Below are 144,179 nucleotides of genomic sequence, written 5' to 3'. Positions count from 1 at the left end.
TACATACTACAGTTTCACTTTTATCATAAACCTCGTGACTTGGCAGGCATGGGTCTGTGTCAGGGACTTTTTTTTTTTAATTTTTATTTTTTGAGATGGAGTTTTGCTCTGTCACCCAGGCTGGAGTACAGTAGTGTGATCTCAGCTCACTGCAACCTCCGCCTCCCGAGTTCAAGTGATTCTTCTGCCTCAGCCTCCCAAGTAGCTGGGACTATAGGTACGTGCCACCATTCTTGGCTAATTTTTGTAGTTTTAGTAGAGACAGGCTTTCACCATGTTGGCCAGGCTGGTCTCGAACTCCTGACCTCAGGTGATCCACCCGCCTCGGCCTCCCAAAGTGTGGATTACAGGCGTGAGGCACCATGCCTGGCCAGGGACTTCCATTCTGTTTCATTGCCTATTTGTATGTCCCTCAACCAATGCAACAGTTTTCATTATTGCAACAATTTAACATGACTTCATATTTGTCAGTCTTCTAGCTTTATATTTTTTATTCAAGATTGTCTTGGTTATTCTTAATCCTTTTCATTTATTTATACATTTAGAATGAGCATTTTAACTTATACTTATTGGGCTATTGGGTTAAATGTCTTTTTCACAAATATTGAAAGCCTTGCATTGCATTGAAAGCCTTTCTACATCAATGTAGAAATATAATATGATGTAGAAATTTTTTCAATAATGTTTTGAAATGATTCCTGTGAAAGTTCTGCACTTATTTATTCTTTTTAGCTTAAATATTTGACATTTTCCATATTATTGTAAGTTATATTTCTAAAGTTTCACTTTCTATTATTTATGCTGGTATATAGAAATGTTACTGTTTTTTCTACATTCACCTTTTATTATCTGATCTTGCTAAATTCACTTATCAATTTTGCCAGTACATTTGTAGATTCAAAGTATACAATCATGTCATTTTTACTTCCTTTCCTTTCTTTCATTTTTCCTTGTTATACTCACTACGACCTCTATTAAAATATGAATAGTAGTAGTGGTGAATATCCTTGTCATATTCCTGAACTCTAGGGAAACATTTTGCTATTTCACTATTAAGCGTTATTCTCCATGCGGGTTTATTGTTGAGACGTCCTTCAGATGAGAAAGGGTTTTTTCTATCTCTAGTTTCCCAAAGTTATCACCATGAATGGGTGTTAAACTTAATCATTTATTCTCGATCTATTTTAATGATCATATAAATTTTCTTTTTTCTGTTGATGTGATAAATTATAATAATATTCAAATATTAAGCCAAACTTGACTTCCTGGAAAGAAAAAAGAAGCCTAAATTGGTCATGATGTATTGTAATTGTTATGTATCTTTGCATTTGATTTTCTATCATCTTGTTTAAGATTTTTGTACATAGGATCATGAGAGAGATTAGCCTGTGATTTTTCTTTATTATAATGCCCTTTTTGGTTTTCATATCGAGGTTATGCTGGCCTCATAAAATGTTTTGAGAAGGAACACTTTTGAATGTTTTGAGAATTAGCTGTTGAAGCAGTCTGAGCTTGGATTCTGCTTTGTGGGAAGGTCTTTAATCAAATTTTTAATCCTTCAATTGATCCACATTCTCTCTTTTTTGTTACTTTTGGAAGTTTACTTCTTATCTAGGAATTTTCCATTTTCTTCTAAATTTGTCAAACTATTAATATTAAAATTGTTCATGTTATGTTTGGTTTGAAATGTTTTCGTTTTGTGGAAATTTATCCTTTGACGCACAGGTTATTTAAAATTTATTGCTTTTTTTCAAAACTGCTGGGCATTTTCTAAATACTTTTGGTTACTGATTTCTAGTATGCCTCCACCATGATCAGAAAATATATCCTGAATGGTTTTTGTCCTTTGAAATGCACCAAAGCTGGCAATATCACACTGCATGTAATCATTCTGGGTGAAAGCCATGTAATCTTGAAAACTTGATTTTTTAAAAATGTATTTTACTTGAATCAGTTTGTTAATCATGTTGTTGAGATCTTCTGCATTAGCTATTGGTGAAATTGTTTGAAAGTCTCCCACTACCATTGTGATTTTTCTCTGTTTTTTTATTCTGTCAATATTTGCCCTATATATTTTGAAATATTATTGGATGCATACAGATTTAGACTTGTTATGTCCTCCTGATAAATTGTTGTTTTTATCAATAGGAATTCTACTTTCTCTCCAGGAAAGCTTCTTGTCTTAATATCTAATTCATCTACTGTTAGGACAGCTACACCAGCTTACATTTGGTTGACGTTCAAATATTTTTTAAAATCTTAATATATTACACAAACACTTTGCCATTTAAGTCCTATTAGAAGGAATGATTGTTGAAAATGTCCTTAACTCTGATGTATTTAAAATATGTTTGATGAAATGCAAGGTCTCATATATAAATACCATGCTAAGTACCTAGCCAATAGTACATCATAGTGTCAAGTGCTGTAACAAAACCAAAAATGTAATGCGGGAAGACACTGGAGAGAACTGAAAAGAGAATTTGAATAAATATATTTTCCTGGGGGGAAAAAAAGCTAAAAAAGAGAGAGATGTAAAAAGTTCATGTGAGTAGAGAAGATGATCACAGCTAGAAAAACAAATGTGTACTGGATCACAGGGGCCAACATCGTGTAGGCTGGAAATAGACTAGGCGTTTGTTTAATGTGTATTAAAACACAGTCTAATTATATTTCTTCCTTCTCATAGTCAACACCACCACAGACAGCACTACAATGAACCTGCACACTCATCCCTTTATGAACCTGCTTCACAATTTGGCATATACACTTTGGTATACAGTATATTTAAATTTGATTTGACTACTACTGAATGCTATGCAAAAGGACATTGGCACTGAATACGGTGTTGTTACCCTCACATCCCTTCTACCACTAGCATTATCCTGCTTTCTGATTGTTGACGTCCTACAGGTTTAAAGTAATCTCACTGTTTTAACATGCATATGTCTAATGGCAGAAGAATTTGTGTATATCTTTATGCACTTTCTTGGTTTTGTTGTTTCTTCTTATCCCTGTTCCTATATTTTTCCTATTTTCTCATTAAGCCTTTCTTTCTTTTTCTTGTTGGTTTATAGGAATCCTTTATATAATCTAGATATTTGTTCTTTGTTGATTCTAAATATTGAAAAGACTCTTCCTAAATCTCTCCTAATTCCAGGAAAAGTACCAGGAGAGACTGAAGAGAGTGCTCAGATTAATGGGGACATGTCAGAAATGGCACAGGAACCAGCTTGAAGTGATTCCCACTGGCCAAATTTGTGACAGCTGAGCAAGATGAGAAACATAATAGATGATAACACACTAAATTACAGATACTTGCATGGTGTATAGCAGTACCAAAAATGAGAGGTGGTAAGAGAGAAAGAGCTTTTCTTTACAAAAGAACACAAGCCAATACAGATAGAAGAAAAGCTCAAATTAGGAGAAAAAATCATTATTTTGCAACTATCCTATCATAATTGGTTTTGGAAACAATGATCAATGGATACTACCTCCTTTGGGTAAAACGTTGCTGGGGAATAGGATATTCACATAGTCTCAAATTTTAACATAAAGATTAGTTATTATTTTCAAATGGGAAAGGGCATCTTTACAAGGGGAAGATGTTTGTCGTCACCTGTAGTAGCTGCTAGGGATACTCCACCAGATCACCATGGGGTGTATTGCCCAGATGCTGTGTTTTGATCACTAACAAAGCTCAGTTCCCCATTTCTTCAGAGAATCCCTTCTGCTGAAGGGAGCCACCTTGCCCTTTAGGTTTCCTCTGCCCCAGCCCACCCCATCCATGGCAGCACACATCCAACAACTGGCTACCATGAGGACACAAATGGCCAGCCCCAGGGAACCAACAGGAGGAGCTCTGTAACCTTCTTTATCCTCTGGAGCGACACCCTCCCCTCTTTGCCTGCCCACCAGGGATCAGGCCAAAGCAGAAGTTTAGTTGAGACCACACCCTTGCTTGCTTCTTGCTCTCTTCCTCTCCTACTTCACTCATCCCCTTACAGGTTCCTCCCACATCACACCGCAATAAATCCTATACCCTGATCCCTGCTGAGGTTTTAATTCTAGGGAACCCAAACTAAGACATGCCCTTAAGTAAGCAAACTTTGCCTTTGCTAATGTGACAAAATCACATCTTGTACTTTGAAATGTTATGCAATTTTGTTTCCAAAAAATACTTAACCTGAATCTAATTATGAAGAATCAATCAGACAAATCCAAATTGGGCCAGATACTTCAAAAGATTAAGTGGTGCCCAGATTCTTAAAAATAATGACAGTGTTTATTTAAAAATAGTGAATAAAATAAATTTTAAAAACTTGGGAATTGTTCTGTATTATAGAAAACTAAGAATTATGACAACAAAATACTGTGTATAATCTTTGGTTGGATACTATATATTTTTTCCAAAAAAAAACAAGCTTTATATGAAATTTTAAGAACAGTTAATCATACTGAAAATTGACTTAATATAGATAATTTATATAATTGTGGAATGTCTTGAGGGTGACATAATATTGTGGTTGGTGAGAAAAGTTTTTTCTTAGGAGATACACGTTGAAACTTAGAAGGGAAGTGTCATGATGTCTATGGCTTTTAAAGGTGTTGGAAAATAAGTGTGTTTCTTTTCTGTATATATGCATTTATGGAGAGAGAGAAACAGAATTGCAAATCATTAACAACTGCGAAGGGTATAGCATGTATTTATTATTCTTTCAACTTTTCTATAGAATTGAAAATTCTCGTATAAAAAGTTGAGTGGGGGAAAGCAGGAATAATTTGACCAAAAAAAAAAATATTGATAGTCTTGAGACTATAATCCAAAGAATAAAATAAATGTACATGCAAAAATACTAGTATAACTAAATGATTGAAGTAAAGAATGGACACTCTCTTGAAGTAAATGTGGGAGACGGGAAAACTCACCATTCAGAAGGGATAAATCACTATTAGGGCACCAGAGCAATAATTGCTGCAGGAAATCCACTGATAAATGCTAAAGTTGCTAGGCAAAACTTTGACACCGACAAGACATTTGCACAGCCCCAACATATCTCCAACAAAATATTAATTGCTGTGGTGTTCTTAGCCTAAGGCCATAGATTCCTCAACATGCCTTTCTCCAGGAGATGAATGTTAATTCCCCTCACCTTCAGAAAGGATTGGATTTAGTGACCCACTTATTAAAAATTGAGTAGAGAAAGAGAACCAGAGTAAATTCCTCAGACACTTGCAGACGCTATCTTAACCAAGTGGCCAGGTTCACATCACCAGTGATCATACAGAATGCTATGTATGATATACCTTATATGATGCAATGAGAGGGCATATCACTGAATGGTATTTTTCCTCAAGATTTATAATGCCCATCAGGCAAACCTAAAAGAAGGAAAATGTTACAAAATTGTTGACCAGTACTCTTCAAAAATGTCAAGGTCATAAAAGCGAAGACTAAGAATAATCATAGCTCGGAGGAGGCTAAGGAGACATGGCAGTTAAATGCAATATGGTATCTGGATTGGATTCTGAACAGAAAATAAACTTGGTGAAAAACCGGGACATCCAAATGTTAATTTCTTAGTTTTGATCATTTTATCACGGTAATGTAAAGTTCAAAATTTGGGGAATCTGAGTAAAAGGAATATAGAAACTCTGTACTCTTTGCAACTCTTCTGAAAGTCAAATTATTTTTAAAGTCTTTTTAATTTTCAGGAACATTTTAGTATAAAATATGAAGAAAATCATGTGGACTGGGGGCTTTTTAAAAGGGGTGGTCTTTGAGTTCTTTCATGCTTATTGTCCTAGTTGAATTTTCCTGCTGATCCTTTTTTCCATCAACTTTGGTATTTTTTACTCTTTCTAGTTGCCAGTTTCGATGTTTTTCCTCAGAACCTCACGTTGAAATTTGACAGCCAGTATTGGAGGTGAGGACTAATGGGAGGTATTTGGCTCACTGAGGTGGATTCCTCATGAATGGCGCCATCCTCTCTGTAATATGTGAGTTCCGCAAGAGTTGCTTGTTAAAAAGAGGCTGGCTCCTCCCTCCTTTTCTCCTGCTTCCTCTCTTGCCATGTGATCTCTGCACACACAGGCTCCCCTTCCCCTTCTGCCTCGAGTGGAAGCAGCCTGAGGCCCTCACCCAATGCAGATGCCAGAGCCCTCCTTTTTGCACAGCCTGCAGAAGAACAGTGAGCCAAATAAACCTATTTTCTTTATAAACTACTTAGCCTCAGGTATTCCTTTATAGCAACACAAATGGACTGAGACAAAAGTTTCTGATTTGTTTTACAATACATTTTATGTTAAATTTATGTTGTGCCTATAACTATGCCCTTTGTCATTGAGTATTTGCATTTTTGATTTGTCTTAATTACCATGCTAGTTGTCCATTTCTTTTATTAAACTTTTAAGAGAAAGATTTTGATTTGTCTAATTTCTATTGTATTGTTGTTCATCTGTTCCACTGATTTCTATCTTTGTCTTTATTATTTCCTTTTTCCTGCATTTAAGGGTTTGCTCTTTTCCTGTTTTTCTAACTTCTTGACTAGAAACCTAACTCCTTTGTTTTCAGAACTTGTTGTTTCCTGACAAATATTGTATCAATTATTCATGAGAGACCCTATAAGTGCAATGATTCTATTGCAGAGTTCAAAACAACCTCTATTTTTGCTTTCCCAAGAAAAGCACTAGTTTTCTTATGCAACTCGAGCTCTTGGCTGGTTTTTGAAGCTATTAGCTAATATGTTTATTCTTGATCTATCAATTTGCATATTGCAATATCACCAGACAGAGATTTGTTTCTGTTTTTGAGCAGTATTTAGAAGGGAGGAGCAATTAACTGTCTCTGGAGACTTTCTCCATTTCAAACTCTATAGGAGTCATTTTTCTGTCTTTTTCTCAGATCAAACAAGTCTCTATTTTTAATTCTTAGGCAGTTCTGCTCAGCTTGAAACAGTATTTGGTGTTAATATTGAAAAACAGGACATGGGTCCTCTTAGGCCTTTAAAACAGGAGTCCTTCTGATATGCCTGCGACACTGATGAACTGCCAGAGTTCTGTGGAGGAGGAGAAACAAGTTAATAAACTACCCTCACGGCAGGATCCACTAGTTGTCTTTTATCATAGAGGAAGTATTGAAAGATTGAAGGAAACTGCCTCTTGCACCACCCTGGGCCTGCCATCCTTCCCCAATGCCAATTAAGTATTTCATACATTTTAAATAGAAATGAACTTTTCAGTGAAAAATTTCTACAAAGTGAAGCAAGCAACCTTTGAGGCATTCATAATTTAGAAGAATAAATAAGAGGCATGCAAACCAAATGTGTATTTCTCCAGAACATTGACCACCAGCTAGAATGGAAGTGTCCAGGGGCTCTGTTTTCAATCAAGTGACTCTCAGTGGCTCTTCTTTAACAGCAAAGTGAGAGAATTGAAAGAAAAAAGGGGAGGAAGGAAGGAAGGAAGGAAGAGAGAGAGGAAGGCAGAAAGGAAGGAAGGAAGAAAGAGAGAGAGAGGAAGGCAGAAAGGAAGAAAGAGAGGGAGGGAGGGAGGAAGGAAGGAAGGAAGAAAGGAAGGAAGGGAGAGAGGAAGGAAGGAAGAGGAAGGAAGGAAGGAAGAGAGAGAGGAAGGAAGGGAGGAAGGAAGAAAGGAAGAGAGAGGAAGGAAGGAAGGGAGAGAGGAAGGAGAGGGAGGAAGGGAGGAAGGAGAGGGAGGAAGGAAGGAAGAGAGAGAGGAAGGAAGGAAGAGAGAGAGGAAGGAAGGAAGAAAGGAAGGAAGGAGGGAAGGAAGGAAGGAGGGAGAGGAAAGACAGAAAGGAGTATACATGTGAAAATTCATCATGTTGATACAATCTCAATAGAATCTTAATAGTTTTTTTTGCTACAGCAGTGGCTACTGGTAAAATCTTTTAGAATACTCTGAACATTTTATTCTCATTCATTTTTTCTATTATGCCACTCCAAACCTCTCAATATATTAAAATTAATAATTCTTAAGAGACAAACAGACCCATAAGCTTAAATGTTATTAATCTACTTTATGTAAAAATCCATCTTGTAAAATAAAAATGTCCTATTCACAGCCCAATCAACTAAGGTACCTTCCTCATTATCTCCCACAATTCTTGCCATTCAGAATCTTGAAAGTAGCACCAATCTATCATATTTTTTCCTGAGAAAACCGCAACATAACTTGGGATCTGGTCCTTTCTCTCTTTATCCCTTCTCTTCCCATTCCAGCATACTACACCACTGTAACATTTTATGAATACATGTAGAAGAGAATTTGCTGAGATTATGTAAGATAACAAGACATGTTTCTAAACCATGGAATGAAGAATAGGCTTCTATAAACAGGCAGAAGGAAGACCTTTAGTTTTTCATAGATAAAGGTGAAGAAAGCTCTTCTACATCTATGTATGAATGGGATAAAATTGTATAGATTTGTTCATTCATGTAACAAATATTTGTTAAGTCTTTATTATGTGCCAGTTGCTATGGGATAATATGTAACCCCACACTTGTCATGTCCATTGAGTCTAGCAGTTAATCCTCAAATACAGATTTTCTATGTTTCCACAGAAAAATAAGCAATATGCACTGGCTCAGAGAAAGGCCAAGGATTATCTTAGGAACAACCACGTTATACTCTTACGGTTGTACAATTATCAGTCTTCCCACAATGGTATCTTTGAAGCTACTTCAGAGGTGTATAATAACATTAATCACAGTAGATATTTATCATGTGGAAATGCTGTGTCAGATACTGGACAAATGCTTCTTTTTAGTCTTTCAGTTAGCCAGGCTACCACCAGTGAGGTTGATAGCATCATCCTGTTTATAAGCTCTTGTAACTGAAATTCAGAGAGTGACATTGGCTTGCATGATGTTCACCTGGGTAATAAGGATGAAACTACAATTCATAGCCGAGTCAGATGATGATAGGACCAAATCACTGCACTTGCAGAATTACACATTTTTGTTGCTTTAGCAGCTAGTGGGTCATTTATTTTTCAAGGCTAGTATTCAGACCAATCCCAGTTAATTAAAACAAACCAATAAATGAACCAACCCACAAAAATCTAAGGCATGACTGACAGGGGCTCACCAGGTTCTTGTAGGTGAGACAAAATTTTGCTGTGCTGTATAGCTAACAGGATAATTTCACCCCTACTTAAAAATCCTCTTGAAGGGTTGCACTAGAAGACCTTCCCTCTGTTTCAGTTTGCTCATTTGCCCTAACAAAAAATAAATTCCCAACTACACTCTTGGTAGATCTGTGGTCTTTGTGTTTGTGACTTTCTATTCGCCATGTAGGGCCAAGATTGGTCTATAGGAAGCTTCATGGAAAGAGTTACTTGGGAATACACCTTTCAGAGGGGGAAAAAAAAAAAAAGAAGTGTGGCCTCTAATCATGTATTTGTCAGTTTATTAACCACACCTGAAAACAAAATAGTTTTGTAGAAGAGAGTATCGGCAACTTTCTAAGTAATAAATTAACAATCATTTGGAATAATAAAAAATATATAAAGTACTAAGGAACCTCTCATGTAGCCCCATTAGGTTATTGAAGAGGAGTCTTGAGTTCTTCTAAGACAAGGGTTTCATTGTCTCATCTTTGTATTCAAAGTGTCTCTGACTTTGAATAAAGAAAACATGATAATTTTTAATTTTGGATACACATGTATGTTGGATATTTGGAACAAATAAATATTGACTTAAATTTAGTAAGTGGATGTAGAGAAAATAGTAGGAAATATATGTGCCTTGAACCAGATGAACCCAGGTCCAAATTCTAACCCAGCTATTTACCAGCTATTAATATATGACCTTGGGTGAGGGACAACCTTTCTGAGTCTCAATTTCTTCCTTTGTAAAATAATGAAGATCATTTTATAACAGAATTTTTTACCTAAGGAATCTCTGATAAAATAGTGATCATCTTTATCAATATGAAGGAAAATTTTAGAGGCTTAAACAAGGGTGTTTTTTTCAAGGAGACTGCAAAAATTAATAGAAAATCAGCTTCCTGGTTATTTTCTAGGTCAACAATTCTTTTGTCAATAATTTTCTTGTAAATGTTCAATTTACACTGATCACTTTCCTAGTCAATGTACAACATATGCTAAAAAGTTTACTTTTTAAGATAAAAAGACCAGCAAAATGTATATACCATTGTTATATATGGCTTATTTTATAGGTCTTATAACTTTATAATTTTCTTTTAGCTAGAGAATCACAGGAGAAAAATGCTGACTTGACATTAGATATTCAGAAATGTTTTCTAATTTGAATAACAGCCTGTAAATGAGAGGACACAATATTATTCATCAAATATTAGTAATAGCAAATTTTCCTAAGTATATCTCTGGCTTGAACACTTAGAATTGTCAGACTGTTTTTATGCATAACTATTTTATAAGCAGAACAAAATATTTTTCTATATATGTAATTATTTTTCCAGTGTATAAGACTCCACTGATATAATGAGTTCAATTATGACACCAAATCACTTCGTTTTCCTTCAGTATGTGGTGCCAAAACTTAAGCACAGAGAGTTACTTGTAATTACACAAACAAAGTTTTTGTGTTATGGAAATATGTTATAGATTTTTCTCACCAGAGGCCCTTGATAAAATGGAATAAACAATGGAAAGGTAGTTAGGCAGCCTGGGATGCAGTCTTGATTCAGCCCCTACTAGAATGACACTGTGAAAAGTCACTTTACCACTTTTGGCATTTGATTCTTCTCTCATGACACTGTCATGTTTCTGTGTAACCTCGAAGGCTTTCCTCAGCTCTTATGTAATCCATGATTCATGGCGGGACTCAAATGGTATGAAACAGTGAATTTTTCTTTTTAACCCCTGACTTCAGTATCTCAATCACAAATATCAATTCCTTAACCAGTGTGGTGGTTACATAAGTATTTGTTCTATAATCATTCCCTAAAATGTACAAGCCTACATTTAAATACTAAGTGTTGTACTTTATGTATGTGTGTGTATGTTATAAATTAATTTCTAAGTGTTTATGAAGTCAAAATGAGTAGTAAAAGAATAAGAGAATAAAAATATGCATTTTTTTCCTACAGGACAGTGGAAAGCACAAAGATGAAATGTTTTAAATAGCCTGCTTTTTTCTCTGATGTCCCCTCGACAGTCTTGTGATGTCCTTTTGCTGTTTGTCTGCTGTCTTCCCTAAACCTAGTAACAAAGGCATTATTGGGGTGCTATAAACTAAAAACTAATCAGACAGAGGTTTGCAATGAAGTTCGTCTTCTTGAAAATTATCATCATTACCAATGAATGCTGTCTAAGGACAAAATCTTTGCTAATCTAGCTTCTCTGCTTATGAAGATTTATTTTGATGAAAATGTGTTAATTTTTGCCTCCCACCATGCACAAAGACACTCTTTCCAGGTGTTAGAAATGTAATGACCCAAACCCTTCTGTAACCAACCCCCCCTTCGTATGGGACCAATTTAATTATGTCTTTCAATTTTTAATTTAATATATTTTTTCTTTTTTATTTGCTGTATTTGGCTGTGGTCATGAAACTCTTTGGGATCCAACATTAAACAAAATCCAATTACCCCTCCAAAACCACCCCAATTCCTCATGGACTTTGACCACCTCTCTCTTCACCACTGCAGGGTTCCCAGCAAATGCAGATTCAGCCTCGGTTATAGACAGAGCATTTCATCTGACTTCATGAGAAGTGCGGGGCCCCTGGGGAAATGTTGCGTCTAAGAATATTTACGTTTTACAGAAAACAAACAGGACTGGAAGCGGTTGTTTGAGGAATCACATGTAGGATATTTGAGTTCATCCTACCCTTTGGGCAAAGTATAACCAACCCTAAGATTTAGAAGTGGTGAATTTTTCCATGCTTCCTACCATTTTTCTTTCCTCTTTTCCTCTTCCGGCTCCCAGCTCCTTTCCTTAAATAACTTTTTTTTTTTTTTGCACTAAACATTAAGCTCATTGATTACAAGGATGACACAAAGTGACCTAATGATGGGTCAGTCTTAATGAGAAAAGCGGCTGCCTGTGATGTGGCCTGGCTCGGGCCACCCCCCCACTGTGTCCCTGCATGTCAGCCTTAGTCTCCTTTAAGAGACTAGAGCGTGGAAAATCAACAGAGAACCGCCCGGTGCCTCCTCACAGAATGGACCATGTGCATGGCTATTTAGCCCTGTAAAAGCGAGCACATTTGCACAAATGGGAGTGAACATAAGGAGTCCTTCAGAAGAGAATGGGGCCTTGGCAAATTTATAGACTCCCCTGAAAGAACGTGATTACAGATCATTATCCAATTGAGGCAGATTGATGGGCTGGGGTCAAAGTAATATTGCAGATCTCACCAAGGGGACAATGGCTGCTTGTCACAGGGAACCAAAAGAAAGGGAAGGGAAACTACCACACAGAGAGGCAAGGCTTAAGCTTTACCAACTGCTATGAAAGGGCCTGGATGTGTGTGTCGTTACTTTTCCTGAGCACCATGTTTTATTTTATGTTACAAAGGACGTACCATTGAGATCAAATTAGGCATTCAAACGTAACCCAATAAAGAACATACAAATGGCCTAAATACAGACTGCAACTCTCACTTTTTTTCTTCCAAAAGGCAATAAAGCAACATAGATACGGAAGAGGATGATCCATATGGAAATGTGTAATTCCGTCTCTCTCAAATAGAACTCAGAAAATACAAATTTGCAAAATACAATAGCAGTAGATAGAAGTTCTTAGTGCTTACAAACACAACAAACTTTAGCTGATAGCCAGGAGATGAACAGATTTGACTTTGAAACTTGGCAACATCTGGTCAAGCAAAACTGTAGCCCTGAAATTGAATAAAACAGGAATAAATGCATTCCCACTGCTTACTTTGCATCGATTCCTGAGTGTTTAAAAGTGCTTTGCATTCATGCCTTCTACAAAATGCAATACAAAAGGCAAAAGAATAGCCAGCACGCCAATGTGCATTTGCCTTTCATTTTAAGATCGGTTTTTGGTACCCAGAGATTTAGAAGTGTCAGGCAAACATTTATTCAGAGGAGATCTGATTTTTGCCTATTTTGTTTGGGTCAAGAAAGTATTAGCAAGTAAAAAAAGAACTAATTTAGATTCTGAACATATTTTACCCTGAAGAAGCATAGCCAATTTTCTCACATACAGACTGTTTCTAAACAATAAGATTATTTTGGTTTCTCCAAGTTATAGTCATCTAAAATTTGAGTACATATACATACATACACATATACATACATATATATATACATATATATATATGTGTGTGTGTGTGTGTGTGTGTGTTTTGGAAATATTTTATAGATTTTTCTCATGAGGGGCCCTTGATGAGATGGAATAAACAATGAAAAAGTAGTCAGGCAGCCTGGGATGCAGTCTTGATTCAGCCCCTACTAGAATGACATCCTGGATAAGTCACTTTACCACTTTTGGCATTTGATTCTTCTCTCACGGCATTGTCATATTTCTGTGTAACCTTGAAGGTAACACATACATACATATGTATGTATGTATGTGCATATGTATGTATGTATATGGAAGGAAAACTCAGTTTGGAAACGTAAAAATTTTTAGCTTTTTTTTAAATGAGAAAATTATGGGGTTATGGATTCTATTACAATGATACCCTTTTTTCTTATTAAGACAAATAGACTCTGATACAATGAATAGTGATATTATCATTCTTTTATATTTTACAAATATATATAGCTTACTTTCCTTCCTCATCAGATATTATAGGTGTAAATATATTGTGAGATATTGAGGAAATTCACGAATCAAGATTTCCTTCTTAAAACAGCTTTTTTTTTCTGTTTTCCCCATCACAGGGTCTTTACTGTTCCTAATGAGCTCTTAATGAGCTGTCAATTGCTTATGCAAATAGAGAAGGAAACAGACGCTGAGGAGTTGATACCTACTCAGTTAAAATATGACACTGCCTAACCTCTCAAAGTTATTAAAAATGGAAATCGCTCTAACTTAATAACCGGCCTTGACCCTCCTTTTCCTCCAGTTTTTAACTTTGTTTAGGTATCTGATATGAAAGAATCTGAGATATCATTGCTTTACTTCAAGAGTACTGGTTTTATGTTGGAAAATACTGAGTGCATAATAAAGATTTTAGGTTGAATGTCCTGGACAGATCTCAGATGAAAAGAAAGAATTGAATGGTAATCTTATTGGTGACATGTATGCTAAAAGACTTGGAAGTTTATGTGCCAAACTGATAACACTGCTTATCTCTCAAGAAAGGAAATAAAATAAAAGTGGTAAACAGGGATTTTTATATGCATATATATTGCTTGAATAAATTAACAGGAAATTAAAAGAAAATAAAAAATAGTCCCTTTGTCCCTTGAGGAATTCAAAAATTTATCTGGAAAATCAAGTTGATTTTCCAAAAATATTTAGGGTTCATGAACATTTATACAGAAATGAAATTCTTACTTTCTAAAGAGTTTTTCTCAAATTTTATATCAAAGCCACTAAAGTATTAATCAATATATTTTTCCTAAATATGTGGCATCCATCCACATATTGAGACTTGAAGGCATCAGAAGTAACTTCTTTAAACTCAAGAACTTCAGCAGAGATGAAATGGTACAATGTAATGCTGATATTTGATTATACTCCGGAAATGGCACTTTGTAGCTAGCCTTTAGAGACCTTCGCGTCTAATACAGAACAAGCTAACTGAGGTCAGTGATAGAGCTGAACATCCTGGGTCAAGGGTAATTGCATGAGGGAATGGGGCTGGGGGCTGTCTTTGACTGCCGTCGTACTCATTAACTTGCTATTGCTTTACACCTAGATGAGGATCCAGCTGACTTCACCTGTGTGCCAACCCCTTGTCCCCAGTCCTCCCTCAGTACATAGAGTATCCAGTACATAGAGGCCTCATGTACTGGAGGTTAGGAATGATAAACCCAGAATGTGGTATCCTTTGCAAGATGTCCAGACCATTGGACTTAGCTAGGGGACCAATTTTATTAAGTATCTAAGGGGAGAAAAGTGCTGAGGGAAAGAAAGGGCCAGGAGGCATGGTAAGTGGGAGCTCACAAAAGTAAACTGATCCACACTCCCATTTATCTGGGACTGATCCTGACTTGGAAGCAAGAATAGGCAAGAGGCTTGATACTCCTCCAGGGGCAAAAATATTGCCTGACAAGCTAATTGTAATTGTAACTCACATGTGCCTGATCACACGTTTCACAAATTATGAGAGTAACTTAGAAGATAACTGAGCCGGTGTCGGTGAGGTCCAAAGCCTCTCAGGGTTCTATGCTGGATTCAGTAGAATGTGAGCTCACTTTAGTTGTCTTGGCACAAAGAGATTGGCACATTTCTTTATAGCCTGGTGTCATCTTGGCAACAGTACCTACTTTCTATAGGAGGCCTGCTGTACACAGTGAGGTTCTGTAGTAAACCCAGAAATGATGAGCCTTGCTGTGAAAGACAGGCTAAGTTCAGGCATAAGTACACCATGTTTTAGGATTTTCTCACATCTCCTTTTTCCAATAGTGTCCTCTCCTGGCTCTGCACTGAATTGAAAATAAAAAGGATAGAAAACCCCAGTCCTTCAGACTACAAATACTTCGTTAGTTTTTCAACACATCAGATAATGAACAGACAGGAAAATGCCTAGTGCTTTGAATTTTCCCAAATGTATATTGGCAAAGACATTTCTAAAAATTTCTCCAAATGCAATACAGACAAGGCACATTGATTTTATAAAGCATTCATTCAGGCTGAGATGGAAATTGATATTGTATCCTTTTGATTAACCATAGAACAAGCATAGACAAAATGCAGATATAATTACCAACCTGAACACCCTTCGACTTTGCTTTCCTCTTGAAATAAATAAAAATACTTATTTCACTCAAATAGTTGCTGTGTTCTAATGTACATCATGGGTCTGTTTGTAGAAAGAGAAAAATTAAAGCTTGTACCTTATTCTCTAAAGAGTATATGTGAGCAACAAAATACTTTGAGAGAATTGTAGCTAAATTCTAAGGAACAGATTTACATATTATGTGTGTGTCCAGCACAGTTAAGGTAAGGCTTTGATGATTTGGCAGAAAGGACCATATATTGTAAAAATGTATCTATTTATGTAGATATTCTGTAAGGAAACCAGAAAAGAACTTTCATGAGGCTGTGGCTGGTTATATATGGCAAAGTGGATGAAATGTTATAATTTGGCTATTTGGGGACTAATTTGGTTCATATTCCTAAAGTTACCTTTGATTGCCTAAAACACTATCTAGAATGCCTCAAAAAAATTTAAGAAAACAGAAAAAAGGTGATGAATCCCAATAGATTTGGAATTAATCTCAATTAAATGGGATAAAATAATACATTATTTTTGTATTGTATTTTAACATATTTTCCATCTATTTTTAAATGGATTATTAACAGTTTTTAGTCTTTCACATTCAAAATACTTTAAAAAGGTTTCAGCCAGTTACAGTTAAATATCCCTTTCCATTGATATTTTTCTCAACCTTAGTTGGCTCTTACAAGTTTAGGGGCTTATTACAGCATTGTTGTTCATTCTCACAAATGTTCAGATCATTTTTTTTTTTTTTTGAGATGAATTCTCACTCTGTCACCCCGGCTGGAGTGTAAGTAGCCCAATCTTGGCTCACTGCAACCTCTGCCTCCTGGTTCAAGCGATTCTCCTACCTCAGCCTCCCAAGTAGCTGGGACTACAGGCACATGCTACCACATCTGGCTAACTTTTTGTATTGCTAGTAGAGATGGGGTTTCACCATGTTAGCCAGGATGGTCTTGATCTACTGACCTCGTGATCCGCCCGCCTCGGCCTCCCAAAGTGCTGGGATTACAGGTGTGAGCCACCGCGCCCAGCCCAGATCATTTTTATGATCATGACCACTATATTTTCAGGTGCTATGATTTTTGAAGTACTATATTGATGCATTATTTCATTTAATTCTTGAAGAGCATGATAGATGATTTGAGGCTAGAAAAGTTAAGCAATTTCTTAAGGAAATACATAATAAAGGGAAAATAAACTTAATATAATACTAACCTGTCTTACTTTCTCTAAGCCAGCTGGGTCTGCTGGATGAATGAAGACAGGTCACACACTCTGAAATCAGAGCACTGGACCCATTCATTTCTGGGATGCCTTCTTGATTTTCACATTTGAAAGTGCTTATAGAGTCTCAGAATTTCCTACAATAGTCCTGTTATGTTGCAGACATTAGACACCCCCAGTTTCTGAAGTTACTGAAAGACAATGAAAGACAACAGTCCCACCTCTAGGGCCTTGTTTGCATAGCAGTAAATGAGGGCAACATACTGAATGTGATCAGGCAATGACCCGATCCATGTTTTATGTAAAGTTAGATTCACTCAGGCCCTCCCTATGAGTAAATGAGAGGTTCAAGCCAAATTTGACTTGGTTGAAGCCAATGGAAGGCCATTTAATGCATTTTAATTAATTGAATGAAGCATCTATTGAATATTGATTGTGTATATAACACCCTTTAAATAATGCTAAAGAAACTTACAAGAACTTTGTATGCTGTTTGGTCTGAAAGAATTCATGTAACTTCCAAGAAATGAATAATCTGTTCCATAGAAGTAGTTGGGTTCATTCACTATTGTGCTTCACTAGTTAGTGATAAAGTGGAATTTTTCAGACTCCTCCACATAATATGGGAACATTTCAATGGTAATTATGACCCAACTTTCCTCATCACAGAACACAAGTACCATATATTTCTTCACAGCTGTGACAATTTATTTTTACATCTCCACCAATGGATACGTCTTTTCGTAAACTTGGCAAAAGTGTTTCTCTTTTCCCTCTAAAAAATAAGTTCCCACAACAGAACATCTTTTTACTCTTACAAGAAATAGTGTTTTTCAGCCATGAAAACTATTTCACTTCCTCCCAAAGTCTTACATTAAACTTCAAAGCATAACCACAGAATCTTTCACAACTTCATAATTCTACCAAACCTAGATTTTTTTCCCCCAGTTTTGCCAGAAAACAAAATTTGTTTTGTCCCAGAATTGTTTTCTGTAAGAAAGAAGTCTCCCCAGAGATTAAGGAATTTTTAAAATGTTAATACTAAGTAATTGCAGTATTGTTTGCAAGACAGCATAACACAAGCAACATGTCTCAAAGACTAAATTGTAAAGAACTGATTGTGTCAGATACTGTCACAAGGTAGCAGATTATTGGTATCAAAATGAACAAAGGTACCTTTATCAAATGGATTCCACTTGGATGAGAGTAAATGCATATATTAGCAATCTTTTTCCAGGAATGCTTTTTCTATATCTAAGGATGTTTGCACCCTTATGAGGCCAATGTAACTCCATGTTACCGCCCCTTTACTGATGAAAGCTTTGATCAAATCCAAATTGGTTGGTTCCAGACTCACTTGTGATTCCAACAGCTTAAGGAACATACTATGAATACACTCTTGCAAAGGTAACACAGTGTAAAAACTGCTATGTTGCTCTCTTTAGGGATCCAAATGGACTGAAGACAGGCTGAATGCAATACTCTCCGGAATAAAGTGTTTTTTCCTAACAAGTGTCCATTCCAGCATAATTTCATCATCATCATGAATATTTATTTCTATCCCAATATATAACGCCTTTTATTTATATAGCAAGCTATTAATTTTCAAAGTACTTTAATATAAATTTCCCCATTTTGTTTTCATTCTACTAATCAATAAATGAATATTTTAACTGGTATATTCAAGGTTATATGGCAATAAATGGAAGATCTAATACTACAGATTAGGTCTTCTGATGCCCGTAAAGATATCATTTCATTCTATTGTAGTGTCTGAGTATTTAAAAGATATTTACTGAGGTTGCAGGTGCATGGTATGCCTGTTAATGCCTTTATTTCAGCAGAACAAGCTCTCTCCATTATGTCTAGTAGAGACAGGATTTTCTTGCTTTTGTTATTGCAATTACACAGAGAAAGATCTCTGCCCAAGTTGAGCTGGAAAGACCAATTGCAGTGCTCTGTGTACACTATGATTTTTGGCTCATGAAGAACAGGATGATATTTTAAATCTATTATTGAGATAGCTTTAATCGTCACATATACTCATGAATGCATGATGTAAAGGGCCCTCCTAGTTACTGCTAAAGAATGACAGTGGGAAATATATTTGAAAAGAAATGGAAGATATTCCTAAAGAAAACTGACCAATAATACCTCATATGTATCATTGCCATTAATCTAAGATAAAAGAAATTGTGTCAATAAATAATATTATTGTATCATTTAACATAATATTTTGGCAAGCATTACAAGACTACCAATCCGTATCAGCAGGGCTGTGCTTAGTGACCTGACAGCAATTTGTATCTGGGCCTTTTTCCTTCTGCTGGGGTGGGGGTGTGAATCCCCTTTGACTGTCAGTCTAATTAACCCCTGTTCTAGATGGGAGCCTGTTTCATCCTTTCCCATTGACCTCTGCAGAATATATGTGAGGTTAAGAAAACTATGACTTTCTATGATTCAAAAGCTTATGATAATATAATAGAAATATAGAAATTCAGAGCAGAAAGAGACACAAAACACGATCTAACCCCAACTCCAATTTACATGTAAAGAAACAACCTTGGATGTAACTGTCCAAGGTCACAGAACTAGTCAGTTGAGCAGAGTTACTCCTGCACCCATTTCTTGGGCAGACTGCTTTCTTCTTCAGATTTTACTGTGCTTATCTAAGAAGTACTGTCAATCTTAAAAACTGGAGGAAAGAGAGACAGAAAGAGTGAGACACACACACACAAACAGAAAGAGAGAGAGAAGGTAAAAGAGAGAGAAGATAGATCTTCAGCAAGCAGGAATGAAAGAAGTCATTCTTTTTTATTCTGGGCTTTCTCTAAACTAGTAGGTTTCAAATGATTTATTGAGCTCAATATTTAAACATTTCCCTTTAAATTGGTAAATAACAACATACATTATACTCATACTTAGCAAATTGTATTACATGGCTAACATGTAGATTGAGGTTATTTCTATATAAACCGAGGTCATCAAAATTAGACAAACACTACATTAAACTGAAAATTTAAATACTTGCTCTTTCCCACATGTTCTTTTTGGCCAACTTAAAGAGCATTTATTTTTGTCCATTTGAAATTTTAAAAATTGGAAGAAGTGATTTCAAATATGTCAAAATATTTGCCATTGTCTATACTAATCTGTTTTAATGACTTGTCATTTACCGCAGGTGGTCATTGAATGCCTTTCTCTAGGAGATGCTGTACTTCAAACATGAGAGGCTATAAATCTTGGGAATGATAATAAGTCTCAGACCAGTCAGGGTTTCAGTAGGCCATGTTGCTCATTTGTATAGCAGATGATCTGAGTCCAAACCTTCCTGCAGCCCAGAGACAACTGGATGGCAGACTGTGACATGCTCATTGCCGTGGGGCTCCAGGCCTTAAGCAATGCTGATGCTGGTGCATTTTGACCCTGGCTAATTGGGCTGCATTTCCTGTGATGCTCAAGAGTCCTCTGCCCATTAGTCCATTTTGAAGCTGTACTAGCTCTGCTTAATAACTGCATTAGATTGCTCAAACGTATTTCCCTGTGACAGGAAAAATGCCTGGTTTCTTCATTTGGCATTCGGTTACATCATGCACACAAGAATGATGTCAAGTCACCTCTTATGAGAACAGTAAAGGAAAAAAAAACTACACTAAATCGTGAGATAGAATGTTAGGTATGAGAGGAAAATAGTCAACAAAGCCACCTCGAGATTTTGTTTGACTAGCAACTATCTGGACAAAAACAAAATGAAAGACTCAAGTTATTTTGCTTTTTTGCATAAAGACAATTTCCACATAATGGGCAGTGGTTCTTTATCTCCTGCTGGTGCCGGCTATGTCATTCTCTAAGTTCTCAGTTTTCTTCAGCAGGGACATCTCCTTCTAATGCCTATTCTTTAAGTATTTTCAAGTAGACAAATGTCAGCTGGTAACTGCCACTGGCACCAGGAGAGATAAAGAAAATCATTTGCTAACAATTATAATTGTACATAAGAAAAGTAAATCACAGCTGATTTCTTTCCATTAAAATCTTGACCTCGAGGATGATTTTTAAAGAATATATATTAATGCTATCCAGACTTGAGATGCTTTCTTTTCCATGAGCTTTGAGGGAGGAAAACAGCTGGGAAGGTAATGATATATCTTTAATATCCTAAAGGAAATGTAGGCTAAGTCAGTTACCCAACTTATATTCACCATAAAGACTTCACTGGGCCATTTCATTAGTTTATTGGGTTAAATTGAATAAGAAGGGACTTTAAATGAATTATAACCAGCTTGTGGAATAACAAATATATTGTGTATGAGAAAATTAGCTCCATGTGACATCCATAGCCACCATATGTAAAACGCCTATTATTTGTACTGTCTCTTTGAAAATCATTTTATTGGAATGTATCAGCTAAACCAAAACACATGACTGTCCTTCTTGGGACGTGAAAGAAACCACTGAAGACAAGTTTCTGCCCAGCCCCTGCCCCCAGCATGTGAAAACGCTGGGAAAAGCAGCCCTGAGGAACTTTTTTCAGTGTCCATGTAATAGCAAGTGCATCACATGCATGCTGAGCCATTAGCTGCCTCTGTCTAAAAGAATTTGGTCAACATTTAGGAATTCACTTAATGAAAGGCCAGTCTATTAAAGCTCTGTTGGCCAGAAGAGCAGATTGTGTCTTTCTTTCCAACTTCCTGGGTCACTGCAAGTGATGCTCGGCAGGGCCCCCATGTGATGTAGCCCAGGCCCTGGACAACAAGCTAGCATTGTGACATTAGAACCTGCAACTTTTTTGCTGTAGATTCCAGACTTTATTTCTAGGATGCAGTTTATTTTGCGCGCTGCTGCATCAGATTGCTTATTTTAGTTAATGCATGACGTGTAATTGTTCCTGGAAAGTGCTCTCAGGTGTTCTCCCACTATGGGGGTGCATCTGTGATACACCAGAGTGACCAGGTCATTCCTGATGCACAACCCAGTGGAGGTGAGAATTCTCATCACCGGCAAAGCACTATGAACCCATTGTAAGAGATGACCTCCTGCAGGCTAATGCAAAATCACTATTTGTTTAGAACTCATTTTTAAGAACTGGTTGAATAAAAACTTGAATCCAACATAGAAGGAATTCCTTGACAAAGAAGCTACATTAAATTATAAAATGAGTATTTCTTTAGTGTTGAATGTGGTGTTAAGGAATTTTCCCAGATGTTGTACTCTTGCTTGTATTTCCTATTTTCATGGGAAAGTGTTTTTATTATTTTAAAACCATCTGGATTGTTGTAAGCAGCAATATTGAGTAAGACTAATATTCTTAGTAATGAATCTAATAGTTATAATAATAACAACAAACTTTTTAATGTATGCTATTTATAATTTGGCTAGATATAACTATGGTAGTCGAATAATTTTACATGTATAACTTCATTCAATAACAAGGCAGTGAGATAAATACTATTGTTATCTCATTTTGCAATTAAAAGGCTCGAAAGTATTTTTTCATAGTCACAGAGGTCTGCCTAGTTCTAAAGTCTTTTCTCTAAACCACTATACCACTTCCTTGTGAGACCTTCAAAGAGATTTTTTTTTTCTAAATGACATGACTTGGTAAAAGAGCATTGATTACTTTGTCAAAGATAACAATAACACTTTTGATGAAATATAATTTTATCCTACTTTCCAGAGAATCAAGGGCACAAGTTTTCTCTCAGGTGATTCTATGCATTTGGGTGAACAGCAAAATCTCATGAAATAAACACCACAGATCACTGCTGACTTAGATCAGAGGGAAGGATGTGGAAGGGAAGGGTTCCTGTGGAGTGGTGGTGTCGGGTGACAGACATGAGTTCTATTATTTCTTCAAGAGCAATATACATCCAAGAACTTACAGAATTATGTGCTTACCATGGAGGATGCTAGCAGTGATGATAGTTAAAACCAGGTCCCAACACACACATATATGAAAGGCCATGGATTTCTATGCAGCTGTTAAAGAACCCATTTGTAAATTTGAGAGAAATATTGCTTGCAATGAAAACAGGAGCTTTGGAAGTGGCCTTAAAGATGAACCAAAACAATCTTCTCATGTTTTAGATGAAAACTCAAAAATCAAAGATATGAAGAGGTGACACTTACCTAACCATACAGATTTTGAATGGCAAAGACCAAACCCAAATCTTTTATTAAATCTGAATATTCATTAAATCAAAACATAACTCGGTGACTAGTGCATAGAAATATACTCAATAAATATCATTGTTTTTTCCTCCTTTCCACATTGTGAATCCAGTGTGTACTATTCAAGTCTGTGACCACTCTTGTGTTAACAACAGTGAAGGAAAATCATTTATTGGATGCCTTTTCTGTGTTGGATGTGATAATAGGAGATTCTTTTTAAGCAGAACTGTTCCAAAGCCCAAAAAGATTCTAAGAGCTATTATTAAAAGGTATTATCAACTGTGCCAGACTTTAAGCCAAAGGCATTGAAAATGGATCTACATAGAAAAGGGTAGAAAAAGAGTTTATACTTTGGGGTGAGAGAATTGCTTGGTTTAAATTTTCTGTAAATTTGGACTCTGTATCCATCCTTATTTTATACTTGTAATTACAGCCTATCTCTAAATCTGTTGGGCTCAGAAAACAATTCCCCCAAAATATGGCACGTTGGAACGCTAAGTACTTTGAAAACTGAAAGGCCTCAAAAATAGGCCTCAGAACCAAGATCTCTCTCTGACCTTTCCCCATCTCCCTGTCTCTTTAATTCCTTTTTCCAAAGCACGGGGAGGCACTCTCACTGGAATTTTCTAATCTGACAAAAGCTTCTTTTCAAAAGAAATGTGGTAAGTCTCAAGACCCCCTCTTTAGGAATCCCATCAAATAACCAGGAAAGATCTACCACCCAATAAGAGAAGAGATTGGAGTCCTCACCACTCCCAGACAGATTTTTCATCCATTCTTCTGAGGGCAGCTCTGAGAGATTACCTAGGGGGCTTTATGTGCATAAGATAATTTTTGTACTTATGCAGTTTCTTCCTTCTCTTTCTTATAACTTGTCCCATCCAGCTCCCAAAGAGAATCCTTTGCAAAACACAGCTTGAACACCTCTAATCCAAAAATGCAAAATGCTCTGAAATCTGAAACTTCTTGAGCACCAGCATAACATACCAAGTGGAAAAATTCTGATGTTTCTTCTCACACACACACACAAAAATGTTGGGCACAGTGGCTTATGCCTGTAATCTCAGCACTTTGGGAGCCTGAGGCAAGAGGATTACTTGATCCCAGGAGTTCAAGACCAGCCTGGGCAACAAGACAAGACCCTGTCTCTATAAAAAAATTTGCCGGGTCTGGTGCCACATGCCTATAGTCCCAGCTACTCTGGAGACTGAGATAGGAAGATCGCTTCAACCTGGGAGGTTCAGGCTGCAGTGAGCCATGATCACACCACTGCACTCAGCCTGGGTAACAGAGTAAGACCCTGTCTTCAAAAAAAAAAAAAAAAGTGTGTGTGTGTATATGTGTGTGTGTATATATGTGGGTGTGTGTGTGTGTATATATATATATATATATTGCACTCATCTTTCAATTAAAGCGCAGCATTGTAGGTGGAGACCAAACACCCCTCTTTGCTGTTGCTGTGGTTTAACAGCTGGTACAGGTGTCTTGTGATGCTCCCGTGCTGCTCAGTTGCCCTGAGCACATTATGTTTTCACTGCATTAGTGGCATGTCATATGTTTTACTGTTAAGTGCTTTTGTGTGAATGAGTACAAGAAAACAACTGCTGATTGACAGCATATAAATTCAGAGTCAGGAATGACAGTGATGCCAAACAGCACAGATTGTCCACAGTGGGGGCTGAGATACTGACATCTTTGTTTTCTGATAGTTCAATGTACACAAACTTTATTTCATGCACAAAATTATTAAAAACATTGTCTAAAATTACCTTCAGGTAATCTCTGTGTACATAAGGGTTATAGGAAACATAAACGAATTTCATGCTTAGACTTGGGTCTCACCACCAAGATATCTCATTATGTATATGAAAATATTCCAAAATCCAAAAATATCTGAAATCTGAAACACTTTTGATCTCAAGTGTTTCGGATAAGAGATACTCAACTTGTAATGCCTGCCTCCTGGGACCATACATCTTTTCTCTATGAAGAGGATATTTAAGCCTCAAACATCTGGTCCCTTTAAATCTCATACTTTGTGTACGGCTTCCACGTTTATGCACATTAAATATATTCTCTATGCCTTTTTCTCCTGTGAATCTGCCTTTTGTAGCTCATTTATGGCAAACCTTTACAGCGGGGAAGAAAATATTTGCCTTCACCCCTACAAGTCGTTAAGGCTTCCAGGCAATATCACTGAACAGCCCCTGACGGACAACTCCTAAATCTAATATATTCAATGAGTTCAGAACATATCTTCACAGATAATGGTAACACAACAATTACTTCACTTCTTCAGCTTCAGAAGAGTTTTCGTTATGGACGTTTGATACCACAGACCTATACAAAACAGCTGATGACTAGTTTACAAAAAAATAAATCTCTCTGGGAATAGTATCCTTCACATTAAAAATTCCATAAAATATCACTTTGAAAGGCTGTTTTGTCCCCTTGAATGATTGTCCACAGCAGCCCAGTCTCCAAATAATTAAACTGATTGACTTGGATCTGTTGCTAGAAGTTGAATTCATGTTTAAAAAAAAAAATCCAGCCATTTTGTGAAGTTCTTGTCATGATTTCTTCTTTACATTAGAAAACCAAACTGCTTCACCTCCAGGGAAAAAATAATATTAGCTCTTGTCATTTACAGTTCTCAGCATCTTTCAGCTGCGTGTCACAAGGTTTGTTATAAATACCAAAAGAATAAAACATGTTATAGTCATGACTGAGGAGAACTTGAACTTCACCTCATTTCATAATAAATAAATAGAGATAAAGAACACTGTGGTGCCTCAGTGGCATAGGACTAACTCACAGCAGAATTGACAAAGTTAAATTTTGATTCTCAATTCCTTTTTCTCATGAATTTCAGTTTTATTATAATTAGCTTTATTTTCTACACAATTTCAGAACAACAAAAAAGAGGAAAAAGAGGAACCTCTCTACTTATCACTCTTATTATTTTTTAAAAGTAAGTATAGTGGAGAAACAAAAACAATTGTATCATCTCCTTGGAATAGAAATTGTGTTCGTTGGTTAAAGTACGAAGCATTTTGGGACCTTCAATGTACCTCCCACGCTTGCATGAACATGCATACACAGACACCCACACAAACACACACAAGGAGGTCTGGGGAGTTCTTTCCTCACTGAACAGTATGAGAGAGGAGTGAAAATGAAACACACACACACACACACACACACAAAACAGGCTTTACATATCCCAGTAAAGCTATTCCACATCCAAGATAAGTGTGCAAAAAAAATACCCCACCAACTTACACAGTAAATGGAAGCCATTCAGAGTATTAAAGCCTGCTCGAATATAAGCAATTGATGCCAATATTCTTACATATACTGGTAAGGACATGAAAATTCTTTTTATATTGAAGTGAGTTGCATTTGGTAGAACAAGAGAATCCTAAATTACAATTTTCCATGAATTAATATATCAACATAAATATATTAATTATTGTTGTCTAACAATAACAATGTAAACATATTTACATATAGGGTTTGTTTATACCTCTGCATTGTTAGATTATCTAAACATTGGCTACTGGTAATCAACGTTACTTGCTAAAATATGGAAAATATTTCAGCAAAATCTTGATATTTTTTCTTTTGTTACATGTAGCTGTCAAGCCTGTTTTCAGGTTTTAGTAGTTTAATTTCTTTTAATGTTTCCATAGAAATAACATTAACAAGATGATAGATTGGAGGTAATAACATGATGCCTCTGACATGCAGTAGAATTTATCTTCATCATATGTCTGATAATATCCTCTTATTGTGTAATGAACCCTGCTATTTGTATCTATCATACTTTTACTCATTCATCTTCTTAGCTACTAAAGATAGAATTTTCATCCAGTCTCTGTTATAAATGCAAATTTATACTCTTCTATATGTCCTTCATTATCAGTGGTCACCTAATAAATTGGCTTTTCATATACCAGTTCAAGTGGCATTAGCTGGAATGCATATGATGACCTAGACTCATTTTATATATCAATAATCTCAGTTGCAGGAGAAATTATTGTAATTAATCTTTTTGGCATGTCTGCAGAATGTCAAGAACTAACAAACACCTTTCTACTTAAAACGTCCGCGAGGGTAAAATCTGGGGGAGAGAAGTATGGAATGAGATGGAAACTCTGACATCTACTTTGAGACCCTGGAGGTTTCTGAGTGAAGGATCCATTCCAAAAGCCCTCCTTTCCCCTTTCTCTTCTCTTTTGTCTTTAAATTTTCACTGTATTTATTCATATTTTGCTCTTGGCTGGCAAAAATGGAGAAAGAAGCAGGAAGTGGGTATGTATGCTTTCTGGAATTCAAAAGATATGAGTTATAATTCTAAATTTGTCCCTGGCTAACATGGATTGATTGCTTATATTATTCGTTTTCAGTTATACACTGTTTCTCCATCTTTCCATGAAAGAGTTGAAATCGAACATGAAGGGCCTGCTGTGTTACAAGAGAAATACAAGTCTCTTGGGATTTAATAATAAAATCACTTGACTCCCAGCTTTCATAGAGCCTGCATTCTGCATGGAGAACCAGCTAAGGAAACAAAGTTTTACTTATCATAAATTAAGTAAAAATAATTTTTTGGTAGTCCAACAAAGAACTACTGCAGACCTGTGATGTGTCATCTGTGAGCTCACAATATGCCAGGGACAAGCTGGAGTTAAGAAAATGAGTACATTAAAATGAATTAAGCACTGTAAAGTTTAGAACAGCTATCCCTTCTGATAGAGGAAAGATTGATAAAGGAATGGCGAATTCTGTTGTTTGGTGGTGGATCAAAAAATGTTTCGCAGAGGAGACACTGAAATATGAGCATGTGTTTAGCAGAAGAGAATGGCAGAGAAGGAAAGACATGTCCAAAGCGTTGGGAAGCTTAGGGAAAACTTTCAGAAGAGATTTAGTGAGATAAAGGTCAGGAAGAAGATGGGACAGGTTTGTTACTTATGTATTTATTTAGCAAATAGAATGGATCATTTACTTACATATCCCCCAATATAGGACCCTATTTTTGTAACTTATGCAGCTAAAAAAGTGGTAATGTATTATTAATATATGACATAGAGAATCTGATGTGAGAAAGATGATAACATGTTGAAGTTAAAAATAAAAGAACTACAAAAAATCAACAGGCTAGATAGGAACATAATGGCAGCTTGAGTCTACCTCTTCTCAATTTGTTTTTCTAGAAATCATACCAAATAAAAGAAACGACAATAACACAACAAAAACACTCACACACAATAAATCTATAACGAAATAGAAGAGAGAAAAAATGCAAACTCAAAATGTCCTGCAACGTAGCCCAAAGTTCCTGAGATCAGCAAAATCTGCACAAGAAACTGAGACAAGAGTTGATGCAGAGAAGAGAAGGATGGCTGGGAGGTGGGGGGCAATGGGACCACATTTTAGCAACCAAAGTCAATTTTGATATCTTGAAAGAGAAGTCTCCACCCTGACAAGGATTGCCATGGACTAGGTGGAAATGGAACGTGGAGCATTGACTGAGGAAGAGTATAAAACAATGCTGCAAAAAGGGCATTCATGGAGGACAGGGAAAGGGCAGAGTTAACCCAGTGTGTCAAAACCTTGGAACACAGGCTGTCACCTATTAGCATCAGCCAGTGATAGAAGGCCTCTGAAAACAAAGTAGATTCTGAGAGGCAGCATTGGCCTAAACACACATCCAAGCTATAGTATTAGCAACAATGTAGCAATCGAGGAGCCCCGAATGGAGAGATCTGGAAAAGCACCTTTGTTCCTTTCCCCTTTCACATTAATTTTTTGCTAATCGCTGGTCCTGAAAAATCCATTTCTTCAAATATAAGTAACCACAAATATATCAACTCAGAAACCAAACAAAGATACTATTAAAAAAAAATCAGGCCAGGCGCAGTGGCTCATGCCTGTAATCCCAGCACTTTGGGAGACTGAGGCAGGCAGATCACAAGGTCAGGAGTTCAAGACTGGCCTGGTCAATATGGTGAAACCCCCTGTCTACTAAAAATACAAAAATTAGCCAGGTATGTTGGTGGGTGCCTGTAGTCCCAGCTACTCACGAGGCTGAGGCAGGAGAATCACTTGAACCTGGGAAGTGGAGGTTGCAGTGAGCCGAGATAAGGAAGTACAAATTTTTATTAATGAAAAAATGTTGCCACAAAATATATAAAGATTGTAACTCAGTATCTTAACATGAACTTTTAAAAATTAATTTAAAAATGCTGAGGTAACATATAAACACAAAGCAGAAAGGCAAGATATAGGAAAGTTGGTGGCCAGATAATACCAGGAGATGGTAAAACAATGACAGGACATTAAATGGGAACAGGTAGAAATTGAAAAAAAAATAGGAACATGTAAAAATGATTTCAAAAATATTAACCTACAGGGTGCCTACAGATAAAGAGATACCAATGAAAATACACCAAGGGATACATAAACACACAAAAAAATGAAGAAAGTGGAAGTGAAACGATAAATAATAAAAATTTGGAGAGCAAATGATACATATAAAAGCAGAAAGAGATCTAACATATGCATGATGAAGTTCCTTAAGAAAACATTAATAGAATACAAAAATATTTTTAAAATGTGCTGAAAGTCCCTGTGAGTTTCTGCTTCCACTCCCCAAACTTAACCACTGTGGCCACTGACAAATGATTATAGAATTTAGGAATATCAAAGTCAGTTTCTTGCGTCACATCAGGGCAACTGGGAAGCATACTTTACTTCTTAGAATTATCATGCGGGAAATGGCTGAAGCCTACCTCTGCAGGACTTTTGCCAGCGATTACATTCTATCTTGCTGCTTCTCCTTTCTTTGTTCTGCTTCCCCTACTCTTTTCCCAGTCTTGCCTGCCAACATTTCCTTAATAAATGACTTGTACAGTAAATTGACTTGTACTCACTATTCTCAAAGTTAGCTTCTGGGGAACCTGATTAAAGCAGATGCCGAAAGTACCTTCAACATTACTTGCTTGATTTAAAAAAAAAAAAAATCTAGCCAATAAAATACAACAAAATGTCTCTTATTATTATACAATATAACTATCTCAGTCAAAAGCCAGCATCATATATAATGGGAAATTGAAAAACCATTTATACTAAAGATAGGAATTAGACAATAATATCCATTATCACTAATATTATTTAGTGATAAATAATATTATCTTCAACATTACAGGAGAACACAATTAGTAATGCACAAATTGGAAAGAAGAAGCTACAACAGCTACTATTTGTTGATAATTTGATTGATCTGGAAAACCCAACAGAACTGAAAACCTACTATAAAAGGAAAGAGAAACACTGTGATTCAAAAAAATAATAATACTATATAGAAGCCAACAACATTCGATTATACAAACAAGTAGCATGTATATATATAATAAAAATATACACACACAGTTTGTATAATATGATATATATTATAAACTACATGTAACAGTTTATAAAATAGTCTAGAAATCAAACCAAATACAAGAGAGAACTATGACAAGAACAACAAAAACACTCACACAAAATAAATCTATAATGAAATAGAAGAGAGAAAAACAGCAAACTTGAAATTTCATGCAATGTAGCACAAAGTTCCTGAGCTTTGTTTTCTGTTCCTGTTTGTTTTCTAACACATTAATTGGTATCTTCTCTTTCAAGATATCAATATTTACTTTGGTTGCTATACATATAGTATGTGTATATATCTATATATATGCACAGTTTGTATAATAATATATATTATAAGCCATATATAACATATATACACATATGCATGTATATATTAATATATACATATATACGCATGTATACATTAATTTTAATATATGTATATATTAATATACATATAAACATATGTGTATGCATGTTATATATAGTATTTACATATTAATATACATGTCTAGCAATAATTAAGTATTCATATACACATGTATATACAGAGAGAAGCAATGAAAAGTATAAAATATCTAAGAATCTTTATAAGAAATGTATAAAAACTATGTGAAGAAAAAAATTCAAACTCTACTGAAGACTCATAAATAAATTGTTCAATTAGAATGTTCTTAAATAGAAAGATTCATAGTTACAAATGTAAATGAAAACACCTGTCCAGTGAAAAAGTAGAACATATCAGACTAAAGAAAAAGGTATGATCTCGCCTTATGCTGATTTTAGGCAATGACATTAAATTTAAAAATACAGATTTGTTGAAAGAAAAAGAAGATATGCCATATAAAGAGGAAGAATAGAAAAATTGTAGTGGCTATATTAGTATCAAATAAAGTTGACATTATAGAGAAAAGAAGACATGTCAAAATGATAAGATTATTAAGTAATCAAGAAGACATAGCAATGCTAACTGTGCAGACACTTCACTTCAAAATACATTAAGAAGGATTTCCACTTCTGGGAAGATGGAATATATGTACTTTTCTATATTTCTCTTGCTAAATACAACTAAAATACCTGGTAATTATAGATACAACAAATGTAAGAAGATACTGCAAAGTGGAGAGAAGATGGCAGAAAGGCTAGAGGCCTCAGTATCTGAGGAATAACATGGTGGTTTCAATTGAAAGTCATTCATCATACCAAAAGGCAGGTAAATCTGAAATTGAATGAAAAATGATAATAGATGACAACAGCAAGATGACACAAATGTTGGAATTATCTGGCAAGGATGTTAAAGCAGACATCATAAAATTTCTTCAATGAGCAATTATGAACACACTTGAACAAATAAAATAGAAATAGTCAGCAAAGAAATAGAATGTCTAAGCAAAGAAATAACATATACAAGGAAGAACCAAATAGAAATCTTAAAACTAAAATAAATTAACTGAAATAAAACACTTAACAGATTGACCCAACAAAGTAATGGAGAGGACAGAAGAAAGCATGAGAGACTATGAAGCTAGAATAGAAATTACCCAATCTGGACAACAAAAAGATTTAGACCAAAAAAATAAAGAAATAAAATAAAATGAACAGAATCCCAGGGACTTGTGCAACTACAACAAAAGATTTAACAATCTTGTCACTGGATTTCCAGAAGACAAGAATGAGTAGGGCTGCAAAGTATTCAAATAAACAATGCCTGAAACTTTCCCAGAGTTGGTCCCCAAAAAGTACATAAAGCTAAAGATTCAAGAAGCTGAGAAAATCTCTCAAATAGGATAAATCCACAGAAATCGAGATCAAGAGATATATCACTGTAAAACTTTTGAAAAGAAAAGGAAAAAGTCTTGAGGGCACTCAAAGGAGGAGAAAAAAGAAAAAAGGAAGGAAGGAAAAGAAGAAAGGGAGGGAAGGAAGAGAAAAGAGGAAGGAAGGTAGAGAGAAAAAAACGGGAGGGAGGCAGTGTTGGGAGAAGGAAGACAGCAGAGATCTCATCAGATACCACAGAAGTCAGAAGGAAATGACACACATTATTCAAGTGCTGAAAGAAAAGAATTGTCAACTCAAAGTTCTATGTCAATTAAAAATATCCTTCAGGAATGAAGGAGAAATCAATGCACTCTGTAATACAATACCCTTTAAAATATGTAAAATGTGTATAATAGTATATATTTTCACTGAATCATAAAAGTAAGTATGTGCCATTTTGGCTTTGCCCTGGTAAAGGCATCATTAAACTGCAAATACTTCATTATTCTTAATCTTCAAAATAACTATTATTGCTTTTTAAAATTATTAAAAAGATTTCATTAATGACATATAACTAATGGTTATGCTTTTCCTTGATCTTTTAAATTACATACACTGAGAGCTGTTTTGTGTAACACACTAACACTTCTCTGTGATAGTACAGATACAAACATGCTATTTATAAAAGTTAAAATTTTCAGATATTTTTTCAAGAAATTTCGATACTTTGTGAAAAATAAAATTAATAATTACAATAATAAATCAAAATTAAAATAGCCCTAGAAAGATCCTAGGATTCAGAATAGTACAGTAACAGGCAAGAGAGCAAGACTGAACAGAATCCTGTGGCATAAATTCGCAGTATTTGTCTTGGATATCATGATCATCCAGCGCCAAATGGAATTTTCTATGCACTACAACATGTATTAATGTATCCCTTTCTCCCTGGTAAAAATATTGCACTTTCTCTTTGGTTGCTACATACATGAAACTGGTTTCCAGGGTTTCCTGGGCTTGCAACCAGATCTATATGCATCCATCACCAGGATCATTAGGGGAATTTGCTCCTGCCCTAGTTTTCGGGTTGGTCTTGTTCCACAACATTATTCATCCCAACCTTGACCGTTCCTGAGACTTAATAATTTTGCTGCAATTGTTCTTTAGTAAGAGGCAAATAAGCCAATTATACTGTATGACGCCAAATTTCTCAACTTACGTTGCAAAAGATTTTAACAGCTTAGCATAGAAAAAGTTTTTATTCCAATAAATGACTCTTGGACACTGCTTTCTCCTTCTATGGGAATCTTAAAGACTGACAAAAAAGTCCAGCTATCCTGTGTTCGCCCTGACAGTACGAAGACTGGAAGAGATTGTAGCTGGAGATAACTGAGAAATGTGTTGCTACTAAACTCTCTTAAACAGTGTAATGAGGCCGGGCGCAGTGGCTCACGCCTGTAATCCCAGCACTTTAGGAGGCCGAGGCAGGTGGATCACAAGGCCAAGAGTTCCAGACCAGCCTGGCCAACATGGTGAAACCCCGTCTCTACTAAGAATACAAAAATTAGTCAGGCATGGTGGCACATGTGTGCCTATAATCCCAGCTACTTGAGAGGCTGAGGCAGGAGAATTGCTTGAACCCGGGAGGTGGAGTTTGCAGTGAGCTGAGATCACACCACTGCACTCCAGCCTGGGCGACAGAGCAAGACTCTGTCTTGGAAAAAAAACAAAAACAAACAAAAAAACAGTGTAATGAGTGATTTCCCAATTCACATAAAGTGGTTTGAAGAACTAAATTTATCATCCAAACAATGAAAGCTCTGAAATTTACATTTGAGGAGAAGATACATTTTAGGATTTTAGCATTCAAATTTTTAGTATACGGTCTTGAAGCTGTCAATACACTGGATCTGCCTTCCATCTCTCTTGACTATACTTTATAGTTAGAGGAGCTTGCTGATACGGTTTTCCTGAAATTATAAAGATTCCTTGAATTTTAAGTCAAATAAAGACTTTTCTTGAAAATTTTCTTCCTCTGGAAAACACATTCTTCTTTCTTGTTTTTTTTAAGCAGACCATCTTCAAAATGAATTAAAAGGTCCAGAAATTATAAAATTAATTCTTATAAATTAGAAGTTATTTGTTGATGAGATTATTTTTTATCTTGTATTTTATACATTATTTAATACAGTATATTTTTCACCCAGATTTGGCTTCTATGTAAGAAAATAGTCAACCACAAGTGATTACAATGGTTGACTGTTTTCTTACATAGTAGCCAAATCAGTGGATAAAAAATGCACAGTATTAGAAATGAAGAAGGGATTTAAATATTTAATCATTTTATTATTTTTTTCTTGAACATTAAACTCACTAAGGAGCTGCATCAAGGTTGTGCTTTGTGTCACCACTCCACCATCCCTGGGGAAATTCATAGCACCTCTATATTGTGGTTGCCTCAAGACAACTAACTAAGGAAAACCCAACTTCCGCCAGAACTGCAGGAGCCATTCCTGAAATTCACATATGCAGTATCTTCAATGAAGGAGAGAAGACACTGCCCAGGGAGGTCTTTGCCTTTGGTCTGGGCACACCATCTTCCTCATGACATATCTGGTGGGAGCATCATAAATGTTCATAATTTATTGAGTGAAAAACTATAGCTATGGAATACAATTATTTATTTATTTTAGCAAGGCCTGAGGAAATTGAACATCGATGGGACAGAACAAGTGTCTGAATTGAGCCCCAATAACTCACTGTGATTTGCATTCATGTAAACACCTACATTTTTTCGTTAACTGAACTGATTTAACTGCTAATTAAAACTAGTCAGTAAGCACAATGCAAAATTAATTAAACCATTTAGTGGAGAGATTCAAATTAGTGACAGCAATGCATTGGACACTATGAAAGCAAGTGCAATTGCTACTTGTCATCAGGCAAAATCATTCTGAGGCTAAGTGCGTTCCCCAGGGAGAAACATGAAGGAATAAAAATTATCTTGTTGATTGTATGATCTTTTATTAAGCAAATGTGCTAAATTTCAGCTTATCTTTTAAATAGAAAAACTAGAGTCCTATGGTTAACAACCACTAAGAACATCTGTGAAGTAGGAACACTATTTATAGTAAAACTGATAATTTTTCAGATTTTATAGTTAAAATTTTAAGCCATGTGATATAGGAATATTGCTTGTCTCACCTAACAAAATAAGTCAAAAAACTTCTTTCCATCCTCAATCTGTCAATTCCAGACAGTCTTTTATTTAATAATAGTCTTCTGCTTAAGAGGTGACCACTTCCATTGCCAATAGATATATCATTTTGACATGCTGGGCGTTCTTTATTTTCTTAAAATTTTTTTCATCTGACCTTGGATGATTTTCTTTTTTGAGTAACTTCCCACAAAACATATGGGATATCAGTCAAGGGGAAAATGAAAACTTTTTTCTTAATGCTCAAAAATAAATAGATAGATATTTCAGTAATCTTTCTTACCTCCTATGAATGCTGGTGATATCTATAGACATTTCTTGTATGTCAAAATCTGTTACTGTCTGTCACCTTACATGAGGTAATTTTGCTTGGGGAAGCATCTAACCTATGTAGACACCAGTTGTGTTCAGAACTGAGATAATCATGTAATCTACATTCTCTAAAGAAGTGCAAAGTGTATATACACAAAAACACAGTCAAGCTTAATGACAGGGATATGTTTTCAGAAATGTGTTGTTAGGCAGTTTCATCATTGTGTGAAAATCATTGTGTGAAAATCATTGTGTACTTACACAAAACTAGATGACATAGCCTTCTACACACCTAGGCTATATGGTATAGTCTATTACTCCTAGGCTACAAACCTGCACAGCGTGTTCCTGTACTGAATACTGTAGGCAGTTGTAATACAATGGTATATATTTGTGCATCTAAACATAGAAACGGTACAGTAAAAATACAGTATTACAACCTTATGGAACCACCTTCGTATATGTGCTTCTGACCCAAATGTCATTATGTGGCTCATGACTGAATATACATACAAACACGTTTGTTTTCTGCTTTAAGTACTATTGCTAGCATACCCTATATGATCAAAAATGTATTATGACCATTTTTTAAAAAGAATACTAGATAGGATTTTCCATACTGAAACACCATGACCTTTTTAAAGACAAGTGAATCTGGATTCAGATTCAACAGTGTTTGTTTTGTATACTTCTGATAGGATCTCTGGAATCAAAGAAGTTTCTAAATACACTTCCATAAAAGTGGAGTTAGAGAAGGCAGATCCTAGTGAAACCATGGTAAGAGAACCAGACTCACTGTGATCAGCATAATCAATGGCGAAAGAAGGAATTTTGAATTTATAACTAAAACAAATTTATCAAGAACCAACTCATTTAGTGTAAAGGAAACCTGATCTTTATAGTTCCCCTAGCCAGGGAAGAAAATACTCTTTCATAAGTTACAACTTGCTGATTGGTAGATTTCCTTGCATGGAAAATATTGGCCATGGGATCTTGCCATCTGTTTTTCTCTAGACTATGAGATGGATTTTGAGCCTTTCAACTATGCAAAATACACCTTGGCCATGAGGTTTATCCCCCATCTTTTGCAGCACATCTAGTAACCACCTTGACTTTCCCCATACTTGAATTATACCATGAAAACAGCGCAAAAATAAGAATCCATGGTAGCCTGTGGGAACCTATAGTAACTCGTATTCCACCCCTATTCAATACCTGTTAATTCTGGAAATGAGATTGGAGTAGGGTGTGGAGAAGGTAGTGTCAATATACCAGATTTGAAAATGTGTTTCTGTTAGATCCCTCCAATAATATCACCAAGGTCACAAGAGCCAAAAGGCTGTAATGTCCTTAAATATGCTTTCAAACCACAATGTGTATTGAAGATGTAAGGCTACTCCCTTTCTTATCCTAAGAATATGTTGTGTTGAATGAAGTTATGTTCTTCACAATAATCCTCATGGAAACAGACCTACAATAATAATCTTCAAGGAAATTGGGCAACTGATCAATTGCAAGTTCTCTAATTGTTTATTTAGAGAAGCACTCTAATGTATCAGTGCTAGGCAATTATCCCGTGGCCCCACCCTAAAAGTAAACTGTCACCCTTCCATGACCTGTAAGACTAGCCATTCAAGGACAGGGATTTAGACTTGGGAGACATTGGCTCTGTCTGTCAGGAGTGTGCCGGACCTCATATAATGTGGCTGAGATGGACTTCCTTTATTCACAGCAGCTTTTTATTTATTATTATTTGCAGTAGTTTGATAGTTCTTTTTCTGTTGCAAGTAGTAGAAAACTAACTTAAACTCTAACTTAAGGGAGAAAATAAAGGAAATGCATCAGTACCTTAACTGAAAAGTACAGAAGTAGCAGCAAATCCCTTAAGCCCTGATGAATCCAGGTTCAAATAGTGCCATCATGTGTTTATTTCCTGTCACCTTCTCTTCTCACTTCCTCTCCCTCTCCCTGTCTTTCACTCCTATTCCTTATCTCTCTTCAGCTCATTAAGCTCTGCTTTCCTCTTTTCCAATCAAGATCTCTCCTCTGTCATTCCAAGGCTCACACAATCCTCAAGGGCCATAATCTCCAAAAGAAGGAAACCTACCTATCTCTCCTAGAATCAACATCAATTCCCTCAAGAGTCTTTTGCTGGAGAATTCCAGGTAATGTGCTCAGGTCTTTGACAAGGATGGCAGGGCCCTTGGATGGATAGAATATCCCCCACAGGTGGGAAGGGGAAAATCCTCAAGGCAAAGGAAGATACCAGATGGAGGGAAAGGGACGCCAGGCAAGAACACAATAGACACTGCACAAGGATTTTGATAATGAAGACATCAAAGAAATAAGGAATTGGAGTTAATTCATTGCAGAAAGTATAAAGTAGGAGAAAGAGAAGGAGGTGTCTGAAGACTGAGATTCTGGTGCTGATTCCACTGTTAAATTTGAGAGCAAAATTTTTGCCCCTTCTGGGTCTCTGTTGTTTGTTTTTTCTTATAAATGATGACTTTGGTTGAACTAATCTTTAAGAGCATTTTTTTTTTTAAAAAAGAAAAATAATATGCATATAATTAATTCTTGCTTTATGAAAGTATCTCTGACATGGGCACAAAAAAATGGAGAAGCCTCTGCCTCCTCCTCTGTTCCCATCTTCTGTTCATACTCTGTATTCTGTTCACACTCCTGTGCTTATGTTTTAATTGTCAGAAAGGGTCTGGCTTTGAAAATGTTAGGATGTATTCAACAGCTCTCTCTTCAGCTTTCTCTTTCAAATGTGTCAGCAGGCCATAGATAATCACTGATTGTACTCACTCTTTTGCTAAAGGACTCTACTTCTGGCTAAGACAGACACACACACACACACACACACACACACACACACACACACACTCACACTCACACATACCCACACAGGAGAGCTGTTTTTTCATAAAAATTAATGGCAATGTGTTTAGAAAATTTAGGTGACAACATTCTCAAAGACTGGTCATTCTTTAATTTTCAAGCACATTTTATTTTAGCCAGTATTATTGGCTGGATTTTGTAAGACCAAAATTCGTATGTTTAACCCCCCAGTGCCTCAAAATATGACTGTGTTTAGAGGTGGGATCTTTACAAAGGTGATTAGGTTACAATGGGGTTATTCTGGTGGGCCCTAATCCCATCTAAGTGGTGTGTTATAAGAGGAGATAAGGATGCAGACACAACAGAGAAAAGACCATGTGAGATGCAGGGGGATGATGGCCACCTACAAGCCAAGGAGAGGGTTGCAGGAGAAACCCGCCCTGCTGACACCTTGATCTTGGATTTCCAGCCTCCACAACTGTGAGGAGGTAAATCTCTGCTGCTTCAGCCTTCCCGTCTGTGGTAGTTTACAGCTGCCCCAGCAAATGAATGTACCTAGTAAAACTGTAACAATGGGAAATTATTTGCAAATTTGGAAAATTTGTTTGGAATGAATGTCATAGGTCTTATTTTTTGTAAAATATGGGTGAATGCCCTGTTAATTCTATTAGCAAATAGGAAAGTGCTTTAAATTATATATAAAGAGAGTATGTCTGTGAAATGAACGCTATTTCTCAAGCAGCACTAGGTAAAACCTATGAAATCAGTATTGTTTACAGAAAATGAGTGTCTCATTAGTGACACGTTGAGGGTACACCTAGCTAATAAAATTTCTTCTACTATAGTTAGTATAATTCCTATACACTACTTGGTATAATTCCTCCAAAGAAGGCATTGGGGGCTGCAGGAGTTCTTTAAATAAATCTTCAATAAATGTAAAAACACTTTAGCTCACAATCTTAAAATCTTCCCCCACATTGTTCTAAGAGAGAAGGAGAGTAAAAAAAGTATTTTAACCTGATTAAAAATTTCCTTTTCTTATTGCTTTATTTTTTCCTGTCTTCAGTCCTTTATTTTTTTCACATAAGATGCCATACAATTTCACAAAACTATCCAAATTATCCTTTTCTATAGACTACCAAGCATTGCATGTATTTCACTATTATGATTCATAGTGACGATAATTTGATTTTCCTACACCTTAATCTCTGTAACTTTAGTTATAGCATAACTTCACCATGGTGATTCTGAGAAAATAACAGCCTTAACTACAGCTTATGTCTACAGCCTACAGAGAGAAGACAGTGCAATATGAGATTGAAATATAAATGCTGCTATTCTGGATGATAATTGTGATGGCAATAAATTATTTTCCACACCCAAAGCATACAAATGCGTGTATATATATGGGGAAACCAACTTGAAAGACTTCAGATGCCTTATTAAAGTTCCTGTAATTAACAGCATTTTTAAAAAAGATGATGTTTGGAGAAGTTCCAAGTTGTAGCAAGTCAGAAAAAAATTGTGAAATAGATTAGCAGCACTAAACATGCATACACATATATAGACACAGAAACAGTTCACTAACTCACTCATGATTCATTCTGGACCAAAGTGCTTATGGAGTTACTTTGAAAGAGTAGATTTCTGAAAACAATTCTTAAAAACTACAAAATTATGCTTATATAAGTGCATTTTCATCAAGAAACTATGAATCGTGTATAAAATAAGATATACACTGAGGCAATACACTAAAAATGAGCATTAATTATGTAGAGGACTTCTGTGATTTTGAACTGGCAAGTCACTGAATTGAAATCCCAGAGGATGTGAAAATAGAGTTTCAAGCTGCTTCTATTACAGGATTCTGACATGACCATTGGGTATAAACTGTATTTATATACTGTTTAAAATATAAACTGTATTTATATTTTCTAAGCAGAGCTTTGGTTTGGTTTGGTTTAGTTGAATTTTGATAACCAGATTCAATGATGTGTAGGTTTATTTTTATATAAACAGGCTACTCCTTCCTACACCCTAACTATAGGGCTTCTGCCATTAGAAGCCAAGATCCAAATGCATCTGTCTTTGTTACTCTGGGGAAGAGCTGCATCTTCTCAGCCCCAAGGGTTTATGTAAGTTCTTAGGCAACTGTGGCTGTAAAGATGGAGAAGAGTACGAGGGTTGGGGGGTTGGAGATCAGTAAGCCTTTCTCCCTGCTAGAAACTCCTTGCTGGACACATCTTTCAGAGTTGAGCTCATATCATTCCCTCTCCTCTCCTGTTATACACGTAAATAAGAACCTATCAGGCCAGGCGTGGCGGCTCATGCCTGTAATCCCAGCACTTTAGGAGGCCAATGTGGGTGGATCACTTGAGGTCAGGAGTTTGAGACCAGCCCGGCCCACATGGTGAAACCTCATCTCTACTAAAAATACAAAAATTAGCTGGGCATGTAGCAGGCTCCTGTAGTCCCAGCTACTCAGGAGGCTGAGGCAGGAGAATTGCTTGAACCTGGGAGGTGGAGGTTGCAGTGAGCTGAGATTGTGCCACTGCACTCCAGCCTAAGTAACAGAAAAAAACAAAAACGAACAAACAAAAAAAAGTTACCAAGTACAACTTAAAGAATTTCTATAAGGCCTTTAATGCTGCAAAATATCTCTCCCACATTTACTGAGCCTGAGGCTTTATCCTCTTTTTGAAATTCTTCGTCAATTAGTTATCTAACATGCAGCTTTCATTTATTTTAATTTTTACATTTTGATTCATATTCACTTTTAATAGATATTCAGATAATTTTTTTCTGAAGGAAGGCTACCTTTTATTTGTATAGTGTTAGTAATTTGTGAGGAATATATACAGAAACTCTATATAGAAGATGTCACCATTATTACACTGGTCCATAGTGACATCTGGAATTCTGCAGTCCACAAACCTTTGTTAATCCAAAGTACTCTCATTATTCATTTGACGGGAAAACTTGACCTCATCTGACATAAGACCATTTATTTTCCTTCTTTATCCCACTGAATAAGAATAGTCATACATTCTTCAGAAATATGACTGTGTTTTATTATGAGTTATTATCCCAGACCCTGAGTCTTGGTAAACTATGCACTGTAGTCATTTGGAGCGATCCTGTTGAAAGCTTTCAGGGTCTTCCACGTCTAAACTCCAGGAGCAATAGCTTCCCCCTGCGGCTTCCTGCTTCTATTCCTGGCCCCACGCACAAGTCTGTTTCCTGATTTACAGTCACCTTAGTTATTCTTTTAAAACCAAATGTGTCCCCTCACTCTCCTGCTCGCAACTCTCCACTGATGATGAGTCTGAAGGCCCTGTCTGTGGAATACTTGGCCCTCCATGAGCTGACCTAGTTCACTCTCCTCCCTCCTCTCTCACCATAGCTCCACAGCTCAATAACCCTCTCGCTGTTTGTCAAACCATCTCAGGCACATACTTCTCCCAGGACATTGCACCTGCTGATACCTCTGCATGGGAAGTTCTTCTCCTAGATGTTAATAGGGCTCTCTCACTCCCTTCACTGAATTGCCATTGAAATTTTAGCTCCTTAAGACTGTTGCTCCCAACCCTCCTGAAATAGCCTTGCCTACCTCCCCCTTGTACCTTCCATCCCTGTGTCTTGCTTTACTTCTTGTTATCACTGGTCACTACCTGTCTCCATGTATGTATGTGTGTATATAACAGGGTTTTCTTTTAGTGTATGTATGTATGTATGTGTGTGTGTGTGTGTATATAACAGGGGTTTATTTTTAGTGTTTTACTTCCTTTACTAGAACATTACTATCAATCATGAGGTCAGGGAATGCCCCTTGTTTAACTCTTTATCCTCAGATTCTATAAAATGCCTCACAAATATGTAGTTTTTAATAAATAAATCTAATTGGTAATATTTGATATTTATTTTGATCTGTGCATGTATTCATTTATTTATCAATAGTATTTATTGATTTGTTTGCATGAGTAGAGTTTGAGTCAAAATTCTTTCCTTAAACTGTAGCCAGCCCTGTCACCTTATCAAAACTGCCACAAAATCTAATGAAATCAAAATTAAACAAAACTACATTATATATTTTCATTCAAAGGCATCATTTCTTCATAAGATCTGAAGAGCCAAAACAAAAGCAAAAGTAATCAATCAAAGCTATTTCCTGCAGAGACAGCAACCAAAGTAGCTTTCTTCTTTGGGGTTATTTTGTTAAGTACTTTATCTTAAAATGTCTAACATTATGCAATTACTATCTCAAGTATTTTAGCATGCTTTTATTGTGAATCTACAGATCTATAATAAAATGTTATCTCCCTTATAAGTGGCGCTTGTCAATAGGGTCGTCTGATCTTAATACGAGATGCACAGCAATGTAAAACTAAAGACTTAGGTACATCCTTTCTCGCAGAAGTTTCCGTCTTACACTCCCTGGTGGAATCCCAGGCAACAAAAACAATAACAAAGCAATAGGAGGTGCTGTACCAAAGTAAAAGAATAAATTTGAAATAGATAAAACTTCCAGCTAAGCCATTTACAACATTTTTTTTTTGCATTACAGAATAATCCAGGTGGGGAAACATGGCTAAGAAAATAAATAACTTACATGTGACAAATGCAGACACAGGTGACTCATCTTTTTCATAAACGAGTAAAATACATTGTAAGTCAAGGCTTAGCATGTGTGTACATGTCAATAAAAACATCAAGTGTAGTTACTTTGCTCCTTTGTTCTGAGTAGCTCAGAGCTTTTTGTCAAGAAGAGGGTGGGGAGATTTTTATGATCCATTTAAAAATACATAAAACTGGAAGTAAAAAACAGATGACATGACTTGGCACAGACAAGGGAAGAGGAGCAATTAAACTATTATTTTGCAAGTAAAATTAATTATTGCCAAAAGTCTACAGGGATATTTCAGAAATACTATTCTTCACCTCAGTTCTCTACTGAATTTTCCAGCATGGGGAACACCTATGTCAATCCACATCCTGAATTCTAAGTTGGGTCCTAAAGCAATTGCACATTACAATATAAAGAAAGACACTTAGCTACATAGAACACCCATATGTATAATTTTTGAGACCATAAAACCAAACAAAATAAAGCTAACAAATATACAAACAAATTATAAGACTCCTCTAAATAGTTCAAATGCAGAAACCACTTATTTACCTCAGTTATCTAACCCGCCATTGGAGCATGCTTTGCCCATGAGTTAGATATAACGAGATCAAGGAAATGTGTAAAAGGAAGAAAGAAGAAACTGGGGAAAAGCTTAAAGGAATTTGCCATTAAGAGCCTTTCAGATATTTCTTGTGTTCTACCAACTATATCTGGGGTATGTTACCTTTATTTCACAATGAACTAGAAAGCAGTTTGGGGATGTCATTAAAGTTCATCAGAATTCCCTGTTTCAGAGAGCATATTAATATTGCCCTTAAAAAAATCAAAAGAAAGCTGTCCCACAATTTTAGGTGTGGCAAGCCACGATGTGTTATTCAGACTCTACCATTAAGGAACTTAAACTTGGTTGGAAATGAAAGATTTACTTTAATCCATAAAACCATTAGAAAATGATTCAATTTGGTTTATATAAGTAATGTTGAATTGTGTATTTTTAAAGAGGGATTTTTGGAAATAATGAATAGAGATTGCTGCTGTTTTCTTATAGATTCAACTCGACTACTCTTTAAAAATCAAAATTTCTTTCTATTTTCCCAACGTCTCCTTTTCAATTTAATTTGGTCTTATGATCCAGAAATTCAGAATTGTTCATTATTTATGCCTTTTATTAAAAATGTATCCCTCTGTTTGGGAGGCCGAGGTGGGTGGATCACGAGGTCAGGAGATCGAGACCATCCTGGCTAACACGGTGAAACCCCATCTCTACTAAAAATACAAAAAATCAGCTGGGCGTGGTGGCAGGTGGCTGTAGTCCCAGCTACTCGGGAGGCTGAGGCAGGAGAATGGCGTGAACCTGGGAGGCAGAGTTTGCAGTGAGCCGAGACCACGCCACTGCACTCCAGCCTGGGTGACACAGCGAGACTCTGTCTCAAAAAAAAAAGTATCCCTCTGTCTCTTAGGTCTATCTTAAAAAGTACCCTTTCCTTAAAGTCTGTCTAAATTTCCCAACTGGATACGATCATGTTACACTTTGTACTGCCTGTAGATACTGGTAGATGTGAAACTCATTTTTCTGGCACTGACTGTATATAATAGAGGAGGCCAAACTCAAGAGCAGTTTAAGTAGCACATCCCAACAAGACAATAGCACATGTAGTACGCTGAGTGATTAATAACAAGTCAGTGCCAAGTTCCTTAAATAGTAATGAGCTTTTATATTTCTTTAAAAGTTGCTCTGAATTGAAGCATTTGGAAGCAGAATGTTAAAATGTTTTTTTTGAGATTTATACTTTCTACCACGATAAAGAAACAAGATGAGTTTTATCTTCTTGCCTTAAATAAATACAAGCTCAATGAATACATAAATGAAAAAATTTTTCAAATATTAAGCAGTAGATTACACAGGATGGTTATCCTTGAGAAAAAGAAACAACAACAAAAACAACAACAAGTGAGACCTGTGCTTTCCTGGGTACTTTCTTGGCACAGGTTACAGACTGCAGTGCAAGGAGGGAAGAGAAAAACATAGGTAAGTAACTTTGTTGAGTTGAAGAGAAAGAGATGAAAATCTGGGGAGGCCAAGGTGACCAGAATTCACGTGATAAAATACTGGAGAGTTGGACGCTGCACACAGAGAGTTCTGAAGATTCCTCTTAGGGGTTCTCTGAAGCGTTTGCTGAGTACTGAACAGAACATGAATAAGAAGAGACTACCCAAAGATGAACAAAGAAGTACCAGAAATCAGTAGGCTGAAAAATTTCTGGAACACATAGAGGGACTGGGAATATTTAGTGTTTCCACCACCCAGAATGAAGAGACAACTAAATACAAGGGACATCAGGCAGTGTTCCCCATAGGATTTTAGCTTGGTATTAAAACTAAATGAGACCCAGACTAAAAGCTGCACTGGAGCATGTTAACAATCTTAGAAAAATCTTGGAAAATTCAACTTATTCCAAGTAATTTAACTTTATGCAAGAACAAACTTCAACACTATATAAAGAAACACAACAGAATCAAGCATTAAAAAATGTAAAATTCATAATATCTGGCATCCAATCAAAAGTTAACTGACATTCAAAAACACAGAAACTTATGATTCCATAAACAGGAGAACAATCAATAAATAGAAACAGAACTGGAAATGACAGCTGCTGAAATAAGACAAGGACAATAATATAGCAATTATAAATGCATTAGGGATTCAAAAAGTTACAGAAAGACATGATCATCATAAGTAGATAGACGATTTTTTAAAATCTCACATGAAACATTAAAAATACAGTTTCTGAAATGAAAAATACACCATATGTGCCTACATTGCAGGAAAAAATTGCAGGGAAAAAAGATCAATGAACTTGAAAACACCACAAAAAAACTATAAAAAATAAAGGACAGAAAAAAGTATTGAAAAAACACAGAAAGTGACTTGTAAAATAATGGTCTAAAATAATGGTTCACATCATCGATATCCCAGGAGGAAGGAATGGGGTAGGAAGGGAGCAAAAAAAATTTAAAAATTAAATTATCCAAATTTATAAAAATGGTAAGCCAATATATTAAAGAAGCTGAAAGAGCTCCAAAAAAGAACATAAAGAAAACCACACCATGAGACATCACAATCAACTTCTGAAAGCCATTGAAAAAGAGAGAAAGACCTGTTACATAGAGAAACAAAGATTAGAATAACACACTTCTTATCAGATAGCATGTGAGTAATAAAACAATTTAAAAATGGGATGATATCTTTATTGTACTCGTAGTGGAAAAACAATAAAAACAAAACAATTATTTACCCAGAAGTCTATACCCAGAGAAAATATCCTTCAAAAATAGAGGTGAAATAAAGAGTTATTGACACACACAGCAGCTAAGAAAATTTATCAGTATCAGCCCTATACTAAAATAAATGTTAAATAAAGTTCTAACGAGAAATAAAATGATTGAGATGGAAATTTGTACCTATAAAAATGAGTAAAGAATGCAGAAACCGGTAACTGTTTGGAATAAATATATATTTCTCAATGTTTACTGTGTTTAAAAGATAAGTGAGTACTTAAAGCAAAAACAAAGAATGTATTAAGATATATAATATGTGTAGATTTAAGTTGCAAGATAATAGCACAAAGGACAAGAATAGAAAAAGAAGTGTATTGTTTAACATTCTTGCACACTATGTGAAGTGGTATAATAACATTTGAAGGTAGATTGTGATACATTAAAGATGCACGTTGAAACCCTAGAGCAAGAATACATATGTAAGATATATTGTTATTTACCCAATAATAGAAACAAAATATTCCATTATTTGAAAACAAGGCAGTGAAAAATGAAGCAAGAAACAAAGAACAGATAGAACAAATTTTTAAAATGTCAAATGTTACACTAAAACCCAACTGCATTGATCATTAAATATACGTGGTCTAAACATTTCTTTTAAAAGGCAGAGATTTTTGGAGTGGATAAAAATGTACATCTCAACTTTATGAAAGCTACTTAAACAATTAAAAGCAACTCACTTCACATATAGAAACACAGACTGATTTAAAATGAGAGTATGGAAAAAATATATATATCATACAAACACTAGCCAATAGAAATGGAAGTAGCTATATTAATAGTCAACAAAATATTTTTACTTCATTCCAATAAGAAGACTTAGAAAAAGCTTTTAGAATGAAATTCTTTCACTGGTTGGAAAATATTTTTTCATCCTTTTTAGGTAAATTTGCCTGAACTTTCTCCTCTCAGGAGAAACCTTCCATTTGCGATTCCACACATTTGGATTTATTGTCTCAACAGCCTACATCACTCCCTAGCTATAATTTAGGTATTCAACCCTAATTGGGGTAATTTTCACTCAGCAAATTTAGAGCACCACTATTGATTGCTCTATACCACTGGTCTGAAATTGGAACTTGCTACTAGGAAGTGATGAAGTTATTGAGGGAAATCTAGCCCTAGTTTCTATCATCAAAACACTTAGTCACATGAATATACATATACATACATTACTATCCATGTAACAATAGACTGTCACTTCAAGGTCATTATCTTGAGATCATTATGTGGAGGTATAAACAGTTTTTAAAAGTTATGTTTAAGAGATTGTGAGGCTTTTCAAACAAAACCCTCCTGCCTCATCTCACCCTCCCACAAAAAAAGGGTAAAATTCAGTCTTTTTTAACTTTCAAAGAACAGCAACAACAAAACAAAAGTGAAAAGAAAAAGAAATTAAAAGATCCATCTTACAGAGAGACAGATGCAGAAATTAGGTTATTATCTCAAGTACCGGGTGGTTTTTAGCCAACAACAGAAGCATCAGTATGGGACCTCGCAAAACAGGCACACATGTCATCACCGTTAAGTAAAGTAATTACAGATTTGGCACCAGCGAAGCCTTTTTATTTGCCAAAATGTGGTGGTTTAAGCAGCAAATGATTACCACCGCTTTGAGCAGGTCTGATCATCCATCAGTTATTAATTCCCTTGGCGTGCCATTGCATACCATGGCTGTATCTGGGCAAATGAGCCAGCAAGACTCCAGTTAAATTAAATTCACTTCTGCAGTCTGGGCATTCCTCAATATAGCAATTTAACTGTGAGATACAATGACTTATATGGTCTTTTTTGGTGACTGTCATACTCATCTATGTTTCTGGGGAGAATGCTTCTGATTATCTTTAATAATTTGAAAGGGGTGAAATTTGTTTCAGAAGTCATGGTATAGATATAAAGAAAATAATTATTCTCGCTATTATAATTTCTTCTCCATTAGTATCTGCCCTGTTATATTTTCAGTGCTTGTGTACATAGAGTTTCTTGTATATTTCAAAACTTCTTCATTTTAAATGTATTATATTAGTTACACTCATCAAATACATGGTTACTATGTGTTTGTCTTAGATGATGTTCTTTTGGTAACGCATTGGCTAAAATCAAATTGATACAGCATTTATCATTACCTAAATTATATTTTATACTCATCTGTTCATTTGCGCTTTTTTGTTTGTTTGCTTCTCTGTTTGTCTTCCACACTAGGGTATAAGCTCCAGGTGGCAAGAGGACTTATATGTTCATTCATCAGTGTATCAGCAGCCCTGAGAATAGTGCCTGGATTGTAGTAAGTCTCCATAAATATCCATCAAATGAATGGATGAATGAAGATTTTCAAATTCAAGAGAAGCAACTGATATACTCATTCCCCTTTTATGATGAAAATAAATATGCCAATAAAATGTATATTTTTGGCTAATCCAGGCAGCTAGTATGAAATCCTTGAAAGTTTATACTCATAAAGAAATCTACATTGCTGAATGCTTTGCACAAGCAAACATTTTTACAAATTTATTTCATTATATATGTTATAAAAAGACCTCATCTTATTACTATGGCAATAAATTGAAATACAAAAAATTACCTTTTTCATGTTTATGCTAATCTATAGTCCAAACATTGCTTAATAAAATGTTACCCCATGTCAAAGAAAATGATAAACTTTTTTCCTCATTTTCTTATGTGGAAACACCAAAACAGATCATTCTCAATAAGTTGCAGAAATGAACAAAAATGTAATTCCTATGTTACCTTAGAGTATGACATTGTGGCCAAGGTATGTATAATGTCATTAGGCATAATAAAGTACACATTCTTAATCCTAGCTCTCTGAAGAGTGTCATGTTAAGCAGCCAAGAAACAGTGCATGCACACTTCTTCAGCATAAGCTTGTTTGTACAGATGCAAATAGCGTTAGAGTGCAAAAATCTAATTTGCCAATTGGCTGTTATAGCTATGACATAATTGGTTTCCTAACTAAGCTAAACAAATGTTTCCACTCAAGAGCTTTCTCTAAGATTTCACATAAAGGCACTAACAAGGATTTACCATTTTGAGGACAAAAACGCAAGGGAAGTTGATTCCTTGTTCATTTCTGCAGAGCACTAATTCAGGGGCCTTGGTTTGAGTGGATGCAAAAATACTGTACTGCTTTCATTTCACTCTCTTTTTTTCCAGTTTCTGCTCTCCTCTTCTCTTGCAATTCTTATAAAGGATCAGTTTAGAGAAGTTCATGACAAGGCTGAATCATATGAAAGGGGATGTAAGAAGAGAAACTCAGTGATTTTTAGTGATTTTCTGCCAGAAAACACTCTAGATGCACATAGAATTTTCTCCATAAAAAGTATAACACATAAGAAAAGTTGTAATACAAAAAACTACAAAGGACTAGCAGAAGTTTTAATTTTCTATATTTCTAAAATTTATTGCACTTTCATATGTTCAAGCTTCCTAAGACTAAATGATTTTTCAAATTTTGATTAATAGCTATGTAAGAGAACATAACTATACATATTCTGAATAATTTAAATTTTTACCAATGTTTGTTATAAACGCTAAATACATATTAAAGATTTTAGCCTAGCACTAATTAATGCACAATCGAATGTATTTATATTAATAAAAATATTATTATTTAATTGAATTAAGATACAAAAATGGCTGTATTTTGGTTTCTCCTTTTCAGATCAACAGTGAATGCTAATGAGTATGGCCACATATCCTAGGAAAAGTGATAAGATATATTCTAGGATCAAGAAAATTTCACTGTTCAGAAAGAATAATCCCTTTGTTCTCTTTCCCACTCATTCCATTTATGGATGAGCACACCTTGAGTCCAGTTCTGATTCTGATATGTCTATAATAATATTCTCCAACACAGACCTTATATTGGAGGGTATGGAGAATATTTAAATAATGACTTCTTTTGGTGTTCTGAGGAGGACAGAAGAAGGAAGGGAAGTGGGGGAAGAGGGAGGGGAGAAGACGAGATGAGCGAATAATAGTATGGTGGTCATGGAGCTGTGCGGCCTGAGTCTCCTTCAAGGGAGAACTTGCTTCCCCAGCTGTGGAGTCTTCCAGGTTTGTCTTCACTACACACAGCAGATTGGTCTAAGGGCCTGCATTTTCCAGGGCAGTCCATATCCAACCATTAATCCAGGCAGAGGTGTAGAGGCCCAGCTAGTGCAGTGTAGGTCAAATCCAATGGGCCATATATTTATGTTTTCCAGAGCTCTCTAGGGAATTGATAAAGGCTTCTTTGGAGCTGGATACTGTTCAGTTTCTCCCTTTGCCTAGTCCTGTCTCCCCCACCACTGCCTCCTCCTACAGGTAAGAATTCCTAACAAAGACATGGCATTCCAAACACCAGCTCAGGACCTGCATCCAGAACCCAGTCTGAGGCATTCAGGGAGAGAAAAAGAGAAAACAAAGGAATGAAAGAAAGAGAAATGGGGAACAAACCCTCACATTTGTTGAACAGTAGACTATATGGCAGTCATTGAGTTAAGCATTTTACAGAAATATTTAATTTAAAAATTTAATCTTTATGGAAAAACGTAATAAGAACATTATAATTATTCTTATTTTGTACATATAGAAACTGAGACTCAAAGAGCTTTAGCAACTGTTCTGAAGTTAGATAGCTAGGAAATTGAACATCTTAGATCTGAATCCAAGGGGTTTCAAACCCCATCCACTGCATCACTCTTTTTGAGCACCTACTCTTTGCAAAATGGCTAAGTTCCTTCAAATACATTATCTCCATTAAATTTCATATTATAAACATTTTAAGCTAGTGAGACTGGCAGTATCTTGGTACCAAATCCTGACACGAATATTACAAGAAAGGAAAATCATAAGCCAATTTTACTCACAAACATTATTTTGTACCGTCAACAATCCTTTAAATGTATTACCTATTTACTTTCTGGTACTTTTTGCTTCTTCTGCCATTTGTATGTGTCCATCTGAGATCATTCTCCTTTCACCTGAAAAACTCCTTTTCTTATTGCTTTCAGTGTGTCTTTACTGGTGACTAGTCGTTTATGCTTCTTTAGTATTTATATTTCACCTCCATTTTTAAAATATATTTTCAATGTGTTTAGAACTCTTTGTTGGTAGACATGTTTTTCTACGATCTCAAAGATATTACTTTATTGTCTTGGGGTTTCCATTTTGTGGGTTGAAAAGTTAGCCCTCACTTTTTATTTTTGCTCCTTTGAAATCGTTAGGTAATTTAAAAAAATTTCCTAGCAGAACTTTTGTAGGAAAAATTTTATAGGCTATGAATGATGCTTCCCTTCTCCAGATGGGATTAATTTCTCTTGTAGCAAGCAGTGAATGTTGGAGCATGTCACCTTGATCAAATAAGGGATTGGGATAAACTGGGCCTGGCTTTAGTTCTTTTCAAGGGTTGATCTCTTTCTGGTGTGCCTTTATCTTTAAGGTGAAGCCTCTTCCGGAGTCTCAGCTAAAAGTGTGGACTGTTTAATAAGGCTCTCCTTGGTAAATCCCTGAATGTAAATTCTTAGCTTCTAAGTCATTGCTTATGCATAGATTTTGAGATTCTCAAAACTGGGACTCACTAAACGCCTTGAGGAGGAAAGTGGGCAGAGACTTTTGGGCTCACCTAGTTACATTTTCCTTCCCTAGGGGTCTTGACTTTTAAAGTCCCACCTGCCTTCTTTGCTTTCTGTTGCCTTCAAATTGAGAGCTATAAAGCTTAAAAGTTGTTGTCAGTGAGATATTCGGTCTAATACAAGCGGTTTCATTGTAGCCAGAAGATAGTCTCCATTTGTTTTTCTTCTTAGATCTCCCATTAGAAAAAAGTATTTGATTATATTGTATGCTATTTTTATTAAATACAACCATTTTGTGAAGTGAGACACTATTTTATGTTATTGACTATACCACTATCTTTTTCTTAATTTATTTCACGTTTGGAGTGTTCCTCTGCATACCTACCAGGATGTAATGCTCAAAAATGTGGTCAACCACTCTACTTTTGTATCTCTTTCCAGCAGTTTTCCTACTGTCCTCTCAAAAACCCAAGATTTCTCTTCTCTTCTCATTCCTTGCCCTGCCTTTCTGTTCTTTCCAGAAAGCTATCTCTATTCCTAAGACTTTTTTTTTTTCAGGGCAACTTATAACCAGGGCATTCTGAGGTGGAATAAGAGAAGGGCAATGATGATTGGCTTCCCAACTGCTTGCAGGTATAAATGTTTCAGACAAAAATGTAAATTTATTGTAAGTAGAGAGGATTAATACACACCTCTATGGAGGTCAAACTAAGTAGATTTTTCTCCCAAGTAAATCTACACAAGATACACCTATGGATGTTGTAAGTTATTGTACTTAGCAATTTCTGGCCATCCCAACAACCATATTAAAAAAACACCTCAACATCACTGATCATTAGAGAAATGCAAATCACAACCACAATGAAATACCATCTTCCACCAGTGAGATAACTATTATTAAAAAGTCAAAATATAACAGATGTTGGCATGGTTGTGGAGAAAAAGGAATGCTTATACATTATTGGTGGGAGTATAAATTAGTTCTACCATTGTGGAAGACAGTGCAGTGATTCCTCAAAGATCTAAAGACAGAAATACCATTTGACCCAGCAATCCCATTACTGGGTACATAACCAAAGAAATATAGATAGTTCTATTGTAAAGACACATGCATACATATGTTCACTGCAGCACTATTCACGATAGCAACGACATGGAAACAACCTAAATGCCCACCATTGAGAGACTAGATAAAGAAAATGTGGTACATATACACCATGGAACACTATGCAGCCATAAAAAGAATGAGATCATGTTCTTTGCAGGGACATAGATGGAGCTGGAGGCCATTATCTGTAGCAAACCAATGCAGGAACAGAAAACCAAATAACGCATGTTCTCACTTATAAGCAGGAGCTAAATGATGAGAAAACATGGACACATAGAGGGGAACAACACACACTGGGGCCTATTGGAGGGTGGATGAGGAGAGGAGGGAAATGACCCAGAAAAATAACTAATCAGCACTCGGCTTAATACCTGGGTAATGAAATAATCTGTACAACAAACCCCCATGAAACAAGTTTACCTAGGTAACAAACCTGCACATGTATCCCTGAACTTAAAATAAAAGTTAAATTTAAAAAAATTCTGTTGATCAGGTTGGTCAAGAATAAACAATATTGAGTTAAAACTCTGTTACAACAAACTGATCACGTACATTTGAGACACAGTAATCTCACCTTTTTCCCCATAGGTGAGAACAACTCTTGCTGATTTCTGACTTTTGTGCAAGCATATCTTCCCAGATGTTTACATGTTCAAAGTCCTATATCCTATGTTTCTTACCCTTAGAAAGTTTTTTCTTACTCCTACTTCTCTGAAAGTGATATAAATCACTAACTTATTTGAATAATAAACAAATAAAATGGTATATAATTTTTCATTCTCTTCCTAGAAACTTGAATCTGATTACTTTGAATGCAGAGACATAATCTAATATTATCAATACATACTGAGCAACCTCAGCTTTCTCAATCTGTTTGCATTTGTAATGTAATATTTCTTCAGAATTATTATTTTAAACAGTCAGACTTATCTGTATCACCATGCAGTGATGTGTGGCTCTATTTCTTAAAGATAATGAAATGTTGGATGGGTCTCTGCTAACATTCCTGAGCTCAGTAATGTATTTATCTCCTCTACTACCTCTTTAAGAGACTGTGGCATGAAATAAACTAGCTTCTGCATTATTACATCTCCATGACTCATAGAAATTAAATAAAAATTAATATTTGAAAAATATCACCTGTCCAATTATAAACATTTTAAGGCAACCATTTTCTACAAATTAAAAACCAAAAAAGAATAATTAACAGAAATAAGATGAAGCCATATATGTCTAGTCTGCATATAGCAAAAAGAGAATTAGAGTCCATTAGCTCCACTTCTGTCATTATGATTGACATTTACATCTGAATGAGGCCTAAGAGTCATTAAATATAAATGTTCTGAATTTACGTATGAGGAAACACTGAGACAAAGTGGTTAGATAATGTTACACAGCTAGGTACATTCGAAAATAGAGTGCTTTTAAAGAAAGTGGTGGGCCTGACTGTTGAAAGATATTGTGAAAATTCTAGGGCTAATGAGAGCTCAGTTGGATTTAGCAGAATCGGATAGATTCTGTTTTCTTAAAGATATACATGGTCGTATTGCAGGATGCACAGGGCTTCCCTTCAGATAACATACCCATTTCCCGTGAGGCATCTCATGAAATGGTCTTTAGCCCCTAAAGAGACAGTCAAGACACCTGCTTGTGATTTGTAGTTGTCTCCACTGAATGGACTTTTGAATCATTTCTATTTAATTTTGATTAATTTGTCTTCTTCAGTTATACCCTTTTACTCAATTTGATTTTAACAAATGTCCTTAACCTTTTTTAGTAAGGCCTACTAAATAATTGTGCATACATAGATTTTAAATAATTACCTTTTAAAATCTAACTTTCAAAGGTGGAAAGGAAAATCACAAGGAAGTCACAGCTATAAATATTATTCATTTATTTTGCAAGGGATATTGAAAGCTTTTCGTCTCTGCCAGTTACAATGTCCCTTTTAGCCCTGCTCACACAGAAGGCAACCATAGAATGGAGGCCTTAGTGATGAACCAAAAATCTCTTTCTGTTGTTTGAGTTCCCAGCTCATACAGGATAATAATGAGGCTGCCCTCATGTAATGCTGTGGATTCTTTTTTAACAGGTTAGGCTTCTTCTGTTTCTGAAACCTCAATTTCTTTAGAAAGAAATTTAAGGTGAAAAATTCCTGGATCTAGCCCAAAAAGTTCCTGATGTAGGCCAGATCTTACTAACAAATAAAGGGAGGAGGGCAGAGGCACCGACAAGGGAAGGGCTCTGGATGTGATCATAGAGATTAGATTTAGTTGAGTCAAATATTCTGAATTTTCCATTACTTTTCTTTAGAACAAGGTCCAAGAGATAAAAAAAAAATCCCTATAAATCAGTCTGTCTCTAGTGCGAATTTTAGGCCATTCTGCATCAAGACAAGCCCTCAGAAGGAGTCTTCCTATACTCTCTTTCCCAACCCTGAGAGCTCAGGAGAATTAGTATATATGCAATATGTAATAAGACAGGGGCAGCTGTATTTTTGTTGACTTCCCTATAAATACAAAAGAAGGAAATACTTATTTAAATTAGCGAAGTTTTGACAGAAGCCCTAGATTTCCTCAGGAAAAGAGCTCAATGATAGTGGTAACTTCTTTTTTAAAATACAATTTTAACTCCTATTTTAGATTTAGTGGGTACATGTGCAGGTTGTTACCTGGGTATATTGTGTGATGCTGAGGTTTAGGGTACAATTGATTCTGTCACCCAGGAACTAAGCATAGGACCCAATAGTTAGTTTTTCAGCCCTTGGTCCACTTCCTCCCTCCTTCTTAGTAGTGCCCAGTGTCATTGCTGTGTTCAAGTGATAGCTTCTGAAGACTCATTTTGGTCATGTGTGGTTACCATCCACAGCTGGCTGACTCCCAATAGAGCCACCTGCACCTCAGGTCAACACATGACTGAGATGAACCCACAATAATGACATCCAAGCTCCCAGCCAGTGCCTGTCCATGAAACCGCATTGCCACTGCTCAATCTGAAGCTTGTTCCACTGAGTTACACTGCTTGATGAGAAAGCCTTTTCTGTTATTACTGTAATCATCTTTAGAATCAAGAGACCTAATTCATATCCCCGATCTTGACACTAACGACTTTTAATGCTTCTTATTTGTAATATGTGGGTCTTAAAGCAGACAATGCAAAAAAAAAAGGAAAACAAAAACAAGCAAAAGTAAATGATTAAACATTTACTTCTAGCTCTAAGCTTCTGTTATTGATGATGCATTCATACCGCCTTTATCATTAAGTAAAAACATGTTAGGTATGTCTCTTGAGCAAGAAAATGCCTGAGGAGCAAAGAATCATACCATATAGCTCCATGCCCTTTGGAGGCTCACAATCAACTACAGAAAACAAAACAAGTCATAAGGAAACTATAGCATAATAGCATATGTATTTTTGAGCACTGGACAAAAAAGCTTCTTGTTAGAGAGATGAAGTATAAATGACCACTCATTTTTCTGAAGTAAAACTATGAAAACTTTTGATTAATCCAACCATAGAGATTAAAATGTGATGGGCCTTTTAAGCCTTCCTCCATTTTCTCTTGATGCTTTCTAGAGCAACAAGATGACTGGGTTCCAGATTGTGGGTTTGCTTCAGGCAGCAACATGCATCAGACATTTTATGGTCTACCTATTTCCTGATCAAAAGAGAAGTTCCAAACCCATTTTCATCAACATTTGCAGATGCTCTCTTCCTTCAAATGTCTTTTTAAGTATGTAGACAGAGCAGTCTGGCTCTAGTGATCTCCTCTTCTGGCTATAAATATAGTTACATGTTCCAATAGATGACATCTTCTGAGGATCTTATGAAATAATATTTCTGTTATTTTAAAATATATCTAGATACACATGGCCTAGAAATTAATATGATCACCAATGAGAAGTGTGACAAAGTCTTCCCTCTTGTTCACAGAAATCAGGGATGGGGAGCAGGAGGACTTGGCCAAGTTCCTGGGAGAGTTTCAGTATAGAAGCACCATTGACAACTGCAGGAAATATCTTTGTCCCAATCATTATGCCGCCAGGAGTGCTTGGAACTCAGCTGCACACAGTGGGAGATGGGAGCTCTCTGAAGAGGCAGATGGAGCTACGTGAGGAAGTGAGGAAGCAGAAGCTCCAATCCTACTTGGAACCATCCCTTTTCCTCCTTTGTCACTCAGCCCAAGAGATTCTGAGCTTGTGTATTCTTTCCTGCAACTGGAAGCATAGAGTTTATTGTCAAGACAGGCACTGCAAGCCTTCCTCTGGATGCCCCTCCAACCTTTCCTCTCAAGTCCCAGAGGGGCAGAATCAGAGGGTAGTGTCAATGAGGTTTTCAAGGTCAGTGTCAGGCCAGTTAGTTGATGAAGCTTCAACTTCATTGAAGGAAAAATCCATTTCCTCTTTCTCTTGTGTATTTTCTGCTGGTTAAAAATAATGCACACTGTTGCCAAGAATAAAAGGGAATTATATTTCCCACCATTTCTAATCTTCTTGAGTAGAACCAATTTATTTTGTGTTGAATGAGGGTGCTCATATGCCAAAAGGTAGCCCTGGGACTGAATTGAGATATGAAGGGAAATTGAAGCACAATAAAACCCCATGCATGACGGTTTGCACCAGATCCATAATTACCACAGAACATGTTCTTATGTAGACAGGTGCAGGTAATTAAGCAACACATTGACAATTTTTCAGTCCCTTAGCCATTTCCAAGGGAGCTGGGATAATGCCATGCTCAACAGACAAACCTTTCTAGATGGGATCAGGAATGACAAAGAACTTCTACACCACTGTCCAGTCTCATATGAAACAATTAAAATTTAACTTTGTTCCTTTAATTGAGTGTAAAATTTATCTCTTGTACCTGATCTGGCTAATTACCTTCTGGAACATCATTGGCTATAACACATTGTATATGAAATTAACATTAGGGTGATACAACCAAAGTCTTCAAATTTCAAAACTTCTTGGAACATGAACTTTGTTAAATAAGTATAATCCACTCATACATCGACAAAATTGGATGTGAGAAATAATATTAAAAATAATGAGGTCGGGCATGGTGGCTCACGCCTGTAATCCCAGCACTTTGGAGGGTCGAGGCAGGCGGATCACGAAGTCAAGAGATTGAGACCAGCCTGGCCTACATGGCGAAATCCCATCTCTACTAAAAATATAAAAATTAGCTGGGCATGGTGGCACACATCTGTAGACCCAGCTACTCGGGAGGCTGAGGCAGGAGAATCGCTTGAACCTGGGAGGCGGAGGTTTCAGTGAGTCGACATTGTGCCACTGCACTCCAGCCTGGTGACAGAGCAAGACTCCGTCTCAAAAAAAAAATAATAATAATAATGCCCATTTATTGTTTGGCGTTATGCAACCATCATTTAGCTTAAGTACCTAGCAATTCTTGAGGTAGGGATTATCTCTATTTTATAGAGAAGGAAGCCTAGAGAGATTAGGCAACTTTCTTAAGGCTCCAAAGCTAGAAGTAATGGTATTTGGGTTTAAGTATCCTTCAATGCATATCTTGATGCTTATGGATTGCTAAATTGCACATCAATTGGGTAGTGTGTATCTTTGGTAACAGCTGGGAAGCCATAGTGAATCAATAGTTGAATGTCAATTTATGATGCATTTTTCAGTTTTTCATTAATAATATTAGCCTGAAATTGGATTTAGAAACTGAGGATGCTATAAGAATACTGAAGATCAAGGTAAGAACAACATTCTTTATTCAAGAATAAAAATGTTATCTTCAGAACTTGGGTCTTTTTGCAGACCTGCAATTGTAGGAATTGCATGATGGCTATTTGTTATGGGTTCAATCATCCCTTGTCATCCTCCTGCCCACAATGCATATGCTGAAGCCCTAACCAATCCCCTCCCACCCAGGACCTCAGAATATGACTTATTTGGCATTAGGACCTTTAAAGAGATGTTCAAGTTAAAATGAGCCCATTAGAGTGGGTGATATTTATTTATTTTTTATTTATTTTTTAAGATGGAGTCTCACTCTGTCGCCCAAGCTGGAGTGCAGTGGCATGATCTTGGCTCACTGCACCCTTGGCCTCCCGGGTTTAAGCAATTCTCCTGGCTCAGCCTCCGGAGTAGCTGGGACTATAGGTGTGCACTGCCACGCCCGGCTAATTTTTTGTATTTTTAGTAGAGACGGGGTTTCACCATGTTGGCCAGGATGGTCTTGATCTCCTGACCTCATGATCCACTCACCTCAGCTTCCCAAAGTGCTGGGATTACAGGTGCGAGCCACTGTGCCCAGCTAGTGGGTCCTATTTCAATGTAACTGATGTGCTTATAAGAGGAGAGACATTAGAATACATGGAAAGACACCAGAACACACATCCACTGAGGTAAAACCATGTGAGGACACTGGGAGAAGGCAGCCATCTGCAAGCCCAGGAGAGAGGCCTGAGAAGGAACCAACCCTGTGGACACCTTCTCCTGGGACTTCCAGCTTCCAGAGGTGTGAGAAAATACTTTTCAGTTGTTTAAGCCAATCAGTGAATGGTATCTTGTTATGGCAGTCCTAACAAACTACTGCAATATTTTATGCCCATATTTATGAAATTCAAAAACAAACTCTGACAAGCAGGCAAGGATATAGTAAAATTTAGAGATAATAAATGAAAGAGAAAGCTCGCTTTTAAAAAAACTTAAATGTAAAAATGACCCTAATTAATAAACTTCAGATAATTACATCCCACTTACAAACATGAGAACCAATTCAGCTTTGCCAGTTCCAATACAGATGAAACCATCCAGGGCAATGGACCACTATTTCGAATATATATGATGATTAGGTCTCTTTTCATTATTATATCTTGCCTGGGTCTCTAAAACATGTAATCTAAAAGAATGGAGCGCAAGTCAGGGAATTAATTGGAAAACTATGGCTGTATTTTGCTTCTGTCAGTATTTTTTTATTTTTATTTTTTTATTTTTGACAGGATCTGGCTCTGTCGCCCAGACTGGAATGCAGTGGTGTGATTTCAGCTCACTGCAGCCTCTGCCGCCTGGGCTCAAGTGATCCTCCCACCTCAGCCTCCCAAGTAGCTGGGACTACAGGCACATGCCACCACATCTGGCTAATTTTTGTATTTTTAGTAGAGATGTGGTTTTGCCCTGTTGCCCAGACTGGTCTCAAACTTTTGAGCTCTAGGAATCTGACTGCCTCAGCCTCCCAAAGAGCTGGGATTTCGGGTGTGAGCCACCACACCCAGCCAGTATCTCCTTAAAGGTCATTTGAGAAATTCAATTAAACTCTCTGGGCCTCAGTTTCCCCACCTCCAAAGAAAGAAGGTTGAACTAGATGACCCCTGGCATTCTTTCATGTATCAGTGTTTTGTATCTGTGCCTGAATGAAGCAGAAACAGTGAAAATAGGATTTTTAAAGACAGAACCTATGGACATTTTGCCTGGAAAATAAAATATAAATAATGAATGCAGACACTTATTCTAAAGACCAGGAAAAGAAAATTGCTCTGATGAGGATATTGACTAATTACTCTTTCATTTAATAATAATAAAGAGTAAAAGTGGATTTCGATGAGCAAGAAAAACAAAGCATTTGTAGAGAAAAAATAGACCTAGTTTTGAGGGTGTCTACTGGAATAGGCTACAAGGCAACACTAAATGATTTTCTTCCTGAGAGACTTTTTTAAAGTAATGGTTAACCACTTGGTTGGTTGCTTGATAAACATACTAAGTATTTATTATGTATTAGGCAATATGTTGGGTGCTAGGTATAGATTTGTGAGCAAAAATACAAAAAGGCCCCTGCCATCATACTTGTGTAGAAAATAGTAATCAAATTAACACAAATATAGTAGCAAAATAACTTGAAGAAAATGTATATGGGTCTATGAGAACTTACAACATGAAACAGCGTCGGAAGTCAGGGAAGGTTTCCCGGAGGAGGTGTCCTTTGAGCTATCTGAGTTAGGATCTATAAGAAGCACAAAGACCCCATTAGTGTCCTGTACCAGACCTAAGCTCCAGTTCATTCTTACCAATAGAATCCTGCTTTTTTTTTCTCAGTATCAATGTGCTCAAAGCTAGATAATTAATTTATAGCCTTTGTTGCAACTAGAAAGAACTATATGACACGATTTTTGTACAGGAGCAGTAATCAGAACACTGCAAGTGATTTCTCAGAAAAAGTTATTTTCCTAATATAAATGCTGCACCTTTCTCTTTGTCATTTTTCCTTCCTGCCTGGAATAGAAATGCAATATTTAGAGGTGCAACAGGTATCTTGTGGCTGTGAAGAACAAAGCCAAGTGACATTGTGGCAGATCAGGATCAAAGCATTTCTTGACTTATCTTCTACTGATAGGAATTTAACAATTTTTCTGAGCAACAAGACCAGATGGAATTAGAAATTGAAGTTTTGATTCCAACTATTAATAGTAGGTCAAACCTACAGAGGCTCTTAACAGCCATCCAGTGGTGTAGCCATCCAGGCTCTCTGTAACTCATACTGATGGGTATTTTCAGTCTGACCACTCTCTCGTAACTGTACTCTTTCCCTCCCCACCCCCAGTGTGGTTTTCACTCATCAAGTGTCCGTCATGTTTCCTGCTAAACCTCTTGTCAGTTTTACTTGGTATTATAATTATGTAATTTAATTACATGTTACCTAAAACAATGAAACATGAGTGTCAAAATAAGTCTGGAGCAACTGAAAACTGCTAAACTATGTTCCAGTGGGTTTAGGCAAAGCATTCTTTATATTAATAATCTAGGAGAAACTCATACAACCCAAGAAACATTTTGCACTCAAATTCCTGCATATGTCTTCATGCTCTTTCTTGCTCCAATTAAAACAAAAACTAGACATTACAAACGAGGTAACATCAGTGTAGTTTTTGTTCAAAGGGCCATAGGAAAATATAAGAAACTCCAATTAACCAATTGATACTCAGAGAAAGATCTTACCAAACATTACCCAAAAAGGTGCATGTATATGCTTTAGCTCAAACCAAAAAATTGTGTGTATTTACTTATTTTTCAAGGTTTACTACCTTAAGTGACTTTTGTAATTAACCAAATTCTGGTCCTGATGTAGTGAAATACTGATGGAGTTTCTGCTATATCGTTACTTTAATCAACATGTTATACTATGATTTTAAATCAATTTCAAAACTGCAAATTTTGACCCAATGATTAATCGAATCAGATGCTCTGGTTCAATATACTAGCTGATATGGGCACAAAATATGATTTAAGTATCATATGAGGTTTTTGGTTTCATTTCCATTGTTCAATCTCTGGCCAACATTTTGTCCAAACATTGTCTAAATGTTTAAATATCAGTAACATTGATACATACTAAAGCAGGCATCAATCATGAACTGAATTTTCTGTGCACATTAAATTACATTGGCCTATATTCTGTCATTATGTAAGATGTCCTCTGGATACAAGCAAGGCACACTAGGAAATGCATAAATTCTTCTAGGTCAAAAAGGAATTATTTCATATCTAAAGAAATAATTTATACAGTCATACAACACTAAGTTGTTCCCTTGCAACAAATGACACCCTAAAGTCATGAGACAGTAAACTAGCTGCTAGAATGCCAAACTGGCATACACCAGTTTTCTTATTTAATATATACTTTCTACAGGAAAACAAAATGGCAAATTGCCAGAAAACAAAAAAACAAATCCCACTGCCTAATCATAGAGGTCCTTAACAGCTGAGTTTTGGTGATTTCTTACAGGGCTGCTGCCTCACAGCTGCAGAATAATAGCATTATCTATGAATTCACAACAGCTGTAAGTGCTGCCATTTCCTATGCCTGGGTAGAAATCCTTCCTATTATGGCTTATTGTGCCAATGTTGGGTCCACTGATTATCAGATAATTTAATTGCCTACAGTAGCTCTAGAATTCTACACCCATCCGGTGAGCTCTCATCTAACTCGATGGCCAACACAGATTTCGGCCATGTTATGCTTACACAATCCTGGTGGAATATATTCATCTCCTATGAACCTACAGAAGATGCTGATGTTTTCTTTTGTTTTGTGTTTTGTACTCCAGATGTGTCTATGTTCCTCTTGGTTGTCTCTGTCCTCAAACAGCAGTAGCCAAATCTATAAATGATAAATGTAAAGTTCAAATAATCCATGAGCAGAGGTTGCTGTGAGCCAAAATCACATCACTGCATTCCAGCCTGGGTGGCAGAGCAGGATTCTGTCTCAAAAAAAAAGGTAGGCATTTCAATGCCTGCTTCAGCCAAACAAGCCATGAAAGTAGAAACTTAGAAATAGAAGTCACTATTATCTTATCTAGATCAAATTGTATCCTTATTTCATTTGAAGACATAAAAATGCCTTTCAGTGAGCTGGAGTAGCTATCAAATAATGTTTTTGTAGTTAGAGTTCAAAACTTGACTGGTTTCAACAGTTTTGCCCTCAGAAAAGCTGGCCTAGGGTTTATAATTATTTATAATCATGGATTTGATGTTCCTGTACCATTCTCACTATGTAGAGGTCATGAAACAAAGCCATGAAAGTAAATGGGGTCTCCCAAGGGAGAAGAGGGCGAAAATGTGACTTTAAGGAACACTAACAAGAGAGTGTATAAAGGATAGTAGAAAACCTGGATGATGCAGAGGGATGGAAGATAAGAAAAGAAGGCTTTCAAAGCTATGGGGGCAGGGTGCGTGGCTCACGCCTGTAATTCCAGAACTCTGGGAGGCCAAGGCGGGCGGATCACCCGAGGCTGAGAGTTTGAGACCCAGCCCGACCAACATGGAGAAACCCCATATCTACTAAAAATACAAAATTAGCTGGGCATGGTGGTGCATGCCTAATCCCAGCTGCTTGGGAGGCTGAGTCAGGAGAATCACTTGAACTCAGGAGGCAGAGGTTGCAGTGAGCCAAGATCGCACCGTTACACTCCAGTCTGGGCAACAAAAGTGAAACTCCATCTTAAAAAAAAAAAAAAGTTATGGGTACACAAAAGCATACAGAGTGGTGTAATGAACTCTGGAGACTCAGAAAGGGGAGAGTGGAAGGAGAATGAGGAATTAAACTACATATTGGGTAAAACGTACACTACTTGGGTGACAGGTGTCCTGAAATCTCAGACTTCACCACTATATAATTAATCCATGTAATCAAAAACCACTTGTACCCCAAAAGGTATTGAAAGAAAAATACTGAAAGAAAAAAAATACAAAGAAAAAGGTTTTCTAAAAGGAGAAAGTGGTTTGCTGTAGGAACTACTTCTCAATCATCAAGTAAGACCTAGAGAATGAGAATTGTCCATGAGACCCAACCACAAGGAAGCCCCAGCAACCCTGGCCATCACAATCTCCTCAGAGCAGTGTGGACCAAAGACAAATTACAATGAAAAGACATGCAGGGTTTGTCCAGCGGAAAAAGTTGAACATGCTTAGATACTAGGAGTCAACAGAGGAAAGAGGTTAATAAACAGGACGGAGAGGGTCGTCAAAATTTGAAGACCCTCCACTTAGCACCAAGTCTTAGTAGCAAGTCTCTAAGATGACTTCCACCTCCTGGTAGACACACAGCTATGTAGCTGCCTCCATTTTGCTGGGACTGATCTTTGTAACAAATAGAATGTGACCAAAGTCGTTTCCTAGATTTTAAAAAACACCGTGCTTCTGCCTTCGCTGTTCTTCTTGAACTCTCCCTGGGGGAAGTCAGTGGTCATGCCTGAGGAAGCTCAAAGCAGCCTGCTCAGAAGTCCACATGGAACTGAGGTCTCTGTCCAACAGCCAGCAAGGAGCTAAAGTCAGCCAAAAACCACGTGAATGAACTTGGAAGTAGATCCTCCACCACTGAACCTTGCTTGACCACAGCCCTGACCATTACTTTAGTTCAACCTCATGAGACGCTTAGTCAGAACAACTCAGCCAAGCCACTTCTGGATTCCTGCCCCTCAGAAACTGAGATAATATGCACTCAGTGTTTTAACCCGCTAAATTTTGTGGTGATTTGTAATAATAGGTAACACAATGAGAAACAAAAACCAAAGGAAAAGGGATTCAGGTCTCAGAGAAACGTATTAGCTTGAGACAGGAGGCAGAGTGTCATTCACTCCTGTAAAAAGTAAGAAAATACCCTTTTATATGGATTTAAGTAGATGGGTGAGTCTCATTAACTTTATAATGCACACTTTCTAGCTTGACTTTCGGTGTGAGGTATTCTTCAGTGTCTTACCTTGTTTGTGGAAAGACAACCGATGAAGCCATTTTCCCATGCCTGGTTGACCAAAGCAAGAGGATAATCCAGAACATTGTTTAGGTGTGCATGGTGGTAGGTAATTATAGTCCCCGTGTGTCTAGAATTGGTGGGGTCTATAGTCTCACTGACTTAAACAATGAAGCCGTAGACCCTCGCAGGTAGTGTTACCGTTCTTAAAAGCAATGTGTCTGGAGTTTGTTCCTTCTGACATTCAGACATGTTGGGAATTTTTTTTCCTTCTGGTGGGTTCGTGGTCTCGCTGGCTCAGGAGTGAAGCTGCAAACCTTCCCGGTGAGTGTTACACCTCCTAAAGTGATACGTCTGGAATTGCTTGTTCCTCCCGGTGGGCTCATGCTCTCACTGGTTTTAAAAGTGAAGCTGCATACTTTCGTGGTAAGCGTCACAACTCATTCAAGCAGCGTGAACCCAAAAAATACACACCTGCAAGATTTATTGCAAAGGGAGAAACAACACGCCTTCCAACCTCAGTGAGGAAACCCCAGCTGATTACCACTGTGGGCCTGGGCAGCCTGCTTTTATTCCCTTATCTGGCCCCCACCCACATCCTGCTGATTGGTCCATTGTACAGAGAGCCGATTGGTCTGTTTTACAGAGAGCTCATTGGTCCGTTTTGACAGGGTGCTGATTGGTGCGTTTACAATCCCTGAGCTAGACACAAAAGTTCCCCACATCCCCACTATATTAGCTAGATACAGAGTGTCGATTGGTGCATTCACAAACTCTGAGCTAGACACAGGGTGCTGATTGGTGTGTTTACCAACCTTGAGCTAGATATAGAGTGCCGATTGGTGCATTCACAATCCCTTAGCTAGACATAAAGATTCCCCAAGTCCCCACCAGACTCAGGAGCCCAGCTGGCTTCACCGAGTGGATTTCGCATTGGGGCCGCAGGTGGAGCTGCTTTGCCTTTCCCGCGCCCTGCGCCGGCACTTCTCAGTACTTGGGAGATCGATGGAATCGGCTGCCCTGAAGTAGGGGGCTGCGCTCGTTGGGGAGACTCAGGCCGCGCAGGAGCCCAGGGCGGTGAGGGGGTGGTGGGGAGACTCAGGCATGGCGGGCTGTAGGTCCAGAGTCCTGCCCCACCGGGAGGCAGCTAAGGCCCGGCGAGAAATCAAGCGCAGCGCCCGTGGGCCGGCACTGCTGGGGTACCCGGCGCACCCTCCGCAGCTGCTGGCCCGGGTGCTAAGCCCCTCACTGTCCGGGGCCGTCGAGGCCGGCCTGCTGCTCCGAGTGCGGGGCCTGCCAAGCCCACGCCCACCCGGAACTCTACTGGCCTCCAAGCGCCGCGCAACCCCGGTTCCCGCCCGTGCCTCTCCACACCTCCCCGCAGGCTGAGGGAGCCGGCCCCTGCCTCGGCCATCCCAGGAAAGGGCTCCCACAGTGCCGCGGCGGGCTGAAGGGCTCCTCAAGCGCGCCAGAGTGGGCACCGAGGCCGAGGAGGCGCCAAGAGCGAGCGAGGGCTGCCAGCAGGCTGTCACCTTTCACCAGCTACTCGGGAGGCTAAGGCTGGAGAATCGCTTGAACCTGGGAGGCAGAGGGTGCAGTAAAAGGAGATTGCATCACTGCACTCCAGCCTAGCCAACAGAGTGAGACTCTGTCTCCAAAAAAAAAAAAAAAAAAAAAAAAAAAAAAAAAAAACCAAGGAGCCTGGATTGGGAGAGAATTAGGATTAGGAGGACTAAGAGATTAAGTCAAGAAATTAGTAAAAAAAAAAAAAAGAGCTTCAAGTACAGGCAGGTGTAGCTAGAGAGTGGAATGTCTGAGATGTGAGTTTAGCAGTGGAACCACTGTGGTTAGCAAGTGTAAGGACGCTGTGGCAGTGTGTCAGTGGAACCACTGTGGTTAACAAGTGTAACGACGCTGTGGCAGTGTGTGGCTGCTGAAATTGGTCATGAGGCCACTAGAAATCAAGGAGTTAGGCTGTCAGTGGGTCATCTATGTGGACACAGAATTGACATGGGAAGACAATTAAGACTTTAGGCAGGGCAATAGCCAGGGATATCCTTGTTGGCAGCACAATGGGAAGGAGTGGCGTTGCATGTTCAGATGACAGGAATGAGTGGCAGTTTGAATAATCAGGTGCAGAAGGAAGGCCGTGGCATTGGGAATTGAGGAAAGCACCCCTCAGGCAGCTTGCACTAAAGCAGGGCGGTTAGGGAAGAATGGGAGCATTCTCCAGGGAGGGCTTCAGGGGAAGTGGAATCATGATGGGAAAGGCTGTTTCTCTGACTCAGGAAGTTCTTTTTTTTTTTTTTTTTTTTGGCTATGTTTTGTTGTTGTTGTTGTTTTGAGACGGAGTTTCGCTCTTATTGCCCAGGCTGAAGTGCAATGGCCCTATCTTGGCTCTCCGCAATCTCTGCCTCCCGGGTTCAAGCAATTCTCCTGCCTCAACCTCCCGAGTAGCTGGGATTACAGGTATGCGCCACCACGCCTGGCTAATTTTGTATTTTTAGTAGAGACAGGGTTTCTCCATGTTGGTCAGGCTGGTCTCCAACTCCTGACCTCAGGTGAGCTGCCCACCTCGGCCTCCCAGAGTTCTGGGATTACAGGTGTGAGCCACCGCATCCAGCCTTCTCTTCTTAATATGTATCTAGCTCACTGGCCTAAATGGAGGTTTCTAGCAGCTAGAACATTCCCACACTGCCACCCAGGGGGATGAGTGGATCTGCACCTAGCACTCATGGGAACCATTTTCTCCACCCTTGACGGGGAGAACTGTGGGTTCACACAAGGAGCTGGAGGAAGCATTTGGTGAAGGTGTTGGAGGTAAATAGCTCTTTGCAGGTTAATTCTGACTTGTTTTAGGAAAGATGGCCAACTGCATGTCTGGTGACTGGGAAATGTTCCTTCTGGGAGAAGGAGATTCGCTGCTAATGATTTGGGGCTTGGAACAGGCAGACACTGGCTCTAGATCCCTGGAGAGAATGCAAACCAGGAAGGAGTCGACACAGCTCAGAACCACTTATGATCTGTTAGATGCTATCATTTCTGAAAAGACATCTAAATTCATTGGAAATGAAGACTATTCTAGACTTTAGATAGAGAAGTCTTACCTGAGTGATGGGCATTTGCCTTGTTGCTTGTATATAAATGACCATGCTGAAATAATGCTGTGGACTAATACAGCTGCTCTCAGGGTGGAGAGGAGGGATGGGCCCAAAAGACTTACTAGTTTTATAACTAATTGTTGCTTCTATTAATGTGTAAAATTGCTAATAAAACAGTGATTTAAAATTTAACTTCATGGTGTCATTCTTCAGAATCAATTAGCAGTTAAATCATATTTTAGATGTTGCTTTGCTTGCTTCATGATTCCGTTTTACAGCAATCTTCTTAAGATCCATAAAAGCTGGGTTCATTTCTAGTTCCTTGTCTCAGGGCTTGCCCAGCACCTTTCATATAATAGCCATTCCACTGTGTTTGTCGAGTGAACGAATAAACTCCAGAATAAGCTTGAGAGAGCTGTGGGAGCTTTTCAAATGTCCTGTTTCTTATTTATTTTATTTTATTTTATTTTATTTTGAGACAGGGTCTCACTCTGTCACCTGGATTGTAGAGCAGTGGAGCAACAATATCTCACTGCAGCCTTGACCTCCTGGCCTCAAGTGATCCTCCTGATTCAGCCTCCTAAATAAATAGGACTACAGGCATTCACCGTCATGCCTGGCTAATTTTTAATTTTTTTTAAGAGACGGGGCCTTAATATGTTGCCCAACCTGATCTCAAACTCCTGAGGTCAAGTGATCCTCCTACCTCGTACTGGGATTACAGGTGTGAGGCACTACACCCAGCCTGTCCCTTAAAACTTTTGCAGCAATAAAAATTTATATTAGAATGAATCTTTAATTAGTAAACAGAAAACTAGTAATAGCTTTAGAAACTAATATATGACAATAAAATTTAATATATGTATTATATTTACCATATCTATCACTTCAATATTGTTTAGTATTATATTTTCAACCAAATTTTCTCTACCCATGATCATGACAGCTTTAAAAAGAAGTGTACAGTCGGCTCAGTAAACAGTCTGGTTTTATTTACATCATACTAAGAGTGAGAATAAATCATAGTTTCTGAAAAGAAAATGCATTCTCATGTCATTTAATTTTTTTCAACTCTGCACAGACAAATGAACCCATTCATCTATAGTTCATTTCTTTCCATTATCATTTTTACAATAGTTTAAAAAGTATTTAGCCAACATAGTTCAAATGAAATTTTTATCAACAACCACTTATTCATTAAATTAATGTTTTGCAAAGAAATAATCAGCTAGTCTTGGTCTATTATGTGCTGCTATAACAGAATACCTCAGACCAGGTAATTTATAAGGAACGAAATGTATTGAGTCATGGTTCTGGAGGCTGGGAACTCTCAGACCATGTTAGGACCCATTTTCTCTGCTTTCAAGATCCTGCCTTGTATATGCATCCTCCAGATGGAAGGGAAATGCTGGATCCACACATAGCAGAAAGGCAGAAGGGCTAAGAACATGAGCCCTTTTATTAAGGCATGAGCCCTCATGGCCTAATCTCTTAAAGTCCTCACCTCTAACAACTGTTACAATGGCAATTAAATTTCAACCTAACTTTTGGAAGGCACAAACATTCAAACTAGAGTATAGCTGAGCAAAAAAAAACAAAAAAAAAAACAACAAAAAAAACAAAGAATTATGGTAATATTTTGATAATCTTCAAAGATCCAAAACTGGAAAAAATATTCAAAGGTGCAACAAAATGATTTACTTCACTTCTTCATCAATTGTTCAGTCTATTCACCATTACCCAAATGCTGATTCCTTGGAGTGCACACAAGTAGCATTTCCCCCATCCTAATCACCTACTTAACATTGTTGTTAGGTTACACACTTGTGCATGCATTGTATGTGTATAAATCACGTGTGTAATCACTTTTCCTATAACATAGAAGCTTTGTCCTATATGTAATCTTCTTTAATTATTACACAATATAGAAAATTGTAGCTCTATAGCTAAGTAACTAGCTAGCAAATGTTGAAATTTGAACTGAGATTATTTCTAGACTATATTTTTAATAATTATGATATACTAAATACTAGTTGATTATGAACAATATGCTGAATAACTATTCAGATAAATGGAATATTCACTGACAAAAAACAATTTTCATATTTGTAGAGGGATGAGAGGGCAGAAGCTACACTTCAGTGAACTTTAGTAATATTATTTAGAACTTTTACAACATTTAACAGGAGAATAGGATTGGTTTCATAATTTTACCTCTATTGTAAACATATGACACAACATACTCCAGAAGCACATGATAAAACTAAGCATTCTGAAGCTTTAATGATAAAAATTAAGGCTAGGTAGAAATTATCCATCCTGGTTCTAAATATTTAGAGCTTAAAGGCCATTTGGGAGCTTCTATGTGGCATGGTAAAGGAATTATTTTGAAAAGACAGTTTTTTATGCAGAGTATTTCCTACTGTCTATAAAATACTAAACATAATGAAGAAGCCAGGCACAGTGGCTCACTCCTGTAATCCCAGCACTTTGGGAGGCTGAAGAGGGTGGATCACTTGAGGCCGCCAGGAGTTTGAGACCAGCCTGGCCAACATGATGAAATTCCATCTCTACTAAATATACAAAAATTAGCCGGACATGGTGGCGGCCATCTGCAATTCCAACTACTCGGGAGGCTGAGGCACGAGAATAGCTTGAACCTGGGAGGCAGAAGTTGCAGTGAGCCAAGATCATGCCACTGCACTCCAGCCTGGGTGACAGAGAGAGACTCCATCTCAAAAACAAAACAAAAACATAATGAAAACACACAAGGCAGGTTATATTTACATAAACAGACAATAGTAGAATAGGAAGAATTGGTCATTCTCCTTAATTACATGATAAAGTTGAAGCATCATAGATAATCTCCTCCTCTCTGCCTCTGAAACCACGTTTTAAAAGACATTCTTGAACAGAATGCATTTTGTTTGGAAGCAATCCTCAAGGAGAAATACCTGGGTTAGAAAGCCGTGCTCTCACAGAAGTCTCAATTGGTTCCCTGCAGTGAGTGGATTTGCAGAGTGTAGTGATGGTTGCTCACACTAGACTACATATTCCTTATATCACCCTATATATCATGTCTGCAGGGAATTACAGGATGCATGCAAAAACAAAAATCCTCATACTCTCTTAATCACATTCATATTGGTCTCTATTCATGCCAGGCTATACCTCCCTGAAAGAGCTTTTGTATCTATCAAATTTTAAGTGACCTCTAGAAGAAGAAAGAAAATTGAAGACCAGAATTAGTGGCTCTTCTTGTTTCTTGTGAATATCAGTAAATTTTTAAAGAAAATGACTTTAAATTAGGCATATGTGCTAATCCCAAGTGAACATAAATTCACCAAGGCCCCAAAGAAACATTTCCCCTCAAATTTTGGAAAGAATATTTTAACAGACCATGAGTTGTCTGACTCTGGATTTATATACATGGTTACTACTACATTTCTTTTCACTGTATTCTTGTTCAGAATAAGTACAAACATTGGTGTATGTGTATGTGTATGTGTGTGGGGGGATCCTCAAATGTCTTCAAAGCTATTTTGACTTATGAGCAGACTCTCATAAAAAAATTATTTTTGCCAAAATTAGTTTTCCTATTTCTCCTAATGATACGATTTTCTGTGCATATTTTTTTAAAGAATGGAATTGTTTTGTGGCCCATTAGAGTAATGTGTTCATACATAAAAAGCTTTTATGAGACAATGTTGTAAGCGGAAGAGTGTCTATTCACATGGAAATTATTGCCTGGATTAAAAACGTTTTAAGCCAGAAGATTGGCAAATCAAAATTTTTTGTCTCAGTTTCTTAGAAAAGTGCCTTTATTTCTAAATCCATAAGTCAACACGGTAGAATGAAGCTATTTATTGCTCGGATGGCACAATCAAAATAACAATGACCTCCTTTTTCCAATTCCAAGTGGAAAAACAATTGATATTATTTACTGAAATATTGAAAAGAAACTTTTAAATACAGAAAACGTGTTAGAAATGAGTAAGAGCTAATCACTAAAGTGAGATAGGTTGAAGTTCTGAGTTTCTGAATTCTTCATGAAGTTGCATTGAATCCATCATGTGCTCTTCTTTAAATCTTTTTACCTCTTGCATATCAGTGTCTTCAAATGCGTAACATTAACTATTCTAGCCACAATAAGGACATTAATTCCTTTTTTTTTTTCTTTGAGACAGAGTCTCACTCTGTTGCCCAGGCTGGAGTGCAGTGGCATGATCTCGGCTCACTGTAACCTCCGGCTCCTGGGTTCAAGCGATTCTCCTATCTCAGCCTCCCAAGATGCTGGGATTTCAGGCATGCACAACCACGCCCGGCTAATTTTTGTATTTTTAGCAGAACCAGGGTTTCACCATGTTGGCCAGGCTGGTCTCGAACTCCTGACCTTGTGATCCGCCCACCTCAGCCTCCCACAGTGCTGGGATTACAGGTGTGAGCCACCGTGCCCAGTCAGGACATTAATTTTTAATTTCATTAGGTCCAAACACATTAATCCATTTACTTATTGTAGGTGTCCTGAGTATTAATAAAATTTTACGAGAAAGAAAACCTAGAACCAGAAAAAAAGGAATCTCCTTTTGAAGTGAAGCACATAGAAAATGGCAGAACTAGGAAGGAACCAACGTGTCCTGACTTTAAGTTCAATGTCTTTTTCATTAAATTATGCTGCAGAACTATTAAGATATGCTATTGCTTTGGAGTATCCTAAATAAAACTATTCTTTCTTATACTGTAAGGTTGCTATCAGCTATCAATGGTCTCAATTGTCTACTTTAATAAGACGACATGAGAGAATATAGTCATTGAAAAGAATCCATAGATAAGTATAAAAATACTAATGTTTGAAATTCATTACAATATTTTTCATCAAAATAAAGAAAATATTAATTCAAAAAGTATTCCAAATGCAGTGTACCAAGAACTGTTTGGAAAGTAACAGCAGTGGTTTTCTTTGCCTCAAAGTATTCTCTGATAAAGTCAAATATAACTCAGTGACCAAAAGGGAGAAGCAACAGCAACAGAACCGACAGAAATACAGGAGAAAAAGATCAGAATTCTACCTGGACTTAATAATCAAACTTGACTCATGCAGATCTGAAAATGCATAATAATGTCTATAACTTGTAAGATGACATTCAGTTAGTCCCTTTATTAAATAATTCTTTATTTTACAACACTGTTAGTAGCACTGTAAAACCACGTATATGGAAGGAAGAAAGGATACGGATAATTAGAGCTTGGTGTGGAAGATGGCTTTTATAAAATTATGAAATCCAAGTAAAACAAACAAGCTGTCAAGAACAAAAACCCAGAACCTCGCACCTGATAAAACAACATTGTGTTGGGTCTGGCATCATGCCAAGTTTTTGTGTCACTAGATATGCTGAATTAGAACACTGTATATGTATTTACTGTTCCTATAGAAACTCAGTACTTTGAAGAATAAGGGAATTTTGAGCAAGGTTTATGACATGATTATAAAACACAATGGCAAGAGTGAAGTCATGTCATGATGTTTTACAGGTCCAGACTCACCACTGTGTTATCAAAGTCAGCTGTTATATTTAGCTAATTAGTTGAGTTAATAGGTTGGCAATTTTGAGGGGGGGTTTGTCTATTTATGTTTTCTTCACATCCCATGTCATTCTTTCTCAAAATAGAGAAGTTTCAAAATTCCACTTTTGGAAAAAAGATGAAAGTCCTTTGTTTTGTTTTTGTTTATGGAAGTTCCACTCCTTCCTAACATATAGAGAGCAGAGAAGAATGTCATTTCCACTCTAAGAATCCTACAGTGGCCGGGCGCAGTGGCTCACGCCTGTAATCCCAGCACTTTGTGAGGCCGAGGCAGGCAGATCACTAGGTCAGGAGATGGAGACCATCCTGGCTAACACGATGAAACCCCGTCTCTACCAAAAAAAATACAAAAAATTAGCCGGGCGTGGTGGTGGGAGCCTGTAGTCCCAGCTACTCGGGAGGTTGAGGCAGGAGAATGGCGTGAACCCGGGAGGCGGAGCTTGCACTGAGTGAGCCGAGATGCGCCACTGCACTCCAGCCTGGGTGACAGAGCGAGATTCCATCTCAAAAAAAAAAAAAAAAGAATCCTACAGTGACAATTGGCAAAAGCCATTAACCCTGGGTAGAAAGTCGGAGTCTATTGATAACAGAGATACAAAGATGGACAGGAATGCATCATCCTTGAGCCTCAGGACTGAGGCTGAAATAGAAAAACTGAGAACCATCCTTGGTACACCACCGGGTTTTCATTGAGTAACAACTTACAGCAGACTACCATTTGCTTCAGGACAAGAGAACCACTTCTGTGGCACAGGTGTGCAGAGGCTAATGAAAGCTAAATGTCGGGGAGGAATTTTGGAAAAAACTCTCCAGCGTTCCAGCCCTTGTAAGTAGCATAGGTAGTGGCCATGCTCCATAGAAACTATTTGAGACCCAGGTACAGTGAAAGTAACCAGAACAAGAGCAAAACTCAAACTCAGCCAACTGCTGGCCATGTTGACTCAAGCCTGAACAACAACTCTCTTGCAAAGGAAGAGGCATGCCTACTTCTGGGCATAAATACTCATTATCACAGTCCTTGCTGTTCTGCCATAATGTCTGATATTCAATCAAAAATTATGAAGTACCCCCAAAATAAGAAAATAATGACCCACTGCTAAGAGATGTAAGTGTCAACCAAGCCAGATTCAGAGATGACACACATAAGAATGATCAGATAAGGACGTAAAAATAACTCTATTAATATGTTAATGCATCCTGCAGAAAAGGTAGACAACATTGCATTAGGGTTTTCCAGATAAATCGCTGTGTGTGTGTGTGTGTGTGTGTGTGTGTGTGTTTGTGCTGGAGTCCTGAAATGGAAGGCAGTCTGGAAACAGAATTTTTTCTTCTTGAGGATCTCAGTCTTTACTCCTAAGGCCTTCAACTGATTGAATAAGGCCCACCTATGTTATAAAGGATCATCTGTTTTACTCAACGTCTTCAATTTAAATGTTAATCACATCTCAAATATACTTTTACAGTAACATCTAGACTGATACTTGACCAAATAAACTGGGTACCATGACCTAGCCAAGTTGATACATAAAATTAACCATTATAACTAGTAGATTTGATGAGCAGATAAAGCATGAGTACAGACTAGCATGAAAGCAAGAAACTCCTGGAGCTGCAGTCACAGGAGGTCTTTATATTTTCTTGGTCTTTCACTCCAGGAACTCTACTAAATTCTTACTTCAAGGATTCAAGAAAGACTTTCTCATGGTTCTGACAGAAATAGCCATTGTGAAACCCTCCCAGAGCTAACTCCACAACAAAGTCCTACTCTCCAGCAAAAAGAGTTCCCCAGAGGGCAATACTGAAACCTTATCCCACCTGGGAGAAGAAAATTCCTCATCACTCCAGCCCACTCAAACTTTCTTGTCTCACCCACAGGAAGAAATAAAAATATAGTAAAAAAGGAATAGGGCTTCAATGAAATGGATTGGGGCTGTTGCAGCCAGAGAAGGGAATAGGCCACAAATGGGGAAAAAATAAGCTGCATCCCTGGAGGAAGGATAGAAACACATGTGAAAGCGACATTCATCCCAGAGACACACATCCACTAAAAGATGAAAATTTTGTGTTACGATTACCACAAAGTAATCAAGCCATCTATCACCACACATAGTTACCCTTTGTGTGTATATCCGTGTGGTGAAGACACTTACAGTCTACTCTTACCAAATTTCAAGTAAACAATACAGTATTATTAACTATAGCAACCAATTTGATTTGGGTAATTATTATACCGTGTACATGTATATCAAATCACATTGTAGACCTTGAATCTATACAATTCTTGTCAATTATACCTCAAAAAGTAGAAATAATTAAATAATTAATGTAACATAAAATGTCCTGTTATTTCAAAAGCAGTTGATAATTTTGATCTAAAATTGCTACTAAAATACAGAATATTAACTTCACCAGAGGTTAGTATAAATGACTAAGGAACTGAGTTTAAAAAGTATAAATTGAGATCCTAAATCCTAAACATGAAGAAAGATAAATGAGTTAACAATGTCTTTTAGGACAGTATTTTTATCTAACTTCTTATTCCTGAAAATGACAGATGCATAATATAGAAGCAGACTTATTTACTTAAATACCAGCGATTACCTTAGAAACTGTGAGACAAGCTCTTGTCAATGCTAAGAGCTTAAACCCTGGAGTCTGATGTTTGGATTCCAAACCTGCTTCAACCTTAATTTCATGTGACCTGATGTAAGTGTGTATTAGTCTGTTTTCATGCTGCTGATAAAGACATACCTGAGACTGGGCAATTTACAAAAGAAAGAGGTTTAATGGACTTACAGTTCCACATGGCTGGGGAGGCCTCACAATCATGGCAGAAGGCAAGGAGGGGCAAGTCATGCTTTACCTGGATGGCAGCAAACAGCGAGAGCTTGTGCAGGGGAACTCCTCTTTGTAAAGTCCTCACGTCTCGTGAGACTTACTATCGCAAGGACAGCATGGGAAAGACTTCCCCCATGATTCAATTACCTCCCACCAGGTCCCTCTCACAACATGTGGGAATTCAAAATGAGATTTGGATGGGGACACAGCCAAATCATATCAAAGTGATTGGATTCACCCACTCCATTTTCTCATTGGTAAAATGTACATTATAGTAAACACTATTTTATATGGAAAAAAGACCAAAACTTAATCTAAATATGATTGGACTCATCTCCTTTCTTACATTCTTCTACCATACCAAGACTCCAGTGGCAAGACACAGACTCTCTGAGGGACAGTGCAATATAAAGCCCCAGAAACAAGGGAGGAAACAAAAACAGGGACACTAAAGGAATTTGAAGCCTCAGGTACCTGACAATAAAAACCTTAAACCCAGCCCAGCTCCTAGTTAGGTTAACATCCTCACACTGAAGGCCTGTTTACTTCAGAACCTGTCACTGATGCACCATATCTGGCTTTCAACAAAACATTACAAGGCATACCAAAAGGTGAGATAAAATGTGGTCTGAAGAAACAAAGCAATCAACAGAACTAAACTCAAATATGACACAGGTATTGGAATTATCAAGGACTTTAAAATAACTGTGATCAACATGTTACGGTATCTAATGCAAACAGTAGACCCTATGCAAGACCAAATGGTTGATGTCAGCAGCAATATGGGCAATATAAAAAATCCAAAGGAAATCCTAGAAATAAAAGGCACAGTAAGAGAAATAATGCCTTCAGCAGCTTATCAGAAGACTTGATGCAGCTGAGGAGAGAATTAGGGAAATTGAAGGAGGCACTACAAAAACTGCCCAAACATTAATACAGAGAGAAAAAATAATTTAAAAACCCAGAACATCTCAAAACCGTGGGACAATGTCAAAACGTTATGTGTATGTAAATAGAATAACAGAAGGAGAAATAATGAATAAAGAATAAACAAATTTGAAGTAATAATGGCTGAAAACCATCCAAAATTAACACCGACACCAATCCACAGACCCAGGAAGGTCAGACAATACTAAGGTGTTTCATACTCAACTTGCAGAAAATCTAGGAAAAAAGAAAATCATGAAGAAAGACACAGGGGGAAAACCCACCTTTACCTATAAAGAAACAAGGATAAGAATTACAGCTGATTTTTTTTAAAATCAGAAACCATGTAAGCAAGAAAAGGAAGGAGTGCAATCCTTAAATTGTTAAAGAAAGTAATTGTCAGTATAGAATTCTACACCCAGGGAAATTAACCTTCAAAAATTAAGAATAAATATATTCTCAGTCAAGCCAAAACTGAACAAATTAATTTCCAGGAGACCTGTACTGTAAGAAATATGAGAAGTACTTAAGGTAGAAGAAAAATACTATAGGTCATAAACTTAGACTGACATAAAGAAAAATGTCAGAGAAAGACTAAATAAAAATTAATTTTCAATTTTTTCTTATTCTTATCAGAAAAATTACTATTTAAAGGAACAGAAGTAACAATGCATTAGGTGATTATAATATTAATGACAGCAATGCCTTAAGGGATGGGAGGGAGAAATTGGTAATATTGTTATAAGGTAACTGTATTATACCCTTAATAATATAATGTTATTTGATGATGGATTTAAATATTTAAAATGTATACTGTAAATTTGAGAACAACTAAAAAAATTAAAGAAAAAGAAAGATTTAAGCAAATGCAATGAAAGAGAATGTATCACAGAACAAGAAGCTTAGGGAAACACAGGCAATGTGAATACGAAAAACTCAGGTAGGTACACCTCATAGTCAAACTGCTGACAATCCCAGGTAAAAAGAAAATCTCAAAGTCAGCCAGAGATAAGGACACGCTACATGCAGAGGAATAAAGATCCAAATGAGAAGAGACTGCTTGTCAGAAATTGTGCAAGCAAGAAGACCAAGGAGAGATCTTTAAAATACTCAAAGAAAATTGTCACCTAGAATTTGATAACTCTTGAAAATATCTTGCAAAAATGAAGGCTAAATAAATGATTTTTTGACAAAGAAAAGCTGAAAAAATTTATTGTGAGCAGACCTGTACTACAAGAAAGGTTAAAAGAAGTTATTTAGGTAGAAAGAAAATGATATCAAATAAGCAGATCTACACAAAGGAATGAAGATCTTCAGAAATCGTAAAATTGTGGGTAAATAAAGCCATTTTAAAAATTTTGAGTCATCTTAAGATTATTGTCTATAGCAAAGAAAAATGCTAGCAATTTGTTATGAGGTTTAAATATGCAGAAGCAGAAGTAAATCATATAATGATAGCAACATGACAACTGGGGGAAAATGAAAGTCCACTGAAGAAATGCTTAATAAATGTTGGTTAAACATTTGAAAGTCCACTAAAGAAATGCTTAATAAATGTTGGTTAAATATTTGAAAGTCCACTGAAAATGAACGTCCACTGAAGTAGGCATACACCACACCGCTGCAAGGGATGTCAAAGAATTTGCAGATATATTTTGAAACAATTTAAAGATTTCACTCCTTCCTTTTCTTCTGATTTAAAAAAAAAATCAGCTGTAATTCTTATCCTTGTTTCTTTATAGGTAATGGTTGGTTTCCCCCTGTGTCTTTCTTCATGATTTTCTATTTTCCTAGGTTTTCTGCAAGTTGAGTATGATATACCTTAGTATTGTCTGACCTTCCTGGATCTGTGCATTGGTGTCAGTCTTAATTTTGGATATTTTTCAGCCATTATTACTTCAAATTTGTTTATTCCTTGTTCATTATATCGCCTTCTGTTATTCTAATTATATACACATAAGCAGCAACAATCTGTGATGCTTTAGAAGTCATTAAATAAATGAATGAGGAAAAATGTAATATTATAATCAAGTTATCATTTTCAAAATCAAATGTTATTTGTTAAACACCTTTGCTTATATCATCAATGGAAAAATTATCTCCCGACTGAAGTTTTAGTAAGAGAACCCATTCAGAGTTTAGTTCACACACACAGACTTTGGCATATAAAATGGAAAAACTTCACCCTTGATAGACTGTACAAAATATTTTTGTACTACGGAAGCTACTACTATTTTCCTAACGTGAGGAAAAATAGTAATACCACCCACTAGAGTGCCTTATCTTGATCTGTATCTGTTGATATTATCCTTTTGTTTGTGTCTTTCTTTAGTGTTGCTGACGTGCAGTTTATTAAGCCATGCATTGAAATCTTGTGTGGGGAACCTGTGGGTGGATTCTTGGCAAGAATCTCGGAGGTGGATGCCTGGCCAGGACCTGCAGGATTACTATATAAATGTCACTAAAGTTTCACACTGCTATGAAGAGTGATGTCTACACAAAGTACAAACCCCAGTTGTTATTATTTATATTTGGTATCCTATATGGCTCCGAAGTCTCAAAGGACCATCAAACTCCATGTGAGCAAAACTTAACTCATCTTTCCCAGAACCCCTTCTGCTTCTTCAAAGTTAGTGACCATACTCTCTCCTACTAGTATCTTACAGTAGTCACCGTTTTAATCCTTTGTGTATGTACAGGCCCCACAGCCAATTAATCATTAAGTTATCTAGACTTGACTTGGTGAGTATTTAAGATATTTGTACCATCCTCCTTATTGCTACTCTTATTTACTCCAATATTTATCACCAGTTATTGCAAGAATTTTCCAGCTGGTTCCCTACACAGTATCTTTTTGTTGCTGTCCTTAACTCTGCATTTCTCCCTAGCTGCCTGAACAAATGGGATTATATCACTTTTGCTTTAAATCTTTCCACAATTCCCCATGAGTTAAGAGATGCTCTAGCTAGGTTCCCTGAGCCATGAGCTCTTCATTATCTAGCCTTGTCTCCACCCTCACTTTCTGACATTCCTTGCCACAAACATATGCCACAAAAACACCCCGCTTGGGTCTACACACACACACACACACACACACACACACACACATCACTTTTTCGTGCCTTTTTTTCTGGTCCCACTCTCTGAACAGACAACCAGTCACCACCCATCTTTTGGGATTCAATTCAAGGTTAATTCCTCCAGGATGCATGAATTTTCTTTCCGGCACCCCCGCTCCCCGTCTCCCTGTGCCATCACCATGCAGGCATCTCTCATGCAGTAGTACTACCAATTTATGTCTTTCTCTCCCATTAGAAAATAAACATTCGGGGGCTGACTATGTGTTCATCTTTTTTACCCACAGCATCTGTGACTCAAGAAATGCTTAATACATGTTTGTTAAATATTTGCATTTACGGGAAATATGGTATTCATTATTTAGGCAAGTGTGTGTGATAACCATAATTGTTTCAATTATGTCAGTTTCAAAACATCTGCAAATTCCTTGACATCCATTGCAGAGAGGTGTGGTGTATGCCACCTCTTCTTGAAACTGGGCATCGTTTGATCACTATTGCTACCAATAGAGGAGAGCAGAAGTGATGTATGAGCCTCACAGGGCTAGCTGACCAAAGGTGCTGCAGCCTCTACCTTGCTAGCTGGTGTGCCTGTTCTTAAAGTCTTGATTGGCCACGTAAGCAGTTTGTCAGCCCTGAGGCTACCTTGCTGTTGGGAAGCTCAGTCTAGACCATGTGGAGTCCATACGGCCGGATTCTGAGACTACATGAAAGAAAAAGATGATCAGTCTCCAACTGTCCCAATACTTCCTCCAATCACCTCTGTTCCAGCTACAGTTGCTCTCTGTCTCTCAACGTGTTAAGAGATTCCAAGCCACAACTGCTTGGCTGGTTCTAAAATTTCTCACCTACAGAAAGGATGAGAAATAAAAATTATTACTGTTTTAAGCCACGGAAGATGATGTTATACAGCAATAAAAAACTGGAGCATTTATTTTAGAGAGTAAAGATAATGGGTTACAAACTTAGAATTAAAATCTTTTTAAATTAAATGTGTGCGGAATTGGTGGGTTCTTGGTCTCACTGACGTCAAGAAATGACGCCGCGGACCCTCGCAGTGAGCATTAACAGTTTTTAAAGGTGGTGTCCAGAGTTTGTGCCTTCTGATATTCAGATGTGTTCGGGGTTCCTTCCTTCTGGTGGGTTTGTGGGCTCGCCGGCTCAGTAATGAAGCTACAGACCTTCCACGTGTGTTACAGCTCTTAAGATGGCGCAACTGGAGCTGTTCCTTCTTCCTGGCAGGCTCCTGGTCTGGCTGCCTTATAGAAATGAAGCTGCAGATCTCCGCAGTGAGTTACAGCTCATAAAGGCAGTGTGGGCCCAAAGAGTAACAGTAACGAAATTTATTACAAAGTGAAAGTTCTAAGCTTCCACCATATGTAAGGACACCCAACCGCGTTGCCTCTGCCGGCTCGGCAGCCTGCTTTTATTCTCTTATCTGGCCCCACCCACATCCTGCTGATTGGTAGAGCCCAGTGGTCTGTTTTGACCGGGCGCTGATTGGTGCGTTTACAATCCCTGAGCTAGACACAAAGGTTCTCCACGTCCCCACCAGATTAGCTAGATACAGAGTGTCCACACAAAGGTTCTCCAAGGCCCCACTGGAGTAGCTAGATACAGAGTGTCGACTGGTGCATTCACAAACCCTGAGCAGACACGGGGTGCTGATTGGTGTGTTTCCAAACCTTGAGCTAGATACAGAGTGCTGATTGGTGTATTTACAATCCCTGAGCTAGACATAAAAGTTCGCCAAGGCCCCACCAGAGTAGCTAGATACAGAGTGTCCATTGGTGCATTCACAAACCCTGAGCTAGACACAGGGTGCTGATTGGTGTATTTACAATCTCTGAGCTAGACATAAAGGTTCTCCACGTCCCCACCAGACTCAGGAGCCCAGCTGGTTTCACCCAGTGGATCCCGCACGGGGGCTGCAGGTGGAGCTGCCTGCCAGTTCCGTGCCGTGCGCCTGCACTCCTCAGCCCTTGGGTGGTCGATGGGACTGGGCGCCGTGGAGCAGGGGGCGGCGCTCATCGGGGAGGCTCGGGCCGCACAGGAGCCCACCTAGGGGGTGGGAGGCTCGGGCCGCACAGGAGCCCACCTAGGGGGTGGGAGGCTCGGGCCGCACAGGAGCCCACCTAGGGGGTGGGAGGCTCAGGCATGGCGTGCTGCAGGTCCCGAGCCCTGCCCCACGGGAAGGCGGCTTAAGGCCCCGGCGAGAAATCGAGCGCAGCGCCGGTGGGCTGGCACTGCTGGGGGCCCAGTACACCCTCCGCAGCCGCTGGCCCGGGTGCTAAGCCCCTCACTGCCCAGGGCCGGCAGGGCCGGCCGGCTGCTCCAAGTGCGGGGCCCGCCAAGCCCACGCCCACCCGGAACTCCAGCTGGCCCGCAAGCGCCGCGCGCAGCCCCGGTTCCCGCTCGCGCCTCTCCCTCCACACCTCTCTGCAAGCTGAGGGAGCCGGCTCCGGTCTTGGCCCGCCCAGAAAGGGGCTCCCAGGGTGCAGCGGTGGGCTGAAGGGGTCCTCAAGTGCCGCCAAAGTGGGAGTCCAGGCAGAGGAGGCGCCGAGAGCGAGCTAGGGCTGTGAGGACTGCCAGCACACTGTCACCTCTCAATATTTCAACTGGGCACAGTGGCTCACGCCTATAATCCTAGCACTTTGGGAGGCCAAGGTGGGCGGATCACCTGCGGTCAGGAGTTGGAGACCAGCCTGGCCAACATGGCAAAACCCCGTCTCTACTAAAAATACAAAAATTAGCCAGGTGTGGTGGTGCATGCTGGTAATCCCAGCTACTGGGGAGGCTGAGACAGGAGAATTGTTTGAACCCGGGAGGCAGAAGTTGCAGTGAGCTGAGATCACACCACTGCACTCCCTCTTGGGTGACAGAACAAGACCTCGTCTCAAAAAAAAAGATAATTAATAAATAATATTTAATAATTAAACATTTTTATTTTTAAGTACATCTCTGTATACACAAATACTACTTCAAGAGAAATGAAAATACTGTATACCAATAGCACAATGTTCTAAAATTCTGGCAATCAAATTCTTTAGTAGAAGGTGATATTTAACCATTATTTTTACTTTTTTATTTCTGGAAAAGGATATGCTATATCATCCTTTGTGTAATTTGGGTTTCTTTTGTTACTACCAGTCTGTGGCAATAGGGAATCAAGAAAAGTCTGTAGTCGTACCTTCCTAACGTCAAGTTTCTGGCTGTGACCCACTAAAAAACAGTATGGCCCACAATGGTCTGAGGAGAAATATCTTCATAGCAAACAGTTCTCTGGACACTGAGAAAAGCAGAGCAAGACCATAACCCAAGACAAATTTGGTGACCCAGAATCCATGGGACACATTAGCAAGCTACTCACCAAGTTCACTGATGACCAGCTAGTTCCTCAGAATCCTAGAAGATAAGAGCTAGGCTGGAAGACAGATTAAATTCAAGAGTAATTTAGTAGTCACCAGAGCTTAAAGAAAATGCATATGCATGACTTTATAAATCATGGAGTCCTCGGAGACTGTCTGAAACAAAGCCAATTATAGGGTTTTCCTCCTCCTCCTTGATAGAATAATTCTCCAGAAATTCCTACCTGCCTGACTGCAGTGTTAACTCACAAATATTTGTATACAAAGCTGAAATTTGTTACTATATTAATACTCTTGATTGTTGGTATTCAGGTCTACCAGATACTACAAGTAGCAAAGGCAGAGCAGAAAATTCTAGAGAAAAACACGCTAATAACAGGAGATGCAAAAGAGACAGGTATGAATGCTGAAGGAAGAAACAGAAATAATAAAAAGTAGACGCTGGACTTTCACTAGAGTTAGATGGGTTGAAGCTGACATTAATGCTTCTACTAACATATGACGCCGCATGAAAATTATGCCGAGAACAAACGAGGAACTAAATTTGAAGAAAAAAGCAATGAAAAAGTAGGGTTGGGAAACCAGGGCTAAAGCTGAACATGTCCCCTGGCGTGTGAAATGGGGATTACAATCCATTTTAGCTGAGTTCAAGGAAATGTAGACACTCAAGTTTAATTCCAAGAAATCATTCAGTTTAGAAAATCCTTTTTCTCAATGTTGACAAGCTCAAGTAAGATGATGGCCCATAGCATCAGGGCAATGCCAGACAATGAAAATCACAATGGGGAAGTGTTGGTGGAAAGACAGTGGATGTGGGAGGGTCCACGCCAGGCTCTGAGGTATGGGATTGGACATTCCCAGAGACACAGAAGGGAGGGGGCAATAGAGAAGAAATAACTGGCTCCAAATGACCTGGGCCTCTGCTTGGGGGTTCTGCTGTAAATTTTGTTAAGACTTTTGCTGCTCTTAATTTAAGGTGTAAAAATGTAAGATATAAAGAAATGCAAGTCTATTAAACCTCTTGACTTAGTAAAGAGTAACTCACTGTCTGCTGGGTTTCACCTCTTGGCTTCCAAAGAGGGTCAGGCAAGTTTTGGATGCTTTATTGCCCAGCTTGCTTTCAGAACCTCTTTCTTCTTGCTCCTTTCAGAAATTATTCTCCAACCCCATGTGGTTGTGATTGAGTTTCTCAGACTATTTTCTACTCCCCTACAAGGGTAGGCCCCAACTGCAATAATTGCTTTATAGAAAGACAAGTAATTCATGTAGAGGGAAATTTCTGGGATTGATCCATAAGTGTCAGGAGCAAGACTTCCAATTCTTGCTGGAGTGGCTAATCTAGGAGGATGTGAGCCTGTGGTTGTTGCTTTGTCTGCCAGGCGTAGACAGCTTGCATGGGGAATGGAGCCAAACAAAGCCAGAGAATGGAGACAGTGGTTTAATGTCTGTGCTCAAGGCCCTGGAGGCAGCTATCTTTAAGATATTTAAGATCTTGCTCCAGGCCTCACAGGTATTGAGCCAATAATTCATATGTTGCTGCTTGGTTCAATCATGCTCTTAATGATGGACCTGGGTCTCAAAAAATAAAACAACAAAACATAGCCTTCTAAGAAGATATAAACACATTAGGCCTGTGTTCCTAGAGGGCAAATTGCCATTTTAGTTACCATTGCATCACACAACCCAGCCTAGTGTCTGTCCCATAAGGACTGTTCATGGTTGAATTTAAATGTATATGTACTCTATTTTAGAAATATTATCATCATAGATAAACATAAGTCAAATGTTGATATTTGATAGACAACACTTTTTTTTTTTGAGATGCAGTCTCGCTCTGTTGCCCAGGCTGGAGTGCAGTGGCGCGATCTCTGCTCACTGCAAGCTCTGCCTCCTGGGTTCACGCCATTCTCCTGCCTCAGCCTCCCAAGTAGCTGGGACTACAGGTGCCCGTCACCATGCCCGGCTAATTTTTTTGTATTTTTAGTAGAGACAGGGTTTCACTGTGTTAGCCAGGATGGTCTCGATCTCTTGACCTCGTGATCTGCCCGCCTTGGCCTCCTAAAGTGCTGAGATTACAGGCATGAGCCACCACGCCCGGCTGGTAGACAACATTTTAACTATGCAGTTCATTTCATTAGTTAGGGATGGTGTATAAATAGTTCATGAGTGTCTAGATGACAACACTTTTTATTCCAGCTCTTGGAAAAAATTAATCTACCCAAACTTCTTGAAAGTATATGATTAACAAAATCAACAGGTATTTACATCCAGCTGTAGTTCTTGTTTCTCTACCTAACTTATTTAATGTAAAATGGCCATTTATTTATATAATATAACCATATAATATCCTTTCAAAGATGATAGTAATATAATAAGAAAGATGAGCATAACATAAAATATTTGCCCAAGATTATGTACTTATATGTAGGCAATATAGCAAGATACATTTTAAAATATTTTAAAAAGGTTCTGTTAAATAATCTCTTGAAACATTTTCTATTCATAATATTGGCAGAGGTAGTGAGAACTCTAAAACTCTTGGATAGGCTTTTGCTATGTTGTGCTACAATAATTCTACAAACCTTAGAGAAGGAATTGGAAGAACTAGACAGAGTGTTGAGTCCAATAAAAATTATACATTGAAACAGTCATCTTACTTGTATTTACTAGATAAAATTATATACAGTAGCATTTAGAACCCTGTGGGGAAGCCTAGCATTTAATATTTTTAAGAAAATATAATTTTCAGCAAAAAGTCATTTATCAAAGTTGGTTTTAAAGGAATAATACCTAGCACTTTGGGAGGTCAAGGCGAGGATCACTTAAGCTCAGGAGTTCAAGACCAGCCTTGGCAAGATGGCGAGATCCCATCTTTCTTGCCTGTACTCCCAACTGCTCGGGAGGCTAATATGGGAGGATTTCTTGAGCCCTGGAGTTCAAGGCTGCAGTGAGCTGTGATCGAGTCACTGCACTTCAGCTTGGGCAACAGAATGAGACGCCATCTCTAAAAAAGAAAATTTTTAAAAAAGAATAATAAAAGCATATTTGTATCCATGTTCTAATTGTAGGCCACTGCGACATTTTTTTCTTACGTATTTGGCCACATAGTCTTCTGACTCAATTTAGTACTCTGTCAAGTAAATTTCTGTGATTCTTAAAGCCATATTGGGTAATTGTTTCAGGTTTTATGATTCATAAAAATAAGTTCATTGAGAATTAAAGAAGTGGAGATTCATTTGTACTTCATTTCCTATATGATGACATAACTAGAAAAGCTGTATGATTAAATAACAATTTATTAGATATGCGTGGTTCTCTTTATTACACAAAGCCCTTTCACATATTTTCAGCTTGTCTCTCATCCAGCCCTGCCTAAATGGGAATTGTTTCTATTTTGTAAATGAGGTAACTAAAGTTAAATGAATAATTACCCCCTGCTCCTTATCCCTACTTTAAAGGAGAATTTAATGTGCTTTAAATGAACAAGTAGCATTATTTATTCCATAAAAACAATAAGCTGACTACCGCAGCGCATATGAAAATGAATGAAACCCATTTTCTGGTTTCATGGAGCTTGCACTCCAAAAGGAGAGGCATGATGAAATATATTGACAGACAACTGTGTTTTTTAAAAAAAGCAAACTCAGAGTTTTGGAGTTGAGCAAAATCTCATCTGTTTGAAAGATTTGTAAAAATATATTATATTTGAAGTGGGACTTTAAAAATAGGTCATAGTGTTTTCCTTAATAAAAAAAGAAAAATACAAAGGATAATGCCCTTTTGTCTAGTATGAAATTTTGTCTCATGAGGAGAATAAGGGAAGTGGATGAGTTCATCAGTGAGTTACTCATCAGAGACAAAGAAGCGACTGCATTGAAATGCTAAAGTCTAATTCCAGGTTTGTACTCCAAGGAGCAGCTAAGGGAGCAAATCAGGCATGTGGAGGGCTGGGAGGTATCAGAGTGAAGCTCTAAATCTTTTCACCATTAGCTCCTTCAACTGAGTCTTTTTTACATACATGATGTAAATATTCTAGAACCAAGTACTTCTATTCTGAATCCAGCTTCAGCAACAAATTGAGAGACCTCTGGTAACATTCAGAAATACTTGGTCTTTCACCAGAACCCATGGTTAGTTTTCTTTAGCATCAAGTGTATCTCTAAATAAAATGTTATCACACACACAGGTAAACAGAGAATACTACACTTTACATTGACAACTTTTCTTCTTATTGGAGAGGGCAGACATTGTGTTAGTCTTCCTTGGAATATTCTGTTCGATTCAGCTTTACAAGGCAATGGAATTCTAGGGAGTTTCCTGCCTTCTCTGTCTTCATCTCTTAAAAACATGTTGAAATCCAGAACCTAGGTCTCAGTTTCTTCCTTCGAATGAATCGCTCTTTCTCATATATTACATGACACCTGTCAGTGGTCTCAGTTTGGCTTATTAGAAATGGAGTTTATGAAGTCAAGGTCACAGGTTCACTGTTATCCGAAGCCAGTTAGCTCATCCTTGCTTCATCACTGATGTCTGAACCCACCATTTGGTAGTCTTTTTACAGAAATCAGAGGTGAACTTGATATAACAAATGTGACTGTCCATGCACATTATTGCACCTATAGACAGATACACAAAGCTAGAAGTCGTACTCAGTAATAATGCACCGATCACAAATTTACGGTAAGGGAGAGCAGGTTTTGAGTCCCACCATTAAATGACATGTAACCTTGGATGAATTAGATTTTAAATCTTATGAAGTAACAAATGTCACCTTGTTTCTAGTCATCTGCACAGATAGTTCAAACTCAAATTTGCAAAACCACACTCATTCCCTTCTCAGCACTTTAAGTCTAATTTCACTCTTAAATTTCCTGGATTGGTGGCCAGGACCACTCTCAATCCAGTTACTGAAGTCAGAAATCTAAGAATTTTCCTAGCTTCTTCCTCTTGTCTTTTCATTTATTAAAAAATAACACAAAACATCGGTCTCCTAAAATATTTCATATACCACCCAGTCTCATCTCAACTCACTCTTCCTTATTCCTGGTCTCTTCTATTTCTTGCTTGAATTACTGGAACAAATACCTAACTGTGCTCCTGCCTCTCTAGACTCATTCCCCTTCTTTCTAGCCCTATCTACGGACTTCCTTCAATGACCACAGAGTGATGTCTGTTAGATGTGTATCTGATTATGCAACTTTCAGGCTCAATATTTTTCAATATTCTGCAAGGCCTTAAAGGTTGCAATTCAAACTTCTTCTCTTCTGACTTCTAATAGCCTCATAGTTCACATCAAACTCTGCCTCTTGCCATATTTTTCTCTCTAGTACTTTCTTTTTTTTTTTTTTTTTTTTTTTTTTTTTTTTTTTTGCCATTGCTTCTGGTCTTCCCTCTATATGGAAAGTTCTTCTCCCGTTGAGCACCAGGGAAACTGCTACTCACCCAAAGCCAAAGTTTAGATGGCTCTTCATGTGCAAGATTATCTACAATTCACTGGGTCAACTCAGGTTTTCTTCCCGCAAGACCTCTCCACACCTTAGAAAATTTTCCATTGTATTTTAATTGTTTCTTCTATTTCTTTGCAACACATTCTAAGATCATTACAAATGGAAATTGCAACTTGATCTTTCTATTTCCCCTATACTTATCATAGTGACTGGCACAGAATGACACCTAATAGATATTTACAGAAAAAAAATAAAGTGTGAATTTTTTTATTATTATTGAGGTGGAGTCTTGCTGTGTTGCTCAGGCTGGAGTGCAGTGGCTCAATCTCAGCTCACTGCAGTCTCCGCCTCCTGGGTTCAAGGATTCTCCTGCCTCAGCCTCATGAGTAGATGGGATTACAGGCATGCACCACCACACCAGACTAATTTTTGTATTTTTAGCAGAGATGGGGTTTCACCACGTTGGCCAGGCTGGTCTCGACCTCCTGACCTCAAGTAATCCGCCTGCCTCAGTCTCCCAAAATTCTGGGATGACAGGCGTAAGCCACCACGCCTGGCTAAAATGTGAATTCTAATTGGAAAGAACTGTAGTCTGTTAAGCACCTGGTAGTTTATATGTTTCAGTTTTAAGAGCAAGAGAGGGTTAATTGTCCATCAAGGACAATCCAGAGCTGTAGGGACATGAAGGGTAAAGATGATCCTGGGTGCTGACTGGGAGAAAGGCTAAATTAGGAACCTCAAAATCAGGAGGAGGATGGCTCAGAAAACATGGATGTCTCACTGACATTTTTACCTTGCTTCCTGCAGAGTTCTGTGCGGTGTGATCATTTGCTAATGCTCCCCAGCTCTTCGATCATGATTATTAAAATAAAGCAGGTTTGTGTACACAGGTTTGTGTGTGTGTGTGTGTTTATGTTTGCGTAAGAGAGAAAGAGAGGAGACAGGGAGTGAGAGCAAGGGTAAGCATGAGAGAGAGAGACAGAATGAGAGAATCTCCTGTTTACCTTTGAAAACAGGTGGGACTTTGTTTCATTTCTGGGTAGGTGTGCTACGTACAGCATCACCTAAGTGCATAGGTGCATCATTTTACACTCAGATACCCAAGCAGCAGAGGAAACCATGTGAACTCCTTGAGAAATCTTGAGCATATGCTTTGAAATAAAGGGTTTGAATCAGTCTTAGCAGTGAAGAGTAAGGAAGCTCCCCATCTAGCGTCTGAGTGACAGTAGGAAGCCTGATGCAGCTTCGTGTTCTAATAAACACAACTTCCTACCTTGCTCCAACTTTTCATCTCCAAAGTCTGAAACATGCCCTCGTGATGAATTAGGGAGGTTCATCCACCTTTCTGTTTTCTGGTTGGTTGATCACTATTCTGTGGGTGTGAATATCCAACTATTTCTACCTGGACCAATAAAGTGATCACCAGAAACATACTCCTTGATGGATGAAATCATTTCCTGGTGCATTCCTGCAGTGTAAATAATTCAGTAGTCTTGTCTCTCATAGAAAGTCAGTCCTGAGCTCCTCCATCCTTTAGAATTGTGGTTTTGGCATGCACGCATCACAGTGCATTCCTTCTCATTGCCTTAGACATTAGCTTTTCAGGGTTTTGTTCGTGAAGCTTCCCAGGTTTTCATTAGTTCATTCGACTTGTTGCACTGTACTTATATCAGGACTCTCGGGGAGCTTTATTATCCATTATATTACTTCACTGCATGGGCCAGGCACCTTCATAATTAGGCTGAAAGAAACTAAAAGCATTGCTCTCCTGGGCACAGCTTGGGCAGCATCATCAGATCAGAGGGTGTTGTAAGCTGGGAGATGGCCATTACTGATCTCCAAAGTGCCAGAGCTCTGCCAGTTTCAACTGATTCTCAGCAAACTTCATTTCTTTTGGGGTGTAAGATTTAAAAAATAAATAAATAAATAAAGTTTAACCCTGCATCATTCACATGTGTTTACTATAATTACCTATCCCCAGACCCTTGTGTTCGCACTTCTTCTTCTAGGAAAGGAACATGGTGATTTTGCTGTTTAATTTATAGGACATTTTGTAACCATTATTGCAAAATCATTTTGTTCTATTCTCATTTAACTTTCAGAAAGTTCACAAATTCAATTTATTATTTTCTACTGACTTTAATCTCTTTGCCAGCTGCCCTGCCCTCCTTTCTCTTCTCAAAAACAGTCACAGGGCCACAAGATATACCATGGAGTTACTTCATGGTCGTAATTAGTATTTCTTCACCAGGTCACTGACTGATAAAAACAAATCTCCCCTTAATCTAGGCCACCCTCTTGTAATTCTCCCAACACTGGTTCCCTTAAAGGCTCATAAACGTTGATGTAAGAAGCCAATCAATCATTTTTTTCTCCCACACCCCCTTTTTCCAATATTTTCATCTGAAGTAGATGCATTTTTATGTATTTATTTTTATTTTAATAAACGGTTATAAATTTGCTGAGAGATACTCCTAATACCAGTGACCCTGCATCTCTGGAAGACCAGGCATTTCCCACTACAATTCTGTTCCAATGTCCTCATCAACACTTCACAGTTTCTTACGTAGGGCTATTTCTCTTTACCAAGATTTTCTAATCTCACTGAACTCTGGCTAACCCTCCCAAATCAGAACATCACAAACCTGCTTATTTTTTAAAATTACTTCTTTATTTTTAGCTTTTCCTGGGCTTACTGCATCCGCTTATCTATGTTACAAATAGATTCAGAAGAAAGGAAGTTTGAATAAATTGGGACATAGCATGTCAAGATGTCAGTTCTTCAGAAATGTATGGATAAACTTAATATCATGACAAGTAAACTCTTTGAAAAATGATGTCTTTTGAGCAGGGACACACTTGCTCTGGAGGTTCTAGCAAAGAATTCATTCTCGCCCTTTCCATCTTTTGTCAGCTGCCGACATTGCTTGGCTTGTGGCTACATCACTCCAGTCTCTGCCTCCGTGTCACACTGCCTTCTCCTTTTCTGTCTGAAGTCAAGTCTCCCTCTACCTCCCTCTTGTAAGGAAGCTTGTGATTATTTTAGGGAGCACATGTATAATGTAGGATAATCTTCTCATCTCAAGATTGTTGACTTAATCACACCTGTAAAGACCATTTTTCCACAAAAGGTGACAGTGACAGATTCTAGGAATTAGGACATATGTATCTTTAGGGTGAGGAGCATTTTTTACCCTGCCCTACGGGCTCACTCATATTCTGCCAGTAGGAATGTAGTTGGGACAACATCAGGAAACAAGCTGTCAATGTGCATCACAAACCTGAAATGACCACACACTGTAGTACCACTACAATGGTAATAGTAAGTCATTGATGGGAATCATTACATTTATGAAAACTTTATCAAAATTATTTTAAAAATAGTTACTCTAAATATTTAACAATGAATAAAAATATCAACAAATAAAATGAAGTCTTGTCATTGTTTTAAATTGTTGTGAGAAATGTACAACTGAATAGAGTTCATGAGAAAATATTAAAGGAAAAAACAATAAACCAATAAATGTATTATACATCGTTATTATAACTATATTTATTTTTATGCCATTTTCATATTATTAATATGTTTATGGGCACATAAATACAAATTACCCACAGAAGTCTGTAGGCAATTTTATGCTTTAATAGCTCCAGAAGAATAGGTACTACCAATTGTTTTTACATTTTTAAATGACTATTTAAATTTATTTTACTTTTTGTAGTTTTCTGAATTTTGAATTACACATTTGTTGTTGCTTTTGTTAGGCAAGCAGTCTTTGTATTTTTCCAGGAATTGTCCACTTCGTCTAAATTATAATTTTTTGGTAATTTTTATAATACCCTCTTATTTTTTAGCAAATGTTTAATTTTAGAATAGCTTCAGATTTACAGAAAAATTGCAAAACTAATACAGAGAATTCTGAATACCCTACAGCCAGTGTCCCATATTAGAAACTTAAATTAGTATGGAATATTTGTTACCACTGATGAAGCAATATTGATACATTGTTATTACTTAGGGTCCATAGTGTATTTAGATTTCCTTATTTTTTCCCTAATTTCCGTTTTCTTTTCCAGGATCCCATCCAACCATGTCACTGAAGTAGTGTTTGTCAGGTTTCTCCACTGTAAAGTTACTCCCTGCCCTTCTTCCCTTTCCTTACCTCTCTCTTTGGAAGATGTCACTATAGACAGCCCACACTTACGGGAGGAGAAGTTTATGCTCCACTTTCTTGAGGGGTGACTATCCACATAAATTAACTGAAATTCTTTTGCATGATAGATATTTATTTTATACTTTGGAGATGATATTCATTTTCTTGCTCAAAGTTGTTCATCTTTGGCCATTGGGAGCTCTGCAATTGGCTTCTGTGTCTCTTTGACATGCTCCTGACCCCACTCCATCACTGGGTTTTATTTTAGTACATCCTATCTCCCGGTACTACAAGAAGCTCCAAGCTTATCTGGTATATTCCTTATTCCTGCCTTAGAAACAGTCATTTCATTTCTACCTCGATCCCTGGTTCTTTTTATTGGATAGTAGTATTAGATTCTGATCTGAATATTGGGTGTTCTTGTTGTTACTGGGGCAAATAACATATATATATATATATATATATATATATATATACATATTTTTATTTATTTATTTATTTATTTTTGAGACAGAGTCTCTCGTGTCGCCCAGGCTGGAGTGCAGTGGCACAATCTCAGCTCACTACAAGCTCTGCCTCCCAGGTTCATGCCATTCTCCAGCCTCAGCCTCCCGAGTAGCTGGGACTACAGGTGCCCGCCACCATGCCCAGCTAATTTTTTTGCTTGTATTTTTAGTAGAGATGGGGTTTCACCGTGTTAGCCAGGATGGTCTCAATCTCCTGACCTCATGATCCGCCCGTCTCGGCCTCCCAAAGAGCTGGGATTACAGGTGTGAGCCACTGGGCCTGGCCGCAAATAACATATTTTTAATTTTAGTTTTTTACTTCAATTAATGTTTGCTCTCCTTAATTAAAGGAACTGAAAACATACATTGAAGTTTATCATTTTCTATTCACCAAATTAATAATCTAAAGAGATTTAAATAACCATACTTTTAAGTAATGCTTTTGTTAATTTGTAGCATTTACATATATGAGAATATTAAAACTTAAAATTGTACTAAGCCCTTTGAGACACCCTGTTTATACAAATATTTATTTAACAATGATACTTTTTTATTATCCTCTGTATTTTTTCAAACTTTCTATGCAATGCAGATATTCTAAAATTCTCATCGCTTTTCGGCCTTTTGGCTAAGATCAAGTGTAAAATTCTCATTAGTTCCTTTTATTAATAAAAATTAAAAGTTGAGAAAATTTGTGTTATGCCAAGAGTCACTAAAAATAATTATAATGCTACTTAATAAATATTAATTGAGTCTTTTCTAAAAGAAAGACACCATAATAATAGATGTTAATGGTAAAATTCAAGTCTAAAATATAATGCTCCTGCAAGCAATTTATAATCTATTAGATAAAACACATTTATTCAACTAACTATAAAAAATAATGTGATAAATATTAACCAAAAAGAAGAACATAAAGCTTAATTCTACTGAAGGAGAGCATAATGAATTCTGACTTGAACCTCAACAAATTTCCTGGAAAAGGTGGCATTTATTTTGTCCCTAAAGACTGAGTAAGATTTTGACAGCCAGGGTAAGGGCATTTCAAAAGAGTATGAAGCAGAAATAATGAAATAGAAAAGGTCAGAGACAGAAAGATGTCCATTTTGACAAAGACAAAGAATGAATTGGAATGTTTATTAGAAGTCTGGGGCTTGAGGCTGCTCTGTCTATGGAGTAGCCATTCTTTTATTCCTTTACTTTCTTAATAAACTTGCTTTCACTTTGCAAAAAACAAAGAAGTCTGGGGTTTGAAAAGTAGATTGGGAAAAGATCCTTTCAAAGAATCAGCTTTTCTTTCATTATTATTTTATTTTTCCATAAGTTACTGGGGTACAGGTGGTATTTGGTTACATGAGTAAGTTATTTAGTGGTGATCTGTGAGATCCTGGTGCACCCATCACCCGAGCAGGATACACTACACCATATTTGTTGCCTTTTATCCCTCGTCCCCCTCCCACTCTTTCCCCAAGTCCCCAAAGTCCATTGTGTCATTCTTATGCCTTTGCATCCTCATAGCTTAGCTCCCACATATCAGTGAGAACATGTAATATTGAGTTTTCCATTCCTGAGTTACTTCACTTAGAATAATAGTCTCCAATCTCATCCAGGTCATTGCAAATGCTGTTAATTCATTCCTTTTTATGGCTGAGTAGTATTCCATCATAGACAGACAGACAGACAGACAGATAGAGATAGAGATATATCACTGTTTCTTTATCCACTCTTTGATTGATGGGTATTTGAGTTGGTTCCATGATTTTGCAATTGTGAATTGTGCTACTATAAACATGCATGTGCAAGTATCTTTTTCAAATAATGACTTCTTTTTCTCTCAGTAGATACCCAGTAGTGGGATTGCTGGATCAAATGGTAATTCTACTTTTTGTTAATTAAGGAATCTCCACACTGTTTTCCACAGTGGCTGTACCAATTTACATTCCCACCAGCAGGGTAGAAGTGTTCCCTGTTCACCGCATCCACACCAACATCTACTGTATTTTTTATTTATTCATTATGGCCATTCTTGCAGGAATAAGGTGGTATTGCATTGTGGTTTTGATTTGCATTTCCCTGATCATTAGTGATGTTGGGCATTTTTTCATATGTTTGTTGGCCATTTGTATTCTACAATGAACTCAGACAAATCAGTAAGAAAAAAACAAACAATCCCGTCAAAAAGTGGGCTAAGGATATGAATAGACAATTCTCAAAATCTGCTTTTCTAGTATCTGTTTAGTCAACAGGGGTGGAAAGGAGGAGAGGACGTGAGATATTAATAAGGGCTATCTGCCTGCACACTGTGCTGAAGTTTTTGTTTTTTAATGCATGTACTCATTTAATCTTTATGATCTATCAGATAGGTCATAAAGATATAAACAATAACTACTGTTACTCGTGGCTTTCAAAAGATGAACTGAGGCATCAAAAAGTGAAATAATCCAATTGATCAAGGGAGATAAAAGGAAGGAGGTAGAAGATGACTCCAAGATGACTAGTCTCATTTTTTGGATGAAATTTGATGCCTTTAATGCAAGGAGGAAGGGAAATTTTGGTGGAGTAAAAAAATATATATTAAAAATCATCGAATTAGGCTGAGACAGGTGGATCACCTGAGGTCAGGAGTTTGAGACCAGCTTGGCCAACATGGCGAAACCCTGTCTCTACTAAAAATACAAAAATTAGCTGGTCATGGTGGCACGTACCTGTAGCCCCAGCAACTCGGGAGGCTGAGGCAGGACAATTGCTTGAACCCAGGAGATGGAGGTTGCAGTGAGCCGAGATCTGGCCACTGCACTCCAGCCTGGGTGGTGAGTGACAGAATGCAACTCATCTCAAAAAAAAAATCATTGAGTTATTGCTTAACTCGAAGCACCAGGAAGTAGGAAATTTGAAAACCAGAGTCATTAACATAGAGCAGGTCATGGACATGATTGAGGTCTCACTGGTAAAGAGTGTAGATTAGAAAGAAAGGGGGTCGGGGAATCTCAAGGACAGGAGGAAAACAATAATAACAAATACTATTATAGAGTGTCTCCTATGTATCATGCATATGGTATATAGACTCACCTTAAATAAAGACTTTAACACCTATTTAATTGTTTAGTCTAAACCTGCCTCCTAATATATTTTAAGTCTAGCCTAAAGATTTCTCCATACACAGAGAACTATGAAGGTAACCTAACTGGATGTGTAAACTTTCTGTAACTTATTCTCCTACCAACCACAGAGTTCAGTCAGTTGCAGGCAGGCAACAGCAACTGTTCAAACTGTGTTCAAATAAGGCAAATGCTGAGCTGTAACCAATTCAGCTGTTTCTGTACCTCACTTCCATGTTCTGTGCACTGCTTTCCTTTTTCTGTCTATAAATCTACTTAGACCACGTGGCAGTGGCAAAGTCTCTCTGAGCCTATTCTGGTTTAGGAACTGCCCAATTCATGAATTGTGCTTTTGGCTTTGTTAAATTCTGTTAAACGTAATTTGTCTAAGGTCTTTCTTTTAACACAATATTTTCACCTTAAAAGAAAGATTATATCACTTTTCAGACCTTTAAAAAAATCGGCTGGGAGCAGTGGTGCATGCCTGTAATCCCAGCACTTTGGGAGGCCGAGGCAGGTGGATCACCTGAGGTCAGGAGATCGAGACCAGCCTGGCCAACATGGTGAAACTCTGTCTCTACTAAAAATATAAACATTAGCTGGGGGGAGTGGTGGACAACTGTAATCCCAGCTACTTGGGAGGCTGAGGCAGGAGGATCTCTTGAACCCAGGAGGTGGAGGTTGCAGTGAGCAGAGATCGCACCATTGCACTCCAGCCTGGGCAACAAGAGTGAAACTCCGACTCAAAAATAAAATAAAGTAATAATAACAACAGTCATACTCCCTAAATAAATGGTAGTGACAAGTAATACTTCTAATGTTTCAGTTTTGGGCAAAAACACATTTACTAATTTCCCTTACACAATAGTTTCTAGAATGAAAAACTATATGAAACAACTTTGAATTGTCCACCAGTGTTTGGGCAAATGTGTTGCTTGCAAATGTGCCCTGAGAGTGAGGAGGACAGCTGCATCTTCTGGACTCTAAGGTATATTGTATGATTGTACAATTTCCACTTCTTTCAAAGTGCTCTCTCGTTCATCCTTTATTTTGCCCTAAGGATGTTTTTTATGCTCTTTCTTTTCAAGTGTAGTTTTAGTGCAACATACCAAGAGCCTCACAAAGATTGAAAAGTAGATAGAGAATGCTGAAAGAAGAAAAAAAAGAGTATCACAAACTTTCATTATGTTATGTTATATATGTAAACTTTACTTACTTTCAAACAGCGTATACAATGTATTTTGGTTGTTTAATTGATATATTTTTCTATATATGAAAATCATTGGGAGCCTAAGGTTAGGATGGATTATGCCACAATTTTTTTGTATAAAATACCGCATTTTAAAAAATTCTATTTGTTGGCCGGGCGAGCTGGCTCATGCCTGTAATCCCAGCACTTTGGGAGGCTGAGGAGGGTGGATGACCTGAGGTCAGGAGTTTGAGACCAGCCTGGGCAACATGGTGAAACCCTGACTCTACTGAAAATACAAAAATTAGCTGGGCATGGTGGCGCACACCTGTAATTCCAGCTGCTCAGGAGGCTGAGGCAGGAGAATTGCTTGAACCTGGGAGGTGGAGGTTGCAGTGAGCCGAGATCGTGCCAGTGTACTCCAGCCTGGGTGGGGAGAGCAAAATTCCATCTCAAAAAAAAAATTATATTTGTCTTTTGTTTACTGGCTTTGCACTTAATGACAGAGCTTTCAGGTACAAATAAAAGCCATTAGGTGAGGGATAGGTGTACATTATCTTTTTTTTATAAGAACTCCTGTCACAGGTTTAAAAGGTACAAAACTTAACCTTTATGTTCCAGCATCACGGGTTATTTCTTCCATTTCTCATGGGGGTGTTGATGAGCTTATATGCAAAGTGTGGGGTGGGGAGAGAGGGGTGAGGAGGCTATCCAGCTGCAATACAAATCCACTGAATTGGGATCCATCTATTTACTGATGTAGCCTGCTCAAGGTCTATGCTGGCTATTTCAGTGGCTGCCCTCAGCAGCTGGACCTCGGCTCAGACCCACCACATGCCACATCCTGCAGGATGCACCTTTGGCAGGTCCCCTGGCTAACAGATGGAAGTGACGCAGCTCCCACCTGCTCCCTGGAAATGGGACATCCACAGAGATGTCAGTCATACCCTTCATGACTACCAGTGATGACTGTTCACACTGCATCCTAGGAAGCATGTTCTTCCACGCAGGCTGTGAGAATCCAGGAAGGTCCGCTGACTTGCTTATTTGTTGTTGCAACTGGACCTCAAGTTCCTTGGCTCTCTCTAAGTAAAAATTAGCTCCAGGACAAACCAATTTTCCTAGGCAAGGTTTAATAGGCTTGCGACTGGAGATGTGCCAGGGAGCAGCATACAGGGGAGGGGTCCTGATGCTCCTTCCCCAAAGGGCCCAGCTCTAGTCATCTTAAAGAAGTAGAGGCAGAAAAAGGAGTGATGTGCAAGCATGTTTAGGGGTTTTCTTAGGGCTTGTGCAATGAGATATTACGCCCTAACTGACATAGCGTGATCTGAGAGCAGCAGATTAGCTCCACCTTTGGCAGAGATTTTAGTATTATAATAAGAAAAAAAGTTGATGAAAGGTCAGTGCTAGAGTCCATCTTATCTTCAGCTGGCTGCATCTGGTTCGGTTCTTATCAGAAACACCAAAGTCTCCCTTTAGCAACCTTGAAAGATGATGAAGTCCTTAAGGAATGCTAGAGTTCTGCTTCAACAGCCTTGGAAGACACGACTTCAAGGAGATAAATGGTGAGGTTCTTCTTTTTATGGTTAGGAATTCAGCCTAGTCAGCTAAGTTGAGAGAGGCCTCCTTTCTGCTACATAACTTGGGTCAGCCTGTTAAGGGAGGCAAGAAAACATGGGATGGAACATGGCGGACATGTGAGGCCCATTGGGATCTTAGTGACCTTGTCTCGTATCTGCCAGGACTGAGTCTCTTCCCTGACCTGTCTCACATCAGAAAATTTCAGTGCCTGGAGCCCATGAGAAATCACACACCACTCTGCAACAGCAGGAAATTTGCATCTTGGGCTCACTGCTCATTTCTGCTGTGCTGCTCCAAGATGGCTCCAGGCAACTGCCCTGCCCACCAAGGCTAGTGGACTTCCAAAGGGACACTCTAGGAAGTGAGATCCAGCTCCTGTCTATGCTTAAATGTAAGCTCTCTGAAGGCAGGGTCTCTGTCTTCTTCTGCTCACCTGGACATCTCCAGAGTAGGTGTTCAGTGAAAAAAAAAACAAAAAAAACAAAAAACACTCTTACTAATCACTGAATGTCATCTAGGAGTTGGTTAATGATACAAGAATGGTGTATGAAGACCCCATATTGACTTCCCTCTTGCCTTCCTCTTCAAAAAGACTTGACCCCCATTCCCTTCCAAAAGGTCTCATTCAAATTCTTCAAGCACTCTTTTAAACTGGTTCAAACTCTTCAAGCACTCTTTTAAATATGTTTTTATCTTATTCCTGGATAGTTTTCTAGAACTTAGAAGTCAAAAATTGAACATCTGCATTCGCAGGTTCTACTGTAACCACTTTCCTCAGCATGAATTAAATCTTTTCATTATACCTGGGCTGTGGAAGAGGGAAGGAGAATATTTGAGGTAACAATAAAAAAAAACTATTCCACTATAGTGTTAATATCCCTATTTCATGGAAGATGATTCTAAGGTTCAGAAAGATTGAGTGCCTAACCAAAAACCATACAGCTTGTAAATGTTGGTGATGAATTTCTAACACCTCTGCTGTTTTCAAAACCTATACAATGTCTCTTTTTATACCACTATAAGATGCTATTGCACTGGCTGGGGAGCTGGGAAGGCACTGCTTCCTTCATTGCACTTCCTAATCATATTTCAGCTCAAATATTGTTTCCTCTGGAAACACTTATCTAATCCTCTTAACCAATCATTCTCAATCAGAGGTGATTTTGCTCCCCAGGGAACACTGGTAACGTTTGCAGATAGTTTTAGTTTTCCATACTGGAAGGGATCATTAGGAAGGGGAGTCAGACACCCAACCAGCACCTACTAGTATGGCCAGGGGTGCTGCTAAACATTCTACAACGGACACTACAACCCCCACAGTGAAGAATGACACAGCTTCAAATGTTCATTTGTGCTGAAGTTGAGAAACTCTGCTCTCAACAATGCCATCTCCCCCGGCTCTGTGCTATGACAGCAACAGCACCAGGTATTGCCCTGTCATAGTGCTTATTAGAGTTTGTAACTCTGCATTTATTATACATTTAATTACATGTTCAAAATTTCTTAGTACCTCACCATTTCCACTAAAGTGTAAGGTTGGTAGAGGGACCATATAATTTATTGCCCAAATCAGGACAGCTCTAAGGTGTTAGTAATAAATACACTGGGACAACAGGTATAAATGGGCTATGTCATCTGAGTCATAGGAGACTGCGGAGGTAGAGGGTAGTGTTGAAAGCCTGATGACAGTGGCTTTGTGTTAAATACAAGATGAAGAAGGGAAAGAAGCAGTGAGTAGAATCTACTCTTAAGTTTCATGTTGAAGAAAATGAGACGGATAAAGTAAACCTGAAGAAAAAAAAGAGTAGCATGGATATGTAAACATAGGGGATGGGGAAACTAACCCTTTGTCTAGTGGTGAGAGAGTTTCCATTAGAAAGCGAAATGTTGTGATTGTATACAAAAGTAGAGGAAGAAATATCCTCCAAAAGAGAAGGGATGGAGGGGAGATCAGGGGCTTACTGGTGCTGTTCTTCAGAGACACGGGGGTTGATGAGGAATAAAATAGAGCAGTTTCTCTCAAATGGCTTTTATCTTCTCATTGAAGTGAGAAGTAACAGTGTCTGTAACAAGGAAAGCAGGGGCTGTAGTGAACCAGACTATATATTAAAGAGCTCTGGGAGGAAATATTCAAGAGGGTGTAAACATATGTGAATAACAAGATGGCCAAAAAAGGCCAGCAGGTTGCCTGAACATAGGGAGCTTGGAATTGTGGGAAAACCAAGCTGAGTAATGAGTTTTCTTCTGGATAGTCAGTGGTTGTCTGAGTCTTTAACCACTCAATTCCTAACATCCACAGGCAGGCAGCCAAAAGAATAAGAATTACCAAAACAATAATGTTCTGGCATGTTCTGCCTGAATCTCAGCCTCTAACACGAACTCATTCATCAGGTTACTCTTCAATCTCAGTGTATTAGTCCTTTCTCTGCTATAAATAAATACCTGAGACTGGGTAATTTATAAAGAAAAGAGGTTTAATTGGCTCATGGTTTTACAGGCTGTACAGGAAGCATGGCTGGGAAGACCTCTTAAAACTTACAATCATGGCAGAAGACAAAGAGGAAAGAGACACATCTTCCCATGGTCAGAACCAGAGGAAGACAGAGAGCAAAGGGGGAGATGCTACACACTTTCAAAAACTAGATCTTGTGAGAATTCACTCGCTATCACCCTATCACCAAAACAGCAAGGGGGAAATCCATCCTCATCATCCAATCACTTCCCACCTGGTCCCTGCCCAAACATTGGGGATTACAATTTGAAATCAGATTTGGGTGGGGACACTGAACCAAACCATATCACTCAACTGCCATGCCTGTTCTCAGTGTTGTTTTTACAACTTTCCAAAATCCTCAGCTGCCAATCACTTCCTTCCTTCCCTGGGCACATTTAAAGGGAGTCAGGGGACAGAGAGAATACTGACACAACTGATCACAATATCCAGCTTAGAGAGGAAGAAATAGCATCACTCAGGAGAAGGGGGTAACCAAGAGAGTTGAAAGAATACCCGAGGAAACTTCAGTCAATGTGAGGGATTGGGAAAGTCAGAGAGATGATGGTTCATGGTCAGATGTGAGAATTTCAGACTTTGCATTGATAGCATGGACACATTTTTACACAATGACAAAATTCGAGATGTGGTCATTAGTGTGGGTTGGTGGAGTCAAGAGGGAGAGGGAGGAAGAGGAGGGGGAGAGAGAGGGAGAGAGAATTAATGTATGGCAAAGAACAATCAGTGTCATACTTTTCATACATTTGGTAACCTCTCTCTATTTTGCCTATTGTCATAGTATAAGCCGTATGTTGGAATCTATGTCAAAATCCCAGCCAAATTTGCAAAACTGATAATTTTGTAATCGACTGGTCTAGTGATGAAAAACACTGTAAAAGAAGAAACTGATAAACCCAGAGAAGACCAATAAAACGTTTTATCTTGTTGGTCCAAAATAGGTGAAATCCTTATAAACGTAATAGATTATTAGAGGCAGTCCTGTACAATTGATTGGTGACAAATAGACAAATATTTTAGCTCTTCTTCTTAGATAAAAAAAAATACACAGAAAAGTCACTGGCTTTTTTCAAGTGAGAATAGCTACTCAAGAATCTGTTCTTTTATCTCTAACCAGAACAGGAATTCAACCTTTGAATTCTGGAGCTAATCTTTGTTCCAGCTTTACAGTGAAATCTATCTGTCTCTCTCACCACCCATCACTCACTGATGTAGGGCTGTCTAAGATCTCTGATCACTAAGTAGACACTAACGCCAAATGACAGAGAAACTGTTTTATTGGTGTTTTATTGTTGTGGACAAGTGAAAATACAGGAGGTGAGGATTGTAGTTGTGTTTCTTTTCATTTTATTTCTTCCTTTTTTCTTTTCTTTTAAATACGTTTTTCCTTGGTGTTTAATATTTTTAAACTTCTGTACTGTGAAAGTTGGATCCCGTATCCATGCAGCATAAATATATGACCATGTTTAAACAGGGATACTTTGAAAATTTATTTGCTATCTATCCAACTGGAGGGAGGACTCCAGAAACCTTGTGGGTGTGCACAGAAACTCTCTCTCCTTTCATTTGTGAATGCCTAAAACATGCCCAAACGAGCCAGAGTATGGAACTCGAATCTATAAGGATCTCCCAGGTACCACAGCAACACATCACAATAGTTTTTATACAATATATCATGTGCATGAGAATATTACTGTGAGACTCGTTTATGTGTAGATGGTTGATAAGATCAACTCCAGCTAACCTGATTATTACAATATTATGGAGTTTCATGTCTACACAGCTGCCTTATCAACTTGAACGTGTTTATTGCTCTGTTTGGGGTAAATATGCAATTACTCTGATAGCAATGATTTGCAGAGGCTAGAAACATGTTAAATTTAAAAGACCTGAAATTATACCATGAATCCAACTTTTGAAATACTAAACCTGTGTTGAAATAGCTTCTTCTTTCTGGATTTCTCTCTTGAAATAACATTGATTATTAATGGCTGACTATTACAGCAATAGATATTTAGAGACACAGAAAATAATCACATGGTATAAAGAATAAATTAAAAATCACCCTTAATTGTACCATTAAAATATAAATTAAAAATATACAATTTTACACAGTTTATCTACTAAAAGATTATTTTTGTATATTGTTTTCCTATTTAACTTTTTATTATGAGCATTTTCTCTACATCCCATTTAATTAATGATACTTCATTTAATTGGGTTCTAAGGTTGGGTATTTAGTCTATTTCTAATTTCTCTATATTATAAATGAGGTAATAATGAAATGTTTGTCTATGTTTGTATTAGTCCATTCTCACATTACTATAAAAAATATCTGAGGCTAGGTAATTTATAAAGAAAAAAGTTTTAATTGGCTCATAATTCTGTACAAGAAGCGTGACAGTATCTGCTTCTGGGGAGGCCTCAGGGAGCTTTTACTCATTGCAGAAGGCAAAGTGGGAGCAGGTATCTTACATGGCAGAAGCAGGAAAAAGAGAGAGAATGGGGAGGTGCTACACACTTTTAAACAACCATATCTCATAAGAACTCACTAACTATACAGTACCAACAGGGGATGGTGCTAAACCATTCTTGAAAAACCGCCCCCACAATCCAGTCACCTCCCACCAGGCTCCACCTCCAACACTGAGGATTATAATTCCACATGAGATTTGGGTGGGGACACAGATCCAAGTCATATCAATGTTTTAACATATATGTCACATACAGTCTAGAATTGGAACTACTGAATCAACTGATGTAAACTATTTTAAACTTTAAACATATATTCCTTCCAGAAAGGTGGGCATACAAAGATTTGTATTTCCTTTTACTCACATGCCACTTGTTGCTATCATATAAGACTCTATGGTTTGATCTGCAATTAAAAAAATTATATTGTTTTGCAAATGTTTTATTACTAGTGTTGAATCTTTCTTGTTTATTGCACATTTACATATTTTATTTCACAAAAGATATGTGTTCTTTTCTCATTGTGATGAGATTTGGGCTTTAATTTTTTTTTTAATTTTGCTCTAAAAGAACAAAGCTGGAGACATCATGCTACCTGACTTTAAACTACACTACAGGGCTACAGTAAACAAAACAGCTTGGTACTGGTACAAAACCAGATATACATAGACCAATGGAACAGAATAGAGAGCCCAGAAATAAGACTGCACACCTACAACTATCTGATCTTTGATAATAAATGGTGCTGGGATAACTGACTAGCCATATGCAGAAGATTAAAATTGGACCCCTTTCTTATACCATAGACAAAAATTAACTAAAATTATGTTAAACACCTACATGTGAAACCTAAAACTATAAAAACCCTGGAAGACAGCCTAGGCAGTCCTGGTCCCAGGCAGCCCTGGAAGAGGACACAGGCATGGGAAAGATTTCATGACAAAGCTGCCAAAGATGCCAAAAGCAATTACAACAAAAGCAAAAATTGACAAATGGGATCTAATTAAACTAAACAGCTTCTGCACAGCAAAAGAAACTATCAACAGAGTAAACAAACTACAGAGTGGGAGAAAATTTTTGCAAACTATGCATTCAACAAAGGTCTAATATCCAGCATCTGTAAGGAACTTAAACCAATTTATAAGGAACAAACAAACAACCTCATAAAAAAGTGGGCAAAGCACACAAACAGATATTTTTCAAAAGAAGACATACATGTGGCCAACAGTTATATGCTAAAAAGCTCAACCTCACTGATCATTAGAAAAATCCAAATCAAAATCACAATGAGATACCATTTCACACCAGTCAGAATGGCTATTATTAAAAAGCCAAAAAATAAGAGATGCTAGCAAGATTGTGGAGAAAAAGGAATGCTTATACACTGTCAGTGGGAGTGTAAATTAGTTCAACCATTGTGGAAGACAGTGTGGCAGTTCCTCAAAGACCTAAAGACAAAAATGCCATTCAACCAGCAATCCCATTACTGGGTATATACCCAAAGGAATATAAATCATTCCATCATACAGACACATCCATGCACATGTTCATTGCAATGTTATTCCCAATAACAAAAACATGGAAACAACCTAAATGCCCATCAATGATAGACTGGATAAAGAAAATGTGGTACATATACACCATTTAATACTATGCATCCATAAAAATGAACAGGATCATGCCCTTTGCAGGGACATGGATGGAGCTGGAGGCCATTATCCTTAGCAAACTAACACAGGAACAGAAAACCAAATACCACATGTTCTTACGTATAAGCAGGAGCTAAATGATGAGAACAAATGGACACATAGAGGGAAACAACACACACTGGGCCTATTTGAGGGTGGAGAATGGGAGGAGGGAGAGGATCAGAAAATATAACTAATGGATTCTAGGCTTAATACCTGGTGATGAAATAATCTGTATACTAACCCCCATGATACACATTTAGCTATGTAACAAACCTGCATATGTACCCCTGAATTTAAAATAAAAAATTTTTAAAAACGCTTTGCTTTTTAGGACTTGAAAATACTTTCTTCATTTTTTTGGCTCTCTTCACAATTTTATTTATGTATATATTGTGTTTAGAAATCTGTTACTTTGAAATATATATAAGAAAATGTATTGAAATTTTTATTAAGAGATCTCTACTCACTTTTATGATCTCTTTGTGAGATTAGATGAAAGTTTCCAAAATTTTCTTCTAGGTGTTCTATTATTTCAAAATTTTCATATAGTTGTATAAATCTATCTGAAAAGTGCCCTAATGTGTTCTATGATTATAGGTTGCTCATATGCCTTAGCCAAAATGGATTTGTACCTCGTATAATAAAGCAATATTAAGCAAAGTCCACTTCTTTGACAAGAATTTTTTTTTAGAATTTTAACTCTAATTTTGACAAAGAAAATGCTTCAAAGGTATGAAAGACATGCATAAAAAAATGTAGCATATCAATTAATTAAAGGTGGGTACAAGGGAATAAGAAATGATTAACATTTCTTTCCATTAAATGTTTAATGGAAAAAGAAATACTGACATCTTTTTTTTTGCTTTAATAACAATAATGATATTTAGACATTGCCTATTACTTTATCAGTGCCTGACTTGTTTAAATTTTATTGCTGCTTCAGGATACAAGTCTATTTGTGTTAAGAATACATGCTACTCAAATACGAAAAAAACAGTAGTCTGCCATTAATGTATTTACCAGTTTATTGCGGGATAGCATAATTTTCCAGGCCTATGGACTTTGAACATTTTTAAAACTTTTTTTTTTTTTTGAGACAGAGTCTCGCTCTGTCGCCCGGGCTGGAGTGCAGTGGCGTGATCTCGCCTCACTGCAAGCTCCGCCTCCTGGGTTCACGCCATTCTCCTGCCTCAGCCTCCCAAGCAGCTGGGACTACAGGCAACCTCCACCACGCCCGGCTGATTTTTTTTGTATTTTTTTAGTAGAGATGGGGTTTCGCCGTGTTAGCCGGGATGGTGTTGATCTCCTGACCTCGTGATCCGCCCACCTCGGCTTCCCAAAGTGCTGGGATTACAGGCGTGAGCCACCGCACCTGGCCAATTTTTAAAACTTTAATCATATTCTATCACTAGGCATTTAGGTTGCTTCACAAATAAAGTTTTGCCAATTTTTTTCTTACCCAGAAATGATCAACTGTGCAGAATAATCCAAAAATTATTTAATTCTTGTTTGCCATTTTATAATATGTTTGACAGGTATGAAGAAGTTCTTCTTAAGTGGAATACATGACAATTTAGGTTAACTGTGGGTGGTACAGGATAAATTATTTTTTCTTTAAATTAAGAGGATTCTTACATTTCCTTGATTAATTCAAATATCCACATATTAGATTTGCATAAGTCATGGTATTTCTTTATTTAACATTATTTACTGTATTACTTAAGTCACATACTGAGGTACCACGTTCAAATCAGTTTTGAAGCATGTGTCATAATTGATGATTTGCCCTATTATGCCAATTATTCCTACATTATTTTTAGACGTTTCAGCTACTTTCAAGCCTACCCACCCATATAAATATTTTTGCTTTGTCTAATTTGAATTTGCTAAACAGATTTCATGCAAGGTCAATTCTCATTTAGACATGAAAAATAAAATAATAACAGACAAAAATCACTATTAAAAATTCCTAAGCACCACAATTGACTTGCTTTTGTTGTGAACTGGCTGCAATTATTATCAAGCTAAGTGCCTCTCATTAATCAATATTAATTATTTCTGCAAGGGAGGATGTAAATCAATATTAAGAATTTTCTGGAGATTTCACAGATCTCAATCAAGAATATGTTTGCATTTGCATGCACTGTAACAAGAGCCAGCTGGGAAATGCACCATTTGCTTGAAAAGGTGGGAAACCCCACCTTTTAAAAAATCTCTGTGTCATTTTTGTAGACAAAGAAAGCAAAGTGCTGAGAAGTTTCTTGTAAAAGTATTACCGTGAGAAAAGTAAGAACATATATAACCAATTTTTCACACGAAAATGAATGATCAACTCTGCAGAATAATCTATACAATCTTAATTTCTATTTGACTTTTTTATCTTCTGGTACTTCATTTTGCATATAAGCCATACATCTCCCTGGGAATCCCCAAAGAGCAAGAAGGGGGCTGAAGGTTGGAAGAGAGAGAGAGAGCTCATGGGAGCCTGGACTGCATATTTCTCCTATGAGATCTTTTATTACCCCAACATTTCCCTCATATCTTTCCATAGCTTATTTGCCTGACCCGATTCTTCATTTGGGCAGGGTCTTATTTATCTTGTCCCTTTCTCTAGCTCATTTGCCTAGTACAGTGTCTGGTCATGGTAGGACCTCCACTGTATGTATTCCTTGTGTGTCAGTGGAATGAACAAAAGCAAGGAAGGACAGACGGATGGAAGGAAGGAAGAGAAGTAGAGGCAAAGAGGAGAAAGAGAGGAAGAGAAGGAGGGAGAAATGGAGGGAGGAAAGAAGGAAGAAAGGAAGAAAGCAAAGAAAAAGAGAGGGAGGGAGGGAGGGAAAGGGGAAGAGAAAAAGAGAGGGATGCAGGGAGGGAGAAAGAAAGGAAGAAAGAACGAGTCTAGCAGATACCTTAATTTCTTGCAATTGACTCATTAAAAGTAACATTCATTTCCATTATACAAAGAACAAGAAACAGAAAGAAGTAACTGTCATCTTCACCAGCTCTCAAATTGTCTTCAAACTCTAGCTGTATCATTTGGTTTAGAATTTGGAAATTCCTGGGCACAGATGTAATGATGTTCAGATGAAAGATTTAAAACTGCATTCCAGAGCATTTCAATCTGTAGTATTTCATCCTCAATACTATGGAGATAGGAAATAATATATTATACCAAGAAGGCATTCGACATCTATTAGTGAGTTCATCTGTAACATTAGGTTTACCCTGGAAAGTTCAACTACAACATACGGTAATAAAGGGACCACATTCTAGAGAAAACATCTCCTAGCTCCTTCTCCTTTTCCTTCCCCTCCTCCTACTTTCAGCAACATACTTCAGAAAAAGATAAACTCTCTGTGCTCCTGTCCAATTAGATCAGACTTTTAAAAAGAGGTAAAATCCTGATGTGTTCTATGCAGCATTTGAAAGTATACTTCCTAAAAGATTAAGTTATTATGTTTAAAGTTAACATGAGTGTTTTAGCTGTATTACCACTTGAACAATTCTTATGTCAAAACTGCGCAATGCTTTTTACAAAACTTTAATATACCCATTTAGGGTTCTTGGTTTAAATTGGTATTTAAGTTCTTGACTGTGTGTATTAATGGCTATCACAAAGTCGGCTCTATCATTGATAAGCTAATCTAAACTGTGTTGTAAAATAACCTGTTTATCACATAACACCAGAAAAAAAAAATGAACCATCTTATACCAGTCAGAATGGCTGTTATTGTTGGCCTGGATGCAGAGAAAAGAAAATCCTTATACACTGTTGTCAGGAACGTAAATTAGTTCAACCTCTATTGAAAATAGTATGGAGATTTCTCAAGGAAATAAAAATAGAACTACCATTCCACCCAGCACTCCCACTACTGGGTGTCTACGGAAAGGAAAATAAATCATTACATTAAAAAGATGCCATTGGGAGACCAAGGAGGGTGGATCACGTGGTCAGGATATTGAGACCATCCTGGCCAACATGGTTAAACCCTGTCTCTACTAAAAATACAAAAATTAGCTGGGCATGGTGCTGCGTGCCTGTAATCCCAGCTGCTCCGGAGGCTGAGACAGGAGAATTGCTTGAACCAGGGAGTCAGAGGTTGCACTGAGCCAAGATGGTGTCCCTGCACTCCAGCATGAAGGCAGAGAGAGACTCCATCTCAAAAAAAAAGATACCTGTACATGTATGTTCACTACAGCACTATTCACAAGAAAAGAGTCACAGAACCAACCTAAATAGCCATCAATGGGTAACTGGATAAAAGAAATGTGGTGTATATATACACTGAGGAATACTACACAGCCATAAAAAAGAATGTAATCATGTCCTTTGCAGCAACATGGGTAGAGCTGGAAGCCATGATCCTAAGTGAACTGATTCAAAAACAGAAAGTGAAATACTGCATGTTCTCGCTTGTAAGTGGGAACTTGAAGCAATGGATACACATGGACACAAAAATGAAAATAATAGACACTGGGGACTCCAAAAGGGAGGAGGGCAAGGTTTGAAAATTACCTATTGGGAACAATATTCACAATTTAGGAAATGCGTATACTATAAGCCCATATCTCACCAGTACACAATACATCCATGAAACGAACATGCACATGACACTCTGAATCTAAAATAAAATAAAATTTAAACAATTAATTATTTTCCTACTACAAATGATGCCATTTCCTTCACTTATCATTTGTATATAGTTAATTCCTGAGGAAAATATTTTGTTCTCCATTTTCCCGAATCTTATGGGAAACACAAGGTGTGTATCCTCTAGCAGAATCTCTTCTTCCATTCTCTTGTGCCAATTAACTAACATCAGGAAACTTTTTAGAGGATGAAAAAGGTTGCTTTAAAGTCCCATAACCAAAATTATATCTTACTTATATTTTTCCTCCTTGCTGTAATATCACTAAATCTTATTATATTATAACAATTTTATGTATTTACATCACTCAGTTTTTCTTTATACAATCTCTTCCTGAGCTGTAATGAGGTGAATTATCAACTGTGAGTTGTCATCATGTGTGTGTCTGTGTGTGTGTATCTGTATGTGTGTGTCTGTGTGTCTGTATGTCTGTGTGTGTGTCTATATGACTGCGTGTGCATGTCTGTGTGTTTGTGTGTGTGTGTGTGTGTGTGTGTGTGTGTATGTGCATGTGAGTTTAATCAAAATACTTGACTGGGTGGTGAGATGGGAGTGAGAGTGATAGTGAATTAAAGGAAGTTTAGATTTTTATTTTAAGTAAACAAAATGTAGTATTTAGAATTATTTGTATTACACATAGCCTTCGTGAATTCTCAATACTAACAAGAAATTCATAAAACAGAAAAAATAGAAAAATTATATTTATTGCCAAAAAAGCAAATAGCCATACAATCCTTTGCCATATCGGTATCCCCTAATGTCTACAAAATATGATTTGATTTGTAAAGCTCTTGTTTCAGATTGTGTCGGCCACAGGTATTCCCCTAGGAAAGTCGGACCCAAGGTTTGGTTAAGCAGCTTGCCTGGGAAAACTGTGTCACAGAAAATCCTTAAAGCAACCTTTAAGGATTGTTTAATAGGTTTAATAATTTTTAACAAACAGAAATTAAATCATGTTCATAGTGCCTTTCCACTGATTGGCATTTCAGTATTCAGTCTACACTACCTCAACTGTACAATAATCCTCTGTGAGATTATTATGCTTCCTATTTTCTGGATAAGGATTTGGGGACTTCCCTCTCTAGAAGGGTGGAGACTTAGACCTGATCATCTGCCTCCTAGCCTAGTGCACTTGCCATTCTCTCATAGTTGCCTCCAGAGCCATTAAGCACTTAAGAATTTTAAAAAATTCCAGAAATAATATCAGAGGTAGTTCAGGAAATGGCTATAACTTTCTCTATAAAATATTAAAATTGGTTATTTGCTATCACTCTTGTACTCAAGGACAAAATTTATTCCACTTTTGAATTCAAGCCAATAATTGTTGGCATTTATGAGGAGACTTTCTCCCATATGGATAATATGTTTTGAACTTATACTCTTTTTTGATTCATTTTTTTGTGCACTACTATTGATCTGGCTTGATTGACATGGCCTTACAGGTTCAGAATATTTTAACTCAAAAGAAACATGTTTACAAGGCAATAAACTCGGCAGGTAGATAGATTAAAAAAAAGACTTTGATTTCCAAAAAGATACAAAAGCATCCTTCAAAAACTGAAACAAAGAAAACATTACAAGTTTTGATATGTGACACCAGTTGCTATTTCAGGACAATTCACCAATGGCTAATTAATGGGCAGATTAGATTTTCTTCCAATTTGCAACCACGTGCAAATTATTTCTGGGGAATTCCATGTAATTTTAGCATAAACTTTTTCAGATTACATAATAAGTAGAAAGTAGACCGGTGATTCTCACCCAGGGCAATTTTGCCCCCCAGACGATATTTGGCAAGGTCTGGAGAAATTTTCGGTAGTTGCCTCTGGGTGGGGAAAGTTACTGGTGAATTGTAAGATGGAGGTCAGAGATGCTGCTAAACATCCTACAATTTGCAAAACAGGCTTACATAGTAAAGACTTTTCTGGCCCTAAATGTCAATAGGGCCAAGGCTGAGAAATCTTGCATTAGATAAAGCATTTGGAATGTTAGACAAATGGAAAGGAAAGAGCAGTAAGAAAACATTCGGCAACTGTGTGACAGCAAAGACTCAAGCGTGCGTGAAAGTGAAAACAGCTGGTGTCAAAAATGAAAAGGCCAAGGGTACAAGTGAACACTTCTGTCACCACCACCTGAGGCTACTTTCTCAGGTAGCTCATGTCATGAAAGTTTGCTTTTCCAGACACAGCCACCAAACCACATCACCTACTCTTTCTCCAAGATGAACACTGCCCATTTAATTCCCTTCTATTACCTACTAGTTAATATACTTTAGCTCAAAATGCTCTCTGCCATTAAAGCCCTAAATTTTGGAATTTTCTTCCCCCCTCAATGATATCTGAAAATGTGAGTTGCATTTGAGACCTTCCTTTTCTGACAGAACGTCCCTGATGTACCTTTTCTGATAGAACGTTCCTGATTTTCTTCCTTCCCTGATACTTCACTCAGCGAGTCACCTTCATTTTTCTCTGAACTCACCTAAGCTCAGGAGGAAACACATTTGCACTCCTGTCCTTTGTGATAGAGACTCTGTGAATCATTCACCAACTATCCCTGTTTCTTGCATTCATGTGTTCAAAAGGCAGCAGGACATTATTAAATTTGCCACATCACACTATTTTCAAGATACCTACTTTTCTACCTTACTACAAGTGTCACCTATAGTCTGTCACTCACAAATGGTTTTCCCAACACACTTTTTTTTCTTTTTTCTCTTTTTTTTTTTTTTGAGATGGAGTTTCGCTCTTGTCACCCAGGCTGGAGTACAGTGGCACAATATTGGCTCACTGCAACTTCCGCCTCTGGGTTCAAGCGATTCTCCTGCCTTAGCCTCCCGAGTAGCTGGGATTACAGATGCCTGCCACCATGCCCGGCCCATTTTTGTGTATTTTTAGTAGAGATGGGGTTTCACCATGTTGGCCAGGCTGGTCTTGAACTCCTGACCTCAGGTGATCCACCTACCTCTGCCTCCCAAAGTGCTGGGATTACAGGCATGAGCCACTGCGCGCAGCCCAACACACTTTTCCCTTATGTTTCCCACTGTTACACAAGCAAGCCAGATAGTTTTTGTTTTCTTTGAACTATATGCCTTGACCCAAAACACTTGATGACTTGTTTTAACAGCTTCCAAAGCCATAAAATAGGTTCTGAAGATCCAGAGGTTACCTAAAAGAGCTCAAGTGTGTAATTCTTCAGGGAGTTTGTAATTTATTTGGTTTCAAGCTTAAAAAACACAGCTATTTGTCATATTTCATATTTCTGGCTCAATAGACCAAATTGATGTAGTTTGTGTCTGCTCCCCACTGTAAAAAGGAGGTAAAAAGTCTAGTTGGTTACTTCTGCACGATTGTATTATCTCAAAATAATACTGAGTTTGCTTCATCAGATCTGTGTTCATTAACATCAGTAGAATTATTTGCCAGTCACCAATCTTTTTTCACAAATGACAAATTCTGGAAAGGAAGAGTTAAACATTTTGACAATTGTGTCAAAACAAAATAAAAGCTGAAAGTTACCTCGAACAGCAGCTCTCTATTCAGATGAAAGAAAGAATCCATTCTCCTGATCTCATCTCACATGGCATTTTCTTTTAAATGCTGTTTCATCTTAGTTGAAAAGCAAAGATAGGAAGCTTCACAAAGACACCTACGGAAAAAAAAAAAAAAAAGACCCCCTTTCTTGATCATAAGCTTTCACTTGGTGACAAGAAGAAATCCTGTCTGCTGACGTTGACAAAGCAGTCTTGGACTCTATACAGCCTCTTTATTATGAGATCTGATCAAAGTCCTCTATAGAAAAGTAAGGGCAACAGCCAAGTTTTTTGTTTTACCTTAAAGACCTTCAGCTTGATCTCAAAGTCTAAAAGCTGCTCTTCAAGGAGCTTTGGAAATTGAATGTCTTTATTAGCTAACAGAATAAAACAGTGCAAATTCTGTTTATTAGATATCCCCAAAATACTCATTGCTGACATGGTACCCTAGGGAACCACCCATTTGGGGGCACAAATGACATAGCACAGCCCATGCTCACTCAGCACACAGACTGAATTGAGAGTAAAGTGAGTTTGGGAAAAACTTTCATAAACATGTTTGTTATTTACATAGCATGTATAAAATGATTTACATGACTTAAAACTTCTTGGACATTTGTTTATAACATTCACTTGACAATTAACCATTTCCTTTCTTAGAACATCTTGGCAACTGTTGTTTTAGGCCTTTAGTTAAATTTCCTGTTCCTTGTTTTTTTTTTTTTTTTAAGTTTCAAATTTTTATGACTTAACTATAGAAGTAAATTGTAACATCAATGTATGCATTCCTTTCTTTTTCTTATTTCCCGGAAAGGTTTATTTATTTATTTAATGAATTTATTGTGTATAATTAAGGTATACAACATGATATTATGGGATATATAGAGATACTAAAAAGGTTACTGAGGTGAAACAAATGAAGATATCCATCATCTCACAGTCAACCATTTTGGTTGTTTTTGTGGCAACAGCAGCTAAAATCTACTCATTTAGCATGACTCTCCTATGCCATACAATTTCATTACCTACAGTCCTGAAGTTGTACATTAAGTCTCTGGCTTTGTTCATCCTACATATCTGCTACTTTGTATCCTCTGACCTACATCTCCCCATTTCTTCCCCACCACCCCTCCTTAGCCCCTGGTAACACTGTTTTGTTCTCTATCTCTGTATATTTGAAATTTAGTTTTTATATTCCACCTCTACTAATAAATGATATAAAGCAATACTTGTCTTTCCTTGTCTGGCTTATTTCACTTAGCATAGTCCTATGGTAGCTCTCTTTTAATTTCCTTAGAAACCTCCATACTGAATTCTTTATTAGTTCTAAAGGTGGTGTTTGTGGAATCTTTGGGCTTTTTTACATATGGGATCATGTAATCTTCAAATAGAGATCATTTTACTTCTCCCTATCGGATTTCAGTGCCTTTGGTTTCTTTTTCTTGTCTGATTGCCCTGGCAAGCACTTCCAGTACAATGTTGAATGGAAGTGGCAAAAGCAGGCATCCTTGCTTTGTACCAGATCTTAGTGGAAATGTTTTCTGTTTTTCCCCACTGGTGATACTGTCAGCTGTGGGGTTTTCATAAATGGCCTTTATTATGCTGAGGAACTTTCCTTTTATACCTAACCTCTTAAGAGTCTTTATCAGGCAAATACATTGAACTTTGTCAAATGCATTTTCCACATCAATTGAGATAATCATGAGGTTTTTATCTTGCATTGTGTTAATGTCATGTACTACATTGACTAATTTGCATACATTAGACTGGACTTGAATGTCAGGGATAAATCTCACTTGTTCATGATGTATAATCTTTTTGATGCGTTGTTCTTTTTTTGCATTTCTTACCTATTATTCCATCAATTGGAATGAAAGCTCTATGAGGAAGGGGGTTGTGTTTTGTTCACTCTACCAGGATGCCTAGAAGAATACCTGAGAGGTGGTAGATGCATACTCTTCAATACATATTTGTTGAATGACTTTCAAATCCTCTCACTGTGCCTCAACCTGGATTTAACCCATGAACATGTCTGGGTGATTAATAAGTCATTGTTGACTCAACATGTTAACTTGTTTACAAATGTAAGATTGTAGATCATTGTTATTTATTGAGCATTAATATGTACAGCCGTGTTCTCACTTAAGCCTTAGAACAAACCTGCAGGATACAGTTTATTACCCAAATTTTACAGATGAGGAAACTGACAGAGAACATAGTAGGTGAGTTGCCCCAGTTACGGTGCAGAGCCTAGATTCAAACGTGGGTCAGTCTGATTCCAAAGCTCAGGACAACCTGAGTTAGAAGGCCATAAGTCTCAGGTATTAAATAGACTACACTGGTGGCTACTGCTATCTCTTTATACAAGTTGATATGGTTTGGATTTGTGGCCCCATCCAAATCTCATGTTGAATTGTAACCACCAGTGTTGGAGAAGAGGCCTGGTAGGGGGTGACTGGATCATGGGGGCAGATGTCCCCCCTGTTGTTCTCATGATAGCTAGTTCTCACAAGAAGTGGTTGTTTAAAAGTTTTTAGCCCTCCTCCTTCACTCTCTTCTTCCTTCTCTGGCTATGTAAATGTGCCTGCTTCCTTTTTACCTTCCGCCATGATTGAAACTTTCCTGAGGCCTCCCCAGCCATGCCTGTACAGCCAGCAGAAGTGTGAGCCAATTAAACCTCTTTTCTTTATAAATTATCCAGTCTCAGGTGTTCTTTATAGCAACACGAGAATGGACTAATAGACAAGGTAAAATTCATTAAAATATTTAATACTCAGTTACAGTGCTTTGTATTGTCAAAATGTTCTAAATATCAAACAAAACTACTCAGATTCCTATGATGTAAGTATTCTGAATTTCATCTGATGGACAATGGAACTAAAACAAGAAAAGAGCAAACACATTCATTAAAGGCAATAGAGCTAGAATTTCAAATTATTTTGAAATTGCTATGTCCTAATTTTATTCTCACATGATTGAGACACGTCTCAAAATACATAAGAATTATTACAACTCACATTGTTACTAGTTTGTTGTCACTAATTTGTAGTAAAATCAGTGATTCCATGCTGGAGTTCAATGAAATACTAACAATAACAAAAACAGTAACCATTGTCTTGTTCAAATGTTTGCAATATAACAAATAACATTCTATATTTTTGTAAATATAATTTTATTTAATCTTTATGTGAACCATAGGAGATAGATTTTTTCATATCATAAATAAAGATCTGACTTGAAAAAGTCAGTCACAGGACAGATGCAGTGACTCGCGCCTGTATTCCCAGCACTTTGGGAGGCTGAGGCAGGTGGATCACTTGAGGCCAAGAGTTCAAGACCATCCTGGTCAACATGGAAAAACCTTGTCTCCACCAAAAATACAAAAAAAAAAAAAAAAAAAAAAATTAGCTGGATGTGGTGGCGCATGCCTGTGGTCCCAGCCACTTGGGAGGCTGAAGTAGGAAGGTCCCTTGAACCCGGGAGGCAGAGATTGCAGTAAGCCATGATCACGCCACTGAACTCCAGGCTGGGTGACAGAGTAAGACCTTGTCTCAAAAGAAAAAAAAAAAAAGAAAAGAAAAGGAAAGAAAAAAGAAAAGTTAGTCATAGAACCAGTTTTTGGTTCAGACAGAATTCAAACTTAGTGTATTTGTCAGGGGTCTCCAGAGAAACAGAATCAATAGAAATATATATATGAAATTCACATACATATGAAATTTAGTTTAAGTCTGAAGGTACAAGAACCAGGAGTGCTGATGATTTACAGCAGGCGAAGATGAATGTACCAGGGAGAGAAATTTTCCCTACCTCTGCCTTTTTGTTCTATTTAGGCACTCAATGGATTGGATGGTGCACGTGCGTTAATGAGAGCAATCTTCTTTACTCAGGCTGTTTTTTAAAATGCTACTCTCATCTGGAAACATCCTCACAGACATACTCAGAAATGTTTTAATAGCTACCTGGCCATATTTTAGCTTAGATTGACACATAAAATTATCCATCACACTCACATTGACCTGAATCTAATGTGGATGTGCTGACCTACCATGCTACACCTCCTCCCTGTGGAGAAATCACTTTGCAGTACAAATCATAAGCCATGAGACAGCTTCTCAAATGTAAAAGGAAGCAAGCATAGACCAGCGAGTTACTGTTAAACACAGTAGTTATTAAACAATATGATAGCATAAAATCCTATAAGAAATAATACTGGTTGACCGATCTACTCAGGAACATAAAAGGATATATAAAAGTGCAATTCAGACCATATGCATGGAAAGATTTTCGAGAAAAGAGAAGCCACTGTGACCTGAATATTCAGATAAACATCACAGGCAAAGTGGCCTCTGGGTTCACTCAGACTCCGAAGGGCTAGTCATTGAGTCTCTACCATGTTCCAGGCTCGGTTCCAATCAGAGGTACAACAGTGGATAAATCAGTGTGGACACTTAAAGGAGGGGAGTCGGACATAGGTGGTGGAGAAGGGAGACAATTCCATATGTGGGGAAAGGAGCAGAGTCATTGAGCTGAGCATGACATGCCACATTCTGAGCTATGAGGAGGTGGGCTGATCTGCAGAGTTCACACTGGGAAGGAATGGGAAATCAGATTGGATGGACAAGACATGGTTAGATTCCAGCCTTGAAAATCAAGCGGAGGGCTCTGACAGGATTAGCGACTGATGGCTCTTAAAATGAGGTTTTTAGGAAGAATTTTCTAGTGACATTAAAAGGCAGCGACACCAGGAATGGAGCCCAGTTGGTTATGAAGTGTATCCTAATGTGAGATGATGATCTGGGGGCAGTGGGAACTGAAAGGAAGAGATAGATGCCGGAGACGTTAAGTAGGAAAAAATAAGATGTCAAGTTGTGTTTGCGACCAAAAGGGAAATCCACCTAGGTACCTGAAGTAATGAAGAATCCTGAGTGCCTCATTTGTTCCAGAAATGAGGACAGGATTAGAAATGTTTCCAAGCCAACAGGCAGACCTGAATGCATGCTGGAGAAGAGCCACACGCCATGTGGGGGCTGAATGCTGGCCTTGGCCATGTCAGTAATAGAGTCTAACGAACTAAGACAAGAGTTGCAGGAAATAGACCATCAGTGTAGTGACCTTATTTCTAGGACTCAAAAGGGGATTTTACTTTCCTCTGATTCTTAATATGTTCGCATGAACAATCATACAAAAGTAAGAAATTAAATCACTTTTCACTAAATGTTAGTTAATGATTTGTCTTATTATGACTACGTTTTATTATATTTAATTTATTTAATTTGTATGTATTTAATTTGTTCTAGAAATTACAAGACGTGGAAACTATAGGTTTGGAATTCTTACTAAGCTTTAGGCAAATGTCTTGGTATTTTCCCTGTTTTTGTGAAAATATCTTAGTCATTCAAAAATATTGGCCCATATCACTTATTTATATGTAATCATATGATTTCAAAGAGGCAATTCAAAATACTGATGAAACTGCTTTATAAACAGTCAAGATTATTTATAGTTCTAGAAACAACTTTTTAATTATATTTTAAAAGTCAAGAGAGATAATTAATTAGGATGATGTGTATAGATTTGTTGCATATTCATATAAGATTGATTATAAAGTTTAAAACAAAATAGTGACTTTAAAAATGCAGAGGAGATACAAAATCAACTCAAAATAGATTACAGACTTGAATATACAATCTGAAATTGTAAAACTCCTGGAAGGAAACAGAGGAGAAAATCTTCAAATTGATCATGGCAATGATTTCTTGGATACGACCCTAAAAGCACAAGCAACAAAAGCAAAAATAGACAAATGGTACTCCATCGCACTAAAAATGCTTCTGTACAACAAAGGGAGCAATCAACAGAACAGAAGGGTAACCTACACAATCAGAGACAGAAAATTTTTGTAAACCATGTATTTCATAAGGGGTTACAAGTCAAAATATATAGAAACTATATATAGGGAACTAATATGTAGGGAACTGCTATAACTAAATAACAACAACAAAAAGTAAGCAGATTAAGAAAATGAGTAAACGACCTAAATAGACATTTATCTATGTAAGACAGAAATAGCAGACAAGTCTATTAATAGGTGCTCAACATCCCTAGTCATTAGGCAAGTAGGAGTCAAAACTACAATGAGCTATCACTTCACACCTGTTAGGATGGCCATCATAAAAAAAAAAAAAAGTGTTAGTGAGATTGTGGAGAAATTGGACGCTTGTATACTCTTGGTGGGCACATAAAATAGTGCAGCCACTATGGAAAACAGTATGGAAGTTCCTCAAAAGATTAAAAATAGCACTACCAGCTGGGTGCAGTGGCTCATGCCTATAATCCCAGTACTTTGGAAGGCTGAGGCGGGCGGATAACCGGAGGTCAGGAGTTCGAGACCATCCTGACCAACATGGTGAAACCCTGTCTCTACTAAAAATACAAAATTAGCTGGGCATGGTGGCGCATGCCTGTAATCCCAGTCACTCAGGAGGCTGAGGCAGGAGAATCACTTGAACTCGGGAGGCGGAGGTTGCAGTGAGCCGAGATCGCACCATTGCACTCCAGCCTGGGCAACAAGAGTGAAACTTCATCTCAAAACAAAAACAAAACAAAACAAGCAAAAAACAACAACAGTAACAACAACAACAACAACAAAACACTACCATATGATCCAGCAGTTCCATTCTGGGTAATTATTCTGGGTAATCATTCAAAATAATTAAAATTGGGATCTAAAAGAGATGTATCTTCACTCCCATGATCATTGGAGAATTATTCTTAATAGCAAAGATATAGAAATAATCTAAATGTCCATCGATGGATGAATGATCAAGAAAATGTACTGCATGAGTCCACTTACATGACATATGTAAAACAGTCAAACTCATGGAAACATAAAGTAGAATGTTGGTTACCGGGAGGTAGGGGGAGAAGATGGGGAATGATTGTTCAATGGGTATACAATTTCAGATAAGCAAGAAAAAAAGGTTCTAGAGGTCTGAGGTACAACATTGTGCTTGCACCTAACAATGTTGTATTGTACACTTAAAAACTTGTTAAGAGGGTAGAACTCATGTTATTTCTTCTTAACACAATTTTTAAAAATGCATTGGAAAGGGTTTTACTTTAGACTGGCATTCTATATTTTCCTGAAGCTGTATGCAGAGCATCGAAGGAAATCATCTTAAACAAACAAACAAAAAGCAGCTACTGGTTAGACTATTGTCACCTGTGCATCACTATGATTGTGTATTATTGAGTTATGTGACCAATGCTACACAGTGTGCAATGCTTTCACTACACTTGGCTGAATTCTATCAAGCTAAACACTCTTGACGGACAACATCTTGACTAGCCAAGATGCACTGACTGTTTATCAATAGCATCGATTGCACCACAAAGTTACACAATTATGTGACATAATACAAGGTGGGGGCGACACAAGCAACAGGAATCTGATATTGACATCCAGTTTCTAAAGCCTTTCCTAAATTGTTAGGCAAACAAATGTTTAGTATTCAATTTACACAATGATATTCACTACCACTTATTAAACTAACACTGTTTTATATAAAATCATTATGATAGACATCTTACCAATATGGAAACTGAAGGCCAGAATAATTCAGATGCCCAATGGAGACAGACTTAATAGCATGTCCAGTACTTAAGCATGAGTTTCATTGGTTATTAAGGCTAATTTATCCAATTATCCTTCATAAAAATAAGAGTTGTACAGGGCATTATCTTGTGAATAAATTATCAACATTTCAACTTCACACTTGAATCTAAAAAGAAAAATTGAATTTAGTGTCTAGTGAAGTCTTTACAGACAAGTCATACTATAAAAGAGCAGACATTTTATTAGAGATTGTCACTTGATCATTTTTTTAATTGGATATCTGAAATGTGTGCTATGGGCCAGGCACAGTGGCTCATACCTGTAATCCCGGCACTTTGGGAGACCCAGGTGGAAGGATTGTTTGACCCTGCATAGTAAGATCCTGTCTCTAAAAAATAATAAATAATAAATAAATTAAAAAAGAAAATGTGTGTTGAAGCTCAAAATGATAATCATTTATTTACTTAGTAATGACTCATGACCACAAATCAAATGTACTTTTCAAAAATCATCAGCTTCTTGAAACATATGGAGTAAAGGAAGTTGCCTAAAAATGAGGGATAGAAAATTATAGTGCATCCCTAAGGCAGTGGAAAATCTAAGGAGTAGGCTTGTTTAATCCACCCCTGGGTAAATCTCACTGATTCACTTAGATTATTGCCCTGTGTCGTTTTTGAAATATCTCAGAAATGTATTTAAGAATACTGAAACCATTCAATGGTCTAGATTTATAACAGAACTTTTCCATGTGTAAAACTGACAATTTCAATGGATTTTAAAGTTGAAGATAATCCTTTGCCTAAACCCACCTACTATATTTCTATTCATCCTGTACTGTTACATCCTTTATTCTCTTCATTATTTTTCATGTTCTTAGAGTTTACAGTATCATGTGGTTTATGTTTTTCTTACACAGTGATTTGCACAAATAGATGACATTTTAATTTCTAAAGAGAAATTATCACCATCTTATCAGCTTTAGCATTCACCATCAACTTATGCTAGCAAGAAATTCTGTACTCAGAAAAACTAAACCTACTGTGCAAGAGTTGAACAAATACTCTAAACCAGATAATGCAAACAGGCTGAATTTTAACACCAGTCCACATCAATCCGAGGTAATTGTTTTAAATGCTGTAAATATTCATTTGATACCTTTACCATAGAATAAACAATTTCCTACCACTTTCATATACTTCTGAGCCTTCCAGAATACCATAAGGATTTATTTACTTCCTGTAAAACAACAGGGGTCCTTAATCCTGTCAACAGATTACTGGAGCTGAGTTCTCAATGCGTCCCGGTGGCGGCGTTGTTTGTGAAATGCTGCCATCTATGGGACAGAGGTGGGTATTGCTCAGGGCCCAGGCAGCGAAACCACAGCCGCCTCTCTGCTGCGCTACGTGGTTGGTTCAGTAAATGAAGCAATTTTTGGTCAATAAACAGGAATAAAAATCATAGCGTTGGCTAGAAAATAGACGTTGCAAACTCCAAGCTGGCACTGCTCTCTACCACAGCTATTCCTTGGGGGAAAACAATGAGTGCTGTGGCAGTTGTTCCGCAGTAGCTTTGATCCAAATCTGTTTCTCTTTTTTTCCCTCCCACACCCACATTTACGCTTTTATCCAAAATGTTGCAATGTGGTTAGAACAATTCAACCTTCCACGCATTGGCAAACAAATAGGTTAACTTGGTTAATTAAAGTTTTAAAATTCACCCATTCTGAATAATAGCATAAACCAAATTTGCGAAGGACTCCTGCCCTTCCTGTGTGTCATAGACGCCTGTGAGACAATGCAATGTATTTCCATTCAAAACATGGCAAAGAAACCCGGATTTGACGATTCCTCCCACTGATCAAAGTCCATACATCAACATCATAAAGCGCATTGTACTGTTCGAAAGAAGCTCATCTATTTATTGAGAATATTTTCAACAAGAGTGTCATTTAATGCCCACCTCAGCCCTAGGAAACAAATCTTGCCACTGTCACTCCTTTTTCACAAGACGGTAAATTGAATGTTAGAGAAGTTGTCACTGCGCTTAAGTCTTACAGATCACTGAGCAATAGATCCAGGATTTGAACACAGTTTGTTTCATCCAAATCCAAGCAGTTATCTCCTCTCCTAGGCCTTCCTTGTGGTCAAGCACTGATGATTTAAATCTAGTTCTTCATTTTTTGTTTTCATTTTACATCTGTGTAGCCTTGGGCACATCATTTGAATTTCTTTAGTCTGAATTTTCTCATTTTCACAACAAAAAGATTAGCGTATCTATTTCTATGTTCCTTTCCAACTCTCAATCATATAATTCATCTGTCTTGATGAGGACAAAAAAAGAAAAATGAAAGAGTCACAAATTGTCATTTGGATAAAACTTCGAAGGTTCCTTAATTCCACTCTCTCATTTTAAAGATAAAGGAGCTATGCTTGTGGAAGGAAAAAATCAAACGGTCAAGAAAAAAAATCAAATGGCTGAGAGGCACTGTTGCCAGAAGAGTTACTTTCAATGTACCGGTACCTCTAAGGGGTTCGATTTTAGTTTGATCCAGCCTCTCTAGCCAGCTGTGTGTGAGGAAAAATTGAAGAAAGAGGAAGCCTTCAGTGCCTTCAACAGGAAAAACAGTAATGTGAGAGTGGTTACTCATCTGATAAACTAGGAAGGAACAAGGAAGGTCTAGACTAGTACGGAGTTCTTAAGGATAAAGCTTGGAGCCCAGGTAGCTGGATCTCAAATGGGATAATATTCATGCCAATGGGCTAACCAAGTTGGCATTCCTCCAAGCCGAAGCCTGGATAATGATATGAATATTACTCTTCCACCATGATTTGTACATCTTTCAGTACCCACTACATGGCTTAGTATAACAACCTGGCCTTGAGTAAGACTTGGGAAATCTTTGTCAAGTGAACAAATTAAACAATATTTTTTTTCTCTGGACAATATCCCATTTGAATATTGAATTAGACAATATGTCATTTCTCTAGACTCATCCTCTAGGTGACTAGAAACATGCAAAGAATGTGGCTCTATACCTAACAGGGAGAAAAGGCTAGATTATTGTCTTAGTCTGTTCAGGCTGCTGTAACAAAATACACAAAACTGGGTGGCTTATAAACAACAGGTATTTATTTTTCACAGCAGGGAGGGCTGGAAGTCCAAGATCAAGGTGCCAGCAAGGTAAGGTTCTGGTAAGGGCCCAGTTTTGGGTTAGCAAATAGTGATTTATTGCTGTGTCCTCATACAGTGGAAAAGACACAGCTGGCTAGAGAGGCTGGATCAAACTAAAATTGAACCCCTTAGAGGTACTGTTACATTGAAAGTAACTCTCCTGGCAACAGTGCCTTTCAGCCATTTGATTTTTTTATTTGACCATTTGATTTTTTCCTTCCACAGGCATAGCTCCTTTATCTTTAAAATGAGAGAGTGGAATTAAGGAACCTTAGAAGTTTTATCCAAATGACAAGGGGCAAGTTAGCTCTCTGAGGTCTTTTTTTATAAGGGCATTAATCCCATTAATGACGGCAGAACCCTCAAGACCTAATCACCTGCCTTATAATACTATCACATTAGAGATTAGGTTTCAACATATGAATTTTGGGGAGACAACCATTCAGACCATGGGCATTATCTACAAGACTATAACTTGTCTTAAACTCATTAAAAGGCTAGTTCATAAAGGCAAACAAGTAAATCAAATTCCAAAGGTGAATCATCACATCCAAAGAGAGGCAGGACACAAGAACTGTGTCAGAAATTGCTTAGTGAGAATATAAAAAGGATGACCACCATAGAAATTGGTACAAAATGAAAAAGCAAAAAATTTAATGAACCCTTAAAGGCTGAGGAGAATTGGTTAATGTGTTCATTTGGGATTGCTAAGGGCCCTAGACACAAGGAAAGTTGTAAGATTTTATCCATGGGTCTCTACCATTTTCTTAGGAGAAAGACTAAGGGCTGAGTGGGCAACCAGAATAATTCCCTCTCAGGAGCACTGATAAAGCAGTTGTTAGCATCTGTGAGGGTTAAGGCTCTGTCCACTTTGTAGAAGACTTTAAAACAAAAATAAAGCAAATGGTTTAAGTCTATGAGAAAGGAGAAGAAGAAAACTCAATTAGATTCTGGATAGAAGATAACTCTTATGGCACAGGCAACACTCCATTGCTACTAGGGAAAAGGTTGAACCCTGTATTCCTGGGGAGGAGAAATACAAAACAGTCTGAGACCCAGGATCCTACACAGATTTCAAGTGGAGGCTTGATTCCACTAGTGGAGGGGCAGGGAACTTCTGCCTAAGATTTTCAAGAAGTATGAAGGGTGTGAGATTTTACCCTACCTTAACAAGCTAAAAACTCATTAGCTTCACACAGTTCTCTAAGTGCTGGCAGAATGACATGAGGCTGCTGGGTCAGAGACAGAACGCAGTTTAATACTCACTGCAATAGTGGTAGTCAGTGTCATGGTTTTCTTTCCCCAGCACCCTGAGCCCCACTACCCATAAGGTGACATGGTGATGAGGTTCAGATGATGCTTTCATATGCAGTCAGTTGCATTACAGAACAAGAGCCCTAATGTAGGATGCTCCAATCTTTCATAATTGATAACAAACAAATCTACCTGACTTTTGCCCCAGAAGAAAAATATGTCTGTATTATACTGCAAACAGTATTGTTGCTGTATTAGACAGCAAACAAATCTGCAGAGCACAGGCATCAGAGGAAGGCACTATCTTTATCTTATAAAGATATTCACTATACAAATATTCTTGAAAAGAAAGTCCAATGAAGAAAAAGGCTGTCAGTGTGTCTGCTGGTAAGATGTACAGAAGGAAAGAGACTGATGGAGAATTATCCCTCCCACCCCACATACACAAAATGCCATGAAGAGGAAGTATGGAAACAGTAAAAATGTATCACTCCTGATGCCCAGACACATTGGTCCTGCCTAACATTGAGGTTGTACCAGAACAACAAAGAACTTTCCCAATCCTACCACTAGCCAAGCACCAAGTCCCTGGTATGGTATTCTATCACTGGGAAAGTGGCAAGAACCTGGAGGGAGACTACATTCTGTGGTGCAAGTATTTAGTGTTGACTAACAATGAATGGGGAAAAAACAAACGGACTCTCAGAAAAACCTAGGAGACTCTATCCTGACTCTATCCTGAGTAGCTTGAGGAGCTTGAAGCCTATAGTTCATTGAAGATAATCATAGCAACAAAAACTCCAAACCACATAAACTCCTGATTATATTGGCCAAACCCTACATTCTAACTGAAGAACAAAAGAGGAGGTACAATCATTGCTAGGTATAAATATTATCTTCCTGCATTTCTACTATTCTTCTATGCATGATATCTGATATTCAACAAACAATTATGAGATATACACAGAAAAAATCAAGAAAAAATAGCTCATTTACAAAAAGTGAGCAACATAAGAATAGATGACTCATATATTGGAATTAACTGACAGAGGCTTTAAGATAATTGATTAAATATTTTGACACCTGGTGGAAAAGATGGACAATATGAATGGGCAAATGGGAAAATTTAGCACAGGTATACAGAAAGAGTACAACGGAAATGCTGTAAGTTAAAAAAAAAACCACAACAACAAAATCCAAAACAAACCATTTTAAAAAATCATATATAAAAAAGTAAATCCTTAAGAGGTTCATAAATAGAATGTACACAGATGAGGAAAGATTCAGTGAGTCTGAAATTAGGTAAATAAAAATTATTTAATTTTTTGAATTGAAATTCAAATTGAAATTGAAATACAGAGTTAAGTGTTTTTTTTAAAAAAACCATCAAAATCAAAGAGCAACAGCACAATATCGAACGGTATAATTTACATGAAATTGGAGTCCCACAAGAAGGAAAGAGAGAGAGAATGTATCAGAAAAAAAATGAGGAAGTAGTTGAGAATTTTACAAAAAGAATCAAAACATTAAATCATACCTCTAAAACCCTTGGAAAGCCTCAAGTGGAATAAAAACAAAACAAAGACACACCTACACACATCATAGTTAAACTATGAAAACCAAAGATAAAGAGAAAATCTTGAAGGCAGAGAAAAAAGAAGCATTCTATACAGGGGAATGAAGATAAGGATTATAGCAGACATTTCCTCAGCAACTACACAAACCCAGAACATATCGGAGTGATCATTTTAACAGACTAAGAGAGAAAAAGAAGAACTTGTCAATGAAATTTCACAACCAGTGACAATATCTTCCAAAACTTGAGCCGAATACTTTCTCAGACAAAAAAGAAGGAAGGAAGGAAGGAAGGAAGGAAGGAAGGAAGGAAGGAAGGAAGGAAGGAAGGAAGGAAGGAAAGAAAGAAAGAAAAGGAAGGAAGGAAGGAAAGAAAAGCTGAGGGAATTCATTCTCAGCCGATCTGTCGTGCCAAGTAATACTAAAGGAAAGTTCTTCAAGCAGAAGGAGAATGACAACAGAGGGGAAACTTAAACCTCACAAAGAAATAGAGAAGAGTAAGAATGATACACATGAAGGGATCAATGAGTACTTTAAGGCTATATTGTGGAAAACTGGCAATGAAAATGATACATTTTCTAAAAGAAAATATGCATTATTGCTTAATTCATATGGAAGTGCACCCATGTATGAGATGACGAAAGGCTAGGACCTCACAAATAATAATGATAGTAATAATAATAACAATAGTAATGAAAATAGCAATAATAATTTGAGTCAAAATTTAGGAAATTATTTAGAATGGGAATTTAACAAACACCCACACACCTAGACTCAAACTGTTAAAATCAAACATAAAGAGAAAAGAATGGCAATTACTCTTAGCTTGGCCAGGTGATACCAATAATGGAAAAAATAAACTAAAAACTATCCAAATAAAGCCATTTATATGCACTCAGGGCTTACCAAATCTTTTATTTATCATGCTCCATTCCAATATTTAGTTTTTAACCCAATATTTTGCTTCTGAGAAATATTCCTAAGCAAAGAAAAACAATATTTCTCTCAGGCCTGCTTCATACTTCATGACTATCACCTTCTTCCCAGCCTGTGTGGCTTTAGCCTCATTTATGGAGTAGCTTTTCTAAATCATAAATCTATCATGCCATTGCAGTTTCTAAAGGCTCTAGAAGGCCTTCCATTATCTTCAGGATCTCTTTGAGATAACATATGGACACTGTATTAACTGGCCTCATCTTTTTGTTCAGGCAACCCTGGCTACCCTCTCCAGGGAGTCTGTTGACAGCAACCCCCTTGTCAAGAACCAGTCCCTCTTAAGTTTCCAGAACTGTGTAACTGTTTTAATAACCTAAAGCTCTTTCACACTTGTGCACATACTCATCCTCTTAATAACATCCATCTCATAAGGTTTGGTAACGATTAAATATGATAATAAATGAAAATCTCTCAGAACAATATCTGATATATAATAAAGACCAACAAGTTCTAAATCTGGTATTTGAACAAATTGTTTACTTGTACATGTTTTTCTCTGGACCATTTTCCTTCTGTTGTACTCGGCACAACTGATTATCAAAAATATTTTTTGTTTGAAAGATAAATTCTAACCAATAAGAAGTTAAGAAATATAGTTCAACCCCTTATGGATTATTATCGCTTTATTTTTTTAAACAGTAGTAAATAGGAAATAATGTTTAAAATGCTTATGATTTAACATAATGAATAAGTTTGATAAAAATTTTACACATAATATTAGTTCAGTATTTAAGAACATGCATGAAAAGAAAATGACCAGAAGGACTTAAATAATTAGTAGCTTTTAGGTAGTCCAGAAAATCTCTGCTCTTGTTTTACTGAGTTTGAGTATGAATTAATTTCTCTTGTCCTTTCAAATACTTCTGTCATGTGCTTGCCATTTTTATGATGAAAAATAAATAGATCTAAAACTGACTTATAGAATATTTTCAAAACTCATTAAAAACAATATAGATTCCAGCATTTCAATCCCAACATTTCAAATATTCGTCTATATTTGATGGTCAGAACACCACAGCTGCCTGTTTTTCCTTCTTCTCTTACTACTGCTTCTTAGTATTCCTATTGGTAAATCCTATAACTATTCTTACTTGGTAAATACAATTACCCCAATTGCCTAATGTAGGAGTATCTCAGAGGTCAATGTTTAGACCTCTTCTTTCTATCTACATTCACTTCCTTTTTATGGCTTTAAATAACTATATGGTGATAACTTCCTAACTCCAGGCTTAAATATCCATATATTCTCAACATATCTTTTTGAACCCCTAAGGGACATCTTAACCTTAACTTGTCTAAAATAGAAACCCTGATCTCTTCTCGCCCCACAACCAAAGGTCTGCATCTTTTGCAATCTTCTCCACTCATTTATTTTCTCAGGAACATTTTTTTTTTTTTTTGGTTTTCATATTAAAACTCAACCTTGTGTCTCCAAAGCAAAATATCTCAAAAATCAGGCCATTTCTAAGGACTAAGCATGTAGTTATGAAATCATAGGTGTTGAATTATCTCACACTTGACTTGCGATAAATGTGAATTCTTTCTCGTTTCAGAGTGGTTTCCAGGAAATATTAAAAATGCTTTTCAGAAAAGGGATTTATTATTTTAAAAGCTCAGTGCCAGGGCTCTTTATGTCTCCTTTGGAGTGCATATGCAAAAGAGTCTTGGGGGCCAATAAAATGCTCTTTAGAAGGCACATCTTCTTCCTCATGCTACTTATTTTTATTCATTCATTGATTTAACAACTATGACATGAGCACCTACACTTTATCAGGAATATTTTTCTGAACACTGGACAGTCAGGAATGAACAAAACATGCAAAGTCCTTGCCTTCACAGAGCTTATATTCTAGTGAATAGAACAGATAGAAATCAAATAGGCAAAATGAATATAAATTATAACAGGCAATATAAAAGTGCATGAAGAGGATACTAGTTATATATCACTGAGGAGGGACATTTTGGGCAGAGACCTGAATGAACAAAGATTTAATTTTTTATAATACAATTCACAATACTGTTAAATTCACCTGCACGGCTCACTGAATTTTGGCAGCCCAACTTCATGGCCAGTGTTGATAAAAATATTTGAAGCTGAGTCTTTTGGACCTTAGATTTGCCAACTTACATGATAGTGTATAATACCTTCCTAATTTGATACAGAATGATAATGTTTGCATTTCACTCAAACTCATCTGAATTATATTGGCTCAGAGGATCCTGCTGAGCTAGAGTGACCATTTCACTGGGAGATGCTATTGGATACAATCCAGATTGTTTCATTTAGCTCCAGAGTAATTTCCCTTTGATTTGACTTGGAAGCAATACTGGTCAACCAAGCTCAGAGCACTATGATAGCAATCCAAAAGCTGAGAAAATAAAAAAGACTATTTTTTAATCATTTTGCTTGATAAACTATATATCTTAGAACTCTGAAGTCAGAATATTAGGAAACTATGCTGGACCTTTTGAATTAAACTTCTAAGCTTGTGTATTCCATAAATGACACAGAAGAGAAGGATGGCTTAAACACCAGAAGAAGGAAAATTAGGAAAAAGTCATAGGAAAATTATGATTTAGAAGTCTAAATACACACATATATGAGCGTGTGTATATCCTCACATACACAGACGTATATAAACATGTACACACACATAATGTTTGTAACATATCCAGTCATTCATTCAGTCACTGAGCACCTATAATACTCATGTCATGCTTTATTATAGAAAACTGGGGTATTTTCGTGAATCAAAGGAAGATCCTCTCTCTCACGAAGTTTATCTTAGAGTATAGCAAAATAGACAGTATTCAGTAAACAACAGATATAATAAACCAATGCATTATTTAGCACATGAGATGATAACTGCAATAAAAAAAGGAAAACTAGGATAGGAAAGGAAGATGAGGAGTGTTAACATAAAGGATGGGTTATGTGTTCAAACAAGGTAGAGAGGGCAAGGAATGATGAAAGAGTATGAGGTATGTGGCAAAATATGTAGAATGCATTTAGATGTGTAATATGAATATGTATTTATATACAAAATATATTTCAGGTTGACATACATATATGAGATGAATACATACAGTAAATACATATATATTCATAAACATTTCTATTAAAATATTTTTCTTTAAGTAATAGTAATCTTTCTTACATGTATTTTCTAAATAAAATATTCCTGATATTCACTTGAAGACATTTAATATTCTCACAGATGAATGGAATAATAGATATACATATGTAAGTAAATATATTTGCAAATTGTTTCTTAAACATGCTGTTTATTGCTTAATTTTAAAGGTTAAATTCATTTTTCTACATGTAAATAGCAAAGACCTGGTTACCGATGATGTATACCTTGCCTTTGAAATTCAGGTGTCACATTCCTACCTTTAGAGACAATGCATGCATTTTTACAGTTAATAGAAGTACTTGGCCAGGCAGAAGACATGTGTAACCATTATTAAAGTCATTTTATCGAACACTAGTTTTCTTCACTGCCTGTATTTAGCAGATAGACATAAAGGATAGAAATGTAGAAGATAGCATCAAGCTGATACAGGAAGTCTATAACACACATGGCTAAAAAGTAATTATGCTAAGATTGAGTCAAATAAAATAATATTTTGTCTTTGGTTTGAGGTTTGTAATCTTGGCGTTCACTTCTCTTCATTGCCTCATTTATGTTGGGTAACTATTGCTTGTGTTGATGATATAACACATGCTGACACCAAATATCAATGCTAGGTAAATCCAATTAAGCCCAGAAGCAAAACAGCTGGATTAGCAGTGCTTGCATAAATTATTTTTCTCCCATTTACTTTGTTTTTTTGCAAATGAGCCTTTAAACATGAAAAATTTGAGCTATCAGTGTCCCCATTCCTTATTAATATAAGAAGCCTAAAATAAAACCTTTAAAAGTAAGTGTTGGAGGTTTCCTTTTATGCTATTAATACAAGTGTTATGATTAAAGCTGCAAATGAGCATGCCTATTTTCTATATGGACTTCCTGTTTGTGAAAGAAGCTTATCAGAAGTGCATTTAAAGTGTATCTTAATAAAGAATTTCCCCCTGAAGGCTAAGAAGCTATATTATTTTTACCAGTTTTGAGTTCTCTTTTTTCCTTCTTTATCCAGAAGCATAAAGTCAGTAAATGACATAAAAACAATTTAACTAGTTAGGTTTTCAGAATAATGGATTTGCTGCTGTTAAATCAAAATACAAGGTAGAGTCATACATGAACAAAAAGGTATTTTGTCTCTTTCATTAAGAGCCATGAATAGGTATCTCATTACCTTTGTAAATATTTTGATAAAAACCACAAATTTTGATTAGTGTGATATTAACTGCATGATAAATAAAGATATATTTGAAATGTAAAAAAGAGTGAAAATGTAAATTACATTTTTACCTTACTGCTAGATTTTTAAAAATCTCTTCGTGGTGAGCAATAGATTCCTTTGTTTAAAAAATTATTGATTGTGAAATTTATGAGCTATCCTGATTTAATTTGTAATAAAGCTCTTAGTTTTTTGCATACCCTTCTTTGGTATGGATAAGAGAAACTTCTTTTAAAAAGCTTGCTGCTTACTTTCCAATACCGACTTTTGAATTATTCACTTCAGAATCCTTACATCTCTGTGTCCACCACCCTCCATTGTTAGCGCATCAGCCTTACCTAATCACAATCCAACTTACATGCTGAAAAGTCCACTTACACCAGATCCCCCAACTTTATGAAATTTCTGCCTTTGCCCTCCATCTTTAGAGACACTATTAAGACTCAAGTAATGCAGTGATTCCCTTTATTGAAGTCAGTATTTCTTTCTTTTTTTTTAACTGTAAAAATCTGTCTCTACTGAGAAGAAATGACCACCTTCAATTACAGTGTATATGTCACTGAAAAGTATTTAAATGAGAGCAGGATATAATATTTGACAACTTTAAAAATCTATTATCAGATTATAACAGTATCAGAAAAAATATAGTTTTGTGATATTAAGGTATTAGGTTATTAAGTTTAGAATAAATCAGAAAAAATCTAAAAAGAAATTCAACCAACTGTAAACCCACTTGACACTTAGTGAGTCTGCTTTTATTTGGTTAAATAGAAAATAAATCATAATTGAAGTCCAATTATTAAATCTTCAACAAATAGTATTACAGAAACACTGTTTTGTTTTGTTTTTATTCCACTGGCGGAAGAACAAAAGTAAAACTTTCTTTAAAGTTCTTCAAAATTTTTCAGGGAAGAGGTATAATCAACCACCCATTTTCTACTGCAAATTAAAGTATATTGTTATTCCTGCAACTTAAGGTGGGTAATTTTTTTCACCTTTTTTTATTGAAAGGAATCCTCACATTGATAGCTAAAGCTAAGATGAAAAATCAGCATTTTCATGCCAAACAGTGAAAATTCAAAAATGGTTTACATAGTTTTCAAATGTACTCTATTCTCAAATCCTTTCCAACATGAAAGACACTTTTTGCAGGGAGAAAATGATCATTTAATTTGGCAAAACACAGAAATTTCCAGCTGAGGCACATTAAAACATTTTTACAATTGCCCCAAAGGCAGAATATTTTTACAATTTCTTTTGCTATAAAAATCTGTCTCTACTGAGCGGAAATGACCAAGTTTTCCCTGGAAAATGTTAGCACAAATACATAAATAATTTTTGCCTATCCAAAGCCTTCATAAAATGGCTTCTATCCAGTTTTACCAGTAAAGCGTAATGTTGATTTTCTTTATAATTATTATTTAGATTCAAACAAAATCTTACTGGTAAATTAACCATTGATAGACTAAGTCTTGGTTATATTATTTTTATAAAGAAATAAATTACTAGTATATGTGCTTCTAACAAAAGTTAATAATCCTGTTTGACTATGTGTTTAATTTCAGATAACTTTCACACTAAACTTACATAGGAGCAATGTTTATGACAAGATAGGAAAGTTCACCAAGAGATGAAAACTATATAAAATAAAAAAGTCAAATAGAAATGTGAGAAATGAAAAATAAAATACTAAAGATAAAGAATTTTTTAGAGGCCTATGAATAGGGTAGACAGAGGGAAAGAATCAGTGAACTTAAAAGTAGGACAACAGAAAATATACAAACTAATATAAAAGGAGAAAAAAGTGAAATAAAAATACAAAGTAGAAAGCAAAATAAAAACGTACACATAAAAGTGAAATGAAAGCATATTGTTCCCATGTTCTGTGGAACAATAGCAAATAGCCTATCTAGCAAATCACTGGAGTTTCAGAATTAGAGGAGAAAAAAGAATGACTACGATTTCAGCTAAAACGCTCTGAAGTGTGAAATACTTGGAAGTCATCACCCTTGTCCTTACAACAACAAAAAAAAGCTGTAAAAACTGAAAATCAGCAACTTTTCTTAGGTTCATCAGAGAATAAAGGTAATTAGAAAAACTGCCACTCCAAAATTAAGAGACACAGATGAAGTAAATACATCAGCCGAGATATGCCTACCTGGAAAAAAATTGCTGGATTCAAAAACTGGTGAAAACCTTTAAGTGGTAATTTTTATCCATTGCTACAGACCAAGTGTGGATTAGGTTGAGAGTCAGAAATTCTAGGAGCCTGCAATCTTAGCAGGGGCCTATGCTATTTCATGGTTTACACCTCTAGAAACTCACCAAAAATTCTGCAGAAAACAGCCAATAAAATTTTTCTTATGACCCTCGCAGGGAAAAAAAAAGAGTAACTATGTGAAATATGTCCAGAGCATTCTCCATAACAAAAACTGTCTCTCCAAGGAGAAAAAACTTTACCCAAACCATATTCCACTGGAGGAAATACACTTCTGTAACTCTAGTCCCCTCTATTCTTTCTGTCTTGTGTAAGGGAGATGGGAGCTAAAAAGTGTTAGTTAAGATTATTGCTCAGGGATATGGATTCACTAAAAGACTGAGATTTGATTATGAGATTATAGAATGCTTCCCATTCCCCACACAATATAACAGCAGTGCATTGTGGTGGAAATAGCTTCAATATATAGACTTTATTTAAGTAGGAGTACTCAGGAAAGCCAAAGATAACAAGTGTAACAACAAGGAAACTAGAGGCATCTGATGTCTCCACCATCTACAGCTACAGGAAACATTAAAAAACCCAATTCGTAGCCAGATAAACATACAACAATCACACTAAAGCCTCATTTCTATCACCTGACACCCCATTTTTGCTTCAAAAAAAGATTGATTACAAAGCATGCTAAAGGAACTTTAAAAAGCACATACTGAAGAGACAAACCAAGCATCAGAACCAGACTTACATTTGAAACATATTTTGAAATTATCATACAAGGAATTTAAAATAACTATGATTAATATATTAAAGGCTCTATTGGGAAAAATGAACAACATGCATAAACATATGCACAATATAGTTGAAATATAGACACAGTGAGAATCAAAAGGAAATTCTAGAAATTAAAAACACTACAAAAAGAAATAAAAAATGTCATTGATGAGCTCAGCAGTAAACTTTGCACAGCTAAGGAAAGAACCAGTGAGCTTGAAGATAGGTCAATAGAAATTTCACAAACTGAAATGCAAAGAGAAAAAAAATTAAAACCCCAGAAGTTTACATACAAAAATTGTAGGACAATTTCAAAAGATGCAACATATGTATAATTGGAATACCATAAGGAGAGAAAAGACAGGAGAGGCAGAAGAAATATTTGAAGTAATAATGGTCAAGAATTTTCCAAAATTACTGAATTTCTCACAGACACCAAACCACAAATCTAGAAAAATCAGAGTACAACCAGCAGAATAATCTATACTTAAGCATATCATATTCAAATTGTAGAAAATCAAAAACAAATAGAATAGCTTGAAAGAAGCCAGGGAAAAGACTACATTATCTATAGAGGTCTTATGGTCTGAATGTTTATGTTCCTCCCAAATTCATATATTGAAATCTTAAAAACAAGTTGATGATATCAGGGGGAGGGGCCTTTGGCAGGTGGTTAGTCAGTAAAGGCCTCAGAAAGCTAGCTAGCCCCTCCCACCATGTGAGAACAAAGTAAGAAGTTGCCAGTTTGTAACCCAGAAGAAAACCCCCACCAGAACCCTACCATGTTGGCACCCTGATCTTTGACTCCCCGGCTCCAAAACTGTGAAAAATAATTTTTTGTTGTTTATAAGCAACATGGTATATGGTATTCTGTTATAGCAGCCCTAATTGGCTAAGACAAGATGAATGAGGAAAAAAAGTAAAGCAGACTTCTTCTCAGAAATCATGCAAAGAAGAAGGAAGGGAGGTAACACATTTAACGTATTCAGAGAAAAATATTCAATAGCCTAAAATTCTATAGCCAGTAAAATTATCATTTAAAATAATTAAGAAATAAAGATTTTCTCAGATGAACAACACCTAGTGGAATTTATTATCAGCAGAACTTCCCTGTAAGAAATTCTTCAAGAAGAATGAAAACTCTACAAGTCAGAAGGTCATAGCTATGCAAATAAAGGAAGAGTATCAGAGAAGGAATAGTTGAAGCTAAAATAAATGCAAATAAAGTAAGAGTATCAGAGAAAGAATAAGTGAAGCTAAAATAAAGTATTTTATTCTTATTCTTGATCTATATAAAATATAACTTTAGAGTAATAACAGTGCAGTATATTGCGTGATTATAGAAAATGGATATTGAGGAGTACAGTTTCTGCTTAAAAACCTATGTGTCATTTTTGAGGCCTCACCACAGGCAATTAAAAGATTTTAATTGCAAGGCTTCCCTGAAGAAAGTTGCCCTCCCCACACCAGACTTGCCCAGCTAGAGCACTGCAGTCTCTGAAGGGAGATAAATAAAAGATGAATGAAATAGAAGAAACCATAAATAGGGAGGGCTGTGTGAAAAAAGGAGATAACACGCAAAGAATCCTGGGGAAGCTCCACCCTTGAATCAATAGAAAAAAACAAAAAAGCAGAGTGAGAAATAAGGTTGGAAATAAGATAACGAAAGGTCTGTTTAAGAAGAATTCACCCTTCCTCTCCTATGACAATCCTTACCCACCTACCCTAATGAACAGAATTCAAATAAAGCTCACTCTCATACAGAAAATTAGAAAGCTCTTTTCTGAAGCTGTTGAACAAACTAAACAGAACTGTAGTAGTTGTTGTGCATTAGACATATTTGCCACTGGGTCCCCATCTGCTCTCTAAATAAAAGTCACCCACTGGCCCAGGCTTACAAATATCCCACTCAGTTCTTTTGCTGCTTCAATTTAAAACATAGATATCCTGTAGCAATAAATACAATGATTAACAAAAATAGAAAAACTGACTAAAATTAGACAAGAAAATTTGGAAAAATAAACTTCAGAAAGTTTTTTGAGTGAAAAGAGAAGCCATAGAATATTAAGTGAAGAAAAACGAATCTCTAATAAGTTCAGAAATAGGGGATTACAAAATGGAGAAAAGGAAATTATCAGAGACATAATAGAAGAAAAAATTCAGAGTGAATGAATAGTAAGCAAATTCCATGTAAAAATCACGAGACTTTTTTCACATCTCAGTATACTGGACTTAGACTCTACTGGGGGAACCTCCCTGCAGACAATAACTATGAAACCTGGACCAAAAAAAAAAAAAACTACATAAAGGTACTAAATACTGAACAGAAGCAAATATATTCTTACAGACAATCTATGCTATAAGGGGAGACAGGAGTTGTACAAATAATTCCCATGTTTGAGGGACTAGGTTCGGTCTTTTGGGCAAGTGACAGCTCAGGGAATGCACCTGGAAAACTCCAAAATATATCTAGCTGGAAAACTAGAAAAAATAAGCCTGGAAGCTATAAATACTGAAAAGAATGGGAAATCCCAGAAGGGAAAGTACTGGAAACAAATCCCCAAATTCTGCCTCCCCACTTCACTGACTCATATATATCTGAACTACACATGTGTAGAACAGAATCCTAGCGGTTCAAACAAGAAAACAATTTTTTTGTTACAATTCTGAAGGTACTGAATTATTTTATTTTATTTTTTGAGATGGAGTCTCACTCTGTCTCCCAGGCTGCAGTGCAGTGGCACAATCTTGACTCGCTGCAACCTCTGCCTCCCAGGTTCAAGCGGTTCTCCCACCTCAGCCTCCCGAGTAGCTGGGATTACAGGTGGACCCCACCACGCCCAGCTAATTTTTTGTATTTTTAGTATAGACAGGGCTTCGCCATATTGGCCAATCTGGTCTTGAACTCCTGACCTCAGGTGATCTGCCTGCCTCGGCCTCCCAGAATGCTAGGATTACAGGTGTGAGCCACCACACCTGGCCGTAAGCAGGTAGAATGTGGTGGAGTGGAAGCTACTTGGAGGAAGGTAGATAAGAAACTGAGTTTCTCAATTTGCAATTTTACCTTGTAGCTAAGTGCAGTCCACAGAGCACTCAGGAGAGACAAGGGCATGCATGGAAATGCTCCAGTCTTCCTGATCTGGTGAAGAAGATAAGAGAAGCCAAGAAACCAGGAAAACTGAAAAGACAACACAAATCTCCATAGAGAAAGAGCCAGATGAATGATTCTGAAAGCAGTTGAATTCTAGGCATTAAAAATGACTTTGTAAAACAAAAGGAAAAATGCTTATCACATAATAATAATGGAATCCAGTATCCTCTGAACACAGTATTCATAATATAAGGGACATAATCCAAAGTTATCCAATATGAGAAGTACTAAGAAAACAGAACATATACTCAAGAAATAAGAAATTGAGTCCAACCCAAGATGAGTCACATGTTGCAACAAGTTTAAATGAGCTATTAATAACTATCCAAGGAGAAAAAATAAAACAAAATACCACGTCACAGAAACAGAAATAAGAAGAAAAACTAAATGGAAATTCTCATAATAAAAAAGAACATTTTTTGAAATAAAAAATCTACCGAATTAACTTTGTCAAAGATATGACAAAAGAAACAGTGTGTGAACTTAAAGACAGAAAAATTAAAATGATTCAAGGTCAAAAACAGAGAGGAAAACAAACCAAGATAAATATCACCTCACAGATGTGTCAGATAATATTCATATAGTCAAACATACGTATGACGGTTACATCAGAAGACAGAAGATATTTAATGAAGAAGAAAAAGATATACTCAAAGAAACAGTCGTTGAAAATATCTGAAGTTTTCAGGTACAATATTCTAAACAAAGAATAAGCAAAATAAACATCAAAGAAACCTACACGGGCACACACTGAGTAAAGCTGTTGAAGGCCAAAGATAAACACCAAATATTGAAATCAACAAGAGAAAGACAGCACATTACCTATAGGGAAACAGCTATCCAATTAAAGGCTTACCTCTTATAATAAACCACAAAGGCCGGAAGAAGACGAATAAAATCTTTGAGTTGTGAGGGAAAATACCAAAACTGTTTAATTAGATTTCTATATTCAGTGAAAATATTCAAGAATGAAAACAAAATAAGACATTTTTAACTAAAAGAAAACCTAAGAGAATTTATTGTCAGTAGACTTACAGATCAAGAAGTGTGAAAGATATTCTTCCAGCTGAATGAAAATTATATTAAATGGAAACTGATCATCAGGGAGAAAAACAATCAGAAATGGTAAATGCAAAAGGCTATCTTTAGTTTGGGGAGGTGATTTTTCTTAATTATATTGTAAACCATAGCTTGAAACTAAAATATATTGCTTTGTATAATATAAACTCTACATTGTCTTGTGGAGTTTATAAGTAGATGTATTACATATAACAATTGTAACATAAAGAATGGTGCAGGTGTATGGACAATAAAACGGAAAAACTAGTGCAGCTATCTATTGGATTAGTTTCGCCAATGTATAGAAAGACAAAGAACAAAAAACCTACACCATCATTAGCAAAAGAGCGAATGAATATCAGGCAAACAAAAATAAAGGCTCTTTACTATTGTTACAGGGGAAATAGTAGTTATCACTGAAGGTGGGATTTGGGATAATTTTTTACCTATTTTTAAGATGTTTTAACGCAACCATTTTAAGCATAGAACAAAAACAAGTGTATATATTTTTTTAAAAGAGTGAATTAACTAAGAAATCGTCTAGAACTAGAGAAGAACATTTGCTTATAAAATAGTTTATAAAAGCCAGGCGCGGCGGTTTGTACCTGTAATCCCAGCTACTTGGAAGGCTGAGGCAGGAGGATCTCTTGAACCCTGGAGTTTGAGGAGTTTGAGGTTGCTGTGAGTTATGCTCACGTCACTACACCTCATCCAGCCTGGGTGACGGGGCTGACTCCCCTCTCTCACTCTCTCTCTCTTTTTTTGTTTTGTTTTGTTTTTCTTTGAGACGGAGTCTCGCGCTATCGCCCAGGCTGGCGTGCCGTGGCGCGATTTCGGCTCACTGCAAGCTCCGCCTCCCGGGTTGACGCCATTCTCCTGCAACAGCCTCCCTAGTTGCTGGGCCCACAGGCGCCCGCCACCACGCCCGGCTATTTGTATTTTTAGCAGAGACGGGGTTTCACCGTGTTAGCCAGAATGGCACCGATCTCCTGACCTCGTGATCCACCGGCCTTGGCCTCCCAAAGTGCTGGGATTACAGGCGTGAGCCACCGCGTCCGGCCGACCCCCATCTCTCTTAAAAAAATTTGTTTAAAAGGCAGTTAACGCTGGCTGAACCCATAGAGATGACTCACCAATCCTCTAACCCAAATAGACACACCTTTTATTTTTTTCTCTTTTTTCCTTTCTAGGTCAGTTAAGAATAAAACATGGAAAAGAAGAGGTCAAAGGAACAGAGAGCATTGATACTCAAACTGATAACTCTAGGCAGTCATTTAGTATCATTCCTTTCATTAGCTCTCAGACCCAGAGTTTTTTAAGTATATTATCTCTTCTGGAGTTACATACAAACCTATTTGACCTGATGTCCTATAGCCAGAAATAATTCCAAAAGATGTCTGAATCTGTGGTAAAGCTAAAGGATGACATTGAAAGATGTATTCAAAGTAATATTGGAATTAATAGATTGCATTGAACTATTAATATCTAGAATTAATAGAGGATTAGACAGATTATTTACTTGTGATTTTTTGAAAATAAAAAAGCCTGCTATGTGGGTCTCATCTCTCATGTAAAACCTAACTGCATTAATATATTTGGTATTTGGATATCTTTTAAAATATTCTATTTTTAAAAATATTTAAAATATGTCTATTTTTAAAATAGGAAAAATACGTATTTTCCTATGCAGGCTAGTTCTTAAAAACTAGATGTTATTTTATTGAAGCCTATAGCCCAAGCCTCATCAGTTAGGCCCTATGGCTACCTTCACTGAGTGGTCGCAGAGAAGTTACCAAAGGGGAAAAGGGTTGCTGTGCACCAAGAAAGTGATTGAAAACATGCACATGAAACAGGCAACCCAAAATATTGTTCTAGGTACAATATTTTGTTATAGTCATTCCATAGTCTATAATGTTTCATTACGTAGTTTATATAAAATTGATCACATAGTAAATTATTCACTTATATGTATCATTTTGAAATATTCTAATGTAGTTAAACAAGTTTAGGTCAAGTTTTTAAACATAATACCGTCATGTATCACTTTATCATGAGGATATATTCTAAGAAATGCATCATTAACAATTTAATCATTGTGTGAACATCACAGAATGTACTTACACAAACCTAGATGGTGTAGCTTACTACACACCTAGATTATATGGTAGAGCCTATTGCTCCGAGGCCACAAACCTGTACAGCATGTTATTGTACTGATTACTGTAGGTAGTTGCAATACAATTATTTGTGTATTTAAACACAATTAAATATAAAAAAGTACAGTAAAAATATAGCATAAAATATTTTAAAATGATACACCTCTATAGGACACTTCACACGAATGGAGCTTGCAGGACTGGAAGTAGCACTGAGTGAGTGAGTGAGTGAGTGAGTGAATGAGTAGTAAGTGAATATGAAGGTCAAAGGACATTACTGAACACTACTGTAGACTTCATAAATACTATGTGTTTAAGCTACAGTAAATTTACTTTTAAAATATTTTTCTTCAATAATAAATTAAACATATCTTATAACTTTTCTTGTCCATAAACTTTAATTTTTTTAAGTTTTTAACTTTTCTTTTTTTTGAGACAGGGTCTTGCTCTGTAGCCCAGGCTGGAGTGCAGTGGCGCGATCT

The sequence above is a fragment of the Pan troglodytes genome, chromosome 5 (genome assembly GCF_028858775.2).
Source record: "Pan troglodytes isolate AG18354 chromosome 5, NHGRI_mPanTro3-v2.0_pri, whole genome shotgun sequence".
NCBI classification, from domain to species: Eukaryota; Metazoa; Chordata; class Mammalia; order Primates; family Hominidae; genus Pan; species Pan troglodytes.
The sequence above is the reverse complement of the archived record's forward strand: the minus strand, read 5'-3'. Positions refer to the sequence as shown.